We start from the raw sequence: 130020 nt of genomic DNA on the forward strand, positions 1-130020 counted from the left end.
AAATGTTACCACAGAGGAAATAGATCGGAAAACATATTTACATAGATGACCTATTAAAAATGTGCGGACGATATAATTCTCTAGCACACTGTGTTTTTGCTGGTCTAGATATTTTACTTATTAGAAATAAGCTTTAATTATTTTTCTAGAACTGGCTACGATTTTTTATTTTATTAAAAGAAATATCAACACCGATTGAATTCTCTCTATGCTTTTTGCGTCGACCGTAGCAAAAAGCCCTTTTTAAAAAATGCTTTAGTTGCTTAAGAATAGGTATAATATTGTAATGTGTTAAATGTGTCGCTAATAGCTGTAATAATAAGCCAATATCCAAAGGTTGACATTGGCAAGTGGCAACTGGGACTGGGTAAGTCAAGCGTGGCAACACATGTTAAGTGCAACTAACGACGCGAGCGGGGGTGGTTGTGTTGCACGTGTTTTTCATATAGACTCCAATGCAGTTAGCAAGATATGACTAAAAAAGTTTAATCTAGCCTTTAAAAGTGTTAACATTATAATCATAGTTTTTATTTGTTGTGCCGGCCAAGTATGATTTGGTAAGTCTAACAAATGTGTGTTATGATGACCACGCGCTCTGCGGGCACGTTGATAAATTCGTCTTTATAGTGTCTAATAGCGGGCTAATATTCATTTGTTTTATTTTTTGAGGAAGTTGGTTATTATTGGACCTATAAAAGATAAATGTGTTGTGTTATAAAAAAGGTATCCGAGTGAATTAAGTCGTGACTGCGTTAGATTACAGACATTTTCTGTTATCAAAGTCGGAATGCGGCTCTAAGAGTTGTATCTTTTTTTATAAAGTGAACGGTTAACTATTTTCTCCGTTGGGTCAATGTACAGTGATACAAAGCTTTGGAAAGTTGGAAACTTATAGGTTCTTACAGGGTTTATTTTTACCAAAGGTTTGATGTCCTAAATATTTATAAATAAATGGAGCATGTCAGTATTTGTGTTCGTGTATAATAATAATATAGGTATATATCTTCTTTATATTTCGTTTCGTATCTACCAATATTATTTATTTTATGATTCTCTGAAATCATTTAAAATGTAAACAAACATTAAAATTTATACTCACATGCATGTATACAGATTGAACTGAGTTAAGTCAAAGTTGTTACAGAATTTTTAATTGGTTGAGAATGTATTGTTTGTAAACATTATCAGAGAAAAATATTTTATTCGAATTCTAATATTTCTAACAATTGCTGAACTAAAAGATTGCTTTTCAATGATATTCAAGTAGTAACAATAAAGTATAATAAAATTATAAATATAATTTATCTGACATCCTTAACTTTTCTTATGATCATTTCCTTTATTGATTATTTTATTACCTAATTTAGTAATGCTCTAAAACTTAATTCTCAGGTATCAGTCACTTGTAATGAAACATAAAATATTTATATCGGTTTATGTTCAGTCTCGGTTGGTAGCACATCCTGTCCATTATGTGCCATTCACACAAAGAGTCAAAAGTGACTCATATTCATCATTATAATGGCTTTCTTTGTAACAGTGACACTTAAAGATTCACTTAGAGACCATTTTCAATAGGATGCTAGTGTTTTAAATCAATGTCTTTGATGAAAGCCATTAAAAAAAAAATATATATTATATGTAAGGGCAAATGTTTATTTTTAAACACAGAGAACCTTAAAGAATGATTATGTATTTGTACATGTATTGTGCAAAATTTATAGAAAAAATCGGTGATAAAATATAGTAATTTTACTCTACATTCTGAACATTAAAGGTAGACATTGCAATTAATTTGCATTATAAGTTTTTCCTGCATATTTCTCCCAAGCTAACAGGAAACTCATGTATTTAAGTGTGGGAATATAATTACCATTATTATATAACATAATATATAGTTATCAGTATAACACATTGTGCCTTACTATTGCAGTAAAGTAACAATATCATATTAGGTTGGGAAAAAGTATTATCGCATTATACTTAGCATGTATGAACTTGTAATAAAATCTCTTTGGCTTCAAGTATCACAAATGAGTACACGGTTCATTAGGTTTCTTTCAGTGAGCTCGTGAGGTAGATATGATATTGAACTTTTTTGTGTAGAGATGAGATTTTATTACAAGTTCGTACATGCTATAATGCAAAAAGACTTTTTCCTCAACCTAATATAATAATATAGGTATTACCTACTGATTAAAATTTCCTGTGAGTCTGGGTACAAGTCAAGTCAATAAGTCCAATGTCAAGAAGGATTGTTGAGAGGCAGAGGTTAATCTAATAGAAGGCTTCCCACACTGAACTGTAGTACAAATAAATGTATTGATTCGTAACTGCGTAATTTATGTATAATATGTTAGGTAGGTACCTATATTAAATTCCAGCAATTGTATATTATTACATACTCTCATTACTTGTTATAAATTTATAATTAATATGACAACTGCAGCTACAAAATTGTAAATGTGTAAGGTATAGCATATTCTGCCACCTATAATAATTTTCTGAATTTGTAAACTCAAAAAAAGTGTAATATTTAATTGACGTTACTAGTCAATATTTGCGAGGCGAAGTAATCGCATGATTATTCTTCGATAGTCCAATGATTGGAGCTCTACTAAAACACTACTGTGTGCCCATAAAACAATTGAAATACCTAGTTGTTGTTTATTAATACATCAGTCGCTAAACTATGTCAAAGGCCACTAGGCCTAAAGACATCGTAAAAAAAAGGATTCACTCCGTTTAAAAGACATAATAATGCGTGTTTCAGTGGTCATCAAATAGCAGTCGTAACGTTTTCAAGGACACTAACTAGCCCCATGAAAGTAAAACAGCACATTAAAACAATGATTACAGCCCGAAGGTTGCCCCGATTTATTATTCAATATCTTTTTATCGATTATATCGGCCTATTGCACCTAATTCACGTGGAATAAGTAAATAATTAATTTACAAGTGCTTTGAGATTAGATAGGTGTTTCGCACCTAATTTTAATAATCGTACTCGTAAGGTCGCATAACAACAAAGATACACAGATTTTCTTTCATTTCTGATTCAAGTTTGGATGGCTTAATCCAGTTACCGGCTGGCCTAGCACTAGTTTTCCCACGGGCATCCATATTATTAGGTTAATATTAGTTAACAAGAATCATATCTTCCGAATAATAACTCCAAATATGTACCACATACTTCAAGTTAACGGACTTCTGTATTACAACGAGTTTTTTTTGTAAATGATTATGAATCATAAATGTCCATATCCTCCTGTAGAGCGTTGACTTATCGATCTGCACCAGAATCAAGATAAATATATCCTAAACCCTAATTTTATTCCAACCTTTATAATTTTGGTTCGGTCGCCTACTAAATGAAGCTCAGTCAAGTTTCCACATTTTGCCTTTAGAATGTTTCATACATTCTAACCACATAAAGTATCAAGACGGTTAGATAACAAGGACTGATAGATTAACGTGATCAAGCCGTGGGAGGTCTGGGCTTGAAGCACTTACCCTACGGATAGAGTTGGGAGCAGTTCACGTGCATGTCTAACCAACTTGATCGATCGATCAGACAACTTTATTAGTTAACACTTTCATCCGCTTTTAAAAACAGATACAGAGTGGGAAATAAGTTTTATTGTTCCTAATTCAATTAAATCATTGTGATACACTAGCTTTTACCCGCGACTTCGTTCGCATTCTGAATTTTCCCGGAGTAAAAAGTAGCCTATGTCCTTTCTCGGGTATCAAAATATGTCCATACCAAATTTCATGCAAATTGGTTCAGTAGTTTAGGCTTGATTGAGTAACAGACAGGCAGACAGACAGAGTTGCTTTCGCAGTTATATTAGTATGGATTACTCCCTCTTTTTGGCAGCGTATGCTTATTTTTATTTAAAAGCTTTCGGCTAAATCAAATGAATAAAATGCATATCACGATGATGCGTCAGTTGCAGTTGCAACGGTGAACGCCACGGCCGGTAATACGAACTTCAAATTCAATAATGTAATTGTGCCATGTGCTACAGAATACTGCTGAAGCGTTAAAATTTAATACCGTTTCGGAGATTTGATCGTATTGCAGCAAAACATCTATACTAATATTATAAATGCGAAAGTAACTCTGTCTGTCTGTCTGTCTGTCTGTCTGTCTGTCTGTCTGCTACTCAATCACGTCTAAACTACTGAACCAATTTGCATGAAATTTGGTATGGAGATATTTTGATACCCGAGAAAGGACATAGGCTACTTTTTACCCCGGGAAAATGACGCATTTCCCGGGAAAATTCAGAAAATTCAACAAAGTCGCGAAAAATCAATATTATAATGACATTGAATTAACAAAATTCCGTTGTCATGGCAACTGTTTTAATGGCGGATATGCCTTAGCGCGACTTCGTTATACTAAGAGATATAAATAATTTTGAGAATATTTTTTCGTAAAAAAAAAGCACATTTTATATCATCACGCTACGACCAATAGGAGCAGAGTAGGTAACAGTAAAAAGTGTTACAAAAACATGGAAAATTCTGACCCATTCTCTCTTATGTGACGCAAGCGAAGTTGCGCGGGTCAGCTAGTTTATTATATGTACTCAGTAAGCTATATTGAGACTTTATATCTTTACGATTAAAATTAAGCTATATCATAACTGTAATTAAAGAAAAGGATCCCGAAAAGGCACAATGTTATGTCACGTTTTAAGCTAGTATGCGGCGAACACCGGATCGTTTATAGTGGGAAGTCCAAAGAGGCCTATATTCAGCAAATAGCAATTTCGTCCAGGAATGCGCGGCTGTTCGCCGGACGAAATCATGCGAATTCCACGCGGGCAGAGAAGCCGCTTACATAAATACTATTACTAAGACAAACCACACGTCCTATGTATATTTCACAACTCATACCTAATGTACTATTTATAGGAAGTTCCCAACACAGCGCTAAGCTTAATTAAATTACGAACTTTCCAATTTTAGAATTGCGGCCTGTCGTTTTATGACCTCATGAATATTTTACATAATTGTTTCCATATTGTTTTGAATACAATGGCCGGAGAAGGAATTAGGGATTCGAAATAATTGACTGCGACAACTTGTAAAGGCAAAAGTATGAAGAGTGTGTTTGTGAATGAGAAGTCGTTTTAAAGCGAGTAATAATAGGTGTACGCGGGGTCAACGGCCAATTGTACATGATTCAATCAAACGACCATAACATGAGCTCTATTAAATTCTGCTGATAACTGATGTTCTATGATTACATTAGAATGTCAAGGCTTAATTAGTTCGCCCACACACTTTATTAAGATTGTCATATTATGCATTTTTTCTTCAAGTTTTGAAATTCAATATTCGGAATTTATAGACGCCAAAGGTCTGTATTACGTAAGTTAGTGTTAGCTAACTTAATAATTTTGATACGGGTCAGTCTGTATTCAGTGCTCTAAGAACTAGACGCGAACCCAACTGAGGCAAGTTTTAGATCCGAACTCAAAACTCAGATTATTGAAACAGAGGCCTTGAAAAGTCATTGCTACTGAAACAAAATAATAATACATACATTTTTGTATAAAATAAGTGATAAAACAACGGATACATTAGATAACACACGTCTTACTTCGCTATCATTGCTCTCAAGTTTATAAAAATTGATAAAGTATCACTTAGTAGCACATACACTTGATCCCTATATTTGCGTTATCATTGAACAATTGCTATGGAGATATGAAAGTAATATCAATTGTGAGACACGAATTTTAATCAGAATTCAATTTGGGTGGGCATGATTTTATAACAGGACGAAATCAATTGAGTCAATAATGGAAACGGGAATTTGAACCCTGTACAAATAATGATTATTGTCGGCCCGTCCAATGATATGCTATGAAATCGGGATTGCGTTCCGGCAAATATACTATCAGCAATCAGTTTAACAAGAAGCAGTTCGCTTTAAATAGGTAATACTTAAAAAAAAATGTGTAGGAGTCGGTGTAATGTTTTGACGACGTCATTATGTTCAAGTCATGCTGACTAGTCTCTTAGCAAGTTTCAGCCTAGTTTTTTGAGTTAGTTTCACGGTCAAATTATATCAGTTCACCTGTGTATTATTCTGTTTAAGACAGATTTTTTTAATGTTTACTTTAGGGAAATCAATATTTTATCAATACATCAGACATAGATACACGTCTTATTATATTATTATTCTTTAATAGACCCCTGTATATCAAATAGTAATCGGCGTTCTTAAACGTTGATGTTATTTTTCCGAGCAGATGATTATTTATGATCACTAGCAGCACCAATAAAACCTTTGCACAACGCACTTGAAGTAACCGATCTAATTTCGTTCTACAGACGCAGTTGCATCTCGCCGACGAAGAACACAGATGCCTGTGACCGTTTTATGATATTGGCATTACACCTGTGACGTTGTGAACCATGGAGATGTCACACCAGAGTGGGGCGGAGGCCGAGAGCCTGCTGAGGCCTGACCAGAGGAACGCCGTCGTGATGCCTACACAGAAACAAGGACGTAAGTGTTAGAGGCTAAGTTAATTATTTTATTTTGAACTAGAAGCCGCCTGGAACTTCGTCCGCGAGGAAACCCCTTCTGTGTTAATCCCGATTTCTCGGTTACTCCGGGATAAAAAGAAGCATATGTCCTATTTTGGGTCTTCAGCTTCTTAAATACGAAATATCATAGTAATCCGTTCAGTAGTATTTACGTGAAAGAGTCACAAAAGTCCATACATACTCAATAACTTTCGCATTTATAATATTAGTAGGATAGAATGCATCGAAGCTATGTATTTCCATTATGTTTATGAGAAGAGCAGAATTCATGTTTGCAAAACGTGCACTCGTAAAATGTACCACATGTCAGCCATAGTGGAAACCCAGTAGGGGGTCGTTAGTCCCCCATGATGTTGTGAGAAAACAGTACTTACTTAACGATAGATGTCTTTGCTAAGAAAATTATGTTTAGATTTTCGCAGTAATAAAAGTAATTACCAGGAAACGGAAGCATTTCTCTCACAATAGGACAGTCCGAATGATAATAAATAAATAATCTTTGTGAGAATAATAGGTCATTTTGTCCCTCCATTCTTCGTGTTCGGCATCAACCCGCATACGAATAAATGTATGCCTCTATTCCACACATTGACAAGTGATAAACAGAAAACATATTTCGGTAAAATGATTCATATTTTATCTGATCGGAACCATATGCGCCCACTATGTTCACCAGACTCGATATGAAAGTTGATACATTGGGTAGTCTGCCAAAAACGTACAATACAGAAACCTCTTTTTACGCCGACGTAGGAGATACAAAAGACTGTAGTCGTGTAGGTAGATACTATATCAGATAAGCAGTAAATTGTGTCAATTGTTTGAGCTTTTTTTTTACGTGCTTGTCGAAGCATAGAACCAAAACATACGTAAAAACATACCAACCGCATTTAGAACTTATTTTTTTAGTTAATAAATACAAGCATGTTTCTGCATAAATAAATATTTTTGTATTTTTTTGTCTCTGATTGCGTTGCACATTTATTTAAGTAGCGGTAGTAAAGTTTACAGTGAAATTAAAATACTTAGGGCCAGTTTCACAGCTTCTGCTTGATTAAGTGACAGTAAATGTATAAAAACAAATGCCAAAATTCTATTCTCCTTTTCCTTATGCTAACTCTCGCACTAAGTATGGCTCTTGTGTCGCGGGGACTTGTACAAACATACAAACAACGGATACAAAGTACAACAAGACCTGAAACAACTATTTGTGGATTACCACCACCTTAACCACTACGCCACGGAGCTCATTAAATCCATGTGATAAGCTATCTGGTTCTTATCCAGGAGTAGTGGAAACAAGGCCTTAGTATATTTATTTACTCAAAGGTTGCAGGATGAAATCATCCATCGCTCTATTATAATCTTCACAAGTATAGATTCTACGCGAATGTAAGCCGACCTTGATGAACTTGATCATTTTATGCCTGTTCGAATAGTACGAGATGTAACTTTAGACCTAGCGGCTTAATTAATTAATGTAAAGTGTTCATAACTGATGATTAAATAACATACTTTATTGTTTTGTTTGTCATAAATGTTTATAAAGCATTATTTACTAATAATGGATAATTTTACGTGATTTTTACACCAGGAACAAGTATAGTTGGATATATCTAATATCATATTTCACTAAATGACTATAAATATATTATTTTTTTCGATTCACGTCGCGTTCATTAGTAAGTCTAAAATGAATATTTTGTAATAATGTCAATGTACTCAAAACCACGTTAAAGTTTCATTAACTCGCAGACTTGACAATTTGCCAGGCTGTCGTTTATTTACTACTGAAAACTAGGAAACCTTTTTCAAATTGATTAATATTAAATTAGACCAAACATAAATTAATAATTAAAATGTTGGTAGAGTTCGCGTAGTCTTCAAGAGATTTGCAAGAAACTTCTTGAAACCTTTAAGAAGCCCTAATGCTAAGTGCGGTCTATGAGGACTGTAATTGTATGAATGAAAAATTGCTGTAATATATACATACGTACATAAAATCACACCTTCTTTCCATATACGTAGATAGAGACCAAAGAACGCCACTTGGTACGATACTTACTAAACTATAAATAGCCATAACTTTTGGCAAAATAATACTATGTTGACATGATAAAGTGAGCGTAAAAAAGAAAACTAGTTTCGTATTTAAATTGGAAAGTTTTACAGAAAGCGGGGCAACCATAATAAAGAAAACGAACAAAACTTCACGACAATGGAAAAAATTAATAAAGTTTTCCTTTGGCGAAGGGAAAAAACAAACCTGCTGCCTTCTTTCTTGGTATCTTTCTGTGTTTTTTGCTTGCTTTATATGAAACAATGCTTTGCAACCGATATAAGGCTAACTTAACTGTATTTTCGTTATTAAAACTTTAAAATAAAGATTAAATATAATTCTTAACATACAACATTTTTAATATTTGTTTAAGAAATCAAAAGACCAATGTTTTTCAAGGCGTCACGGTTCCACTACTGGGCAAGGGTCTTCTCCTAAACGCGGTTAGGGTTACCTCTTGAGTCCACCACGCTGGCCAAGTGTAGGTTAACAATTAAAAGCCCAATTAAGCATGTTTACATTCCTAAATGTTAGATTCAAAACTCTTTAAAGCTTCAAGTATCGACATAAGTAGAGGTATTAAGCGTTAAATGTATAAGTTTGCATACGATCGTGTATGCAATCAACGCACGTGGCTCTGATGAACAATAGCGCTTCGTGAATATGTATTATGTGTCTCGTATAAGACGTGTTTACAAATCATTGCAGGATATTTTTATTCTATATGTACTTATATTCATGCTGATACTTTGATTTGCCGGCTTGCAACAGAATCGAGTTTGAAATCATTTAAGTTTGACTCAAACGAATGTCGTACTTAGCTACCAGCTTCTAAGCTACGAAATGGAAGTAGTCGAAATGGTATAATACAATTAATGTCTTACTGAATATTAGTCCGAATCGAACTCGATCATAGAATCCGATTTTGGCGAGAATAATCTACTTTTCAACTTCATAGTCAAATTCATCGATATCAGCGTCTATTATAATGTCTGATGAAAAGAGAAAGTGATGAATCAATATTTATTAATTATACGTAGTGTTATACACATCTCGATTGCAGTAGTATAGTCTAGTCAGTTTAAACTATAAACAAAACTTTGTTTTGATAAACACGAACGGCACAAGTCCATCTTCTATTCGACCGATCTAGTCCGATCTACTTATTGCTATTATTGCCGTCTGTCACGAAATCATCCAAGAAGGATTCTAAAACTAATTTTTACTTATCGCGATTGTCTCTATGTTATATCAAGAATGCTATGTGATTTTAACACGATAATCTTAATATAATAGAAGGTGTGACTATACACAGTAAAGTTACAGTGTTTGTAAGTAAAAACAATAACTGAATCCTTCCTAATAATAGGACTTTGAACCTATTTTAAATGCGTTAGAAGCGAAACTACAAAAACATAGAATGCGTCAGAACACGGCTTGACTTCTTGACTTACCTTTTTATTGACCAGACAACATATCATCATTCATAGGTCTAGACTTTTCTTGCAACTACATTGGATTCGGCTAACAGTCTCACCGGATGCGGTTGGATACCAGTATTTTACACGAAGCGACTATCTGACCTCCACAACCCAACTAGATTTTGATAAAATATGTTTTCAAAAACATACATATTACTTACTAATGTTCAGTAGCAACGTGAATTGTAATTGAAAATTGAATTTCCCTTGTAGATGTTGATAGATCGTTGGACGCATTACACAAGAGAGATCGTTCCAGCTGTTGGTACAAGATGAATGATCGAATAGGAAGTGTGACGTATGCAAATACTCATCACTCGTGTGACGCACAAACAGTACAGACGAACTACGTTGTAGGTTATCTATGTTTAGAGAAAGTTTAAACCTTTGATTATACTTGTATAATGTTGCAGTCAAAACTCTCAACCACTCAAAAGTGAAGTAAAAAGAGCAAAAATAGACGAAAATTAAATTAACGAGAGTTTGAAGCTGTCGCCGGAGCCCCGCTTCAAAGTATTATTTACTAAAGAATAGAAGAGGCGCCCATAGCCAGTTGCGCTCACCGGTCAGTAAACGATCTGTGGGTTAAGCTACCGTTGGCGCGGTCATTATATAGATGGGTGACCGCATAGTGGTATTTGAACTGGGCGTCTCCGTGCTTGGGAGGGCACGTTAAAAGTCGGTCCCGGTTGTTGTCTACTAGCCACGTCAAAGGCCTCTCGGGCGGCTTTAACAACTTTGACACTAGGTTGACCACTAACCATACGACAAAAAGAATATGGTCAAAAGTACTTTTAACTGGTTAAGAGTTTTGACTGCAACATATACGCATAAAATGCTTTGGCGGCGCGTATACAGACAGCATACACAAAAATATAAGTGTAGTTTACGTTTGAGTACTCTGTCTCTACCATAAAAGCCGGTGGATATGAAGAAAGCTTTTGTAAGTTGATGTTTGCTAGTTTATCGTATATGGAAAGTTATGGCAAATCACGTATTGCTATTGACAGATTTTACACACATTTGATGTGTTTTTGAAAGTATCTCGTAATGCTAAATGTACACCTTCGTTTTAGCTTTCTAATGATATGAGACAACATGAACAAAACAAAACGCATCTACATTAAAAATTAACAGCTAATATAACAATATTTCAAAGAACAGTAAGAAAAGATAGATATTATGTTCTCAGATTTGAGACAAAGACAAGCGCGTTAAACAGTGCGCGATTTTCCAAAATTCTAACAGCGGAATAATTAAGCAGCACTACCTGAATTTCCGTGTTATCTCATTTTCAAGGTTATTACTGTTGCTAATAACTTAAACAAAGGTGAATCCTATTAATCTAGATCGAAAATGATCACAACTCCTCGCTAAATGAGTACTAAATCAGATTCTTTATCCCCCGGTTTCTGAGGTACATTTAGCGGTAGTTTATCTATTCAATTGTGTCCAAACTCATACAAAAAAAAACGCTATTGTATAGATAAACTACCATTAAATTTACTCAGAAACCGGGGTAACAGGAACTGAGTTATCTTGTTGTCAAGTTCACATTACTAACTCGTGCCATTGCTACTTATAATTAATTACTATTGATATCCGTTCTCATATCGTTATCTATAATCTATACATATCATTACAAGTCTAGCTGTTATCGCTTGTGTTCTATTCTATTAGCATAGATACATAAAGACAGTAGCAATTCGGTCATCCCTTATCTATAAAGATAGGTTAGCTTAGTCCCTGACGACAAGTTTAGTTTTAGATTTGAATCTGAATCGTATCTTTAAACATAAAAATATGATAAATATTTCTAACAAGTAATACACAGATGATATCTTGCATAAATATCAGGTGCGTAGTACTCGTAACCGGCGGGCCTATATGACGAGATGTATGGATGTGAATGAGGCAAGGGAAGTTTGTAAGGATCGCACCAAGTGTCGTCCTGTGGTCTCTGTATGGGGATGAGGTGTGATATCATATATGGATATGTATATTTCTAACAAATGTCACAATTCTGCCCTTTTGCCTTCTCAACTCAATAACAGCTGTGGAACAGAAGTTTTCTTCAATCCGTCACACCCTCATGGTCCATTGTAGAATGAACATTTACGCTTACCAGTAAGCTTGTTGAAAACAGTACAATATTTACAAACATTTAGTCATGGATTTTATCTTCGCTAAGAGATTACTTCAGGCACATTCGAAACTGAGCGCTACAAAGGCTACTTCCGATAGTTCCGATGGTATATCTATAAATCTTTAGAGTACCTTAACCTTAATGCAGCCATTGGGCAACAAATTTTTATGTTGTTTCTTCTATTCTTCGTATATGTAGATCCTTTTTTGAGGATTACTCCATTGCCACAACCCATTTGTCCCCTCACGTCCGATGACCGGTCATTTAATGTTTCCTCATTATTACGCTTAGAATACGTCAACTGCTATTATAAGATGTCCGTCATTCGTCTTGAATTAGCATGTGTTCGCCAAAATCTTTGTTATTACTTCGACATGACTAGTATTTAGCATATCCTGCATCTTATTACTATTCAGACCTGTTCCATTTAAGGTTTTAGTAGTGAATTTTTGTATTGTAAGTACAGTTACCGATTTTGTATAATATTATAATAAACAAGTCTTAAACAAGATTGAGAATTGAAGATAAGGATACCTTATTTGTTCACCCGACGCGACGTTTCGTTCATACTGCATCGACCGTGGTCACGGGTTAACTGATGTGGCTGCCAACCTTTAATGGCGTTTAAGACCCTATGCATTATAATATAATTTGTACAAGTCGAGAGAGTTTAAATTTTTAACCGATTTTATAGTGTCTTTATTAATTTTATTTAGATATTCATCAAAAACTAGGTTACTAATTCTGAATATTTATTAGTTTAACACGTCTTGACTATCTTCAATGCTACCGTGTCGTAATCAATTAGAGCTGATATCGGTAGCACAAGGTTTGAAGTTGTCTGCTTTTGGGGCATTGATAAAACGAAAATATTATCAGATATTTAGGAGATACGGTTTCATAATAATGCTCGTACATTCTAATATCATGCCTTTATCTATACTAATATTATAAAGCTGAAGAGTTTGTTTGTTTGTTTGTTTGTTTGTTTGTTTGAACGCGCTAATCTCAGGAACTACTGGTCCGATTTGAAAAATTCTTTCAGTGTTAGATAGTCTATTTATCGAGAAAGGTTATAGGCTATATATCATCACGCTACTACCAATAGGAGCAGAGTATCAGGGAAAAATGTTACAAAAACGGGGAAAATTTTTACCGCTTATGTAACGCAAGCGAAGTTGCGCGGGTCAGCTAGTTGATAATACAAATTATTTTCTTACTTTCTAATGATTAGTTAATCATCTTATGTAATCAACCGTATGTCAAAGTTATTCAAGACTTCAATTAAATTATGCCTTGTCCTATACCTATCGTCTGAATAAAATGTAAAATTTTACTGACTGTAATTTATCCTCTTACCGCATTGTTCTTACAAACCTTAATTATTATTAACGGCAGGTGACACATACAGCTGGCTAAAGACGTCCCATATAAAAAAAATACTAGTATAACAAACTTAAGTGACATTTAAAACAAATAACACATTACCAAACATAGTCGATCTATCCGGACGTTGTCTTGATGAAGGCGGCAACAATGAGGCTGACCTTCGCCGGTCGATGATCCATCCACGTGGGTGGAAGCCTCTTGACGGTCCATGAACGGCTTTTGTTCGAGACACCGTGTATCGCACTCCATAACGGCTTTTGTGATGAGAGAACTCTTGGCACCTCGCTGTGTACCTAAATTATGGGTTATTTACAGAAAAAATATTACCGTGATAGATTTCATACTCTGTTCATCGTGAAATTAGAATCAAGTACTTAGATTTAGGCTTACCATCTTATTCATCAAAATATATGAAGTTATGGAAGGCTTAAAAAGTGTGTTGTTTCTTTCACTCCTAAGCGAAATGAAAAAGAGAAAACATATTATAGTAGCGTTTTAACTAATATAGGTTTATAGTGTGTTTATGAATAAGAGGGTTAGTCTTTAGTTTATAGATAATATTAATTAAATAAATTGTGTAACAGGCAGTCCTGTATGGAAGCAAGGAAGAAAGTTAAGGACCATACCAAGAGCGTTCTCTGATCTCTTCTTACCCCAATGGGAAGTAGTTTAGTAGGGATGTAGATTTATCAAGCTTTGGGTTGTAGCCTGAAATAAATTTGATAAATAGTGTAAATCTCTACCTAAATAACTGTTACTAACCCAAGTCTAACTCTTTTCTAGGTGTTAACTTGAAATTTGAAAATGTAATTGGTTTTCCAAGAATCAATATTCTTTAGTCCAATTGATTTTGTTTACAAAAGGATTTGTTTGGAAAACCCCAAAAAGTTTTAAGACTATTTATTAGTATAGCACGTTTTAAATCGTGCAACAAAAACTTACAACTAGTTTTGTCCAAATGAACGAATCAATTCGAAAAGGCAAACTTTTTTTGGAACAGAATATTAGCTCTAATCTCATTATGTTTATAACAAAACAAAGATGTATTTAAAATCTATGAGTAATTTATTTATTTATTAATAAAAAACAAAAGATAGCACATACATTGCGGTTAGTAAAAACGCGTAGTTGCTTCATATTAAACTTTGCGCTCAAACACAATGAAGTTATGATAGCAACACAGCATTAGGTCATAGGTTTATTATGTTAGAATTACAATATAATCGAGAATGTAACGAGCATGATGTGAGACTAGACGATAAATCATATGATATACACGAACTGACGTTATCAATGAGACGACAGGATAGGGGTGCCGCTAACTGAATAGATCAGATACACCTATATGACACTGCACTAGTGTGCACCAATGAATTCTAATACGAAGGCGATCATAAATTGTTATTAAACCCATTAATATCCATCTGCTGGGGAAATGAGAAATGAGGGAAGGGACGAGCGATGATGATGGAGCGATATCTTATAAAAATATAGTTATTACAACTGGAAAGAATTTAACTGTCATTTTTTTAAATGAGCTTGGTTAATGAGCGACTCATCGATGACAGTCTCCTGATGATTATTAGAATTTTTTATTATACATATTACGAATATACGATACATTTTTAATGCCAATTTTCTTTACTATATTTAATAAAATGTGCGCTTCTGTGATAACCCTAGGCATGAGTTATGAACAAACAAACACGTGTATCAACGACTATTAGATAAACATTTGTATGGCACTCAGTTTTGTAAGACGAAACGTGACAAACTGACAATTATCTACATTTAGGTCATAAGTCAAGGTTTAAATTCAATTTAAAGGTCTTATCTAAACGAAAATATTAATTTATTTAGATGATACGGTTAGAAAAAAAAGGGAAAATAGTTACTTGATAGTTTGTATCCAATGGAATAGGCTTATAAAACAATTTACGTATACAAAATACCTACTTACTCATCTACTCACGTTACAAAAATCTGTTAAACATACGATATATTAGATACTGTATGTAACTTGAACACAAAACATACACACTGTTATACCTACATCGTTTAAGATTATGCTAGTCATATTTTAGTGGTATAAATGCGAAAATTTAAAATATCTTTCACGCTCAACTTTTGATACTTATAAAACTTAACATTCTGTTCTCTGGTCTCTGCCTACGGCTAAGGGAAGAAGGCGTATTTTATGTTTCTTTCACTTCGTAGCGAAATGAAAAAGAGGAAACATGATAATATATAGTAGTTGTTTAACTAAAATAGGTTTATAGTGTGTTTATGAATAAGAGGGTTAGTCAATATATAAGTATAGACATAGGTTATAGTTAAAAAGTGATTATACAATATGATTATAATTATTAGCTGTCAGAGTGGCCTAAACGTTCACATAATTGCTTGGAAGACATGAACAAGGTCACATTCGGTCACAATCAGCGCTGCCACCCACTGAGCCGTGGTAATTTAACCAAATCATTCCATTGACTAGACAAATTGTATACCTACTTGATTACGTATACAAATAAGTAAACGTTAGAAGCAGTTATATGTATTTGTTTTATACTGATCTCTGTCCACGACTTATGCCCGGTTTCTGAGTACATTTAGCGGTAGTTTATCTATTCAATAGCATTTTTTAAAAGAGTTTAAACGCTGTAGAAAAGATAAACTACTGGTAAATGTACCTCAGATACCGGGAGTGAGTCAAGAAAACTGAACTTGATCTCATAAGAAAAGACATAGTAAGTTTTGTCTAAATCGGTCCACACGTTTCCTAGTAATATGGGAGGGAACCTACGTACAAAATCGCGTCAATTGAAAACCTTATCTTTTTTAAAGGTCGGTTAAGAAGCACATATGTACACTACAAAAAGAGGGTTTTATTGCTTACTCTATGTGAGTCTCGCTTGGGGTTAAATCTGAGTTTAATATTTTATATTAGTCATTTAATTTTCCTTGTTGCTACTCTAGTCTAAGTTTCTGTGCTCTCCATATCATGTTGATAAATTTTACACATTCTTCAACCACTACATTATATTTATTATTTCCAGTTTTTTTTTCAAACATTGTTACCAAAGTCATCTCTTATCTATCTCGGTCTTATCTCTATGTGATGGGGCATAAGTTCATTAACACTTTCGTTAACATTTAAAGAATGTATTAATTTACATAACGCAAGCTACTTATCTTCATATAAGTTCTTTTGAGTATATTTTTCGAAGATAGAGAGTGGCTAGGTAGTACTTCAAGGTTTTTTATTTTTTCTGTGCCCGAAATTAAGATTCAACTTACTTTGTCAGTTGTTACCAGCGGGAAACAGGGATAAAATCAAAATTTTACTTAAGTAACTCTTATAAAGATGTAATGATTACTTTAGTGTGTTATGAAATCATACGTTATGTTAGATCCTTTAGCTTTATAAACCTTGAGCTTCTTAACGATAAACTATTATTGTACTTGAACCTCATTGAATAAATATTATTTACGACTAATATTATGTGCTCTTTGGATATAAAATTGTCATTTATGTCATCCGCGTTTTGTTGTTGTATTGTGATTGCAATGATTATTTATTTTATGGAGATATTTCTGGACTGTTCTCCAATATATTGCCCAGTAAGTTTTTCAATAAATATATATTATAGTTTTACTCACATAAATGTCAGAATATCACTTCTGTTTTGTTGGTTTAGGAAATTTCTGTTTGTAAAGTTCTCTAGTAGCATTAAAACCATCGTTTAAACATTCAAATTGCATGGATATCTAATAGCTATCACTCCTTGTCCAGTATTAATGCTACTTTACGACAATACAACAAAGTAGTAATGTATTTTAGTTTCCATTGTTATTGTATCGGTTCACTCACAATAACGTAGTTAGCAAACGAGTTAACCGAACGGCTTATCCGTAATTAATACGAAAGTTGCTCACTGATAAGGTTTTCCTATGATAAGTATCGCAGAAACTATTACCAACATTGGTTAGATTTCTTGAAGCGCCCCTTGAATTTGCAAAGTGGATGATTTGCCTAATAAATTCTTGAATATAATGTTTCCTTGAGTTTCTTATGAAGCGGAAGAAATTAGGAGCATTCATACCTCCTGACTTTTCCTACCCCGATTTGTTTGTAAATACACTTTATGAACATTTCTCACACAATATTTTCCAAGTAGTCTCTACCATATTTCCAGCGACATTGTTTAGTATTTAATATTTTTCCCCCTGTTTCACCTTTTAACCATAAATACGTGCGGCTATACGTTTTTATTGGTCGTAACTTTGTTTCTAGGATTTACTGCGTTCGTACGCTCGCACGCAATATTCATAATAAATCATCATCAAATATTATTTAAATCTTCGTAGAGTTTTTGTACTTTTCCTTGAAAAGGTGATTTGGTTCAAATTCAAAGGTGCGTAATACCGAACAATCGAAAAAAAACATCTGGAAATTAGGTTATTATATAACATTCTAAAGATGACTTTACAGTAGTTAATACCATTATCATTCTGACCATGGCTAGCTATGAGCTAATGAATAAAGTTACTCAAATATTTATTCTATTATGACTTGTTTACTTATCTTATCAAGCATTTCCGTAGCCTCTATCTAAGCTTTATAAATATTGGAATAAGTTGGCTTTGTGCCCTTTATCAGTCTGACAAAGATAGCTTATATTTTCAATGGGTACAATTTTTATAATAACAACTAGCTTTTGTTCGTGGAGTCGCCGGCGTGAAAATTTCGCCAGAGAGTACCACGGGACCGCCCATGCAAGATGAAAACAAAAGCCATCCTTTTCATGTTACCCACAGCCATTGAACCGATGTGAATTATAGCTTATTTTATGGGGAACATTATTAGGAATTGCTAATAACTTGGTAATTGTGAGGTGTGGAGAAGAAAATTGAAAAGGTGTAATTAATGTCTTGGGGATTTTTATGTGCGTTAACCAGTTTTGACTAAAGAAGTCTCATTAGAAGAAATCGCGACTTCATTATATTTTCTTTCTCCGCTGTTAGTCTGTCGAATTTTCAGATTTTTTTTTGGTTTAGCCACTTTCTTTGTTTCACTGCTGAGTGAAGGTCTAGACTCCTTTGTATTTCTAGTCTACTCGGTCGCTTGGTTCGTCCAGGAACACGTCCAAATCGTAATTTTAGATAGCCTTTACAAATGCCAGCTTAATTTTTACCAGTCGTAATAATGTTGGAGTTGCTGTTACTTTTTCGCGAGTTTGACAGACACTAACCTTTATCCTTATGCTAATGAACTGAACAGCAACAAAGTGATATTTACAACAATGAAGGGGTGAAAGTTAGAAGCTTATTTTGCATATTTTCTCCAAGCTGTGTCAGGTCAGTTTGTCACCCCTATACACGTAGCCCATAGCCAGTTGCGCTCACCGGTCGGTAAACGATCTGTGGGTTAAGCAACCCTTGGCGCGGTCATTCCATAGATGGGTGACCGCATAGTGGTATTTGAGCTGGGCGTCTCCGTGCTTCGGAGGGCACGTAAAAAGTCTGTCCCGACAGTTGTCTACTAAGATAACAGCCGTTAAGCCATGTCAAAGGCCTCTCGGGCGGCTTGAACAACTTTGACACTAGTTTGACCACTAACCATACGACAAACAAACAGTATAATTTTACACGAAAATTTGTTATCAGTATTTAAAATTTCGCTTTTAATTTAAATAAGAAGTGTTTTTTTTACTTTTAGACGAAGAGAAGACATTCACGTTAACATTATCGCTGATATATTTTTATTCAATGACCCAATTCCCTGCCCATCGCTGTAATAAACTAATCGGAACAAGGTTGAGACTTATCTATACTATTCTAACAATAATACAGCACATTGAACTATTCACGTAAGTATTAGAAGTGACAATCGCGAACAAAATTTTTATTCCTGCCTTTATTACGAGTTGCCAACCACTCGTTAGACAAAACGTCGTAAGCGCCCTGACTGTTATGGCTCTTACAACGTTTTGGGCGGGAGAAACTTGTGCTTTTGAATCAATCTAGCGCTAGAATATGTTTCGAGAGTTTGGGACAATTCTAAGCAACATGTTTTCGTACTTCTACAATAGTTTAATCAGACGACAATCGGTTTAAAGAGCTGTAGCAGCTTTGTGTTCTTTTCTAACTAATTTGCTTTCTTTGTTGTTCAGTAGAGCGTCTCTATACTTATACTAATATCAGAATGTTAGTAACATACGTGCTGAAGCAAGAGATGTCAATGACTCGGGCTAATGACTGCTCAAACACTCCAACTTTAGATTTTAGGTCGAAAGTCTTGCGGGGCGGGAGTGGGACGGGTACTAAACGGTGTGATGACGATTTAGTGGGAGATCCGGTTTGTTGGCAGCTGTCCGTCATCATGATCAGTTTGTTGTCTCGCTCCTGTAGGTCTGTAATAGTGGATTGTTACTATCTTGTTTGGACAGAAAGACTTGGTCTATTGAACATTTGGATTCCTTTAGACGGTGTTTTCATAAATGTCGCGCTTATTTTACCCTTTCGCGGACTATAGTAATAACACTTCCGATTTATGTTTAATGTTGTTTTGATATTGTTTTATTTGGGGCGCATTTTTAAAAAAATTGGTCGTGGCCTATATTTTGCTAATGCCTCGAAAGAGTTAAGTTGATGAGACATGGCCTTGCCACGAATGTAGATAAATAGGTACCTAGTTCAATTCAAGTAATGCAATTAAACCAAATCTAAATATGAAAAAAAAAAACTCTACTCCTCAAAGTCTCTATGTCGTCCTTCTTTGAAGTGTTGAGTGAAAAAAATCTAGTAAGTGGTAACCAAAGAGGATTGCTAAATGAAATTTATCATCGCTTTGAGATAGATTTTATTTTCATATTCAGTATTCATAAAATCAAATAGAATGAGGCGCTACTTAAGTTCCATAAAAATATTATTGCCTTTTTGTGGCTCGTCAGTAGTTTTATACCTATACAATCTTATATCTAAGTTTGTGGATCCGATCTCTAAGTAATCCTTCGTTTCTGTCTTCCCTAATCTTATTACTAACAAATTGGCTCCAATTACTTATCTTACACGTGCTAAGAATTTATATTAACTTACGGTAGAAACCAACTCGATCCTTGTCAGTCAGTTCAACGAACATCCTAACAGAATATGAAAATGTAATCTAAACCCAATCCCTATTAGAATTTCAAAACAGCACATAAATATATTCAAAACGGGCCTATGTAAACAAACTGAAGTAGACTTAAGACTTTTCGGTTTTGGGTGATTGAATGTGTTAAAGAAGAATGTGTGTTGTTTCGGTCTTTCAATCTTGGTAATCTCATACCGGCTCGTTTGTCGCCTAGCTGTTGACCCATGAGTCTGTAAAGTATGATAGCAAAGGTCACCGCGCTTTAACCTATTGAAGCATATAATATTTAGTGAATGATATTAATATGCGTCTTTATTTAAAATCGTTGATAAATATTGTTATCCTTGGTCTTTAAAAAGTGGTGTAACATGCTGTAAAATCATGCCTTTTCTCATAAGGTTAGGCAAAGATCAGAGAACGCCACTTGGTACGATCCTTACAAATTTTCGTTGCTTCATTCATATCCACACATCTTGTCATACAGGAAATTTGTAAAAGTGTACAGTGTCATTTGCTTAAAGTGGTTTAACCTTTAATTAAATCCCTTTTTAAGACACTTTTTTATAATAAACCACTGATCCCCGGTTTCTGAGTACATTTAGCGGTAGGTTATCTATTCAATAACGTTTTTTTATGTGAGTTTAAGCGCTATTGAATACATAAACTACCACTTAATGTACCTCAGAGACCGGGGGTAAATAAGTTGTATTAAGCTGTGAGTTTTTATTGCTACGGTTTTAGAGCACGTATCAATGTGCTTTGTGCTAGCACTTCCTCTCCGAGATGTTCTCAATGAAATAGCTGTTGATTGATTTGATTGACTCCATGCCCCTAGCTCCTGAGTCTCAAGAGTCTCAGATACTTTACTACTTCATACATTGTGTGTTAAATTAATAAACTATGTCGTTGCTGTTCTTTGAGCTAATACACTTTGCGGGCAAATGCGGAACTGTTGTAAATATAAACGGTACGAAATTTGTATTTATTCGGTGACATTTTAAATTTTATCCTACTAATATTATAAATGCAAAAGTTTGTAATGATGTATGTTTTGCATTTTGATGGGCACGTATGCAAGTAGAAAATACTTTTTGATCCTGGGTATCTTTCTTCGCAGATGAAGTCGCAGGCAGAAGTTTGTATTTTGTATGCAATATTTTGGCATAATTTAAAGATTATTATTAAGGAAAAAAACAGTGATTGATGTTTGTGCTGCACTCATGAGTTCAACCGGCAACAATCTTTACATTTACAATACATACGTGGGCCACTACTTATATTTTGAGCCTTACTATGAAAAACGGTAAATATGTGAGTGAAAACTACTTTATCGTGTTCTCGGGTATTCTTATGCATGATCTAGATAATTTTTTATCTGATCGAAATATTTTTTTAATATTTTTTTTTTAATTCCCGAAGACCCGTTCAAAACAGGGTGTTTAAAAGCATAACCTGTTTCTTGTGCCGATGAAAAATCAAGGTGAATGCTATTTATTCTTGATGTTTTGGAACTAAATAAAGTCATTTGATGTCAAACTGTAGTGTATGGCGAGAAACTAATTTATTCGATTGTTTTCGTGCACATAACAGCCGATTGTTTAACAAGATGTGTTAGGGCGGGCATTGTCATTATGGCACTCGACCTGTAGGATTTTGTGGTTTTTCCATATTTTAAACCAGTCTTTCGGTAAACTTTTGATTGTAAATCAATAAGAATTAACCATTCTACATTTTTTTAAACACATTTTGGGCCGTGACAAAGTTTTTATAAAAAATCAAGGGACTATTTGTTTCAAAGTGCTTCGAGCGCGAAATTTTTTTTCTGGATTTGGTTAATCTTAAAGCATCCATAAAGTCGACTGACGTTTACTTTTCGGCTTATGCGCATAGATCCTAGATCTGTGGTCTGTCACAATTGGATACATGTATTTTGAAGCAAAACGATAGAATTTTCAAGCATTTGTTCGCACTAATCGGCGCGAGAACCTTTGCGAATTCTTGTAGAAAAAAAATTGGCTCATTTAGAAAAAAGCTTCTAATCGGAAATGTTCTCTCCAAATATTTTATATCTAAGAGTGGAAATAATGTATAGGATTGTATCGATCTATTGATGTGTCAGGAAACGAAAATGCATAATGAATTTTCGCACAGCATCGATTTTTCCGGACACAACTGGTGACCTTGGACGCCCTTCAGGAATTTCATTGGTGAGGGAAAAATAATCATGATAGAACTCTACATATTAGCGTTTTAAATTTTCAAAAGATCGGACTTTATCACCAAAATAATAAATAAGTCGATATAGACACGACTGTTTCTATAAGTCACGTCGAAAGTCGTAAAAAATATTTGCACGAAAATGGTAACATCCTAATACCATTTTCCCGCACACTTACAATTTTCGATCGACGATATTGAAAATATTTTCAGCGCAGATTCCAAAACTTTCTTAGGAATGTAGTAGTCAAAAAGGTCAAACTTTACGATGAAAACACCAAATGGGGTCTAAAACAATCAGATTCGTCAAAGCTCAAAATATAAGTAGTGACCTAAGTATTATTATTTTGTTGGAAAGCCCACTATCACAATTCGAATATGAATTTTATCTTTTGCGTATGTATAATGCGATAAAAAGTTATATTAAATACCGCAGTGCGGGCTTGATTTTACAATTGTCTGACTTTTCTTTGAAAACAGGAAAATACAGAAGTCTCTAAGATTTCCTAATGTATGTATGACTGTATGTTCGTGGTAGATGGTATATCGCAGTACGTCTGTAATTAAAACGTATTCTAATTCTAACACCGTTGGGTTAATTTTATCGTAGTGAGTCATTTCAGTAGCATGTATACAGTATACATTTCACGTATAAACTGACGAATAGTAGTAGCAGTAGCATCGTAATATCAATTAAATGATATAAGTTGATTGATCGATCACTATTATTCATCAGATTTGATTCCGATTCAATCTCAACTGATATCTTGGTCTTATATGGTCATATTTGAAACTTTAAATAACATCAACTGAGGAACTACGTAAAAATCTTTTTGAGTAAATCAGATAACTTCATTCAAGTCAAAGTTCTGTGATAACGTCACAGTTATTATTCATTCAAAGTTCATATAACCATGAAAAAATCAGCCGAAGTTAGATTTCCTTTCTAAAACCGCAGCATTCATATACCACAACTTATTAAAGACAGCACCCGCTTACCACAAACAAGAACTGTACTATTAAAAAAGCATAAATGAATGCCTAGAACCTACAAATAAATGGTTATTTAGCTATAAACTTTTAGCTTTGATCCACAACAAAAACTGAAGTACAGAAACGTTAAAAGCTGCATTAGCAAACGCATAACTGCAGTCTAAGCACAGGCACTATGCTTTGAAACTAGAAAAGTTAGTCAAAGCGACTCTCCTAAGGTATTTCTTAAGAACCTCGTACATGCATATAACCCAACAACTTAGTATAGAGCCTTGTATGCAAGATTCCCGGCTCTAGGTATACTAAATTTCTTCAGAATTTAGAACATCAGTGACTTGTAGGCTTATGCAGCTGACGGTGGCCTATTTAATACAGCTAGATCTTTTTGAAAATACACAGTATTATTAATGACTAGTTTCTATAGCTACTTCGTCCGCGTGATTAGATTTCTCGTGATAAAACGTATCCTATGTCTCAATCTAGGATATGAACTATTTGTGTATAAAATTTTATGTAAGTCAGATGAATAGATTTTGCGTGAAAGAGTAACAAACATACATCTATCCTCACAATCTTTCGCATTTACAACATACTAGCTTTTACCCACAACATCGTCCGCCACATGAATTTTCTTATGGGAATGCGTCATTTTCCCGGGGTAAAAAGTAGCCAATGTGCTTTCTCGGGTATCAAAATATTTCCATACCAAATTTCATGCAAATTGGTTCAGTAGTTTAGGCGGTGTTGAGTAACAGACAGAGTTACTTTCGTATTTATAATATTAGTATGGAGTAGGATAATGCAGAAAAACCGTCCATATCAAAGCTTTCTACTAAGTAGCCGTACTACGGGTGTCGCAACAGGGGGCGCTCTCAACAGAACAATGTTTACACTGCACTCAGTTAAGATAAGTGGATGATTCCCTTTCGTAATCACCGAGATAATGTAACGTTTCTGTGTTAATTATGTAAGTAACTAAGTACGGTAATGACTGGTGAAATTAACTTGACTGATTATTGACAGGGTGGATTTTAGAACAGTTAGTTAAGCGACATTACGAATGGATTGTAAAGCAGTTATTTTAGTGTCAGTGACAAAAGCTGAGAGTATTTATTGGTTGTATTGATTCTGTGTAGTTTTAACTTAAATATTTGAGTTTTGTAATTATCGGAACAATATTTAATTTTGGATCTAAATTCAATAGTAAATCAAGTAAGTTGGTGATGATTGGTTCTTAACTTTTTCATCATAACGATCATAGAAGACAATATTTCATATTTGATTTAAATTTTTAATGCCCTTTACAAAATCTGTATGAACTGTTCTTCTTTATATTCATTTCTGAAATTCACAACAGATTTAAAGCTATTGATATAGAAACGACCACCAGTATAAAATATTCACTTAATTCAGCTTCCAGTACCACTAACAATCCACAAATTCTATTACATACACTGAATAAAGACAATAACATCACTCAAGTACATCAAACGTGACAGTATCAAACATTACAATTCAGACAGTCGCGTAAACCACATTTAATATTAACGTCTATTCACTACAGCGTCAAGTTACAGGCACTACACAATATTACACAACACGGCTAAATTATATATCACTTTTCACATAAATACATTATATACTCTAAGTAAAATTATTATTTAACTCTAACTTTGATAGAATTACTCGCGGTTTCCGAGGTACATTTAGCGGTAGTTTATCTATTCAATAGCCTTTAAACTCATATAAAAAACTGTTTGAGTAAATAAACTACCGCTAAAGCCGCTTAAGGTGAATCTATTGAATAACTTTAGTATAATACGAAAAGATTTCTTGTTAAAAATGTTCAAAGGCAGGTCAGCTCTGTATAAGAGTATCTACACCACTTATCACATTATAACTGTTTAATGAAACTGCATTACTAACCCTATTATCCCTTATCAACTTGCTACGTAAATGCACTAAGTTTTCCACGCACTTAATCAGTAAACAAACGTCTTAATTCGATAGATCGAGAATAACTGTACTTACTTTTAAATCCATAATCATCTCTAACGTCTGCTATTATTATATTACTAGGTTTATGCAATCGGGTGCAAGAAGGACCATTAGATACAAGGATACAACCGATACCGCGATGGGGCAATGTTTACTATACATTATAATATCTTAACTCAAGACAACTAAATTAGTCTCATACTTGTGGTCCGTAAGGAGAACACGTTTATTACCGTATTCCGATACCCAGTGAATTAATTTATTCTATATTCTAATACCACGTGTTACAAAATGTACTACGACTATGGAACATTTATTGGAGATATAGAAAAACGTAAGCATTGTTAATCCTTATCTTCTTTAAAACTTAACAGTACATTTTCCATACAATTTAGAACAATAGCGCATATATTGTAATTTGTATTCGTTACACTTTGCTCTGTAATAAAAGTTGATGTGTAAAGTTATTGTTTCTAATAAATATGCCATGTGGTTTACGTAAGGAAACAATAAACTCCCGAACTTTATACGATTATTATATTGGGAGGACACATAAATCTTACTTTATAACATACGATAGAACAATCTTAATATCATTTGTATTGTATTTGAATAATTGTAAAAAACATTTTCTTTTTCATTTGACGCTAAAGAAGCTTTTTACCTAATTGTTTTGAATAATTGCAACCTTTAAGTCAAAGGCTTTGAGGCGGCTTGAATAAGGCTTCAGGTTGAACATTAAACTACCTGGCAACAGACCCAACTATGCACAAGCATAAGTAGGTTATTATTGTGTAAAACAAACGCATATAATAATGTAGAGCTAAGTTTAGCACTTTGATAATACATCAGGAAACTATGCCACGAGACTCACGAGATTCCTCTTGCACAAAGATAACGCGTGCACTTTGAAGGCAACATATGATAATATACGTCTTTCGCTTGAAATATAGTGCTGTTTTACCTGTATTACATGTTGTGATTAAAACCTGTCCAACCGGACTTATCTTATGTCTTAGGCATTTTATTATTTCATTGCCAGGGTTATTTATTAGCATAGTTACATAATATTATCTCCACTGGTGGTCGCCTAGTTGTCGAAATTGAACTATGATGAATTGAAATTATAAGTTATTGGATTTATAAATGCATGACATCCAGTAAGACTACAGACTGTCAATGCTCTGCGCATATAGGCAAATGTTAATTATTTTATTAAATGTACTTTAGAAGCATGATTATTAAAAAACATTAGCGTTTTGCTCTCCTCCTGCACCTAAACTATGAGTGTCAAATTTCATACTTCTGCGTCCGCGCAATTTTTGTCCAAAGTTTTTGCTTCACGTATTAATAAATAAATGTTATTAAATTGATGTTTCCACTCGACTAGCGCCGCGATCCTCATCGTTTTATATCGGCGAATGCGAGAGGAGGGCTTTGTTCTGCACTTGACAGTTCAATCTGCAGATATAATTTAGTTTTTACACATGTGGTATGAACGCGATATTTCTAGTATTTTTCTTCCGCGGTCTGTTGTCCTATTTCCCTTTTGGAGTAAAATACAGCTCGTTTTCTGAAAAAATATGTTGGTGTTCAATGATCGTATAGTAAAAAATAAATAGAATAGAAAGTTTTTATTTTGACGGTAATCGGTTTTAGTCTGAGTCCAGAAAAAACCTTTTCTATAAAGAATCAGAAGAAGAAAAGACTATACATTTTATACCGTAAATAAACTTACAAATAAAGCGGTATTTCTTATAAAACCTTTAAATAAATATACCCCGGCGTAACATTCATCCAACGTTTGACATCACTACATCGAACCTGATTTATAATTCCAGTAAAACTAAGTTTAGCGATAAGAGGTCAGGTTGCTCCCGTGGGTGAGATTAGCTCTATAAATGTGATCGTCTACCGAAGATGCAGCTGGCTTAGGGAGAGTAATAGCTACAGATATGAAAGAATCTGTAATCTTCGTCTAGTTTTATTAATCTTGAGCTTTAGGTGACTTTAGCATGCTATATTTTTAGCGTGCTGTACCCAAAGAGTAAAAACGGGATAGTCAGACAGTTGAAATTTTTACAGATGCCGTATTTCTGTTGCCGCTGTAACAACAATTACTTAAGAATGAAATGAAATCTGTATTTAAGGTGAAAAACGTGCGAATAACGTGTTTTTTTCGCCTTTTTTTTATTAATAATGGTACGAAACCCTGCGTGCACAAGTCCAACTCTCACTTAACAATTTTAGTTTTCAGAGAGCATGCGAAAAAGTTAAAGCTCTACTAGTAAAATTGATGCCATCAAAAACATTCTGTAAAAACCTCAAGTCTCGCCGTAAAAAGTTGTGAGATCTATAATTATAATACCAAGTCGAATAATCTATTTAGTCTCTACTTAAAGGACCTTCTGTCTTAAGTTATTACGTATGTTATTATCATGCCAATTTAAAAAAAATACCTTTAAAACAAATAGACCGACCTGGCCATCGCATGATTTGATTATTAGTATGTATCACACTACACAGCACGACGAGAAGTTAATGCTCCTGAAATGTTAATGGCGAATTTGTGTTTTCGTGCGATGACCAAGTCGATCTATTTGTTTTAAAGGTTTTTTTTAAATTGGCATGATAATAACATACGTAATAACTTAAGACAGAAGGTCCTTTAAGTAGACACTAAATAGATTATTCGACTTGGTATTATAATTATAGATCTCACAACTTTTTACGGCGAGACTTGAGGTTTTTACAGAATGTTTTTGATGGCATCTCACTTCTTTTTGTAGAGCGAACATAAGTCCAATTTGTATGGAAAGACGTTTTTTTTTTCATAATTCAACATATTTTCCTATGGGTATGTTGTTCAGTTTCATGGGCTAAACACCCTTACCCACCCTATACCCCCTCCCGTTATGCCTCATATAGTAGGTACCTGTTTACACCTATTTATTTTATTTTCTACAGTAATAATAATTCATTAACTGCAAATGTAACCTTGTAATCTTATACATTTATATAGGATTAAAAAGTTATTGTTGCAGTTGGTGTATTTAGAAAACTGGACCGAAATTAGAAAATATTAAATTTTTCCCATGATTTAAACTCTAAACCCTATTTGTATTCTAAATTTTAAGCTTCTAAGTCTGCTAGAAGTACCTTAGACTTTTGATGATCGGTGAGTCAGTGAGTCAGTGAGTCAGTGAATCAGTGAATCAGTGAGTGACAAAATTCAAAATTTTAACAAGTTGTCATTCTTAAACTATTGGTTCAAATTGACTGAAATTTTAAATATACCGTGTTTATACAATAACTGATTAGTTGCTGAAAATCCAGGCTTCTTGTTTTATCCACAAAGAAATTATAGGGGTGTCAAAAATAGCCCGAATTGCTTCGAGAAAAGGATGTTACGGCCGTGCCGCTTTTTTTTGCTCGACTTGCGGGGGCACTTCCGTGCCCCCAGATGTTTAGTAATTAAGTACCTAGATTTTTAACCCAATCAGTTTAGTTTATAACCGGTTCAAACGTACCTCATTCTAACATTAGTTAGTTGCGCATAATGACACGTTATTTAATGCATAATTTATACGGAAATTAGAACACGTGTAAATGGTAGGCGTGTTCGTTCCTCCTCAATTATAAACACGTAATGGTAACGTTACATTATAATCGTGTGATTGATTTTGATCATGTTCTTTTGATCCATCATCGACCTAGCCTTTTCTTCCAACTATGCTGGAGACGGCTTCCAGTCTTGATGGATGCAGCTGGATACCAGTCTTTTACATTACATATTTTTTGGTCCATTGCGTAAAAATCGTTGCGTATTCTTCCAATAACATCTAACCATGCAAAATCTTACAATTAACATAAAAATCTGTGAAGTCGATTGTGTATGGAAATGTACCTATTTGTGAACGATAAAATCTAGGAAAGTTTATTACAAACGAAGGAGCGATAATAGCCATTGTTGTTTGATAGAAATTGGATCGTGCGGGCGACCGCAGCCGTCTTATATTACGTGAAATACTCAAATACATAAATTAAACTACTATTACAGTGTATTTTGTAAACTTTAAACTACTTACCAGTGCCTTACAACTCAAATAAATTAAACATATCTATGCAAGAGATTACTAAATGTCTATATAATTTAATTGTCTTTGCTGTTTTCCTTCGTATTAACGTTTTAAAACCTGTAAAAGTAGTTTAATATAACAGTTTAACATTTGTAAGGTTCGCGTAAACGTGAATATTGTGAAGGAAATTAGCCTGCCGCAGTGTGTTTAACGTTTTTTCTACGGTAAATGTTACATTATAAGTTGTGACCTACTTGTTGCCTATTTGTGCTTGAATATTAAAAGTTTACTTCGGGATGTAGTCTGATGTGATAATGAATGGTTTTAATTATGTTTTGTCGTGTGGTTACTGGTCAATCTAGTGTCCAAGGTGTGTAAGCCGAGAAAAGTCTTTGAAATGGCTCAACGACTGCTATCTTAGTTGACAATAATCAGCATCGACTTGTAATGTCCCCCTTTGAAGCACGGAGACACTCAGTCCAGATACCACTATGCGCCATGCGTTCACCAATCTATGCCATCCATCTATAGAATGACAGCACCAGGAGTAGCTTAACCCGCGTTTACTGGTGAGCGTAAGCGGTTATGAGCGCCTCATTATGAATGGAGGACTTTTTTTTTACCTTGGTTACCTTATAACTATTTGTAAAATTCCCTGACTATATAGTTTTTCATGGATATAGTAACTTGTTAACTGTTATCTAAATGTAATTTCTTTAATACTTAATTTGGAACCGAGTAAAATTTGACCGTGTAATCTATGCCAATAAAATAGCGATTAGAATATCCATGCATAACTATCAAATGAATGAGGCAAGTGGGTTATCGCGAGATGTGTTACTTTGTTACTTAATAAGTCCTTGTGATGTGAGAGGCCTCTACAAAAAAAAATATATTTTCGCCCGTGCGGAGAAAAATACAGTACATTTTATAGACTATTTCAAAAGACTTTGGGATAAATTACTAATAATAATCAGTTATTAATTCAATAAATTGATTGCAGACAGTCTACTTGAGTCTACAAAAATAAAGATAGTTTAAATAAATAAAGGAGCTAGGGTAATACTTAATAAATTAGCGACCTATCCATCTTTTATAAAAATCATGTACTGCGTTCTTACGGAAATTAACTCGTTCAATCTTCGAAACTATAATATTAATTTGAAAACCTGCTACGGATAATTTCAATGCATATAATTTAATCGCTACTAAATTGTTAGACAAGTGTGAAAGTGCATAATCAATTTATCACTACTGTGTAGTGTAGCGTGAAATAAGCTTTACGTATGAGATTCATATGAAGGTGGAAATATATGGGGTTTCTTACAGCGAGTAATAAACGAGGGATATATTGCCATGCTCTCCGCATTGTCGCCATACACTCCAGTAAACGTATTATGTACTGCAGAAAATATACCCACTCGTCTTCGTAGACAATAGTCACTTAATATACTGTGTTGTTTACAGAAATATAGTGGAGTATGTAAAGTAATTTTTCAATGTATCTTTATATATTTTTGGTCAAAATGCAGTTTCTGTAGTTTTGTTTTAGTATAAGTCTGACGTTAACCGCATTAACCCAGCGAATGAAAAGTTATCTAAATATGGGTATATTTAGACAACTTTAAAATTTTTCGTTTCCATTTTTATTCCCCTTAATTCTCGTTTTTCTCGTAGAGGCTTGGTTTGACCTGTCTCTGCTCTATATTAATTAACATCCAAGCAAAACCGGTTAATAAACTGCACTCGGGTTCAAAATAATATGCATATCGCATCTTTACAAGAACAACGTGACATTTATTAAACAACAACTTTACAAGAGAGCAATTTTGAATATTTAAGCGTTGATCAATACAAAAATATTGACAATTTAATTTTACTGTAATTAATGTGCTTTCTGAAAATAAGCAAAAAAAAATACACCTTAATTCAACTTATTAGTGATGGATATCAAATAATAAAAATAACGTTTTTGAGATGTCACGTTGTTCTTGTAAAGAGGCGATATCCAAAAACCTAAAGCAGTTTATTAAAAATATATTTTTCCATTAATCTTGCAAGCTTGGCTCAGTTGGCTCTCGTGCTAAAGCGAGCGGAATAAGCGAACGCGGCAAGTGTGTATACGTTGTTAACTGTCGTAAATTGCACGCCACTACAAAAAATACTACTATATACTAAAAACTAACACATGCAGTCATATGTTGCAGACTGCAGTTTTATTTTATACATTGTTTTTGTACGATAAAGCCGAAAAAGGGTCATGTTTGTTAACATATTTGTACAACTGCGGATATTTAAATGAGTTATCATAATCGAAGGCTATTATAGTTTGTACAAATGCAATAACTCTTCCCTATTGCTTGAAACATGTCGCAATTTTACGAAAAGGCACAAGGTTAAATCAACATAAGATCACTTATGACGTTCTTGAACTGAGGGCGTAGTAAATCTATTTATAGAGGCTCCTAAATTCGGTTTTATGTACTACATGATGTCATTTTAGACGAATAATTATAGTGTGTTAAAAATAACTGCCTCAATCAGAAGGCACATTTGCCGTTATGACATGTCCCTAATCATTTAAGAACTCCAACGTTTGTTTAACATCGGCCATTAGTATTCCTACCGTTATTTACGTTCGAAATCTCACAAGTTAAAGTCGAATGATGAACCTTTTTTCAAGTTAAAGGTCAAAAGGATGAACCGTATCGATTTGAATAAAAATAAAACATTAGTCACGTTGCTAGGCTACTAGAGCATGTATTAGCTAACCTTTGCCTAGTCTAACAAAACTAAACGTGTATTCTGTGTGAAATATTTCAAGTGGATTCCGTTCAAGCGCATATTAATATTCTGCTAGACCAGCTTCAGGAATATTAGCAATATTCAGCTTAGCTGGAGGTGTTACCCCGGGATATTAGTAATTAGCTTACCCTCGAAGCTTGCCTAACGTAGTTAATCGATAAATTTTGTCTTATACCCAATATTTATTACTCGTATATCTCTATCCTTTGCCTAAATCTTCGGATATATTATGTATGTATGTATTATCACTCATAGTATAATTTATCTAACGTAGAAGTGATCAGAAGTGGGAATACGTCCATTTAAACCCACGGATTGGTAGATTTGATATTGAAATTGAAAACGATTGCTGCATCTCTAATAAACATTTATTTAAACAACACCCACGTAAACTAATGAATCTAGGCATATCGTAAATATTCGAAAGCATTCACTTAATTATTGGTTTTTTGGGAGAAACTAAAATAACTCTTGTGCACTAGCCGTTAAATACACAATTTAACATGATAATAATTAGTAATTAGAGTCACATTTTTATTAGTATTTTTCTATTAATATTATAAATACAAAAGTTTGTGAGAATGTATGTGTTTGTACTCTTTCTTTCGCAAATACTTCTGAACCGATTACGATGAAATTCGGTATGTAGGTAGCTAAAGACCCAGAATAACACATAGGTTTTTTAGCCAGGAGTTCCCGAGGATCGGGACTTAAACGGGAATAACAAGAATTTGTTATTTCATGGAAGAAATCGCCTCTAGTTAAACTATACATTTGTAATACTGACCCCCGGTTTCTGAGGTACATTTATTTTAACGGTATTTTATCTATTCAATAACGTTTTTTTTATATGAGTTTAAACGCTATTGAATAGGTAAACTACCGCTAAATGTACTGAGAAATCGGGGGTTAGACAGTTCGTTCGTTTTAATTGTCTTAATCGTGGTTTTTTCTAAAGCGGTATATTTTGTGGCCAGGTTGGGATGGTGCGGACGAAAAGGTGCCCTTCCTCCGCAACGAGCCTGTGAAGCTGACGCCCGCGTGGGAGGGCACCAACCTGCCCAATGACACGCTCAACTTGAAAGGTAATCCGCCGTTAAACATAACATCGCGTCTTATTACATGCTTGTATTGCGAGGAAGGAGAGGAAAACACGTTTATTGATCAATGTTTATTGCTTATATTAGTACCGAAGTGTGAGATTTTATATGGATTTTGTATTACTCTTGCTTATGTTATTACAACTTTTATAGAAACGTTAATCCATTTTAAAACTTACGGGTTTAAAATGAGTCAATATAACACCTAACTAATAAAAATTTGTAGCTTATGATGCGTAAATAAACAATCAATTTCAAAGCCCAGCATCTGCTTTGAATTTGAAATGTTAATTTTAATGACAGTTGATAACAACGCCATCTAGTGTCCATTTTGTAAACTACCAAGACTCGTTCAAGCGATGCCCGCGCGCAGGATACACACGGCTATTTGAGTGTGACGTAATAGCGTGCCCACTACCCAACGCAGTGTCTGCAGTTTGTATAGCTGTATGTCACATTATAACAAAGTGGGTAAAGTGAAGCTTCACTAAAACACACGCATGTTTCTGTAAATTTGTGTGCACCTAAGCGTTGCGACATTTCTTTTGATTTAAGTATCAAAATACATGAAAAAAATATCAAAATTGTTCAAACGTTCCGGCCTAAATTTGCTAGGAGTTTTCTACAGCATTTCTAGATTTTATTGTGTTAAAAAAACGTATAAAAAGTTTTTTTTTTAATCCTTTAGTCGATATTCACAATGGTTGTGGGTTCGAACCCCACAAGGGGCAAAACTTTTTGTAGCTTTTAAAACTTTTTTTTTTACCAACCGAGCACTTTTTAGCCCTATAGTATGACTAAAAATGACAATAAAATTAACAAATATTTTTTTCTCCACATTTTAGGCATAGCCATGGACTTAGCACCTCCCAAAGACAAATATAACCTGATATTCCTCACGCTAATCGTCCACGGTATCGGCACGCTCACTGCCTTCAACATGTTCATCACAGCCAAGAGTTACTTCGAAGACTACAAGCTGAAGAATACCAAGGAATACTCAGATAACTTCATGGCTTATGTGGGATGGGCCAGTCAGATACCTAATTTGTTCTTCGGCTGGTTCAATGTGTTTGTTAAAATGGGGTGAGTTTTATTTGTACTATTTGTAAATCTACGGTTAAATATAGTCCCTTAAGTTTTGACATCTCCGTTAAAATTCTTTATCTAAATCTCTTTAATGCGAAGTTCCAAAACTGAAACTGTTTCAGCGTGGTGGTTTTAGTTTAGCACCTCCTGCATTCCGAGTGGAAACTCTTTTCCAGCAGTGAGACAGTAATGGGTTATTATATTGTTTTATAGTACACTGAAATAATGTGTGTGTTTGCTGATTGATGGTTCAGGATTAAACTTCAGGTGGGGGCTATTAATTGGGGTTTACCAGTGTAATAATATACCAATGTAAATAGCAGCCATAGGTACTTTTAAATAACACACGGTAATAAGTTCATTGCTCGAAATTAAACCATTAAAAATAATATACGCACTGGATCTGGCTTCCGCATTAGAACTTAATAACTTTGACACAAGTGAAACATGACCTAAATAAATAAATCATTCGATCGAAAGTTCGTAAAACAAATGTGAAATATCACCATAATTATACAGGAATACTCTACATATATCGATGTATTCTAAATCCAGTTCAATCCATAAATAAAAGCATATTGATTTACATAGCCTATAATTTAGAGAGCAAAGCTATCGACTTGATACTGTAACGAGTTAACTATCGAATATAGTTCAAATCGGATACTGCTAGAACAATGAATCATTGCCCAGATAATCTCTTTGAATTGATCGTTCTCGCCCAATAGAGTTATATGAAATAACTATAATGATTTCTGTTTATTTGTTAAACAATATTGAATTACTGTTATTAGTATTAAAGCTTTAGGTAGTTTTCTTTTTGTAATATGACGCCTTTTATAAACGAAGGTGTAAGCAGAGGGGAATGAAATACATCCATGTTTCTATAATGTAATAGGGGGCGAGCATATTGCCATATACCGGATACGTTTCGAAACTCCGAGCTAGGTACTATTGAGAAGATTTTTTTTTTATCTAGCCTATTTCTGTGTCCCACTGCTGAGCAAAGGCCTCTCCCCTAGACTTCCAGTCCCCTCGGTCGCTTGCTGCTTCCGGCCAAATAAGTTTGAAGATTTCATTACAAATAAGAAAAGCTATAGTAAAGTTGGCTTATACGTACGTAAATTGGACCGAATGTGGAAATTTCTCATACGGAAAATTATAAATATTCCAGTAAATCTAAGGATTCTAATGGTTTGGGTATCGGATTTACGATCTTAAGTTTCCGGCCCGAAGTGGTCCAACCCCGAGTTATGTATATCTATTATGTGAATATACATATAGCGCAATAGTTTCAGCTGTAAGCGTTAACAATTTACATCAAAATACTCTTTATTTCATAAACTGAAATATTCTAAATAGTCATTTACTATTATTGATATAATTATTATTGACTATAATTTGTGACGTACTAAAAAAGCTTGTGTAGATTACCACAACCCCTTTCTAAAAGCCCGTTAGACTGAAGAATTTTGGTTAAAACAAACAGAAAAAGTAAATAGCTAGGTACATGTTCTTAGAAAAGGGATCGGTTATTTATGACCTGTCAATATTTTTTCCATGTAATTAAGCGTTTAGCGTCACGCTTCTTCGATTTCAAATTGACATACGTATTAGAAATTATAAACATGTAATATTTTGTTTCGATTGAAAATACATTGGCGCATTCTTCTTGTAGCTAGTGGTCAATTTAGTGTGCAAAACGTCTTTAAGCCAATGACTTTGGTAAACGATGATAACAATTGACTTTTTATACTAGCAGAAAGATGAAACCTCAAAATACCACAATTATATACAAAATTGTTTTTCCTGTTAAAAATAATGTAATAAACGAAGTGCAAGTTTATGTAATGCCATACAATAAAGCCATGAATATTTAATTGCCAGAGCTCTAACTGTATCGATCTATGTACGACGCCTCTATGTATCTCTATGCCACTTATTCATAGTGACGGAGTAATCCAGTGTTATATACCGTTTATAAACATAATACTTATTCACTAAAGTTAACAGTTGTTTTTCTTTTACTAATAAATAAGTCTAGCACGTTATAAATTGTTATTTATTGAGCTTTCTATACATATGTTATTACTATTCAGCTTGTTATAAAAATAGTTAGTTAGTCAGTCTTCGTGTTAAAAGCGTTATAATTGCTTTTTATATACAGTAGCGTGAATAGATCTTTATTAAAAAAAATAGGCTAGATCCACACTTGTGCACATACTCGTTCATTCGCAGAAGAAAAACTTGCGGTAATCGTGTTCTATTAAGACCTCGCTAGTCAAGTTTGTCCTACTTTTTATATCCGTAAAGCATTGTAATATGAAAGAAATATCCACGAATGAACACATCAAAAATAATTAATAGAAATTTATACGTACATAATATATATTATCATGAAATTTATACTAGAAGATGCAGGCAGAGGTGCATGAAATCAGCCACGTTTCGCTATTAACAATGTTAGTCCCATGTAATCTATAACATGAGTATGTAGTAGAGATGAATAGAGGGCAAGGCTATTGCCATTTACCGGGCACGTTACCAAACTCCAGGCTACTAATATACACCACAAACTTTAAGATATCTATATTATAAACAGGTATAAGAAAATAAATCCATCTTGACGTAGCTACACTTCATAAATATGTAAAGAGCATGTAAACAAAACAGTTTGCTTAACGACATTAAAACCAAAACAAGATCATCCCGGCGGTTGTTCATGGGGTCCCGTTATACGAATAAATACATATTTTATACACCCTCTGGGCTTCTGCGTCAAATACATGTATAAGAGATCTTTCACAGTGCTTTAAGAGATGAGTAATGACGTGCTTTAACACACGTGACTTTAAATGCCAATGTGTTATACTACTTTCCTTAAAGTATTAAGTTGTTTTTCACTTAGGTCCAATATGAGCCTACCTTTAATGTCTGTCTAAGTGTCTACCTTTAGAGAGGGTAGTTGCCTAATTCTCAACTAGATCTAATTAACCTAAAGTGGTATATATAGCCTAAGGAATAAGACTCAGACTTATTTGATTATAGTCAAATATAGTCCACTACTAGAAAAGGTAGAGTCAAGTAAACTCATGCTTAACAGTAAGTTAGTACTACAAACTAGACTCCCAACACTGTCTCAATGTTACACACGGTCGTCCTCTCGAAATGATAGGTTTTACACCTCGAGTCCACCACTCTAATCAAAATATATTAGACATTAGCCACCTTTACACACACACACTCTCGCGCATGAAACAACAATCCCGCGGGTAAGAGCGCGAGTGCAAGGAGAAAGGAAAGACCACGCGCCGCGCTTATCTGTCAAGCCCGCGAAGAAAATCGCGAGCGAAGACCGCGCTGTTTTCCGGCGCGTAACCTTGTACGCTTCTAAGAACGTGCGATAGAGTGTGTTCGTAAAGGCGGCTATTAAATTTATTTCGTCTCCTAACATTTTGTCAAGTATTTATTAACTAATGTGCTGTTGTTGTTTCAGTGGTAACTTAACAACTCGTATAATATGGTCTCTAATCATGGAGGTGATCATATTCGTGGTGACCGTCATCCTAGCGATGGTCGACAGCACGGAGTGGCCCGAAGTGTTCTTCTGGCTTACCATGGTCACTGTGTTTATATTAAACGGTAAGTCATTTCATTCAGTTTCACGGCTTATGGATAACCTATCCGATAGATAAGGTGCATGTAGAACTGCCGAATTGGCAAGGTAACCGAAAGTAAAGTGGTGAAATCGGAACCAAGCAAATATATCATAGATTAGTCTTAATTATGTAGATGTAAATTAGCATTTAGCGGTCTTGTTTGACAAGATGTATGGATGTGAGTGAAGTGTGTAAGGATCGTACCAAGTTCCTTAGTCTTATACCCGTCTGAGCAAAAGGCGTGGTCTTTAAAACGTTTGGTGCTAGTATGTTGCCTTTGCAGTTGTAGCTCGTATGTACATATATTATTTGGTACAGTATCCCACTCCCAACGCAGTGTCAACGTTAACACACGATGTTGTCACATTATACAAAGTGGGTACAACAACGCTCTACTAAAACACACGCAGATTTACTCAATAAATTTGTGTGCACCTAAGTTTTGCGACAGTCCTTCATTAAAATAGATATTAAGTTTATCTAGACACGGTGAGCTTTTCCTTGATTGCTTGTATTTGTGTATTTGTGCAAGTGGTCTTCGTGATATTCAAATATGTGAGTAAATGAGAGAACAGGATAAATACACAACACACAAACAATCAAATGAAGTCACATCGTTAGACTTAGCTATAAATAAAACTCTTCCGTTACTGAGTGACTGATGCACAACGAATGGCTGAAACTACTGAGCTCAGAAAGTTAAAATTTGGAATGAAGCTTCCTTAGAAGTGTAGAGGAGCATTGAGAGAGGATCTTTGAAAAGGGGGGTAAATGTTATTTATACGAAAGATCACCAATACTTTTTTTATTATAAACGGTAAAACTAAATATCACGCATGCGAAGTCGTGGGAAGCCGCTAGTTATATTTGCTACTTGCAAAGTTGCAAATAGTTACGAAGTTACAATACTATACGAATGCTACGCTAACACCAATAATTGTTTTTTTGTTGTATGGTTAGTGGTCAACCTAGTGTCAAACTTGCTCAAGCCGCCTGAGAGGCCTTTGACATGGCATAACGACACAGCCGGGACCGACTTTTTACGTGCCCCCCAAAGCATGGAGACGCCTAGCTCAAATACCACCATACGGTCACCCATCTATGGAATGACCATAACTGGCTATGGGCGCCTCATAATAATAATGACCGATCAAGTCAATTTTATAACGATAGTGTTCTACATTAGTCCTTTTAAATCAAAGTCACAGTCACGGTCGGGTCAACGACTCATCAATTATACATTACTGTCGCGCCTCGAGATTGACGAATACAACTCAATGTAATGGAGGCACTCAACCGTGCACTCTGATCAATTTGCATTCACCAACGCGTTCAACTGAAACGATACCATTTAAATATTGATTTTACAATGCGTTTATTTTATTATCGTAGGGAATTGTTTTTGTATCAATGGTTTCGGGATAAACATGTGTTGATTGTATAAATCACTAGCTGACCCGCGCAACTTCGCTTGCGTCACATAAGAGAAAATGAATCAAAATTTTCCCCGTTTTTGTAACATTTTTTATTGCTGCTCTGCTCCTATTGGTCGTAGCGTGATGATATATAGCCTATAACCTTCCTCGGTAAATGAACTATCTAACACTGAAAGAATTTTCCAAATCGGACCAGTAGTTCCTGAGATTAGCGCGTTCAAACAAACAAACAAACTCTTCAGCTTTATAATATTAGTATAGATTAATTACGATTACAATTATTGAAATAGATTAAATGTGTATTTTTAATATTAGCTTGACATTGGATAACGAAATAATATAAAAATAGCAGAAAAAAAAAAACAAATTAACTGCCTTACAATACATTTTTTGTGGGTTAATAAATTTATTATGAAGTTGAATAAGAACTGGAAATTTAAGGGAGAGGTCTTTGTTCAGCAGTGGGACACAGAAACAGGCTAAATAAAAAAAGTATTTTAACTGGAGTGTTTAAAACTTCCTGTTATTTCCTTATCTGCACATGCAATGTTGAAAAGGAAACGAAATGTTTATATCGTAATCCATTATACATTGAAGAGGTAATTTATAGAATCGCCCGTTGGGAAACACGTGCGAACAATAATTTGTACGTTTCATTTGTATAGCATATATCTGTTCATCTATTAGTAGCACTATTGACACAGATTCTCTTGTCTTATGGGTCACGAGACTGATTCGATATGCTCAATTTATTTGTGAGCATCATCGATTTAGTGACGTATGTCAATTCGTCACTGGCCCAATTTTATCTGAACAATAGGTTTGGGGGGATAGCGGCGAGACTTGAATGTATAATCTTGCTTCTTTCTTTTTGGAAATATTCGCATTTACAAGCAAGTCTATTGATTAAATCAACGACATACAATTAGAAATAGTAGTGTGAATTTCATTTTGCTATTAAAAGTGTAAATTCCAAATGATTGTTTTTTTTCGGGATGGGACGGCTATTTTATTTCAGTTGCCTCCGTAACAAATGTCATCTCTTTTTGCGGTTTAAAACTCCCATTGCCGTTATCATCGTTGTAATAGTGGGACAGACCCATAAACTGAAATATTTACCTAAAAATTACTGAAGTGATAACATACATACATAGGTCGTCTTCCCATAGGGGTAGGGTTGGCAAAGACCAGAGACAAAACTGAAAACAATAATATTTATTTATTTTTGTTTGTAATTCCAGCATTCAACGCCATCTTCCAAAACTCAGTATACGGAGTAGCAGCTCGGCTTCCCCCTAGCTACACGGGCGCCGTGGTCCTGGGCTCCAACATCTGCGGCACCCTGGTGGTGCTGCTGTCCTGGGCGTCCAAGAGCTTTGACAATGTGCGCACGTCAGCCATCTACTACTTCATCGGCGGCATGTTTGTGCTGCTCATCTGTTTTGACACATACTTCGCGCTACCACTTAATGTAAGTGTATTATTCTCGTAACGCATTGGTTTTTTCAGACGGTGTATATTGTATGCATAAGTTAATTAATAAATACCTTTGTGAGTGTGACTAATAGATGACCTTAATTTTTTAGTACTGCTCCATTTTAATAACTCAATAGTACTTTGGATTGCGACTTAAGTCATAGGATTGTAATGCCCAATGCAACATTATACATGTAAAGGTTATTTTGATGATCATAAAGGATTATTCATAAATGCAATGCCATTCTTGGAATTTTCGTGAGTCAGGAATACTGAAACCTTATACCTACCTATCACTAGTTTTTGTGTTTGTTTTATCTTTGTCACGTGGTTGGCAGTGTATCCGATTGCTGAACATGAGGTCTTAGGTTCGATGGTCGATCAAAGTACTATGGGTCTTTTTAAATTTATATAAGAATATTTCTTCATTCCTTTATATTTCATTTAAAACTTGTCATCGTTATTCCAGAGGTTCTACCGCTACCACGATACGCTGCAACAGCGCACGATGCGCGTGAACCCTGCTCTAGCGGCCACCAATCCTGATGCGAGCCCCGGCAAGGAGCACACCCCCTACGGGCTCATCGTCAGACAGTCGTGGCTGCAGCTATACAACGTGTTCATCACGTTCTTCGTGTCTCTGACTGTCTTCCCGTCTGTATGCTCAAGTAAGTAGCATTACTTTAATCTTTGATTTTAATTATAACTTTAAAACTTTTATGTTGCATGTTTGTTATGAAATAGAATACGGAAATAAACGCGAACACGCTTCTTTCATTGGAATGCCTGACGTTTCGGTAACCACAATCAGTGTAACCTGCGCCGAAACGTCTGGCATTTCAAAGTACGAGTAAAATACGTGTTTGTGTTAGGTCCCAAATTCTATTCATAGATTTATGTCCTATCTATTTTATTTTTTTTAGTCTTGAGAAAAATAGCTAAGGAATGATAATGGATTGTAGTCATAAATATTTATTTAATTATGCAATTGTCTCTTATTATAAAGAAAATTATAATAAGTAAAACTCCTATATCGGTACTATCCCACTCCCAACGCAGTGTCAACGTTAACACACGATGTTGTCACATAACACAAAGTGGGTAAAACAACGCTCTACTAAAACACACGCAGATTTACTCAATAAATTTGTGTGCACCTAAGTTTTGCGACATTTCTGCCACACCTTATAACAAAAGTGCAAGTAAATGAGTATAAAGTACTTAACAATATTGTTGTATGTTTCAGATATCAAGCCGATAGACAAGGATTTCTTCTTAGGTGATAACTACACACTGATCACTTGCTTCTTGACGTTCAATATGATGGCTATGATCGGAAACATCACTGCTAGCTTGTGGCAATTCGTAAGTGTCTTTAATTATTTGAAATGTTGTGAAGATTCCTAAACGGAACAGATATTACTACTTATTTAAGTATTAGATAAGTTTTTGGTTCTATTTGTAAGCGTGTAGTCTAGTTAGGAAAGGCGTTCGATTACATTTGATGATAATTTATTGGGTATTTCACGAGCATCAGACAGAGGGTGGAATGTTCCTGTAGTAGTAAGGATTTACAAGGTCCATTTTGTGTCTTTTTTGCCGCTATTGCATGTGAATTATTTGTTATAGTATTTAAACAAAGTAACGTCGAAAATATTCAAAGATTGTAAGAAAAGTTACAAACAAAATATTAATATGTAGTGAAACATTGTCTAAGTGATCCATTGTTATGTTCCAGCCTGGTCCCCGGCTACTGACATTGTTCACGACGTCGCGCCTGGTGTTCATCCCCTTCTTCCTGCTGTGCAACTACTTGCCGCTGGACCGCACGCTGCCCGTGTGGGTCACCAACGACTGGGTGTACTGGGTCGTGTCCGCCATATTAGGCTGGAGCTCCGGACACGCCAGCTCGCTCGGCATGATGTATGTCTGTGGGTTAGTATCACTCTACCTTACTATTTAGTTTAGCTTCGCCTGAACGCAAACTGTCTCTGGTAAAGTTTTAAAACTAATTAAACTAAGCTTTTGGAGTTTTAGAATCGTTTTCTTTTGTCAAGTATATAAACCACCTTGCAATCTGACTTACTTTATAAGAATGTTGACGCAAATGTTAAAGTTTACGAACTGGAAGGCCCCGCCGTATACTAGTGATCTATATTACCGATTTCGGCCATAGCCACCACTTAAATCGGCGCTGATGCGCACGCAGATGGCTTATATAGCCAATTTTATTAGAAAACTCACGTGTAGTACTAAAACGACACATATCCTTTCCAGCACGGTGGCGCCGGAGCACGCGGCGACGGCGGGCATGATCGGCGCGGCCACGCTGGTGACGGGCATCATGTCGGGGCTGGCCGTGACGCGCCTGTGCCCCGTGCTCGTGTCGCTGTCGCTGTGGCGGGCCGCCTAGCGCGCGCTGCGCCACGCCGCCGCGCTGCTGCGCCTGCTGGCCGCCTGAACCTGACCTGACACCCGTGTGCAGTGAACAGTGTGATGATGTGACAGTGTTGTGACAATTGACTCATGTGTTCTATAGCTATATTATATATATTATACGCGAGTTATGTCATTTTTTATTGTGTTGTGAGTGCATTTGGCGTGTTGTCGATTGAAACGAAACCATCGCTAGCCGTTCGGCCGCATTTGAGTGTTTTGTCCGTGCCTTTTATTTATTTACCTGCACTGCCATCGCGAGTTCCGACCTTGCCGTCGTATGGTAATGCTATAAGACTAAAACGTCTACTTAGTTATGTTTATGAGTAGCTTCCTTCAGATTAAGTGATTTCCTAGAGATATAAGTTGACACCAAATACTTAGATTTGTCTCGCATAGAATTAATTTCATGACGTTTATATTGAGTTACATACTTTTTCCCTCTAATAAGGTTTATTTGGTGCTTAAAATGATATGTTTGGTCTTATAGTGCTACAGTAAATTGTTCTGGTGAGACTATTCATAGGGTATTGTTAAGATATGCATATCCGATAGTGTGAGAGATATTATTGATGGTAGAGGCTATGTTAAGTTTGTTTACAGAACAGTTGTTACATTATACTGCCTTAAGACATGCCTTTATCAATCCATTTTGCACTGTGAGAATTTGATATCTAATTCAAAGCTTGACTCAAGTAAAGTTGTTTATTATATTGATGTAACATCTTGCTGTCTTACTCTTTGACAAGCTAAAGAGAAGGACAGCAAGATGTTTACTATACAAATATGTTTACTGGACAGGAGAAAATAGATACTAAGGAATATATATTACTATGTTGCATAGAATAATTTATTAAATATATTGACAGAGCTGGACTTGAGTTGACTGTTATAATTTCCAGGATAAATACTGCTGTAATTTAAATGTAGATAGGCTAATTCGATTTTATGACATGACAATCTTTAACACAATATTTTTTTTTATTTTTTGACGCTTATAGTATGTTTTGTTTCGTTCATACAGCAAGATACATTTTGCTCTGTCGTGAATTAACATATTGGTACATAATATCGCTTAAATTTATATAAGTAACATATGATGTCGCTATAAAAATATATTATTATAATATGTAAAGTTAAACTTTGTAAGTTCTGAATAATATATATAGTAGGTAGTACAAAACCGTTGGGTATATGATGTTGATTATTATATTTTGGTAGCATTACTCTCAAAAAGGCTTGCTACATACACATTCGGTTCAGCAGTATTTATCAAACGAGAAACCGTCTCGAAGCAGTTACTGCACTTGTTCGGCTTGTGCCGATTGGGTAATACGTTTGGGTCCGATTGCCACTATTGGGGATTTATCTAGCGGCATTCTTTTCCAACGATTATTTTCGATTTTACTGTTTGGTTGGACCAATCAATGACCCGAATATGTGTGTAGCAAGTCTAAGATTCTATACAATTATGTTTACTACATCTGTGTGGTATTTTACTATTTTAATAATTTCTTGTTATGCATTTCTTACTTTTTCTTACTATAAGTGACTAAACACTAATCTATTTCCTTGTTGTACTGTTAAGTAATGAGCTATTGATAATAATATAATTGTTTTTGTATGTGCACAAAATTCTAAAGACAGAATGACGTTTTATAATAGAACAATTGGTGCATAAGTTTTTTACATAAACAAAAGATAGGACTAGGGTGCAGAACACTTAATGTAGGAATTATATAACAAATCTATAATACGATTTATAATCTATTTCATCAATTAATTACGTTTTACTTTAAATTAACAACATTTTAATATTAAAAAAGTGATGAAATAGACTCTAAATATATCATAATGTCATTCAAAAAATATTTATATAGATAAAAATTCCTAACAATTTAATGATATAGTATGTTTTACAGACTGAAACACTAACATTGTTCTTAGATATTAATTGTAAGAGAATAAGCGTTGTTTTAACATTACAAATTAGATTTATCTAATTTAATTGACATTAGTGAATCAACTGTCTCGAGGCTATGTTTGTATGCCTAATTTATTATGTAAACAAAATGTTGTAGCAACACATATGCAATGTTTGGCGTCGAAGTTTCAGTTCAACACGCTCGCTGTGTTATTTATTTACCTATGACACATACATAAAATCATGCTTTCTTCTTCTTATAGGGGTAGGCAAAGACCATTTATCTATAGTATGATACGTCCGAAATTACGTTACGTTGATTGTATCACCGAAGTTTTCGTCGCTGGACAATTGCAGGTGTGTCGTTACTTCAACGGATTGAATTAACTTATATTGACACTCATAAAGTGTATATGTGGTTCAAATTACGCATGCAACTAAGATTGTAGGTATAGTAGCAAATTTTTGTAACTTTGTCATAATGTTAACTACCATTATCGTTCAAGATATGGTACAGTTGGCGTTGGGGTAATCAGCCAGTAATATTTGCAAACTAAATCACTTTAATTCAAATAATTGGCAACAAAACTCCGAAAAGATTTGCTACATAATAAGAAGGCTGATTGAAGAGATTTGGAAGCAAACCATAGACAATGTGTAAAAATGTCTATTTCAACTAGTGTTGAAGGTGTTAGCATGTTTTTCTTTATTATTTTGGTTGTGTGTTCATTATTTTACATATCAGATGCATTATATCGAAATTTTACGAACAATACTTTTGATTTTATGTTTATATCCCAGCATGACCGTTGTTAGTCACTATTTATTTGAAAGTAAAATGTTATTTTCTAAATTTTCCACTTTTTTATTTTTTTTCACCCATTCCCCTGTAAATATGGATGTTGTACGTAGAAGATAATTAATGTGGCATGTTATAAAATGGAAGATTACTTGATTGATAAAGTTCGTTAAGCTGTGTGTCTGTTATTGGTGCATTGTGGTAGGTATAATATACAAGATATAATTAAGTTTTGGTGTTAAGAAAACGTTGGCTACTTACGGAAAAAAATAAAATGAAAAATCTTGTGCCAAGATAATCCGTCTAAGAAACACTGTCATGCGGAAATTATGCTGTATGAAGTTGCTTAACGTCGATTTTGTATCGCAAACCGCGCATTTACTTTTCAAGTACAGCTCAGAAAACAAAAGAACTTAACCGTATTGTTTTTCAAGTTTGTTACCGCATAACATGAAAAACTTAAGAAAAGTGTAATATAGCGAACAATTATAATATTACTAAGCAGTCTAAATTATAAATTATATGATACACAGCTTACGACGAAAGTATGACGTCACAACCACAGAGGAATGATTTTAAGTTGTCAAGAAGCTAAGATCGGTGTTATAATACCCTGGTGCCTTATCCATCTTCCATTGGTTCCACCGCGTAGACTAAGAGCTTATTATTTGCGTATTGCATACAAATATTCACGTATTTATTTGTATATTTAACAAGGAATTGTTTGAGAAGTCCATTTTAACAATTTTTACAGATAATAAGTTGATGTATGAAATGTAATAACGCTCGCGCGCTCTCGTGAAAAGACTTTTCATTTGAATACGTCTTATTCACTCAGTGTTGCCAAGTCCTATATACCTACGCGTGTTTTGTAAAAAAAAAACGAATCACAACACATTATTATATTATGTGAATTGTGAACAAGTCTAAAATCTAGACAACTTGTTATTAGATGAACCATTGACTATGCCATTAGGCCACCGAAGGTAGCCAGAGGTAAATATGCCTACGTGGCCGGCGACGTCGCCATGGCGGCTAGGTGAAGTAGGGTCCTAATAATTGAAGCATGAGGAACGATACAAAAATAAATGAAATGTAAAGTAATTCGGAAGAGGAATACTTTTATTCGAAGATAATTACGACGGCGTTATTACAATTCATACAAAACTTATTAGAAAATACTTATTAAATTCAAGATAACCTGATGACAATAAGGGGAATATGAAAATTGCCATATAGTATTAGGAAAAAATATAACCAGAGAAGTATTTAATAGGGTAAATTATATATTATTACTAAATAAATAATAATGATATTACCACTTCGACACAAAGGAATAACTATATGGGAGATATGTATTTATGTATTTGTAGTGGTAATGTCATTTATATATAATTATTGCATGTTGCACATGTATTCTTCCACTCTCACTTAATATAGAAAGTGTCTGTAATCAACTTTAAAACTTAACCGAACTTCATATTCAAGACTTTCAAACCTCGTAAAAGTAACCTCTTCAATCTATGAATCTTTCCATATAAAACTATTTAATTACACATAAGTATTTATATTGATACCTTAGTACCCCAAGTGTGAGATTTTTAAGTATATTTTTAAAGACCTGAAGTTTAAGCAGCGCCCCTATCGGAAGGTTTAGAAACCTAAAAATAGGTACTGCGTAAATTGCCAGAATTTATTAAAAATCCACATTTGAGGTACTGTAATTAGCTCGTGTTATTAGGCTGCAGTTTCATGAAAATACGTAGAAATTAACGTGGTAGTAACGAGACGTGGGAATAGGTCACCTGCAGATTAGGTTAGATTTCCTCTAAAGATCTTTAGTTTCTGGTACCTAAGTACTCGTAACTGTACCTACTAGATATGATACCTGCACGAACTTATGGAAAACTGATGATTGCAGGTGATTAAGAAATAAATCTCTGCTAGGATTAAATCAACACTCGTTATTAGCGAGTATGTAATAAACTGACCGGTTTTAATTAAACCAGCTGCCCACGCCGCGCCGTAGCCGAATATTGAAGAGGACATTCAGTCAAACATGCAAACTGTTTTCAGCCTAATACATCGAGCTCCATACTAAATTAACTCCATACTTCGCTATAAAAGTTTCCTCATCTATCGCTATCACTTTAAACGAGTACCTTAACGCACTCCTTAGTCGAAGGCTGTGAAATAATAGCTTTAACCTTTCCATTGTAGATACCACAAGCACTTGACTGAACAGATGGAAAATTAACACTTGACATTACCACAAAACCACAGATAACTTCATAAAATCTTGTCACATATGGCGACGTTGCCGCGTTGTTCAGATTACTATTTTATATGAAAATTTCTGATTTTCCGGCTTCTTTCTTTCAAAGATATCATTATTTTAAGTTTAGTAATTGACACCGTGTCAACCCCTTTACTTTAAACTTTATTTCTGTCAATTACACGAGAGGGTCATTGCTGTATTCAAGCCACACCATTTTTAAAATATTAGGAAACCTAACGTCCATTCTATTGTTTGGAATTCACAAAGAAAATGAGTATTTAATGAAAATGAGTACTTTCATGGCTGAAGTACTCAAGATATCATTGATCTCCTGTAAAATTATTTTTCTTGGATTCCAAATGATGTCATGGGTTTCATATTACGTTATTTTGTTCATTTTTAAGTGATATTTTACACATAGTCCTTGCCCATTTCTGAGCTAAATATACATAAATGAGTGTATCTTAAATTTTTCATCTGTTCAGTAGATTTTCAAAATCTTCATTAATCACCTGTTTTACAAGTACAAAAGTATTTATTTGATTATTCGATTAGCATGTACTTTTTACCTTACCCTTCTTAAGTAAATGTACAGTTAGAACCTATTAGCGTCCCTGTATATAGTGCATTTATACTGTATTTGTATACTGTAGTAAGTTGCACGAACATTTTTAATACTTTTAAAACTTGTAACCGTCATTGTTAGGGAAAAATATACATTTTATTTTGGTCAAAGTGTAGTCAATATTAAACTCTCACTCACGATTTGTCACTGAATTTATTTTTCTTAGGACTTACTTTATAAATCTAACAGAGGAATATTAAGATCTAGGATGAAGTACCTTAATGTCCATTTCATTAATTACTAGTTGTAATAGTTACTCCGACTATATTTTTCAATACTACTTTATTATAGGCTTCTTTTAAAGTCGCGACGCGTACCTTTGTTTATCAAACGTGTAGTGCCCTCTACGAAATATGGCTACGAGAAATAGCGCGAGCGTCTCTACATTACCAAATTAAATATTGATTACACTTTGGCCAAATGATATCCATTATCATTTAGGATAGTAAAGATATATTACAACAAAACGTTTTATTAAATTGTTCAAAAGATATTTCGAAAAACTAAGAGTATTTGAATCTTAAATTACTCTATATTATTGAGGTATATTAGGGTTCTATAAAGTCTGACACTCATTATCGACATCGTTATCTAAAAGGAAGGTTCGGCCATCCCTACATGCAACCGCATATTTGCGGAAACTGCTTGAGCATTCTTAAGGACTTCTCGTCATCCCTCAGGACGTTGAAGCATGCCAAAGCATAGTGTCTGACAGTGGGCCCCTGCATATTGGGATGCCGAAAGATCCTTTTTCTTGTCGATGTCGATAATTTGTTCCGGGCCTAAAGAAGTTGTATAAGTACCGAGAGTAGAAACTGAAACCATGCCTACGTGACAATAATAGTGAATTTAAACACCTTTGTATCCATACCTATTTTTCCACTTTTCCACATATTTGTGTAACAAAATATTACGAATTACACTCTTCCTACATTCTCACTAATCACCCGATATTGTGCTAATCGAGTTTATGAATAAAATAAAGGAAATTGATTATTGCAACCGTGAGTTTTATTTTACGAAAAATCTTCATATTATTACGTTCCCTCAGTCGTAAGGCATGTGGTCGTTGTGCCCATAGGCATGTTAGGTACTTATATCCTTTTCAATGGGTGATTCAAATTTTATTGTGTTATGATATTTTATATGCTCGGCATAACGAAGAATAGTTTAAAATTTATTGCTTTTCAAAGTAGTACGGCACTACTTATGAATGTGACTATTTTATAGTAAAATACATATCCTGCATTTCTTATTTCATTACTTTCGGATGTCTATGTACCTATCTACTTCTTTCAATTCACTTGTTTAATTTCTAACTCCTTAAGAAAATGTTCCTAATGTTAAGTATTAGGTGTTATATTCTTTGTACTCAGTGCAGTACCCTGCATAGGCTGGTACCTTCCAATTATACAAGTACTTAGTAGCTATTTAACACGCAACTTGCACCTCAAGGATACATTGAAAGAAAGTGAAGGTTCACGCGCAGAAACACAATTACTCACATCTACAATGTAAATTATTCACTACCAACTATTATTAGGCGTCATGAATATACTGCTTAATTTCTCTATTTGATTATAATAATAATACATCCTGTCGTAATATGAAAGTAGGGTGTTTACACTCCTTATGGTTATGTGTTTCACCACGGGTACCATCGGTGAAAGTTCGATAGGAATGCGATTGATCGATTTATTTATGTATCACACCGTTATAAATAAAGCCCTAGGGAATTTTTATGGGACAATGTAATAGTTTCACATTGATCCTTTTTAGGAAGTTGCATTTAATTATCCTTGTAATTTCTATTAGAATGATTGATTGAATATCGTTGGTAGTCAAGGGTTAAATAAATATCCATTATCAAAACGACAGTTTCTTTATTGTTTTCAATAAATAATAATAAATATCGTCAATAAATAACTCTTCTAGACCCTATCCGTTTCTGGTGCGTGCGTCAAAACACTATGTACATTGCGTTTCCGTGCTTATTTACATGAGGTAATCGGTTCAGTAGGTGGAAGACGACGATGATGAAGACAGAGATGAGGAGATGGATGACACGCTGGAGTAGCTCGGTGACTGGTTCGAGGCAGCGGACGAGCTGGAGTCACCAGGGTAGTAGGAGCTGTACGCGAGCTGGGAGGGGTCCCACACTCTGGCGTAAGGGCCACCGCTAGCGGGCTCCCAGGCAGGGCTGTAGGAGTCCTGAGGCGCGGAGGGAGCGGCCGTCGACGGAGGTCCGTACTGAGAGGCCGGGGGACCGTATTGGGGTGCCGGAGGAGCGTCTGTAGGCATCATCATCATGGGCATGGCTGCTAACAAAACAGAAAAATATATTATTACGTAATTGCGACAGTTTACACACAATTTATGTTAAAGGTTTAGGCCTAACCTCCTTTCTTCAAGACCAGGTTGTAGATGAGGAAACCAAGGACAAGAGTGATGGCCAGTTTGCTGAGGATGAGAGCCTTGACCGCCTTGATGCCGATGATGGCCACCAGGATGGGCATCAGAGCCTTCATCTTCAGTTTCAGGAGCAACAGGACGGGCAGCAGCAGCTTCTTCTTCAAGATGCCTCGAGCTGAAATAAAATTAAGATTTAACTCGACTTGTTCTTACTCTTAATTGATCAGAAGTTATCTTGACCACTGATTACCTTCGCCGTTGTCGTTCTCAGCCTCTGGGAATTCCACATCGAGACCTCTGTCAGCCCTGTAGGACACTTCAGCACTGTTGAACAGGAACTCAGGCAGTTGGAACTTGATCTCCTGTGTGTTGAAGACTTTGCCGACGCGGTCGAAGATCACTTTGTCGATGTTCTTGTCGTCGAAGGCTCTCGCTGACTCCGAGCGCATGCCGAGCTTCGTGTCCAGGAACGAGAGAACTTTCACTTTGAGACATGTCATCGGCGACTCAGCTTCGAAACAATCACTCATCACACTCTGCAGTAACTCATCACTTGTCCGTAAACGCGCCGCCTGAATTTCATTGTCCTTGATGGAGTAACCGCGCACGATGGCGACAGAAGCCAGGAGTAAGCACACACACTTCATTTTCATTTAACACTTTGTCATTAGATTTAATTAATTAGACGTTCGGCCCGGCCAGTTAATGGAGCAACAATGATTTAATTTTTCAATGGGCTTGGTTTTTATACTGTGATCCTTTGGGCGGCAAGGCACGCGATGCGCGCGCGTGCGCCGCATGTCAATCGGTTTCATACTTGGCAAACTATTTATTTTCATTTGAAGAAAGTCCTGGTGGTGAGAGTGAGCGTTTTTGGCGATCATATCAAAAATTATATTTTAATAAATTAATAATTTTGTTGCAATTTTAAGTGAAATGAAATGTAGGCTGACGAGGTTTTCACTGTTATATTTTAAAAGTAGAAACCGCGTCATAATTGTAAAGGTACTATTTTTCTGTATTCCATAATGTAATTTTTTGTATTTATTTCTAAACTTTTTATTAAATGACAGTAGACTATAGAGGGTTTATTTTCCTTCGTAATTAAATAATACGTGCATTTGTATATGTAATGTATATGTACCTATTTTTATTTACTTATAAGCCAAAATTATGGGAATAATTAATTTTCATTATTATTCTTCTGTTTACAGCGAAATTCAGCAACATTACTATTAGTTATACATATTAGTATTTTGGAGAGGCAGTTACGGTTTAAGTTTTAAGCATTTTATTTTCTTTGAGACTCGAAACTTTAAATCGACTTAGAAGAATCCAAACATTGGCAAATCACTGGCTAATTCCGGCGAGATAGAGGAAAATATTTTTAAAATTTGTATCACTGTCTATTCCCTTTGGACAAGTAGGAGGTGGACAACAGAGATATACCGCATCTGAGCACCTAACTAAAAAAAAAAACATTCCATAAAGGGGCACATTTCAGTAGTGGTCATGTGATCGTCCTATGAATAACTTGAAGAGATTAAACTTTAATATTTCAGGACCGTTGCTTTTTCCATCAGAAATGGGTTTTACTGTTTGTGTAAAACTCATGATGGCATCGCAAAAGTATCTTAGCTCCTGAATAAAGATTAAAGCATTCTAAAGTTCGTGCCCTACCCCAAGGAAAAATACCCAAAATCTTGTAACGGATACAGGTTGAAATGTTTAAATTATTCATCGGATTCACATAACACTAGCCTCTCCAAATTCTATCATGTCTGTGCACGTAACCGCATGCATTTCGGCACATCATTTACAAGTGGTTAATGAAGTATCGATTGAAATTCGATGTCGGCACAATGCTCTCACTCACGATACATACATACAAATCATCTTGGTGTTGTATCATGGTTTATTTGTATGGACATTTGCATGGAACGTCAGACTTGTTGGCATGGCCTTCTAGATGCCGTGTTAAATAATGCTTTTTCTAATTAATTAAGGCCGGAGTATTCTAAGAATAGAACTTTTATTTACGACAATGTTGTAAATTAAAAGTTGTCTCGTATTTACTTAATACTTTGTAATTGAAAACCACTGCGACATGCATCTCAAATGGTTTGGAGTTTTGCAATCGAGTTTCGATTAAATGCTTTTGTAAGAGATTTTTACTTATCAGTTTATTTTAAGAAGGAGAGAGAAGCAAACCTTATGGGAAATATTTTGCAAGATTTTTAGCAGCCGTTCCTGGATTATATTTTTCATAACATATCTAGACCAACGTGTCATAAACTACAGGTCTGATAAGCTAGGCACTAGGCAGCCGCCCCATGAAAATACTGGTTTCAGCTGCACGGGGCGAAACAGGAAACCGATTTCAATATAGTGGAAGAAAGGCTGGGCTGATTGATTGTAAGTCATAATAAATCAAACTTTGAAATTGACAACCTGTACCGCGATTCTCTACCTCTATCGACTACCGACAACCGGCTAGCTATTATATAGATTTCAGCGTCTCTAGCGGACGTCGTATAAACTATTTTGGCCGTACGTTTTAAATGTCAAACTCTCGATGCTCGATGATTCCAATTGTAGAAAATGAATGGAAAATGGTAATAAAACTAAACGCATCCTATTGTTTACAATACTCAACAACAAGTTACAATAAAACAAATTACGTAAACGTTAAGTTCTAACAAGGAAAGTGAAATTTGCTCTGCTTTAGCAAAAAGTGCGCGTGCTTGGACCTCATAGTGCATTATGTAATAAGGGATGGTGATTGCGAATGCTGCGCGTGCGCACATTTACATGTAAGGGGGCAGCGCCGCCTTGTCCGGATTGTGAAATTGCTGTTTCACTTCCGTTCTGTTGAACTAATGTCTGTCTGTCTATTCGTTGACACTATATGTAACTTGTAATTGGAGTTTTATGGACCTTTTTATGTTGGGTTAACCTTTTTTGTACTTAATAGTTATTCAAATTGCAAAACAAAAATAGTTTTTCGGAATATACAAGTCATTTTCAGCTTTCGTCGGTACATTTTCTTTACTGGTTGGATAATGACAATGTTTTTAGAAAATATGGATTAGATTCTTAATACTTGTGCTAAGTTCCAAGCTTACATTTGGTATGGTTTCTCACGTTTTAGAGTTTAAACAGAGCTTTTGCTTGGAGACATTACTTAGTTGATAGGGTTTTCTAATTCTGATAATTATAAAAACCTTGCTTATAACAGCCATTTTTCTTTGAAAATAAATATTGTTATAGCTAATTTTGGGTAATGAAATAATGATTAGTTACTCTAACCACGATTGCGGATACATTCGCATGGGTACATACTCCATTGGGGTCACAAAACTGACCCGTAAGAAATGTTACGCAAGTTGCCATGCCATGCATTATAGTATAGATCTACATAACCAAAATATATGCAAATATTATACATTGATGTACATAGAATATATAAAAATGTAGCGTAACATTACGCCAATAGTATTCTGAAAGTAATTTACGTCAACAATAAAAGTGAAGTAATTAATATACCTACATAATTAGTTAAGTTTTTTTCGATTGGTTTATGGTTATCAGCTGAGCAGTAATATGCATATATTACTGCTCAGCACGTATTTCCTACAAAATTGTAATCATTAATAACTTAAGATATAATCAGCTTCCTGGACACAGGACTTATTCCGCAATTAGTTAGGTAATGTAGATTTTGGGTCCAAAGACCGAAGCCCCTTATAGAGAAGTACCTAAATGTTGTCCTCGTTGATCATGCCATTATATTCATAAATTAATAACAAAAAATGACACTAGAAAAGTAAAATCGATCAAAAAATCCGTGCCACCCGTATTAGGTAACAGTAATACACATAACAGTGCACTAACAGATCGCTAACGTGACAGACATACAAACATTCCACCCAAAACTTACCGTGAGCTTCTAAACAAATAGACAAATTAACCTTTACACACTACTACAAAACGCCACGGAAAAATCAACCTTAAGATCTGCAAAATACTAGAAAAATAACACTAAAATTGCTTGAAGCTAAAATTCATAAATCTGCTATGGAAATTTGAGCTTTATTACATAAAAAATACAGAGGTATATAAAGAAATTGGTGTGATGGAGTTTCGTTATGGAGGTTCTGGTCAGCTGTCGTCCTATTAGCGCCAAAGGCTTGAGTTATGGTTATGGATCCGTGCTAATGTGTCCGTAGTGGGTCAGCAGGGTACTGGAGCCAGGCCGACGCATCCTGAGTGAGGTCCTTGCATTATAATGAGGGATAGGACTCCTAGGTGGGCCTCCCGCTTTTTATTTTTAGAACGGATTCACGGATTGATAGGTTGTGAAAATTTTTAAATTTAGTGGTAGGTAACTGGATTCTCCTCGACCGTTCTTTATAATATATACATACCTACCAAAAATTATAGTCTAACTAGTCGGTAGTGGATTAGCCCTTTTACAGATTTATTGTCAAGGTATTCCTAGAACAAATTAATAGTAGTCTTATCCCCTGGGCGTTAACTTTTTGAAATAATTACGGTCAAAAGCACTTTCATAATTTCTTCCAGCAATTCTTTTAGAAACACGTAATATCTCAGGAGTTTTACTTTATTTGAACCTAATGATGAGGACCAGCGTAACGATGAAGGTAATATACTTACAACTGATATTTGATAATCTGTGACAAGATGAATCTAAAACAAAATAAATATATTTGCTATTAAAATGGCCCATGATAATTTCTCGTTTTGGCATGTTATGCTCTGTAGAAGACAGTTAAAAGCTGCAAAGTATACTTAATGCGGTTAAGGTTCTTTATATTTAAATAATTGTTGACATTTGATTCAAAGTACGGTGTGAAAATTATTTATGTAAGCGTTGTAATATTGCCTGAAAACTGAACGAAACTCAGGTTCTAACATCATTTATATTTACGTAGCAGCAATACGTCGTCGTCGTCGTACGTAAGTTTTTATCACAACGTCATACCTTTCAGACCGCTGAAAACTTCCTAGCTTTTTTAAAAAACATCAGAAATTAAAATCACACGATTTGAAGTTCAGGGTAATAACTTAATGAACACACTCTTTTCTCTAGATGTCGCTGTAACATTTCTTAAAGTCAATGAGTCACATGCATTTAATTTTACTAATTTTATTAGTTTTCGGGGCTTAGTAACAACAGCTGCAGGGTTCGATCTATGAATTAAGCTACACATGCCAATTGCCTTTGTTCTGTGTATCGGTTACCATATTATAAATTTCAAATTCCTCCGCGTTTTTGGGAGGCACGTTACATTTGTGTGCCGAAGCTCGATTCTCTATTCAGCGCCTCTAGTGTACTACGAAGGAACTTTTTTGGTAGTACATTTTAATAAAATGTCAAACTTTCGATACTCGACAGTACCCACAGTAGAGAATTGCGCTACTTGCTTTTGACAGTCGTTAGTCAGATAGACCAGAAGTCAGAAACTAGAAAGTCTGACTACCAGTCGTATCGAACAAATCTACCTACACAATAACGTCATAGTACAATTTTTAATTTATTCATAATCATTACTGACCATTATACGGAAATCTTCAGACATTTTGAGACGGAAGTGTGAAGAAAACAATCTGAAGTTGTCATTTCATCTGCGCACGTGATGAGAGTCTCTACGTGTTTTATTTTACTGATGAGCATCCGTAGAAAGCGATTGGCACACACACAGAAAACTAATGTAAAACTTTACATGTATAGAATTTTCTTCCTTCTGGAGAAAGTCTTTATAATGTCCTGCTTCTACCACCTACATATTTCAACGTTGACTATTGTGTTCCAGATTGAAGGAATGCGTTGTCACTTTTATGGATCGATTTTAATATTCGATTTGTGTTTGTATTATTTTTAATATGATTTTCTCTTTTTATTGAGGACATGTGGAGGGATATTCAGGACATATGTGTAAATAAAATTGAGTTTCAATGGGACATTGCTTCAGGATTTCATGATTTATTTGGTATGCATGTAATGCAATGTGTCAATAATGAAAGTATGTTTTTAAGGTGGTAATGAATTAAATTAAAGATGGAAAGTAGCACTTTTCATTAACTTAACATGTGTTTTAATTGTATGCAAATCCTTTGAATTGTGAAATTAAACTTGAGTTTAGTGGAAATGGGAAAGTGTCGATACATGTGTGTATTTTAGTTTGAAGGAAGTTAAATAAAATAATAGTTATTCATCATTGATTTATTATATAAATAAATAACATCAGTCATACATCACAATCACACACTCATGCACATTTTATTTCAATAAATAAGTTGCAGTACATAGTATTTACACGGTCACGATTTCTGCACGAAAACGTTTGATTTGGTCTATGTTATCTGTGCTCGTTTAGGCTCGAGAACGGCGGGAAAAACGAGTTCGGATACGCGGTCGTGAGGTTTTTGGTAGAGTTCGGATATTTTAATGGTAAGCGTTATAGGCGAGTTCTTGGGCGAGCTCCTGGGGTTCAGCGTCTCTCCTGCGGCGGGTGGCGGCGTAGGCAGCGTCCCAAGGACCGTGGGCAGCGATCTGGGGGTGCGAGTTGTCCGCCGCAATCTGGGTAAACTACAATGTTAGGCTTATGGATAGTAAAGTTGTTAAAAGAGAGTTGTGCATAAATAATTATGTTTTGCTGTGCTGTATTATACGCCAAGAGGAGAGTCATCAAAAGTATCGATTGTCACTAAACTGTGTGCTAGTGCAAATAGATATAAGATTGTGATGCAATATTGTGCGAATTAAAAGTTTTGTATGTAATAAAGTATTTAAAGTTCAACCCACCTTCTTGCAAAGCTGGAAGATGGCCAGAGCGACGGAGACAACGAAGGAGAAGAAGGAAAGCTGCAGAGCGTTCCAGGCCTTCAGACCGAGGACACCGATGGCGAGAGGAATGAGGGTCATGGCCTTGAGGAGCACGAACACGAGGATGGGGACGATGATCTTCTTCAGCTTAGCCTTGCGGGCCTCACCGACGGAGCGGGCACCTTCCTTGTTGAACTTGACGTTGAGGGACAGCTCATCATTGTCAAGGTTCCTAGGGCTCACGGTGATCTTAGTGTCAGCGATGGGCATCTTGAAGGTCACATCGTGAGACTGGATGAAGCTCTCGATGCTGTCGAAGAAGTCCCCAGAGGAGCGACCAGTGACGTCATTGGCAGCACCATTCTTTGTCACTTCAACGGCGTCCGAGATCTGAGAATAGAAATAGCATTAATGGTATTTGGAGAAAAGCTAATTAGAAATTGTAGTGAAAAGGAAAGTAGGATACCTGGAAGGTGTCCTTCTTGAAAATGGAGTCCAATAACGACATAACCTTGTACTTGATGCAGGCGGTGGGGTCAGATCCTTCCGCGCAGCCGGATCTCATCTCCTCCACCATGCTGTCCATGGGAGTGCCCTTCCAGAAGGCATCCTTGGCGGGCTGGGCGGCCGCGCTACCGAATAGGGCCAGAGCCAACAAGCACACTACTTTACTGGACACCATTTTGCTTCGCTCCTGTGTTGTTCACTGAACGATGGTTGGATTGTTTGTGATAGTTTCGACAAGGACCCCGCGGTTTTTATACAGCTATTTCAAATTCAGCACGTAGTGTGCAGTTCCGGTAGGCATTGTCTTTCGACGTACGAGTCGAGCGTGCACATACGACGTTTTGCCGCGGAGGGGGCCCAAGTGTAAGGGAAAGCTATCTGATACGAATCCTCGTCGAGATATGGAGTACAAAACGTCCTAAGTTCTAATATTGACATTCGTTTATCGTGCGTTTTAGAGTCGGTGGTTTGAAGCGCCTTTTCTGTTGTTTGTGACACCGTTCCCTGATTTGAAGACGCGTGATCCAGTTCATGTGTCTCTTTCGGTCATGTGGTGTTGTTGTGGGGTGTGAGTGAGAGGTGCGAGGTGCAAAGTAGTGAGGTGTTTGATATGGAGGAGCAGATGTGCGCACGCGCGTCTTTGCATACGTAATCGCGCTTAAGTGGATATCATTGAACTTGTCCGTCTGGGAGAGCATTTCATTGATCTCTCAAGTTCATCAGCTGATAATGCAGTTGTAGAGTACTTATCTACTTAATAAAATAAAGTCTTAATTGATTTAAGTACTTATTATTATATTGTCCATGATCGTGTACTAAATTGAGGGCGGCAATAAATTTTGGGAGTGACATGTAGAGCCTGTTGAATTAATAATATCAAGAGGAAAAACTTTCTATAGAAGGACTTTGACTTTCTATTGAAGGTTACTGGTGAATATTTTTGTAAAAAACTAATACTTAGTTGTTATTGTGTATGTTATAGAAAACTTAGTTATTATTGTGGCCCTTAAAAGCTTTCAGAAATCTTTTGATAAAAGGAAATGTAAAAGTTGTAAGAGCAGTGATAGCCGAGTGGTATAAATTGACACCTCCCACGCAAGTGGTCGCAGGTTCGAACCCAAGGCAACACACCAATGACTTTTCGAAGTTATGTGTGTATTAGAAATAATTGTCACATGCTCCAACGGTGAAGGAAAACATCGTGAGGAAACCTTGCATGCCAGTAAAATTTGTTTAATACATTTATTGAGGGCATGCAAAGTCCCCAACACGCACTTGGCCAGCGTGGTGGACTCAAGGCCTAACCCCTCCCTCATTACGGGAGGAGACCCTTGCCCAGCAGTGGGACAGTAATGGGTTAAATTTATTTTATAAAAGTTGCATTTTTTTTTGCCCCCTGCATTTTCTTTACAGATGTTGTACTAACACATTGTTGTACATCAGTATTACAGATTAGGTACGCTATATAGGGGTACGGTAGCCTGTGATAAAGGACTTTCCTGTTTTCTTTGTCTACCGTAAAGGTACTGTGCCTACGATAACTCACCTGAAAAGATAGGTAGAGAGTGCCATTTTATGCACTATGTAAAACGTGTACATTAGCGGTTTTATACAAATAGCTTATAACAATGTTAATATAAAGCTCAAAAGTTCAAATTCATTGTGTGTGTATAAAACGATAATATAAATTTACATAATACTAGAGATCGGAAAATTTAGATTATTTTGAGGTTACGTTTTAACTAAAACATCAATGTGCGGTTATCGTACCTATACCCTTTTTGTAAAAAGTAATTTAAGAACAGGCTATGTCTCACATTTTTTTTTATGCACATAACATAACATGAAAGTTCTGTAATGATGTTAATTCAGGTAAGTGGTGCAGCGGTGTTTCACTAGTTGTATTTTAATTGTTCAAACCATTTGAATTGCTCGAGAGTATAAGTTGAGATACAAATTGGGTCAATAAGCACGTAGCGTGATGGGCTGTTTTTTCTATTTACAAATTACGCATGAAACTTTAACTTATATCGTTCTTGTTCTTCTTACCTATATCGTTGCAACTTTTTGAAAAATCAAGAATGATTCAAATGGCTAATACAGGAATGTTTCTACTCTATAAATGATTTTCTAAAGAAATACGCCACTCAATCTTACCATTTTACTAACACTTTGTAAGGAAAAATATTATTCTTTATACCCTCGAGTTGTGAAGGTGTTATATGTGAAAAAAATAAGTTTAAAAATGTTTAGAATATATTAATTATAGTTTTAGTTTGACATAATGTTTAATGCCCAATATTTGCATGTCTTCATGACAAAATATGTGGTAGATACTGTATTATTTTTTTTAACCAACTTTTGAACCATATTTTCTGCGAATAAAAATAATTTGAATTTGAATTTTGAATTTGAATCTGTTTCACAGTACACAAATGTTCACTTTGAAATTATCTTTGTGGTTATCAAAGGGTCTAACGAATACAATGCCTGATCTATTATCTAAAGGCTATTTTGTAAACTTGCGGCAAAGATTTGCGTAGGTCATAGAACACATTGTTTTTTCAACACCTTAGTATTCAGTTCATTTTGTAAATTTATGTATTTATGTTTCAGGATTTTTCAGAATTGCCGTCAGCATAAGGTTTTAGTTTTACAGGTTTATAAAAGTTGTGTTCCTAGGAATTAATAAAATTCCGCGAGGAAAACTTAGGGCGCTTGGTGACTAACTTGTGACAATCTCTACGCGTTAGACGTCATTGTGTGAAAGATTTGTAGATTCGAGTCATCACCCCACTAGAAGTTAATTCAAATATGTAGTGAAAATATCTCCTCACTTGCTAGATAGACAGTAAATCCTGCTAGAAATTGTATGCATAATAATTAAAGCTATGCAAAGTCCCCGACCCGCACTTGACCAGCGTGATGGACTCAAGGCATAACCCCTTCCTCATTACGGAGGAGACCCTTGCCCAGCAGTGGGACATTAAGAGGTTAGATTTTATTTATTTAATTTTGGAAATATAAACACGGATGTCTGTGAGGAATAGGGAGTACGAATGGAAGAATTTCTATGATCGAGGGTTCGATATAAGACAGAGATGGATATAGGTAAAATTTCATAGTTTGTAGCCCAGAAAATACATTAGCTGCCTCATACATACATACATAAAATCACGCCTTTTCTCATAGGGGTCGGTGGAAACTAAAGAACCTATCTGCCTTATATCGTAGCTAATCTCGCATTGCACTGCAGACTAATTGGTAAATTATGTTTACTTATAAACAAATTCGAAAGTTAATTTAATCAACAGTAATTTTAAAATGTAATCCTTTAGTGACACAAATACTTTGTGCTATAGTTAACGGGTGATATCCAATTATTATTGATCCGGCGTTGCGTTCCTCTACTGAATAACAATATGGCTGCCATTTACGAACATAGTTCCGTCACGGTGAAAGTGATGCTCGCACTATTAATTATATTAATGAGTATTTTCGTACTGCGAAACTGTTAAAAAGGTTTCGGTTTGCGAAAGAACTGTTAGTACTAGTTGTGGTTAGGTAGGTGCTAGGCCTTAAGATTCTCTGACTTGAAAATACATTTGGAAAGATTTTTTTGATATTCTTTTTTAGGTTTTGTGCATGATTGGTAACAAATGTAAATGTCCTATAAACCCCTTAAAGCTAAGGTTAAGGGATTTAGTTAGGAATGAGTTTACGTCCACGAATTGAGCTGCCAATACTATTCCCGATGCATAAGTTATAGCCATTGAGACACCGCTTACAATTTATTGAATTTATGCACTCGATAGTCGGAAAATGATGATTGGACCTCATAAACGTACACAGCGTCGTAGACCAAGTTATACCATTACAAATCGTTCATTGATACTGAATTTCTGGGCACCCGGTTGTTATCAAACCACTTTCTGATGATGTTTTATTCTTTGAACCGTTATTTTCAAAAACTTTAAAGAAGACTCATCGTAAAATCATCAGTTTATTGCACAATCGGCCTCTACACCACTAATAAATCAGATGACTAATCTGGGGGTCCAGTTTCTATCAGATTCCTTCGCATCTTTCAGTATTTCAAGTTCATTGCTGTGATCATGACACGATGTTTAACTGTCAACTAGTCCAGTAACCCGCTTGGCTCTCATCTGATGAGTAGCGCTGAATGACAAGCAGATGACACGTACATTGTCGTACATACATACTTACATATGTACATACATACATACATACATACGTACATACATACGTACATACATACACAACGTACTAAGCGTCTTTTCCGTGCGTTTTACATACAACATGTATGGATTAAGCTTGATATGGATTGGATTTGAAGTTAGGGAGAGCAGGTATGGATGTTAAGTAGGATTTTTAATTACAATCGTGATGGAATTATGCGTGCATTAAAACGCTTCAATTTCTTTTTTAAACCTATGTGTACTATAATTTATGACTGCTTTTTTTTTAAACCTTACTTTCGAGTTTTTATCAAAACTTAGCCAGCTCCGTGAACTTAAGACCTAAGTCCCTTCTTACATTCCGCATTCAATCATACAAAGAGGAGACTTGCGCTCCTTGGCGCAGTGGTGAAGGTAGTCGCCAGGTCCCTACAATTGCGCTACTGCCGCGCCGGACGTTTGTGGCTTCGATTCTCACACAGAACAAAAAAATGTGTATGCAATCCAAAAATACTTGTTTTGGGTCTGGTTGTACTTTGTGTACGTTATCTATACTAATATAATAAATTTGTTTGTTTGTTTGAACGCGCTAATCTCAGGAACTACTGGTCCGATTTGAAAAATTCTCTCAGTGTTAGATAGCCCATTTATCGAGGAAGGCTATAGGCGATATAACATCACGCTACGGCCATTAGGAGCGGAGTAGCAACGAAAAATGTTACAAAAACGGGGAAAAATTTGACCCATTCTCTTAGGTGATGCAAGCGAAGTTGCGCGGGTCAGCTAGTCTATACTAATATTATAAAGCTGAAGAGTTTGTTTTTTGTTTGAACGCGCTAATCTCAGGAACTCCTGGTCCGATTTGAAAATTTATTTCAGTGTTAGGTAGCCCATTTATCGAGGAAGGTTATAGGCTATATATCATCACGCTGCGACCAATAGGAGCAGAGTACCAGTAAAAAAAACGGTTACAAAAACGGGGAAAATATTCACCCATTCTCTCTTATGTGACGTAAGCGAAGTTGCGCAGGTCAGCTAGTTGGTAATAATTGGTATGTTTATAAAAGTCCTCGCATCGCAAAAGTATCTTTATGCTGGAGTTGTCTTAAAAAATACATTCAGACAAAGAGCAAAAAATATGAAAACGTGTTTCATATTTCTTGTTACTTTCGTTTAATTAGTTTGCGAATAATATCCCGCAAATCCCTCCTTTCTTTTTTAGGAAACTTTTAATATTATTGAAAAATTATATTAAGAGTCATTCTTCTGGTGTAAGGTTACCTTGGCCGGTGTAATGAATTCGGTTTGCTCACTTAGATCAGAATGTTGACTCAAGATCCGTCGATGCTGGACAAATATTGATAGAGTATTAGTCGCCGCCTGGCTTTGTCCGAGGAATGTGGAGCTAGGGATTTATGTTCAACTCTTTTACCTAGCTAATTTAATAAGTAATTTTCTTAGAAAATATGATGAGTTTCTGTTTGGTAGTAAAGTGATTAGGGTCTGTTTAGTTACGTGTTGAAAAATTACCCGTAAGACCGAATAGCTGGACATTTTTTACTAATTAATAAATTAAGCATTTCTAAATAAATTCAAAACAAATAATTTTAGACAGTACAAATAGTATTTAACGAAATGCCTAATGATTCAATGTAAATACTCGTTAGTATAAAAGCCTAGCACTAATTTTACGACGCCAGTAGGTATCTAGTCATTTCACAAATTAATAATTAAAAAATGTAGTCGCCATTATTCACCGATACTGTTATCTCTACGTAGTAATGTCAACATTACAATGCAAACTGCATGTAACCCACGCCGAGCCAATCAATTCCGTTTATTAATTCATTGCCACGCCTAGGAAGCGCTGCCAAACCAAAACTAAGGAGCGAAACCCACACTTGGCGAGCTGAGGCCACCGTATTTCATATGACCAGTCGTTAGTACCATGAGCGTCATCATAGTGGCCACTAGCGTTTGTGAACAAAATCCAGTTCAGTGATACGAATTTTCTTCGCCATATTTATCCACACGCCGTATAAGGACACAGACATGTCTAAGCTGACTGTCACCAATTTTACCAAGCGCACCGGCAGTCCTTTCCAAAAGGGAAAGGAGGCAGACTCGAAGATAGTCCACGAAGAAGTTATAGAGAAGAGCACCTTTGAGAAACAGAAGGAGAAACAAAGTGAATTGATACAGAAGGTGAATAAGAAAGCGGCGGAGTACCAGTCGAGTAAGCCGAGCTCTGGAGTGTTTACCGAAGTCGTCACTCACGGCGCTTTTACCTCGAAGACTGCAAGTAAACCCGCTAAAGTTGAAAGTCCTCCCCCTCCGAAGACTCCCTCCGCGTCGAATGGCTCCAAATCTTTGCTCGGTTTTCCATCATCAGCTAACGACTTAGCTCTAGACGCGAAATCTGACCTAGAATCGGACGCAAACATATCAAAAGAGGTAAAAGACAAAGTGATTCAGAAACTATTTGCTCTCGTCTCGATGGTACAACACGTATACGAGTCAAAAGTGAGAATTATGACAGAATTTGAGAAGTACAAAGACACTCACATGAAGAATGAGATTAGGAGAGAAAAGGAGCATTCGGAGCAGTTGTACAAATTGAATATGAATTTTCAGAACGAGGTGGTTCAATCGATACAAAGATTGAAGAGTGAGTTGGATATTTCGAGGAATGTGAGTAGGAATATTGAGGAAAGTAGTAGTGGTCATAGTTTGAAGGATACGTCGATAGATTTTAATACAACTGATGAAAATATAGATTCAGATTCGAATGACAAAGGTGTTGATACCGTAGAGGGAGCACGAACTCCTGAATCAAATCCCAGCAGACTTGACGAAGACAATATGAAGTGTGACACGAACAGGAACGAATGAATATTCTGTAATGCATTTTATTTAATAAAATTATGTACTTAAGTAATAATTCTTTCATTTTCTAATCTAAAATTATCTTATCTTTGCCATTATGATTTATCAAAGCCCAATCTACTGAAGTATCATTTCCTTATAGCAGATATCAGAATAACGAATAATAATTTAATCGATTTGGTAGTAAATTCAATAATGATAGTATGAGTATAAAATCGGCAGGTGTTTTATTTATAGGTCAAGGTTGCAAGGTGTTAATGAGTATTTGTTAAGTAGGCGTGAGTGGGTGCACGCATTACTTAGGAATTTAACCTCTTTGTAGGCATTTTGTATTTATCTATTATTGGTAATAGCGCCATCTAGCGGCACTTTAAAGAATCACTTGCGCCTGATGTGTGGTGTGATCGATCTTTTTTATTTTTAAGAAAATGAAAGGGTCATCAATATCTTTGGTTATTTTTTTTGTCGTTAATATTTTGCAAATAACCGGTCAAGTAAAATAAATGCAAAATTATAATCGTATTTTATTTTTTCATATACCTACATAGTTTTTTCCTCAGGAAAAAAAAACAAAAATTAACTATGAATGAATCATAACAACAACATTACAATACAATATTAATAAAAAATGTTCAAAATAGTCTTTGAAGTGACTATAAACAAGGAAAACCCGAATAACAGGAGATTTACGTACACACGCTTCTGAGAATCGTTGCGAACTTCATTTAACTTCAATACAACGAAGTTGTTGCACGTAAACCTAAGATAAATCTGTATTTAATACATTTTTAAAACATAACAGATATGTTTTTGTGAAGTTCATTGTTGAAGTGATAACCTATTGGATGTAATGATTGCAAATTATTGTCCGTGAACTAACGATCTAGCTTATAAGATAAAGTGAGGTCTAAGCTTGCAACCTGTTTTGTATAACAAAGGTCAGTAAACTGTTTTTCTTATTATAATTAGGAATGAAATTATGCCAGTACCGTAATTCATTTTATTGTGATTATTTTTTGATGTTTTTTTTTTCAAAATCAATATTGTAATTATTTTCAATGTTTATGACTAGATGGCGTTGTGATATAGTACATAAAAAAGTTTCCCAGCGTTTTTTTTATTTAACGAATCACTAAATATATTTTTGACACTTATTAAGAAATTAAAGAAATAAGCCGATAGAAATTAAGCCATTAAAGCCATTGTCATAAGTAAACAAACACATAAAAATTAAACTCAATATTTTTGGTTATTTCAGCAATGTCTGCACTACAAAAGATTTTAATCATCGCTTTGTCGATACTTCTAACTGAAGCAGCACCGGAATGTAAGACATTTACCGACAAAGATGTGGTCTGTACAGCGGGAAATGAAGACTATCAGCTTGTGAGGGGCCTCGTATCAGATAACACAAGGACTACAGGCATTACGCTTAAAGCCTGTAGGATATATGACATAGAATATGAGTCTTTCAATGACTTAACATCTCTCAAATACCTAGACTTATCACAGAACAAAATATCTAAACTGAAACTAGGAGTAATCGACGAACCGAAACAACTAACTTATCTAAATCTTTCCTACAATATGCTTACTGATTTCCCGTTAGGACTATTCGATCAGACTACTAATATTGATTCACTGGATCTAAAAGGGAATAAAATTAATAAATTGGAATTGGGGATATTTGATCCTTTGAAGAAGTTGAAGTTTGTGGATCTGTCCAGCAATGCTTTGCAAGGTAAAGACATCAGTCCTTATTTGTTCGACCAAAGTCCCCATATTACTTTTATGGATTTTTCTAGAAACGATATGACTGATGCTCCAGAAAATCTGCTACATGCATTCCAAGAGTTGGAAGTGCTAAATTTAGATAGAACTTTCTTGAAAGAAGTTCCGCTATTTGCAACAAAATCGAATTTGAGGACGATGAAGCAATTAATCTTGTCTACGAATCAAATATCCTCTCTAGATAACGCAGCCATGTTTGTAAACCTGGATGGTCTACAAATACTAGACCTATCTTATAATATTATTGAAAGAATTAATGGCGATGTCTTATCTCCTTTGAAAAATTTACAGAAAATTGTCTTACGAAACAATAAAATTAAAACGATTCCTGATAATTTATTCAAGAACATGCCCAAGTTGTTCGCAATACAATTATTGGGAAATCAAATAGAAGATGTACCTATAAATGCTTTCAGAGGTTCGCCATTAAAATATTTGAATTTATCACACAATAAGATCACTTATCTTGTGGACAATTTTTGCTTAGAACTCCAAAACACAGGAGGTCGTTTGAAAAAGTTTTTGTTTGAACCAAATCCGTGGCAATGTGCTTGTCTCAACGATTTGCTAAAAGAAGTGAAGCGAATGGGGATCGAATACAACTCAGAGAAATATAATGGAAAAACTCCAGTTTGTGTAACTACGAATGAATTTAATTGTAAGAGACATCAAACATTTAACGAGTTTTATGTTGATTTGTATAACGATGTAGCAAAAACTTCAAAGAAATAGTTAGTGTAATTATACAACGCCATCTATTAGCTATGTTGTCAACTACTATGATATGGATTCTCTGAGAAGCTTAGTAGCGACTTCTAGCGAGTAAAAATAACAAAATGAATCGATTAGTCCTGTTGTTACACTGTTTTGCCGCAAGATGTCTCTATTAAAAAAAAACATTTAAGCTTGTTATTTCTGTAGGTAATAAATTAAATTTAATCTTTGTCAGTTCAATTATTTATTGTTAATCCGTTTAGTTAATTATATTTTAAACAACAATGGTGTTGAAATACTCCGTAAAAACGTGTCAAATACCTACCACTTACAAATATTCCTTTACTATAGTCGGTATAGACCTATTTATTTAATAAATGCATTTTAACAAAATAATTTGACATTAATTACAACACACGTTTGAAATAAACGTGATATTGTGACACCTTACACAATAAAAAAAATGGTAGTATTCATAGGTATTCCCCGCAGGTTTTACCCACTAATCACAAAGAAATCTCTTATGTAGGTACCTACCTACTTTACGTTATAATGAAACATATTTTCCAAATATCAAATGACCGATTTATGTACATAGGTATGTTATGATATAAATATTTCATGTGTAAGTAGGTATATCAGTTAACATAATTTCTTACAGATTTGTCTCTAAAACACCCCATCCTAAACCTAACCATTTTCGAGATATTTAAATTTAATTGGTTTTTATAAAGAATACCAGTTTTTTTAACTATCAGCTTACCTGTTTTGAAATGTATGAGTCTTATTATTACTAATATTTGATTTTTACATAAACTTATAAAGAGATCGTTCACAATGGTTGGTGAATCTCAATTTCACAAATGGCTTAATAATCATAAACAATGTTTTGCAAAGTCCATTAACCGGCCTCCTTCATTTATAATTAAACCAATTTCTGATATTTTAGACATTTTCATAAACTACGAGACCGCACACTCGATGATAGAAAAAATATTGACTAGTGTGAGACTCTTTTAGACAATGGGGTCTGCAGTATTTTATATCGATAAATAATTTATAAAATTTTGCGAATGAATGATCTATTGACCCAAGAAATAGCTTCTAGAATTAATATCAGTTATATCATGTCATAACAAAATATTAACTTTCTCTATTAATTGACAGAAAAATAAAGAGTTATTTATTGATTATTATTTTATGTCATAGAAGTGAAAATATCATTTTTAATTTTATGTTTTCTTTATTATATTAAGTTCTGAAAGGTGTCAAATATACCGACTCCATTATTTAACCTTTTATTTTATTTGATTTCATTCTGCAATTTATTTCCAAAACGTGTCAGTCATTCTTTATCGCCTATGATTATAAAAAAAATCTATATTATTTTATTTACAGAAGTTTTATAGAATTCTAAGGGTTTAATGACCATACTACAGTTCACTTTACAATTAAAACAAGGAACCCTAAAACTTCAAAACACGTGCAAGAAATTTATAAAACCAACATCTGCGAAATCGTATTTTTTTTCAGCAATTTCTTTTGAAGTTTTGATAAAAAATATTAGGGCTGTGGTGTTTTTTAGCGCTCAGTCGCTCACATATCGGATAGATTCGGCGCACGTATGTGACGGCCCTTATTGTATACAGCGAGATGTTTTACTGAAGATGTTGGCAATTAATTTTATAAGTACGGAAGATTACTTTTTTATTTTGTTAATTATTTATAAGGTTTATAATTTGTAATTGCCCGGTATTCAAAACTTTTGTACAATGTCGGCAAATATTTACTGTATATTTATATATGAACTATAAATTTATATATGAGAGAAGTTATTGATTCCCCGAATAATTTGAAATAGTAGGTTTATTGGTTCTTTTACTCATTACGTTTATGCTCTTAGAATTATATATTATAATAGGGAAAATATCTTTTGGAATTAAGAAGCCATAATTCTTGTAAAAAATGTAGAGACAAACAGTACCTACTTAAATAAATAAATTCAAAATATTTGTTACTAACAAAGTTATATTGTTCGCAGAAAACTTAAACTTTATGACTAAAACCACCTGTACACACGTAGAATTTTGATATCTCAGGTAACCAACCTTTTTTCACATTTCGAAATCCTTAATTATCTAGCACACGATCGCAATGTTTTTTATCAATCGGTCGATTCCACGCCATTTGCTTGTATACAAGTTGTGTTCCCCGAATATGATATTTTGTTAATTTTGTTAATTTATTATAAATTGGTGGCGATATAATAACTATAATGAGTTGGGTTCTTACGAAAGAAGGTTTTGTTTTAGCGAAAGAACCGACTTTGATTTGTGGTTTAAAAATGCCCTGATTTAGATTTGAAGTTTGCGCTAAAATGTTGGAATACTGCGTAGAAATTAGTGTATTAAAAAGTAAAGTATACTCTTAATAACTCCTATATACTCGAAGTATGTAATGATAGACGAGAGCCATGAGCATTCATCTCCGTGTGCGTGTTCGAGTTTTCGGACTTAAGGTCACACCAATGGCTTTTCGAAGTAATATAGAATTAATAATCCCTTTTTTCTAACGGTGAAATATCACATATACTTGAAAGATTTTGAAAACATTGTTGAAGAGACCAACTTGCAATTGGTCAGTTTAGTTGTTCTAAAGCTTAAACAGAACTGGGACCGTAAAATATTTTGTATTTATTATATTCGCCTATTTTCCTGTTCGGCCTTTTCCTAGCCATACTTATTAATTTAAATAGAAGTTAAAAAATATAATAATATACCTGTTTGAAACTTATACAGTAGTTACTAGTTAAGCTATAATGCTTGAATATAATGGCCAGGTTATAAAGGGCTTATCTTTACCGATCCTGTAGTTTTATTTTATGAATACTTTAATTATTTAATTTGTGTTTCATTTGTAGGTTATGTTAATTAAAACAGACTATAAAACCTGTTTATTTTTCTCTATGGTAGAGACAGACAGGCAAAATTACCAAGCGTTTATTTATGTTTCGAGCTTTAGTAAACTAAGTAAGCACAAACTTTAAATAAGAAATTTATCAGCGGATTAATGCAATCTGGCTCTTCATTTGGTCAGTTTGATCACAAACACAATAATTATGAAATAGGACGTATTATGTCATGTTAAGTTTTTAACCTTTCGCATAATATAATATTTTAGACTAATTAACATAATCCCTCATTAGTTGTCTTGTTTTTCTGGACGTTACAGCCATCCTACACCAGCATTTGCAGCGCTAAATTAATTACAATGGTATCTATAATTCTCACAAAAGGCAGGTTCAGACAGACAGGTTCATTGTGTAAATATTTTCTTACGGAAGTCGTTATCATAGTTTTTTGCAAATGGCGGATAATTGTGTCAAATATTATATAGTTGTATCCGGCTTGTGTCTTCCTTATCTTTCCCTCGAGGACTGCAGGAGGGATTAAGAGATTACTCCAGGGATCTACAGGTATTTAAGATTATCAGTTAGTCATGCTGTCAGGATGTGCCAAAATTACAATGTTATTGGTATCTTGGGACCGTCGCTAATATTTAAGTTTATGTGGTTCTGTAACACAAGATGTATGGACGTGAATTAGACAAGCGAAGTTTGTAAGGATCGTCTTTGGTATCTGCTGCTACGGGAAAAAGGCGTCATTTTATATGTATATGGTATGTATGTAGAATCCACTATATATTTATATGTTTAGGTTCTAATAGACGTATTAGGATTCGCTTACCATAAAATTAAACTGTTAGTAAAATTAATATTAGTTAAACCAAATGCCTCATATTACATTTTAATTTTATATGTTGCTATAACAAAATAATTTGTTTATTCATCTTGCATGTTTTCTTCGAACCTGTTACGAACTGAATTGAAAATCGTGAAAAGTAAGTCTTTTACAAAGTTACTACCAAACAGTATCTTCATTTTTAGCAGCTTTTTAATTCGACAACAGTTGTCATCTTGCACGACCGCCACAGATGTTAATGCAGGCTTATAATTGGCACTTTCTATGCTAAAACTCAGCGTAAAATCGCAAAGAAAGCAAAAGTATGGGTGCGCAGCTGACAGGGCACGAGCCGCGCTCCATCCGTCTTAATTGTTGGCTGTGATGGTAAAAAAATCATAAAAACTTTAGATAAAAAAGGCACAATTTGGCAAGGAAGGTAACACGACAGGAAGAGGCGAATGTTGCGGCCACTTCCGCGGTTTGTGCATCACGCTCTACTAGTGTGGATGAGACATTCTTTTGATTCATTTATTCCGTTTAAAGCCGTATCTTGATAGAGTACTTTCTTCTAATTGTTGATGCAATGCTCAATTCAGTAGTTTGATTTGATGACAAATAACTCTTATTATTTCATGCAATAATTGCTCCATATTAGATTAGATTATCATAAACTATTCGGTAAAGTTGTAATAAGGGTAAAGTTTTTTTTAGATTAGTAGACAAAAATATATATTTTAAATCAAATTTTAGTTTTAGAAATCAAAACGATGTCTTTGAAAAATATATAGAATCACTTAAGTTTATTTTATTTACAAGTCATATCCACACTAACATCGCCACACAATAAGGACCGCACTTTTTTCTTAATTTGATCAGCAATTGTTCAGATCATAATAACACAGTCATAGGAAGAGAAATTAAAAAAAAAACCTATGGCTCGTGCTTAAACCATAGCCATCTTTTTTTTACTTTTTTCTTCGGTGCCATTTTGGTTTTTTATCTTTTTGTTGGTGCAATGTAGTGAAATTAATTGTGCTAGCATGTGGTTAATGACAAGATGAATAGCTCAGCAGATGCAAAAGTTAAATTTTGATCTGCTCGCTGATATAAAAAGCTAAAATGAAAGTATTTTTTTTCTGGAGCGATTTATGGAAAGTATATTGACATATTGGTAAATGTATTTTTAAAATTTATGATTTTGTGATAACATAATTATTAAACAGTTGTTTGAAAACAATTTTAAGATGTTACTTAAATTATTTTTGAATTAATTGGTTAAGGTTTCGTAATGACAGTACTAAATTAATTATTCTCTTCAAAATCTTTGAAGTGTTTACTTCAAGCAATTTCGGTAACTTTGTGTCTTATCCTTAACTAAAGTAAACTAAAATGTCTTCAAGCTCGTCGATGAATAACTTAATCAGAAGTTAACAGTATTAAAAGGTCGCATTGACTTTAACCTGACTCTGATTTTAACCTCGTTAATGACCTTACAATGTCTTGTAACTTCCTAGTGACTGAGCTACAGCAAGAATCCATGAACTTCACTAAATAACTTGACAAAAAGATTTATATAGCTATATATCATTAACCTGTGTTTCGGCTCTTACGTTTGTATACAGGCGTTGAAACAATTGCATTAGTAAGAAGACTAAGTAGTATCTAGGTATCTAATATTGTGAATGGTCTAAAAACACATTTTTTATTTGGAATTCAGGATTTCTATAAATAGAACTAATAAAAACGGCTCTCTTAACAATTTATTTGTGGATTGAGATTTCAGGAAAATCCTTGAGAACCAATAAGTCACAGTCAAAGTTTACTACTGCTTACTGTACTAAAACTAGAGTATTAACTTCAATATTGAAACAAAATAGCTGCGGTCAAGTTTGTTATACGATAAAAAGTAGTATTGATCATTCAATAAACAAAATATACTCAAAAAATTAAACATTACGTCGAAGTGCCGAACGGCGGAAGTTTGGCACATGCCGCGTTTAAAAAAAAACGCTCAGCATTGCCAACTATAAAAAACTATAGTTTTATTTAAACTTTTTTGTAAACCGCGCGCTTTTTAGCAAGTATTTTTTATCTGTAGGCACAGAATGTTTTTATAGTGACCAGATGTTGTATGCAGATGACATTTTTTTTATTTCTCAGTGCGATTTTTAGTGGTTTGTCGGTAGATCGGACTTTTTTGAGGGCAGATGGTTTGCATATTTATATTTTTTTTGTTTAATAGGCTGTACATGCTAAAATAAACGCGTGTCCTATCAGCTGCCAGTTATGGAATTTTGCATATGTATAACGTTAATATCATGGATGATGAATAAGTAAACGTGATCGTTATTACTTATGATGTCTACTTAATGATTTTGTTGCTAATTAGCAATCATTAAATAAGGTTTAGCTGGAACATCGAGTTTAAACAAATGTGCGAAAATAGTAATGTTAAGAATTCTTATAGTAGAGTCGAATATTGTATTTCGTAATCCATCAAATGTTTGCGTTTCTAGCTCGTGTTCAAAAAGTAGATTTAATTGTCTGATATAGGCAACCACAGAGGGTCTTCCCTGTACACTATATTTTATTTTTGTATCTCCGACAGCGAAATCGTTAAATTCTATTGTCATGAACATGACACGAAGATTATAATAAATACCTAATTGATGATTTATGTCAAAAGTAATTAGTTTTGAACTGGATACTCAACAATGAGTATTTAAAATGCCTTTTGATTGAGCTATTACCGATAATTTTGCAACAAGAATTCCTAATAATATTAGAAATACATCCATGGATGCATTCGCGTGAGGCGATAGTAGGCTGCAACTTATCATAATCACGCTATTTAGTTATGAGTGCATCAGAATTCATCGTTTTTGTTCCATCGTTTTGAGACGAATTTCGCGGAAACATTAGACATTAAAGAGCCGTGGATCATGCGATGCGATTAAAATAAAATAAAATATAATTGCTATTCAAAAACAAATAACTCGTGCCCAGCCCGCGGCATGGAGCACAATCAAAAGATTTTTGGATTTGAATAAATCAATCCCTTATAGAAATGCATCGATATACAGGCTGACGGTGATGTGAGAACATTCTGACACACTTCATTTTATATAGCACGTACGTCGTACAGTTCTGGTGAGATATGTTTTAATTTGATGTAAGAAAATAAATTGTAGAGACATAGAGCTTCTTTAATAATGAAATGGTAGGTTTAGGGAACAAAGCGCTGAATTGATGTGGGTGAATTATACTAATGGAGTAGTTTTCACATTTTAATAGCTTCCTTAACACGATTATTGCAGTTATTTTAATTGATTACGTTCCTTAGTCAGGACTGATTCTTAAGTCTTATAATGAGTCACACCAGCACATCAAAATATGACTATTAAACGTACTGCATTTAATTTGTGTACTTATGCTGATAATAATAGTTTTTGTTTTATCAAAATCGGATCAAAATTACCGAAGTTACAGCGTTATAAAGTTTCACTGCTTTTTTAAATTTGCGTTGCTCCGCGCGCTATGCGCTGACGTCACGACGCAACAGACACGCTTGTTCGACTGCGGGTGATGCGGAGTTTTGATTTGAAAAGTGATTTGCATTTAATATTTAAAGAGTCTGAGTATGTGTATGTGTTATAAATTTAATCATCGTGTTTTTTGTAAAATAAGATATCCTCGATCTCGATCGCCACGCACACAATCATCAACTAGACCCAGGTAAATAAAGTTGAACTCGTATACTACTAATAATATTTTTGTGTGTAGTTAACAATAAAATTGAAAGTTTGTTAGAACTGGCATTACAAATAATGAGTGTTACGTACCTACCAAGTGTAAATTTGGAAAACATAGTTTTAAAATAATATTATAAAAAAAAAGTTGTCACCCCTGCCTCTGACTTTAGTCAGGTTGATGGCTATCATATGAACGCATGAATCTACTCTGTAGGTAGGTAGTCTTATATGATTGGGTGTGTAATGAGAACTTTTAAACTAACATTTTAATTTTGATATTATTAGATTTAATAAACATGGGTTATTTTTTCAAAACAAAAAACCAACGCCAACTCAACCGCCGCGATCGGCTCGCCGCCGCCTGTGAGGTCATTGAACTGCTTATTAAATAGTATCAACTGTTAGGTAGAAGTTCATTGCTAGGTATGTATGAACATGATATGGCATCTTGATCTTGAGGAAGTGTTCAAAAGGCAATAAACTTCTATTTAACATTTGCGCTTGACAGTATCAGAACCGGGCTTTAAGTTTTAGATTAGGTGTCTTTTGCAAAAATATAAAACAGTTTACATGGTACAGAAAAAAACAATTTTTGGGGTGTTTTTTCACTGGAGTTAGTACACATAGGAACAATACAATATTTTCTAACCATTTTGTTTGTCCACTATAAGCAAAACAAATTATTTAAAGCGAAACCGCGAGAGCGCAACGAGCCTATGTAGGTATCGGCAAGTACTGACGAAATAGCAGTGTCACGAGATGACGTCACACGTCCGTGCGGCCGCTTCGCCGGAGTTTGGCGCGAAGGCCATACTTTGACGTTTAATATCTCGGTCATTATTGAAGATACGAAAAAAATAAAAACAGATTTTTTATCCTTGAAGTACCTAGTTTTTAAATATGCTCATAACAAAAATCATTGGTGTGACTCATTAGACTCTCTAAATTCATCCGATGTCATTACATGTACAAGCGTAAAGGATATTAATATACAATAATTTCATTAAAATAAGAAGAAATAATGACAGAATTTAACTTAAAGATATATTTGATTATTGTTATACATATTATGTATTGTTTCTTCACATATTTCAGCACATTAGTCATATATTTAAGACAAGTTCACACCCTGTATCCGTGCACTTTTTCGTAACGTTTAGAGGTCGACTTTTTGAAGGGTTTTTTCTCCATTTCGATGCCAATTATGCACATTTTTGCCGCAGCGGTCCGTTTGGACCGTTCCCTCTACTCTCATACGCGCTTCAAAGGATTCCATCAAATAAAAATCGGGTAGGACTCTTTTTGTAATGGTTTTTGTTCGTATATTGATGAGTCTTCCAGGTTTAAAGGAATTCCTGAGAGGACGGAGAGGACAGACGCTATTGTATCGAATAACCTGATCCCTGTCAGTGGTGACGTATACCTCGTACATATACCACGTACCGACCTACATGTTGTATAGCTATAGCTACCGATCTGCGCGGGATTAATACTGCACGTGGGACTCACTTACTTGAAGACAGTACTTGTATTATACGCATCTAATGCATCCTATTATTTGAACTATAAATGTGAAAGTCAGAGAAGATGGACCTATGTTTGTTTGTTCGTTAGTCTTTCACACAAGCTATCAGATTTCGATGACATTTGGTACAAAGGTTGTTTGTTACGTGTATGCAACACTTGCACATATGACTATTTCCACGCAAACGAAAACGCAGACAGATGCTATTCTATTAAACATGTAAAATTATTGTCTCAGGTCCGTAAAAATACAAACGAATTCGTTGATAAATTAAGAAATAAATTGGTAAATGAATCAATTAATAAATTACTTGTTCAGTTACATAAATAATTCATGGTAATTAATTACAACATATTTTTGCTAAAACCATGCCATAGACAATTAAAATTTGTTTCAACGTTAAGTCATAATGTTCAGTGCAAACTTTATTGTACTTAAGGTAGGATATATAGGTTTAGAATAAATAAGGGTGTTATTATTCAAGTCTATCTATCAAAGGGCCTTTCCTACAAGAAATATTCAACATACGTACCTACGCTGCATGATTGTGAAACATACATCATAAGCTTTTTACATGAACAAGCGAAGACTAAATAAGTACAATAGCATCAAAACCCATTATTCAAACCTAACATGAACGCTTAAACCATCAATTCACCATTTGCATAGCAAAACAAAACAAAAATGAGTACTTAAAAGTGCGTCGGGCATGTACAAAAAATGGCGGCTCTGAAGCAGGTATGCTCACAGTAATCCTATGTGACAATGGCTGATCCACCTGTCAAAACAAGACTACATACAGGTGGTACAGCACCTGACTAAAGGGGGGAGGTGGGGGGCGGGTAGACCAGGTGAGATCATATTGAAATAATCCATTAATGGACTACGGATGATCTATCATTTTAGTCTGGAAATAGAATTTGAGGGTGACCTAGATGTGGGATCGAGTGTGGCGTTATGGTGTCTTTACTCGTTTGTAGTGTTAAAAGTCGCTCCCCGCGTTTGTATGCTTGGGTTTTTTAAACTACGCAACGGATTTTGTTGCGATTTTTTAAATAGATATGGTGATTCAAGAGGAAGGTTTATAAGCAAAAATAGTAACATTTTTTTTGGAAAAATAACGGTTTAAACCGGGCGACGCCGGGCCGGGCCGCTAGTTTATAATAAGCACAAGTCCTTATTATCTGTTATCAATATTATAAATGCAAAATTTTATTGATGTTTCCTTAAATGTGTTCCTCAATCACGCTAAAATTACTGAACAGATCTTTTTGTTCATAAGCTTATTAGCTTAATGAATATGTATAACACCATCTATGAGTAATTAATTTCACTTGTACTCGCAAAAGAATCTCCAAAAATGCGTAATATCGTAAATAATGATATGATAAAACGTACTATCCGTTGCCATAGTTACAATTTTAATAACAAAAAACAATAACGACACTATTATATTAACTTATAATTAAGGAGCTATAGACCTATGCGAATGATGATGTCGTTTTGACAGCTCTGTACAGCTTTGCGTGTAAAAGTTGACATAGTGTCAACACTGTCAGCGCAATCCCTCGGCAAATATGTTTCATCCGATTATTGCAACCGTTGCAAATCAAATAGAAAATATTATGGCAAATAAAAGGGTTATATTTACCGCTAGGCATCAAAGTACACTTTTTTTTATAAAGAACTTTAGTATATATAGAGAATAATAGATATTAATTAACCAGAAATTGATTAAAAATGGGTGACTCTACTTATTCATATTTTGCGCAAAAACTTTCAAATAAGTACTGAACTGTTTTGGTTTGAATAAAGCAATGGATACAAGTTTCTAGAGCAAAATGTATGTATACTAAAACGATGATAACGCTTATTCTACCTGCAGAATTAATCTGCGAGCAAATCCATTATTTCCCACAAACCAGAGGTTACATAAAGTTAGCCAGCCTCTACCTCCGTGCAGATAATGCCATAGTCTCTATTTTAACTACATCGAACTAGTTTAGGAACTGTCTATAATAGACCAATTGAGCCTAGAGCTTTGATATTACTCTAATGCGTTACTTCCTTTTTACGAACACCACTTACACAAGCATACACACATTACAACAGTATAGTTTGTCTTTAAGGAGGTTTTAATCTAAAATAGTAATTTAGTGACCCCACCTCGTTCATATTAATATATTATCAACGTCTTGAAACAGCCACCTGGCCGCTGCACTCGGGTTTATTACCAATTTTTAAAGGAATAAAAATATGAAACGTTTCTCATACTTCGTTATCATCTGGTAGTTCAATAGTATACCTACTGCCTACTAAAGGTGTTCACAACTTAATTGGATTTTTTTAACGATTCGCGGATAGGAAATTTAATAAAAAAGTTATAAACCCTTTTATTATATCGAGACATGTGCTGAGATATCTATAAACGTAAGTGACTGCTGACAATAGACTCGTGCCGATTTTTTTCTATGCGGAAGACGATAGGCGAAAGCAAACATTCGACAGCCACAAAAGACTGGCACACTCCACTCAAGATCGAGTTTCTTGAAAAAAAAATTGAGAAAAAAGATAGCACATGCCGAAATCTGATTACACCACCATATTTGATCAAAGGGTTGCCGTTTTGCCAAACATTGCAGATCACAAAAACTATTGGAACGTAGGTTGTACCTTTTTGCACCCGTTTGTTTTTTTGGGAAAAAAAATGCAAAATCGATTTCGGCAGATGTCCACAAATAGAAAGGGTTTGATGGGGTTTTTTTAAACAAAAAATAGCGGACGCATCGGCTGTAGACAATGGATGGACCGTTATGGATCGACTGTCAAAATTCGCCATTATGAGCTAAAGAGTTATTTTATCGGATCATTAATGTTGTGTGTTAAATAGATCGTTTTGTTTGTGATAGCGGGAAACGATAATGATCGGAAGAGGATGCATGGTGCAGTCTGCTAATCGGTATTCATTATGTAGACAAATGTTTCTTTTAAATTGATTTCTGTAATAATGCGTATGGTGTAATATTTTTTTGTATTCTTGCCTTAATGCTTCTTTTAATTACGATGGAAATTGCATCTATAATTTTGTATAAAGTATTTGTAGTCCAGCACTTTACGAAACTTTTTTTGGATGTTATGTTATTTTACATTGTATAACTGTGATTTTTTTTTACTGAACACGTTGATGAATTATTAATGTGGAAGAAGTAGTCGTGTAAAATACTCAAATAACATGCATGCAGTTTTTCCTCGCGTAAACCTGGTTGCCTAATTCGGATTGTACTTTGCATGTCCTAATGTAATTTCTATAATACTCAGTATATTATTTTAATGTTTCTCTTGTAGTGAAATAGAAAAGATCTGTAGGAGTTTAATATAGTTTAATACAAATAAAAATGATTTTTATCATAAGTTGCAATTTGTAAAGCAAAATCCTTACTTTAAGTGTGCGAATGCGATCAGTATTAATAAAAAACAACGTGTCTTTAAATAACAAATTCTTGAAGCGATTCTCAAAAAAATATACCTATTTATAGCAGTAAATAATTAAATTAAGTTAAAATATAATGAAGGCAATTTATGCAGTGTTGAGTAATTGTTCCTTGCTTCGTGTAGCTATTTATCTGTCCAATTGTTTATTTATAAAAGAATGTAGTTATAATTACGCAAGGATATCCACATTTATTTTTATAAAAGAATAATTAAATTATAATTGGTATTTTATAAGTTATATTCAATTGTAATCTAAACCCAATATCTATACGGCTATTAAGAGCAATTTTCCATTAAACTTAATGAATCTGCTACAAACGAAATATTTTGGTTTAGCGGGAGTATCCCAGGTTTTTGAAACCCTAGATATGATCATTAGTTAATTATGAAATAAAGAAGATATTCTCCGTTTGTAATATTATGTTTTGATGGTAAGTAGTGGCTATCGAATTAATTTTCTTGTTCGTCACTAGCAAAATTTTGAACATTATCGTGATAACTTGAGATTCCAGGTTATAAAACTACATGTGTTTAATTTCATAAAAAAACATTCGGTTGACTGCCTCCCTGGGCCTTTGGAGACCGCGATGACTCGTGTTCGATTCCCGGGTCGGGTAAAGTGCTATTGGTTTTTTATTAAGATGTATAGGTTACAATACTTCACTGTAGCCTCCGTTGCGCAGTGGTTTAGGTCACCACATCGCTACCATTGCGACGGGAAGTTCTACAATCTACAAATAATTGTTTCGAGTCTGGTTGTATACTTTGTGTCCGTTGTTTGTGTGTTTGTAAAAGTCCCCACGACACAAGAGCAATTCTAAGTGCGGGAGTAGTCTTTGGAGAAAAAGAAAAAAAAAGTAAGCATTGCCTTCTTATGTTTTTGCATCAAAGAGTAACAAAACAAACATACATCCTCACAAAGTATCAGATTTAAAATATTAGCAGTATATTTAAGTCTTCTTTACTCAAGTGTATTACATCATAATTCCTGCGTTTTCATACAAATGATATTGTATATCGAAGGCGACGTATTCAGAATATGGACGTGTTTTTTGCGTGAAGTGTCTAATGCCTAAAATGGAGTGACGCCAGCCGACGACGGAATTCAAACTAAGTGGCTTAGTATTATAGGAGGGTTTCTTTAAGTTTAGATATAAATAATATTGGATTAGAAGGTATGTGTTTGTTGTTAAATAACGTACCTAATTCTAGGAACATTTCAAAGATTTTGGCAAAATTATCCATAAGAATAGGAATTATTATTTCGGACCAAAAATTATAATATTTTGTTAGTACCTACTCAATGAACTTTTATCGCAATATCTCGAGATTTAATCTAAAGACTTCTGAAGAATAGTAATGTTTTCTACATAATAACCAATTCTTATTCATAAACACACTAAAAACGTATATAGTTAAAAAACTACTACAATATGTTTTCTCTTTTTCATTTCGCTAAGGAGTGAAAGAAACAAAACACTTTATAGGCCTTACATAACTTAATATATTTTTATGAATAAGAGGGTAAGTATCTAAGACTCTACAGAAATGCTCCCTCAAATATGAAATGATATTTCAAAATCTTTTATGACTTATGCCTATGACGATTTAAAGTCGAATCGAAGTCAAAAAGTTTATACGATAAAAGCATTAAGATTAATCTCGTATAAAACGAAGCCCCTATTATCAAGTTTAAGAAGAAAATATCTTTAGCACCACAAAAACTGATCGAAAGCATCGTACATTCGATCGACAATGATAACCAAACAACATAGAACCCTACCAACAAAACACAGAACAATATTGAACCTTAAGGCTGTGTATTTAAGGTTGATAATGGTAAATGTATGGTGTGTGGAGAGGTCATAGTTGTCTGGTAATTCCTTACTATGGCACGCGACGTAAATTCTATGTTGAGGGTTACCTTGTAAGGAGATGAAAGGGAAAGCCCTCGCCAACAAAATATACGTTTAGGTATTTGCTACTGAAAAAAACTGCAAACAATTAGTTTAGGTTTTTTTGAAAATAGATTTTTTTTACATTGAAAATAACTATTTATTTACGTTTCGTAACCAAAAAAAACACTATTTTTAAGGTTTTTACATTTGATATAAAATCTACAAGCAATAACATTTATTACGTCATTTAAAATGCTAATAAAATTGTCTAAATTATTATGTACTTGCAAATAAAATTGCTTTAAAAAAATCCCTATTGTATTATAAGCGGCGGTTTCAAAACGAAAGCATGTTCAGTTTGCGATGTCGTTCAGAAATGCATTGGCAGGATGTGTGGAATCCTTGCCTTGCCCTTATATAGCGAGTTTAGATTAACAAGGGCCGAACCGAACGATGTGCAAAATCGATTAAATGAATTAATCGATTAATTCGAATCATTGGCTCCGAGTATTCGAATTTATAACACGATTATATTTTTAATTTTGTTAGAGGTGAATTTTAAGACAACAATTTCATTTTGGATTCTTTAAACGTAGAAAAAAAACATGTTCTAAAAGGTTTTTGTGCCGGTAACAAAGTCCTGTATGAAAAAATGTATGAATGTGAATGAATCTAGGGAAGTTTGCAAGGAGTGACTGATCTTTAGTCTCTTTCTAGCCCTATGGAAAAAAAGGTGTGATATTATGTATGTATGTAAAAGTAGAAATAATGAAGTTGAAATTGTAGTATTATAATTGGTTTAATCGCACATTTAATTTTATTAATTGATAGTCAGTCTAATAATAGAACTAAGCAGCTATTTTTTTATAAGTAATTCGTCGTGTTATCAATTATACTTTATAAGTCTAGTAATGTCTTTCAAGGATGATAATTATTAGCGCCTTGATCGACAAATAATATAATTGTTTCGTGTCTGGTTGTACTTTGTGTCCGTTGTTTGTATGTTTGTAAAAGTCCCCGCGATACAAGAGCAATTCCTAGCGCGGGATTAGGTACTAACCCTCTTATTCATAAACGCACTATAAACCTGTTTTAGTTAAAAAACTACTAAAATATGTTTTCTCTTTTTCATTTCGCTAAGGAGTGAAAGAAACAAAACTCTGTATAAGCCTTTCATAACGTCATATATTTTTATGAATAAGAGGGTAAGTATCTATTTATCTAATGTTGTTCAACAGTATTCACGTCATTGAGTCAGACAAGGTCCTAAATCTCAGGCTGTTGTTTTTTTACTTTTTATATTGTTTCCGTCCTTGTGCAATAAATAGCGGAAGATAATTCGATAATTTCATTTTGGAAACTTGTATTGTCCATTTTGAACGAATGAAGTCGTTACTGGTGTCAGATTTATAGCGTAATAAACATTATTAAATAATAATACAGTAATAAATTGTTTCTGGTTATAAAACACAATGTGACTGAGTGTACTTAGTACTTATTATAGTGCATTGAGCTACCAGATTAAAATTAAGGATGAACTAAAATATAATATTGTATATAAGACTCTTTTCACAGGCTATAAATAAGTGTTAGATAAGCTATCCAACGGATATTATGACGCAAATACATAAAAATAACTGTCAAAATACTGTTTGTTAAGCTAAACGCTACTTATTCTGAGGTTGAAATCCCAGCTTACTTAATAATTATGAAATAAATTTGGAAAGTTATGTTTAGCAAAAGAATCAATTTTATACAAGAAGTAAGTAAGTAATCAATAAATAAATCAAATATGCAAGGATACAAAGGCTAAAAAACTTGACATTTTTACAAATTGAGCTTTTTGAAAAGTCATCGCAAATGTCAAATACACCTGTCAAACTGGCTGCTAGCGGATTGACAGACTTCACAGTTCGTTATCGAGTTAAACAGATTATTCTGCCAATATCCATTATGATCGATACATACTATTGTGTTCTCTATAATTATTTCTTAAAAGATTCATACAAAAGATAAGAAAGTCTCGATTGTCTCTGAAGTCTGTATCTCTTTCAATTGCTATTGTGTCTATGTTTTTCTAAATGAAGGATGCAAAAAGAGCAGCAACACTTCAAATGATCAATTATGTTAACCTATCAAATACACTAAAAATGGTATTTCTATTGAAACTAACGGCCTTGAGTTTATTTTGTTTTCATAAAAATCTACTACCCCTTATTTGACTTTGATTTAAATTCGATTATTGACCATTAAGCGCAATGTGATGAAAGAAATTCGGAGTGAAATATTTAATATCTTCAATAGCTGACCCGCGCAACTTCGCTTGCGTCACATAAGAGAGAATGGGTCAAAATTTTCCCCATTTTTGTTATATGTTTTACCGGTACTCTGCTCCTATTGGTCGTAGCGTGATGATTTATAGCCTATAGCCTTCCTCGATAAATGGGTTAACTAACACTGAAAGATTTTTTCAAATCGGACTCGTAGACACTCGTAGGTCCTGAGATTAGCGCGTTCAAACAAACCAACAAACAAACTCTTCAGCTTTATAATATTAGTATACATTTAGTTAGTGATGTAGACTGAGGCAGACCATCGACTAAATAAAAAAAATATAATAATAAAAAATATTTATAAAAAAAATCAAAGGTACAGCTATATTAGTATTTAATTACACGAGAATATTAAATAAATATTAGTTTTAAATAGTTCAACATTTCTGTTTTTACGACATTATGATGCAGTGATTGCAGAATTGCTTCATTCTTACAAAGTCGATATCGGGTTGACTTGCCTTCATTTAAATTTGCGTTTCCTAGTACAATCGGTGACAAACAGTTTACTGGGTAACATTTTTATGACTTAATTATTGGCAGGATTTTGTGACATCTGCAGGCAATCCTGCTCAGTAGTACCTTTAAAAAGTAACAAAATTATAAGGTAATTCAAAAAGATTCCTCTCTTTATCTTTATGTAAAATTAAATTTGTTTCAATACGTAAGATTCGTGTGCTTTCGCCCCATTCTGTAAAATTGCTTAAAAAGGATTTGATGGAATCTCTCAATTTCTTTATTCATATTCTCAAATAGACAGACAACAATACTTTAGCTCGCTTCACATGACGATTTGACAGTCATCAAATACAAAATTACAAGCGGAGACTAAACTTCTGCTTACGCCTTTATGTGTCAAGCGTTATGTTATAAAAAAGGTGAACATTCTGAAAGCTAAAACTGAAACGAATGATGTAATACTATTGTTAGTCGATACTCGATACGCGTTACAGTCACGTTTTCTAATCGAATAAATATTTAGCTTCAATTACACGTGTACTTATTATGTGCTATTACCTAAGTAGGTGTTTAGGTTAAGTACTGATTAGCGGCTGAATACGCGCCACTAAAAATCCTATGACTCCGAAGTAGGTTTTTTAAAGGCGATTAAAAATAAAAAGGTTAAAATGACAGTTTGAGATATGTTTAGTTAATACTTTGTGTAGTAGTTTGTCTTTATATTAGCTGTTTTGGAGGAGATCAGACGCATATTTTGAATAATTGTAATGAAAATAAATACTGTCACGTGATTATGTTAAAATTGAACTTGGCCACTTTTAGTTACGAAAAACATATATGACTAACTGAGGTTTGTATTCCGAAAAAAAAAACAATCGGTGTAAAAAAAATCAGACAGATTAGGTAATTTAAACTCGAGGCTAAAAAATATTGGAAAAGAAAAATATTAAATGATGGAAGTTTTTCTTTAATCCAATTATTTACCTATCTATTAAAAGTGTTTAAATATTAAACATGCCAAAAATCAACAATGAAAGGAAACATTAGCCATGTAAAGTGTTGCGCGTTCTCTTATCTCATGCTATACATACTGCAAAGTTGAATAGCCCCTAATCAAGTAGGAACTCGTAAATCGAAAAAAAACTATATAAAATCGGTTCAATGACTTGCCATGTGTTTAAATAAAACGTAGTTTCAAATGATAAGTCTGTTCAGCCAGTGAATATTGGCTGAATACGCAAATACCATAGCCGGCTTCCATAATTAAAAAGTGTTTAAATAGACTACAAATAAAATTGGCGCGAATTGCCGAATTCTGACATTTAGCATTTTGTTTTTTTTGTATTGTTAAGTTCTGAATTAATATTTTTGTATAAAAATATTTATTACTAGCTGACCCGCGCAACTTCGCTTGCGTCACATAAGAGAGAATGGGTCATAATAAAATTGTCCCCGTTTTTGTTACATTTTTTACTGATACTCTGCTCCTATTGGTCGTAGCGTGATGATATAAAGCCTATAGCCTTCCTCGATAAATGGGCTATCTAACAGTGAAAACAGTGAATTTTTCAAATCGGACCAGTAGTTCCCGAGATTAGCGCGTTTAAACAAACAAACAAACTCTTCAGCTTTATAATATTAGTATAGATTATACATTACAAGTTAGTATTAATAACAAATAAAGAAATCAATATATTTGGAACAAATAATAAAAAATATGTAAATCTATTTTATAATCCTTAAGTTATAAGGTATTCCTTTCAAAAATCTACCTATATTACAAACTACAGTTTCGCCTGTAACACTAAACGATTCTTGCAATAAAACATTAAAACGTCTATAAAACTTAATTTTACAGTCCGACTACTGTAACTGCACTCGATATTACTTTTATGAAATAAGGTTATGGATACATTTGGCTGTGAGTAGCTGGCTGTAAGCTGCCCTGTAAATGTCACGGCCGACTTTATCACCGTACATATTACGAATAAATACGGTTTATGTATCACTTACTTTACCACGCTCATTGGCTAAGTAACAACACGATCGATCTCTGAGGTTAAGCTGCGCTTGCCGAGGTTGTTCTGTGGAGGGGTGACCACCTTGTACATATTGAGTGTTTTGAAAGGCACGTTGAATTGTAGGTCCTGGCTGTCATTTCCGAAGACTTGACAGTCGTTACCAGTACCCAGAATCGCGTTAAAACCCAGGTTTCAACAAAATCTCCAAAAAACTAAAATTGGAGATATTATAGACTTGAAGAAATACGAGAAACAGAAAATGATTTTTCAATGATTTTAGCGATCAGCATTAAAAGGATTTTATATAACTCTACCTGTTACATAACACACATGGTACAAGTACCAAGTACTAATCAATTCATGCAAATATTAGTATCAGGTTATACTAGAAAACGATCCTAAGTCGCGAATGAAGACATTTTGCAATTCCAAGCTATTTGCTTGTTAAATAATTACAGTGCTTAGCAACAACTACCTACATCCTGTGGTTTTACATGCTTATTATTTACATTTTTCCAGTTTTCTAAATCTAGATGTCTTTGGAACAAAATGCTGTGAACTCTCCTTACTTTCCATTGATAAATATCCGAAATTAAAAGCAAACAGATACTCATAGATTATCTGTAGAAAACTAAAAAATAAAAAGTATACTCTATGGTATAGTAAAGGTTCAAAAAAGGTTTTATCAAAAATCACAAACAGACGAATTGAATACGAAATAAATGTAGGTGGAATAAATTCCTTAATTAAGTACGTAAGTCTTAAGAACTCTTCATATCACTATAATACTTCATAAGACACAATATTAGAACATTTAATTCTTACAGGTGATCTAGTATCCGGCTTTTAGCTGTAACAAAATTAAATCAAATAAACTCAAGCGATTTTTAACTTTATGCCAATGATATAAGTTCTATGGTGATAGTAAATCGATGTGTTATAAGGAGCATATGCCTACTAGATCTGCAATTATAGAACAGCATATGCTATGAGGCACGTGCCACTAGGCAGAACAGAAGTGACCATAGTCACTTTAAAATTTAAAAAATATAGTTGTCAAATTCTTTTTGTTTTTGGTTAACGTCAGTTTTAAAAAGTATGTTGGATACAAGTATAAGTATATATTATATTACATGTATTTTTAGCTGGGTAATTGTGAGTTAGGTTTGCAAAATTAAGTTATATATATGTATGTACACTTTTTTCGTTGAAATTAAGAAAAATAATTTGATATTTGGACCTATTGCGGTCTTCCTCAGTTATGCCAGGTTTTTAAATGAATGCCTCATGTTCTTTAAATATTCCACAACACATTATTTTCAGTATACTCTCACGTGTACATTACCTTACGTGTGAATACAAATAATAATTATTTTGTTTTATAAAGATTGTGGTATCAAAACTAAAGTAGCAAAGGCTACTCTATGGTACAGAGTTCTGACACTTGTCTTTCAAAATCAGCAAAGTTACCCACCTGTACATAATTACACCTGTAAGACACTATATTTGAGAATACGCTCCTTTTAATCGCTTCTAATCGGTTCATGTTAGATATCGTAATAATATAGTATTATTTATTTATCTACGTTTATTTCAATGTGTTTTTTATCGTATATCGTATGATATCGTAATAAAATATGGCGGTTAATATGCAATATTTCATTTTTTTTATTGTCATAATTGCTAGTTGCCAGTTTTTTTATCACGATGTTGGCATCACTGCTTTTAGAGCCAACGAGAATAATATGAACTACATTCATGTTTAATGTGTCACCTGTTTTTTTAGTGAGACATTATTTTTTCTATTGTTTTACCCGTGATACAGAACTTCATATTTAAAACTCAATATTGTTATGTCTAAAAATAAGTCGGCAAATTCGATCAGTATTAGCTTGAATCGTTTCGATTCTATTATAATAGGTATAATTATATTATCATGTTCTGAATACATTTTAATACGCAAAGCGTGTTTAAAAACCGCTTGGAAATAAAAACACATATCTAATTAAGTAAAAAACACAGTCAAGCAACCCAATAACGAAATTAACGCAATAATTAACTAACTGATAAGCTAATTGCAAGTCATTAGCTTCATAAGAAAAGTCGTTTTCCTAACGCGATAGGCGCGACAATGTAACCTCTTCGCGTTCATAACCGCCTGGTACTTTAAACTCTTGTTAAGACGGTTTAATCCGCGTTTTGGGCCGAGGTTTAAACTAGGTTTAGTTTTAAAATGTAAATAGCTCCATTCGTTTATGTTGCCCTGGTTGATTGACTTTGAGTGCTACGAAAATTTTGATACTTTGCAATTAAATGTTAATAAAATAAAGTCAATTTTGTCTTTACAAGCAAATTAGTTCGACGAAAAACGAAGAACATATTTTTGAATTAAAAATATAACTAGAAAAGTATAGTAAGAAAAGAAATAACTTAACTCTGTGGTTAGATAGTAGGGTATGCAAACTACAAGGTCAATAGTTCGATTGCCTATTCGGGAAAATTATATTTTATATTAAACAAAACAGGGAAAATACTACGACACGCGACGCACTTACTTACCCTCAATAAATTCAATATAATAGATTTTTATTCAATACTTTATTTTAGGTGAGAATGTTCTGGGTAGTTAACACGAGGTTCATTTGTTTAGTTAAGCGTTTCCTACCTTTTCTAGTTCGCGGATCCTTGGGAACCAAGCACAGGTTAAGAAACACTAGTCTTCTAGGTATGTAAATGATATTAGGTCGGACCCAACCAATTTTTTCACCAACATTATATAGATTATACTTTTTGCCAGTGTAGATTTTTAAAGTTTACGTAGAATCATAGTAATTATGGTATGATTTAAATAAAATATGGTGCCTTAAGGTAAAAATGTACATCGATTGTGTCTCAAACGAATCGAACTCATGATAATTGTAATGGTATGACGGCTAAAGTAAACTTTGAACTATTTACTAACTAAACACTATAATAACCCAAAACACTGGATATCAAATCAAACATTGGAATACGAACTTATAAGTATTGTAATTACAACTTTGTAGCAAAGAATTAAGGTTCAAAATCCTTAATAATTGTACTTCATGCTCGCTGTTCGACAACGGGGCTTCCCCGTATAAAACGCTCTCCTATTGGTCGATACATTGCCACAATGTTGTTATCTGAAAACTGAAATATCTGCCTTAAATTGACATAAAACTAAAAACAAACCTGCATAAATGGATAGACAATTAAATTCTCTATAGAAATATACAAAAAAGAACTGAAAAATATATGTCGTTTTGGCGAAAATTGAGAAATAAAAGTTTTCACTTTATTTTATTGTGTAGGTAATCTGAAATACGTTTATCGGACTCCTTTGCGTCTCTTAGTTCCTAGCACTCTCGGACTGAGGCGGTGGCCTCGAAGACAGGGTTCAGGTCGCTATGAGGACCGGTGTCATGGCGGTCGCCGGTGGCTGTCAGTAGGCGCCAGTTCGGGGTGTCAGCCGGTCGGACGTGGTTAATGAGACAGGTCAGGAGAGGCGGGTGTAGGGCCAGGCTCTAGGAGTAAGAGACCTAAGGAGTCCCGTCGGTGTACAACGACGTTATAATCAAATGTTCACGAAAAAAACGGTTTGTTAAAAATTTTCGTGATTTTTTTTTATTATGTGTGTAGTGGATGCTTGTTAGTAAACTATCAGTAGTAGTAGTCTAGGTTATAAACTATTTGTGTACGAAATTTTATCAAAATAAGTAATTTATTTCTGTCAGGGTTCAATAATTTATTTTTGCTACATACTTACATATTCAATTCGGAAATATTTATCGAACAATAAAACCGACACTTGTTCGGCTTTTGCCCGATCGGATTTATCTACACACTAGCTGACCCGCGCAACTTCCCTTGCGTCACATAAGAGAATCATAATTTTCCCCGTTTTTGTAACATTTTGCACTGGTACTCTGCTCCTATTGGTCGTAGCGTGATGATATATAGCCTATAGCCTTCCTTGATAAATGGGCTACCTAACACTGAAAGAATTTTTCAAATCGGACCAGTAGTTCCCGAGATTAGCGCGTTCAAACAAACAAACAAACAAACTCTTCAGCTTTATAATATTAGTATAGATTCGGTTTGCCGCATGCCGCCCGGCTAGGCCGATTGATGCCGAACCAAGGATGAGTGTAGCAAGCCTTAGGGTTGAGTAAAAGGCATCCAACTAAACAATTTATCAGTAAGTAAGGTGAGGTTTATATATTTTTTTCTTTTTCCTTTAAAAGACAACTCCCGCAGTAAGAATTGCTCTTGTGTCGCGGGGACGTTTACAAACATACAAACAACGGACACAAAGCACAACCAGACCCGGAACAATTATTTGTGAATCGCACAAATAATTGCTCCGTGTGGGAATCGAACCCCCGACCTCCCATTGCAGTTTGATATTTTGCATATTTGATAATGTTCACAGTGTTCACATCAAAAAAGAAATATTACTAAATGTCTACGCTTTATAAAAAGCAGTAGAAAGATATGAGTACTGTTTAGTGCGATAACCTTTGTAAAACACTTATTTCCTCAATAGATTATAATATTAGCATACGTTGATTGTCTCCGCTGGGAAATTAACGGCCTATGCTAATTATATAACGCAAGTATTCTTTACTAAGCAGAAGAAAGTCGTATTAAGTACATTTCACACAGAAAGCGGTTGCGTAGCGGTCGCGGGTCAGGGGGGCTATCACGTATCTTAGATGACAACTATTTGAAAGTCACTATGCATTACATTGTTTTCTCCCTTAGTATACAGAAATTAAGACGTTACGTCAAAGCAGCAATGTACTGATTAATGATCATCAATTTGACGTACTCTAGCTGTCAACTGAGATACGTGATAAGCCCGCAGGTCGCTAAACACTTGTTCAATTCATATATGGTATATTTGGAGGAAGTCACACTGTCACGCTTTCAGTGCGGTATTTAAATATATACTCACTAACTACACTAACCTAACTCAAAGGTGACATGACTTAAAGCACAGCCCAAACCACTATACGGATCGGGCTGAAATTTGGCATGCATGTGTTATGACTTAGGCATCCGCTTAGAAAGGATTTAAATCAATTTTACCCCGAAGAGGATAAAATAGGAGATGAAAGTTTGCATGAAAATTCTGTTCTGAGTCACCTTACCATGCGATCGAAGTCGCGGGCATAAGCTAGTCTCTAATATGTGTATAAGTAACTAGCCCCGCCGTACTCCCGCGACCGAAACGCACCCGCTTTCTGTCTGAATACCGCTTAATGCTTCTGTAATAGGGATGGTTATATACAACTAGAGACTCACTTGGCTTTGCCCGGCTTAAAAAGTTCTTTTACAAAAACCTTAACAATTTTTACGCATAAACCTTTTTCTTGGATTATTTTATCTACCAACAGAACCGCATTAAATACATGCATTTTAACTGACTAATAAATTTTTATTTCACTAAAATAATATTTACAATATACATTATTTACAACGTTCAAAATAAGCAAAATCTACACTATATACGCAAATAGATAAAAAAATAAAAAAAGAACTGATAAACAATTTATTGTACATAACCACTGCCGATAGAACATGTGTTGCGCTTGCCACGGTTCTTCTTTTTTATTATTCCAAGTAGCCATACATAAAGTAAAAACAACTATTAATAGGAGATAAATTAAACACTAAATGACATCTCAATTGAAAACCATTGACAATTCATACCAGTTTTTTTGCATATACTACATTAATAAATAAAAAAATAATAATTGACATCTATTAAACCTTAAAGAATAATAATTTATGTAAAATTCATAATTTTACACATTGCACCTTGTTAGTTGACAGCCACCGATAGTTAGTCTAGGGTATCTAGATCACATCTAGTACTTAGGCATTATTCTCGAACACCTTTGCGCATTAAGCTTCTGGCTATTGAATTCAATGTGGAGTATATTAATATACTAGTATTAAATGTATAAAAAATGTTGGTTAGTTGCTAATATTACTTAAAGTTGCAAAAAAAATATCAAATGTTATTATTTCTTGCTTCTGAAGCCATGTTAATACAGATATGGTGCAAAGAAACCTAGAAATGTCAATTTTCATGTCAAATATTATATTATAGTACACGCAATCGGCTTGAAGTTTATAAGCATTACAGAACAATTGCGCACGTAACATTTGCGTAGGTAGTAAGTACCCTGTTACGTCAACATTTGGTTCCAAAAATTGTCATCTGCGCTGCTACTGCTGCTAACTTCAAGTTGGCCGAGATAGATTGCGCGTATTATACATATTATGTACAATACTTACTAAAGAAAAAGGCTGACTTACTGGCTTATGCAGTTGAAGGTGGCTTATCTGATATAGCTACTTTTTTTGGAAATACACAGAAATCTAGATACAACGTGCATGCCAAGGCTCTCTACTAAGTTGTGTATATGTAGTACATTTTTACCAATTTGAACTGGAAAACTATCACGTACTTCATTTGACAACTAGTGTACGTCAAATTGATGGTCATTTTCAGTACATTGCTGCTTTGACACAAGGTGTTAATCACTATGCTCTAAGAGAGAAAACAATGTACAGCAAAGTGGCTTTCAATAAGTTATCAACTGAGATAAGAGCCCCCTGATCTTTTCAGAAACAAATACCTATATTTTTAACTCAACATTAGTCCATTGTTGTAAGATAACGTTACCATAGTTCTATCCTAACGTTTTTTTACGATCACTTAATAAATCATTCGTAACGGATACGCACAACTTTTTAATTTTTCGCGTTAACCATAGGAAAGATGTTTATCTACTCGGGATGCGTTCAAAAACGCGATGATTAACGATATACTACTGGCAGATGATGTTTGAGTTAAAAAATCGGTTTACGAACGAAACGTGACATTAGAGAAATAAAAAAGGTGGTTCTTTTTTTAAATTTAAGATATGTTTAGTAGATGCCTGGCAATTTTGAATTGATAAGTTTTGTGCAGATTGCATTTGTTTGTTAGTTTTTTCTTGATGTAGTTACTTGTCTTATTTTTTTTTAATTAATCGTATTGATATATTTTTTACCTATAGCATTTTCAGTACTTTTGGTACCGCGATTCTCTATGGAGTATCGGCAACCATTCGGCTCGTTCAATTCGGCTTCTTTGTTTTAGAAAACACCCAAAATTACTAATTACATATAATTTAGGTAAATTGTGTACGCCAAGTCTGTACTACCTTAATTTTACGAAAAAACCCATAACTAATTATAATTTAGGCAAATCTTGCGAAGCCTCTACTTAGTTGTTGTACTATAAATTATGTTCGTATGTATGTTTGTTTGCAGAATAAGGTGTAAATAGCACTCATATAGGAAGTAGTTGATTAGAATACAAGACGCGTTTCTCACGGGCCCTTACACTGCATGTGATATATCTTAGGCAAAAACGAGGAGCTACACGGAAACGTTTATGATTACGAAACGCTCTTAGGGTCTCGTATACTATGGTCTTTTTATGCTTTATGCTGTAGTGAAAAGTATTATTTATAATTGTAGTGTTTGTTTTAATATATGTCGTTGTATTGGCGAAATTGTTGAAGAATTTTGAGTGTACGCCATTTTGTTTTTTAGACCGTTAGTTGAGTACGTATCAAAATTACGTCCCTAGCCAACTAATCTAATGAAAATTTTGAACGAACTCATGGGTGGTTGAGTTGCAGATGGTATGGCTTTAAAAACAAATAAATTAAGTAAGTATATAAAATAGCTATAAACAACAAAAAATATTTTACTTTAATTACTACGGAATTCATTTCACCAAATGAGCGAGCTTAACTATTTTTTTTGAAACCACCAAATGCGTCCAGAAACCAAATGGGCCGACCACATTTCACACCCGGAAACACATCTAAACTTTTTTGCGCCAAACCTTCATAGACATTTTTAAAAATCGAATGTCATAAAGCTAGGCACACAAAGTCGAAGTTTGTAAAATAAAGATGTCTGCCACACAGGTATTTGTTGCGTGTGTTGTGCTAAAACCGTAATAGTTTATGTTAATTTTATTAAAAACCGAAGCGTTAGAATGGATAGGTACCACGCGATTATTACGAATTTGTTACAATTTGAAATATTTCTTGATTTAGTTTGCTAAGTATCTCCATGAGATAAAAAGATAAAATGAATCTATAAGTAGGTATGTTGTTAATAAAATGATACTTAAGTGTGTGTAAGCTCATAAACCATATTATGGCAACTTCATTATATAATTCATTTTTCTTTTAATCGATTCACGTTTTATTTAAATAGGTAGCTCTTTATTAATATAAACTGGCCATTACGAATGAATTATGCGGCGGCCTGTAGATTTATTCTAGTCTATGCCGGTGTCCAGTGTCTATGGAAAACAAACAAAAATATTTTATTTGTACATAAATTATACTACTTTTTAAAATGTTAACTGTAGTATTTACGTATTATTTTATATTCAGTAAATTGGTAGCTGTATATATTATGGTACATAATAAACGTTATATTTCAAGTCAACGCCAATCAACTAAAATGTAAGTGTAATCAAGAAAGGTGTGGAAAGGACTATCCTCAATAAGGAGTAAAGGCTCAAAGAAACAGAATATTTTTTAAAAGGTTTGAAGCTAAAACGAATTTATAGAGAAAAAAACATAATTATGGCATTGCTTTTATTAATCCATGATTGTCATCAGACTTAACTTTTAAACAATACTAATACAAAGTGTATCAAAGGTTATTGATGTAAAATTGCTAATGCATAACTAACATGGTTAATAAATACGTTATTATCTAATGTCTCGCTATACAACATATCAAAAGCTAGGCTTGTCTTAAGCAAGAAACATCTTAAGCTATGTAGGTTTACTAGTCAATATTGGATGGACTTTACTAACTCTTATCGCCATAAAAGTATTTATGTATACTAAATACGTATATTCAACTGTATTATAACGCCGTAATTTGTCTGAATATAATACGGACATGAACAGGCATACAACATTTATAAAATTCCCCAAAACAAAGAATTAGCTCGGATACACTCATAAAACATGTCGCATCCTTTGAATTTAAAACCTTATCCTTCTCAGAATTATAGTCCTCATTCCAGAGAGGAATGACTCTAAAACTAGATGTTATCACACGGCAGGATGGTCATTCGTCCGAGCGCGCACTAAGTAATGTCCGAGAGTATCCTGTACCGAGAGTACATACAAGTTGGGCAATTTAAACATGGAAGTACTTATGAACTGCCCTGACTACTTCGCAGGTTTAGGGGAGCAATGACCTATATCCTAGTCGGGCATTACTCGCCGTATAACGATTCAACTACACGAATACACAACAACTATACTAAACTCTATTTTTTGTGTATTAGAATCGAGTTCTAATCATAGATTTCAGGACGTGTATCCGAACTAGAAAGTCTTACGTCAATTTTGGCGGTAATTCCAATTTGATTCGTATTGGATAGTGTGTGGTTCGTAATTTAAATATTGGGCGTGTCATTTATGGCCGTTTGAAGTTGTGTGTGTATGAAGTTTATGTTTTTTAAGAATTTATGCTCGGAGGAGCGGTGGTGCGCTGGCTCGGTTATTTTTAACCAATCCAAAAGTTTATTACATGTGCTTACGCAATTAATAGGAGTTTTTATTGGACCGGTAAAGGACCAAAAGCGTTTGATCGAGCTAGTGATGCGTTCAATGGTATTATTTCGGGAACGTTGTTGTGCATTGCGCTCGTTAAAGGAATGTTCTTACGTGTTGGTTGTATGTGTTTCTCATTAAATTGTAATTGTCTCGTGTATGCCTGTATCGTTGAGTCAATACGCAACGAGTTATCAGCTTCTAACATCGACTTTAAAGGACTCGTGTGCTCTTAAAGGCAGGTTTTAAAAATGTTAGGGAATATTTAAGTCTTTTTCAATCTTAAAAAATGTCGGCATCCCAATGTATTACCTGACATTTGGTGACTAATTTTGACGATGACAAACGCATAGTTAGAAAAATCGACTAACACTCGATATCAGATCGATTAATCGGCAACCGTTTCTTCAATTATAAACTACAAACTATATACTTCAAAATAGCATTCAAAAAATACATTTCGTCGTTCAATTATACGTCCATTATAATTATCATGTAAAATAAAACGAGATGTCTTGCCGTCGTTAATTACTAAGTCTTATTTTACTAATTAAGTTGCTAGTTTTTGCGTTACTAGAGTTTGCACTTAATATTAATATACGATCTGTCTACCGCATTGATAATAATGCTTTTCGATGACATTCAATATTCAATTATCTTTTTATAGGCATTTAAATAAAAAAATGACATAAAAAAGTATGTTTTTCCCTGCGTACTCATGTTTCAGTAGTTTAATGCTTGTCGCATACAATTATATTGAAGTTTATGTATTTCAAATTCGTCGGACTTAATGTAACTCATGTAATAGGTGAGGAATCATAGCTTCTAATTTTTTGTTTGATAGTGTTGAAATAAAAACAATTTATCTCATAATATTAACAATGCCTGGGAGTGCAATATTACCCTTTATAGTAAAAAATTTAATCGTTTAATTATAATTATAATATAATCGTAAATATACTTTATTTTGTAATGTAAACCACTGAGTTTATATTAACTTGCTTATTTATTTTTATTCTTCTTTTTTATTCTTTAACACCAACTATCAATAATAATTATGAAAGCATATAGAAATTTTAATATCTAGTTGTAAAGAAAAGTAAACCATTTTGAGAACACATTCTAAGATTAATCAAAATCCAGAAAATAAAACAAAATCATCAAATTATTAAAAGCCACAATTATAACTTAAATAATTTATGTATTCAATTTAAACAATATTCAGGGGATTGCAGGTGTCTACATTTATTAATTATGTAGATAACAACACTAAAACTGTTTCAATTATAACCCGTACCAAATATAGTGCCAGTCTATAAGCAAAACATTAAAATAATTATAATTCACCAATTATTTACACGTATACAAATACAGCCGTACAATGTGTGTGCTATAAAAAATATATACGAACACTAGGACATGTTAAATGTTACTAAAATTAAACTGCCAGCTGCACTTTAGTCGAGTTATGTAAGATAAAGATAATCGATATTGTGTTATTTTTATTCTGTGGGCTGATGACGGTATCGCCTTTGCCATAAGAATTTATTTTGTCAGTTTTGGTAAAACGCGGGAAATATGATCGTTGTAATGTACTTTTTATAACATTTTATAGCTATATATAATTTAATAAATACATAGGTATTTACGTTATTGAATTAAAAAGAGTCCATTAAATGACCACCAAATTAAAAATGTAAGCATTTTTTACCCCAAATTCGTTTTGGGATTAAATCCTGTTGAGTATTATTTTTTTCAATTAAATCTTTGCCTGTCAAGATGTTGTAAGGGATATAAATAAATTATGTTCTAGTAATCTAATTAAGTTACAAAATAAAACGTGCACATTTATAAATATTTTGCATAGGTGTAGGTACAGGATAACAAAAACAAAATCTATAAATACTCTATCGTTATCATAAATCCCACAGTGCAACTATATACAACAATAAATACTATATTTTATATTCCGTCCCTCTCTTCCATATTAACACACACATAGGACGGAAAGAGAAGAAAATATAATTTTGATTACCTTTTGATTTGTGTTTAGAACAACAGGATAACTATTGTATGACATATTATTTTCGTATCTAATGTTATTATTGTTTTAGAATTGCTAATTAAATTTTAATATTAAAGCTTTGCCGTATATACCTACCTATGATGAACTCCCAATACAATGTAATATTGTGGTATGCATTTGCTATCAGGTCGTCGTTTTCTTATCCAACAGTAGTTTAGAAAATCAATCTCTACTAATATTGCAAATGTGAATGTGTATCTTTGCCTGTAACCATTTTAAGGCAAAACAGCTGACTGATTGACATAAAATTTATCAAAATGATAGATTTTTTCCGAGAAAAGAGGACTAGACTTATTCTTTAATCGTAAAAACGTAGCTAGTATAGTTTAAAGTTTAATCAAACTTTATCAATGCAATATTTTCATCGTAGTTGGGTAAACCCAAAGGACGCCATTTTGCATCCCTGTCTTGTTATAAAATCATCGATAGGAACTCTTTATGCCCACCTTACTAGTTTTATGTTATTGTTACGTCATACGGTATCCCATTCGGTCGTCCTTGTGTAGGCGTAGAACATTCGAGATCCCGTCGTACTGGGAGCGGGAACTTGCTTCTAATGAGAGTTTTGATGTACTCCGTATCCTTGTAATACAGGGTGCCCAACCTTTTCTTAGTCCGGGACCACTTGTATATTGTTCTTGTTCTCAGGGACCACCTAAGTAAGTATATTAAAAATAAAATGTAATAATCCAGAAAGTTGAAATTTTTTAAATCATTCGCGGACTATATTTTGGCTTTCGCGGACCACTGGTTAGGAACCACTGTTCTAATACATCTAAGGCTCATTTAAAATAAGATAAAGTATAATTTTATTTAAAACTTGTTTTGGTCTGGATAAAAAAAACTGATATGTACTTCTATGTTGAAATATAAAAGCCGGAAAGATTGTTTGTTTAGACGCGCTAATCTCGAAAAGTACTGAAACTATTTTATATTATCCTTCACTAAATACTGCACTTTATTATTTTCCTAACTATTTTGCTTTTTTTCTTTAATATACGTAAGCAAAAACATAGTAAAGGTTAAAATATCACCAGCATATTATCACCCGAACAAAATATAATAAATAATCCAGCCCATCTTCAATGAGTACAACAAAAAGCTATAATAAACCCATAGATAGTTCATAGAAAAAACCCCATGGCATCCTATAATGACACCGTTCAATTTAAATAGGTCATTCCACCCTCTGAGGTCAGTACCCGGTAACAGGACTACACTTTTTTAGATGGTACCTCGGACAGACTCCATTTTTTATCGGCCGCCCTAGCGACTGATTTTAGTTATATAGATACCGTTAAATCGGGGTATACGTGAGAGGATTCCTCCGGGATATGTCTTGAGATATTTTTAAACATTGATTGATTGTGTTTTTTGAAAATGTTTTATTGCTTTTTAAAGGAAATCTTTAACTTTTGTATTAGGTTAGGTAAAGGTTTTTCTACAGTCATAATCGTTTATGTATTTAGATTAAACACCGGCCTATGACGTTAAAGTTGTAATTAACAGTTGACCACAATTTCCGTAAGATTGAGCCTATAAAAAGACCATAACCGCTTCCAGTTTTGAAATCAAGTTTAAATTCGTATCATAAAATTGTCATGCAATAGTAACGACAATGCACATTACATTAATGCTTGCATGAAATTAATACTGCTTCATACATTTTTGAATAATAATTAAAGGTCGGCCTGTTATTGACAAGGACTTTCATAAGTGACATTCGATCACATATTTACCAAATATGGTGGAAATGTACGAGACGTAATTGTCATTTTTAATGTGTTCATGTACCTAAGGGTGAAGGCCAAAGGGTCAGGTTACGAACTTCACCTTTCAGTAATTTATACTCGAATTAAACTTGAATTTAATTGTAACAGTTTTAATGAGAACATAAATTTTCTTGATCATGTGTTTTTGTTAAGAAACGCTGTTGAAATAAATGCGAAACTGAATACAGGTGATATTGTACGACTATTTTTAGTACTTTTTAATAAAAATGTGGTTGTTTTAAGGTATTTATTGAATTACATAATTTTAATCATATTACACACATTTAACCTTTTATTTCTAATTCCCAAAGTATTCTCCTATGGTAAAACAGTAATAAATCTACAAAATAATAACCTTTTATATCTAAACAAATTTCCACACACAAATCAATTGAATCAGAACAACACGACAAGCAAAACTGCATTTTAGTTCGAGCATTAAAATTTCAAGTTCAATGTGTTAAATTCGTGCACGCAATCAGTTGTATCCTAAGACAAATCTTGTGTTAGCGGGTGGTGTGTATCGCGGGATAGGGCCCTTCCGCATTCCAGCCGGCCGGCGACCCACTGAGCCACTGGCCGCGTATCCCTGATCCTGCCGAGAGCTGCGCGCGCTATCGAATACTATCGATACTCGATGTTACGATGTACGGTTTTGGATTTTTGTCGGTAGTATCGGTTTTAGGTAATCTGTTTGAAATAAGTGAGATAGTTGTGATTTTTTTGGTTTAAAATATATTATTTAAAAGTTTATTTAATATATTTATTTCTATATTCAAGTTAATTTTAGTTAGTAATAACCATGTCTATTAATTTTAGCTTTGTGTCAAAATAAATATAAAATATCATGTGTTTTAATTGCGATATTTACAGTTTTTTTATGAATTGGGAGAAATAAATAAATTGTTAGTCTCTCTTGCTATCTTCTCTTAAGTCGATTAATTGTCTAGTAGAGCTTTGTTTTGTGTTGTTGTATATTTTTTTAATTAAATTCATGGTTAGGTTATAATCAGTCTAGCCTTTTTCCTACTAGGTTGTAGTCGACTTCCAGTCTCACCGGATGCTGCTGAATATCAGTATTTTACATGAAACGATTGGTTAGGATTTTAGGTACATTTATTAAGCATGTATAATATATGCTTAGTATAAATATCTTTCCAAGTGATATTTAATTAAGTGTTCCAATTTATTTTTCTTCTGAAATGTATAATATTATATTATATAATGTTATTATAAGACGTATGATTATTCTAACGTATATTTTAATAATAATTCAATGTTATCAAAACAGTCATTCCACATCAATAAGGTTATACCGGTAACCGTGTATAATTTACTATACATATATTGTACTAGAAAGTTATTGAAATAAATAATTATATGTATTATTGTTTAATAATTTGCAATTTACATTGTTAATAACTTTTAGAGGTCGTATAACTTTGAAACGACATTTGCAGTTCAATACAGTTGGATAAATATTAATCTGCATAATTTTTCAGTTAAAATGCTCTTGTATAGGCTGTTAGGTGGTAAAATGTTAAATACCTTTACACAAGTTTTCTTATTATTCTTATTTAAATGATAATAATTTCCAATGTAAGAATGATGTTAAATTTAAAACTATGAAATGTTTTTCTTGTCTTTTCTATACATTTTCGTATGGAATGTGTTTTTTTAAGACAAAAATGGTTCTTTGTAAGCTCTTTACGTTATTTATAGATATATTAATTTAATTATATTTTAGCCCTTGTCAGCATTTATTTTTCTCGGTAAGCGTATCACCCAGGCTGCCAGAGAAAATTTGATTTATGTATTCTTAAATTTTTCGTTGAATAAACAAAACTATATTATTTCTATGCTTTACTGTCGATAAAAACTTAACTTAAGTCACAAAACACTATAATCATGTACGCTAAAACAATTCTCAATCATAAAACTATCGATAGTTGAATAGGCACATTACTAGTGCGGTGTTTAACGGGTCCCAACCCTACATAGACGGCTAGCTTACATGGGTACCGCTAAACGATACATCAAAAGGTTAGTGCTTTGGTAATAGCTTATTATATCTATGGCCGGTCGCGATTATACCGCGCCGAGGAATTTAGGACTAACGGTCTAACCTTTATCTCTCCTATGATTTATGCGCGCCTGGTAGTTTCTTATTTATATTTTGTTTTGTTTGTTGTTTATTTTGTTGCATAGGACTGTGGTGGATAAGAAAGAGCTTGCGTACTTTTGTCGTCGTAACAGTTTTGTCTCTCTTATTGTGACTTAAAATGTGTATGGATTTAGCAAGGAAATTGATGATTACTTATAAAAAAATACATTTACTTATTAAATAAGAAAAATCAAATTCATCCCATCATACCTTTGATCTGTAATTTAAAAATATAAAAATTTTGTTGAATTGTGTGGGTCTTTTACTGCTAGTTCTACACAAGAATATGGAGTTATAAGGCTAGTTTGTTAAAGCGTTAAAGATTTTAAATATTTTTCTATCATAAGTATAGATGGTACAAATGAACTTATGACTATGAAACTTATCTAGTACTAGGTTATCTACAAACTCTAAGGCCTAAAATCCTACTTATTCTAGAGTATCTGCTAAAAGAGAATTTATTGTAAATAAAAAAAAACCTAGAAACTGCGTGTGTTTTCTACATAGTTACAATTTTATTCAGTTCCAAATTTGTATGTTGCTCTGTGCACGACAAAAAAAATAGTTTATAATCGAACAATTTAATTCCGTAGAGCAATAATACGCCTGTCTCTTATGTTTGTGTGTTTGTATTCGACTAGTGAAAAGTTCAAATGACAAGTAATATGTTCGTGTACCATGTGACGTAATTATCTCATAGTAACGACAGTAAGAAAGTATGTATGATAACATAGCGTGTGTGTTTTTTGTGTGGTCGTTGTTACAATGCGGGGGATTTGATGCATTGTATCATTATTTAGAATAATAACTGACGAAAATGTAGTTCTGTATGAGAATCTTATAAGTATTTTACTTTGATAATACTGAGAGTTTAGCTCTAGAAAATATAGTAGAGGCGATGCTAGTTCGAAAACTAGGGAGAAGATGTGTTAAATATCTATTAAATAATAATTGTGTCTTTACATACTAGCGTGGTGCATCAGTTTTCTGCATACTGGAGTATTATTATAGATTTGATTCCCACATGAGACATTTTTTTGTGTGATTTGGTTTTTTTAATCTGGTGGTACGTAATGTCTAATAAAAAATCTAATATTGTGACTTAGGGCGACAGTTGTCTTTTACAAAAACTTAGGTACCTACACTTAAACTGTCTATACAAACTTACGCTAATGAATCTCTCGGTCACCCCAGCGATGATATAGTAACAAAATAATATACCTATTCAGAAAAGCGAATAATTGAGGATGATTGGCATCGTCAAGAGGAACTCTACACCCTGCAGAGGGCAGATAAATCCTTCAGGAAATTGGAGAACGCAGGTGAAGAAGAATTTCCTTTCAGGTTTAACAAAACTATTAAACACTCTTACAGATTCATTTTTCTTTCGATCCTACAGTCCTTGAAATCGTACAAGAGATTCGTTGATACAGTGTTGTATGTGCCAGCTGTATCGTAAGACTGTATAATCAATATCTCTTTCTTATTCCTATAATTTTAACACACTGAGTAAGTACTCTCATAAATATTATTCCTTCGTACTTTATAACAAAGTCAATCGGTTGAGCGCAAATTAAATACTATTTTCTTATAGATTCACTAAATATACACGTGGTTGCGTCTAGAATGAAATAGCCTACGTCCTCAACCGGAATATGATTTTACACTCAGCCAAATTTTGATTAAATTAGTTCAGCGTTTCAACGTGGAAGTTAGATTAACCAACAACTTTTTTTAACTTTGAATAATAAAAGCTAATTCGATTACCCGATTTTTCTCGATAGTAGTCCGGAGCATGGTAGCGTGCCCGGTATAAGGCAATAGGCGCACCCTCTATTACATGGGACTTTCCTTTGTAAATGGCGAAACACGGGTGTATTCCATACACCCCTGCATTTACTTCGAGTATAACAGGCGTAAAATTATAGTAAAGGAGTCAAAACTATTCAGCTTTAGTAATATAATACTTGTATTTATTTCTTCGTATAAATTCCATGTTATGAATATTTTACCAGTAGATATAATTTTACGAGTACATTTTAAAATATGGGCCATGAATTATAGTAATTATCATACGAAATATTGAACAGATGAGAGAGAGAAAATATGCAACATATTTTAATAAGACAGTTCACCTGTGCAATGATTACGTGTATAGTAAATACACAGACAGAAATACAAACATATCATGTGTTAAATTAAGTTAACCTATTACTGTTCTACTGCACAGGGGGGCTATCACGTAGCTCAGTTGACAACCATTTGAAAGCCAATATGCTGTCCATTGCTTTTTCCCCTAGATTATAATGATTAATACGTTACGTCAAAGCAGCAATGTACTGAATAGTGACCATCAATTTGACGTTCACTGGTTGTCAATTGAAATACGTGATAAGCCCGCAGGTCTCCTTACTGAAGAAGGATGAAGTAGTCAAGTCTTAAGGCCTTGAGTCCACTGCACGGTAGCTCAATTCTCCACAGTCGTTACCATCGAGTCCCGAGAGTTTGACATTTAGAATGTACTGCCAAAATAGCTCCAACGACGTTAGAGGCGCTGATCAGATTTTCATACAAAATTTCTCGATGACAAGCCGGTTGTCGGTAGTCGACAGTATTAGAGGATCGAGTTACAGGTCCAGTGTAAGTTGGTAACTTTGCGTTTATTTTCATTTCTACGATCAGTAGGTACATGCAAACACTTAAGTAAAGATTTTTTACGATATTTTCATTCATCTTTCGATCGGGTAATGGTAGATGTATTTTTTAACTTGTTCCCTTGTTAACTGTCAACTCTTTATAATATGCAAGCTGATACACGCGGCTCAACACACGTTAAAAGATCCGCCTCTGGGAGCCGCTTCTTTCTTCTTTCTTGTCGTATGGTTAGTGGTCAACCTAGTGTCAAAGTTGTTCAAGCCGCCCGAAGGCTAAAAGGTTGATTTCAACTCTTTAATTCATATCTCTATATGCACGAAATTTGGTTCAGCAGTTTTACCGCCGTGGTACAGTTTCGCATTAAGGATATTTATAGAAGTATTAATGTACATATTAAATAAGATATACTCCGATATTTACAGACTAGCAACGCTACTTACTTTGTGTCTTAAGATAGATTTGTCTGTTCATCCAGATATTTATTTATACAGCTCACTACAGTTTACTTAGAAACTCACGTACATACCTAAACACTAATAATAACAAGTAATATTAATGTGTAAACAACATAAACGACAATGTAATCGATAACCTGATATTTGAATATAAGTTCAGGCTCATGTTGTAACACACTGATTGGCTTTTTGGAGCTAAATGCCAAATGTCACCAAATATACATACATACTATGTCGATAGTTTATAATTACTTACTAAATTTTGTCTACGACTTCGTCCGCTTTGAAAAATTTACAAGAATAAAGAATCTAATGTGTTGATCCAGTTCATAAACTATTTAATTTATCTCACTCACACTCTCACTGTGCATGTCCTCTCTAGTGTAGTCCTAATATTGTTACAAACATTGTGATCTTGTTGTGACACGGGCCCCTAAGATACAGGATCTCATCCTAGTTTAGGAGCTCGCTGTTACCGACACTCATTTTCAGCTACCACTCAGCATATTGTGATGATTTGTGCGTGTCAATGATTAATCATTATTATTGTTTTCTATTTGTCCTTATGTGCTGGTACAATAAATTTTTATTTATTATTTTTTATTTATTTATCTGAATTAATTCCACAGTTCTTGTGTCAAGGGGTATCATACGTATATGTGGCTTCAAAAACGCTCTCGTTGATACAGTCCAACAACTTGGTAGAGAGCCTTGTGTGCAAGGTTTGTAGCGGAAGAATGTATACAAAATCTGGAATTTAGAACATTATTGACCAGCAGGCTCATGAAATTAATTTATATTTGTTAAATACGAGGATTTTTTAAATATAACTTTGATAAACCAAGCATGCCAAAGCTATGATATTAGTAGGGTTGAGAGAAGACTTATAATGAAATACCAATGAAAGCTCCCTTAAGGAAACCAGGATTACGTCAAATTATATTATCCAACAGTGTCTGAAAAGAAATCCTCGTTTAAGGTTATTTATCTGAGCCACTGTTTCCCCAAGGGTCTATCAATAATATTTAAATAGCATGTGAGCATGCACATTTACTCGTATAGTGAAATCTCCATGTCGAATAATATTATTGATTTTTTTACCATACAATATAAAAATACTTACAGTATGTGTTTTAAAACTTACCTGTACTATTTTAAACAATAAAGACGAATTGTACATCTTTGTATTCGCAAAAATCGATTGTTTTGTATTCTTCTGTTCATTGATGTCTATTGTGAAGAAATGTAGTATCGTTATCTGCTTTGCAAAAAATCTTTTGTGATAAGTATGTAGGTATGTGTGTCTTTAACTTGAGTTAAATTTAGGTGTTTGTTTGGTTGTCATAATTCAGCTTTTTGAATATTGTTTGTAGTAAATGAAGCAATGAGATGCTGTCTGTAATTATTTTAATAATTTGGAAAGCTATGAGGATTGGTATGTTATGGTTCAAGGTATAAAGTACAAAGAAACAAAAACTACGAAATAATATAAACATCTTTATTATCCCCTATATTATGCCTTTACTTTCGCTTACAATCATATAGAGTTCAAATATCCTAGGGTGGGATCCTTTTTGGGCCTTTTTACCGAAAGAAGGACGAAAGAGGTTACATTTATAATTTTTATAAAATTCAGTCTTTATTGGCAACACTGAATTTAAAAAATAGCCGCTTAATTTAATGCAGTCTTATCTACATATTATCTACATAATAATAGAATATACTAATATTTTAAGTAAAAATTAATACAAGGAAAAATCTAAGTAGCCAACAAAAAGCACTGGAAAAGCATTGCAACTTTATTTACATTTCGTCAAGCGGAAGGTCATAACATGGTAACTCGAATTGTGTTGGAAGTTACGTATTCAAGGAGCCGAAATTGGAATAAAACTAAAAAAAACTTAGGGCTAATATGTTTTCTATATATATACGGTAAATTTTTGAAGGTTTCTCGAAATAATATACAGTCAGAGTGAAGAAAACCATTCAAAAAACCCTTTGCCTCTTTTTGCTTGTCTTTAATTTTCTTAATCTAGTTATCGATAGTGATGTTACTTTATTGACACAAAAAGTCCAGAAAACAAATAGCAGAAATGGAGAATTACATTCATATCAACAAAATAACATCTGCTTATAACAAAGTTACAATAATTTATATAAAATACAAATGCAATGAAGGATATGTGCAATTATTTCTTGAGAAAAAAATAATATCAGTCATTTAACGTCTTATACTAATGAGTATTAATTACGATGAAGTAGAATTAACGAACATGGGGCTGGGTGATGATGGTGATGGTGATGATGATGGTGATGAGATTGGTGATAGTGATGAGATAAACGACGAGGGTGATGAAGTGTTGTGAAGCTGAAGGCCGATGCAGAATCAACATCTGAAAAAGAAGAGAAAACCAAATAAGTAAAAATATTTATTTTCTTAGAATATAAGTAAAACTATAATGTAAATATATTATGCTGTAATCGTCACTGTCATTTATTTTGTTTTAGAAATAAACAGACAATTGTTTATCCCCCGCCAATTGTTTTTCATTACTTTGTATTTGATTTATCGGTCAAATCACGTAGTATGGGCACATGGTCTATCAATTCTACCTTTTTAACATATACTCGAGTTAATTTCCTTTTCGCACATAAACTTAGATGCAACTACACATATAATAAATCGATGGTAAATAAATAAATTGTCTATAACATTTAGAAGGCTGCGTTTTATCTCAATCTTTAGTTATTCAGTATTCGCTACAGTGACGCTGTACGAGCACATCCCGTCATTAAACTCAAATAATACCTGTTGTAATTTAATATATGAATACAGTCCAAACTGGGCCTCTCCTGTAGGCATATGCCGTCAGGTGGCACCCACACTATTTACCTTTTTTATTTACCTTCGAACATGCTCTAGTTAATACGTTAGGACGTTAAACAGTGTAAAATTATTTTTATACCGTATTTGATAGAGCGTTTATTCGATGATTGATTAAGTAAAACTGTTTCTTAAGTATAGTTCTAATGTTGAAGATGTCTAGCAAGAAGTGCCATTTACAAAAACACAGTTCCTGTCACCAACAATTACTAAAATATTGAGCACAATAGGCGGTGCGCTCTTTGATATGGCTAACACAATTGGACAATAATCATAAAAAGATTTTTTGCAAACATTCCGCCGACCACCTAGATCACTCATTGCGTATAGTTTTACAAGGCTGTAACATTTTTTAATGGACGTTTTTTTGCCAAATGTATTTTTTAACAATCCACATTGCAAAAAGTGGTCGTTTTGTTTTCAAAGGCCCTTTGCATCTTCTATTTGCGCAACTTAATTGTTGCGAATGGTTTTCGGTCTTTTGTTGCTTACACTGTTTTAGTCCAAGGGTCTCCTTTTAAATACACCGCTTGGCGCAAATTTGGCGTCTATATTTTTTATAACTCGCAACAGGTTTTTAACTATTATAAGTTTTGACTTGATATTGCGTATAAGTGAAAATACGTTACGACACGAACGAACTAGTAATTGAATTCGTTAGCAATGAGTATAATAATCCTCATAAATAAACATTCCAGTCATTGTTATAGTATTTCACGTAATTTATTATAGAAATAATGATTGAGCAACAAAATAAACGTTTAAATGTATCCTATTAAAGACCGCTGCAGTTGTCAGGTTGTATATTTTAAATTCACAATTGCTACACATTCTGGACACAAAGGATCTAGTTTTTAACGCGACGCATCCAATTACAATCTACTGATAAAGACACTAATTATAATAGAAGTACACTGCATGTCCCGCTCATGTCTCGAGGCAAAAAAAACTAGCCAATATTTGCCGCCATTTGCCCCAGTGTGCACCGGCCCCAGTAGTCATCCTTGGCTAGTGCAGGCTGTTCCTCCACCGTGCACCTGTCATTGTTCAATTAAACCTGGCGACACATTGCCTTAAATAATTCCTCAAATTGTACGCTCACATACCCTAGTGTCCGAGCATTTTTATTTAAAAAAATACCACTGTCTGTTCATAAATATCTTGTTGCACGCTAGTCGACAACAGATGGCGGTACGTGGCACCGTGCTGTTTTTGGACGTAGTTTCAGTTTACTTTTATACTTACAATTTTTTAAATAAAATATTACTCATCTCATATGTACATAATATACCATTGATCTCAATCTCATTAAATGGTAAGTATGGAATCGATTAAAGTTCTCAAATTACGATCGTCATCTCGTGACTGCTCGGATCGTCAACTAGAACACTCAGTACCAGGGCGACAGATATTACGAAGAGTTCTACGTTAGCGTTACGTGTACATTTCAAGGCAACGCCTTCTGAGCAGTTCTGAATACCGAGTGTAAGTGTAAGTCATATGAAAGGACTTGCAGGTTTCGTCGACCTGTCTTGGTGGGAAACAGGGATTATTTTTCTTATAGTTTAATGGTTATTTATTTTATTAATCCTTTGGATTTTTTCTATTATTTTTTTTATGACACTTGGTTTTATTTTGTTCTCAACGGTTCGTTCCTTCTAATTTATGAGGTTGTTGTCATTTAAGCCATTATTTAAGATTTTCATTAATCCAAATCTAAAAAAAGAACACGGAAGCTAAAATAATGCCTTCCTTTATTGTAAGATCAAGAAAAGCGAGTTATCTTCAGCTTATTACGGGGAGACGAGGTACCAGGCGCGCAGTGATTGCGGGAGGCCAACGTGTGACGTACGTAGTTTCAATGTTGTAGTTACGTACACAGACGTAAATACGTGGGCACGCTTGGAGGTGTGCGTGAGCGCGTGTAGGCGCGTCACAATCACAACCACTGACGACATTTTGACGTATTTTCTGTTTCTTTCAAAAATATTTCTATATATATTCCAAGTTTTCTTTGAGTTCAAAATACATTTTGGGTTGAACAAATTTTGAATGTCCAATAATATAAAATTATTTAAACTAAAATACGTAAATCTATTTTTTCATATTAAATCACCCAGGGCGAGCGTCAAAGCAAAGCGTAAACCCACCTTTTTTCTAATTCGTAAGGTTGACGCTCTCATGTTCACACGAGGGCAACACGTTCGTGTTCGTTGCCTCTACGAACTGCCTATGCGGAAACACAACTTTGCTATTAACACGCGTTCCTTTACTATGAGATACTGCCACTTATGCACGTACATACATACGTATTATACGTGTTGTACGAGGAAAGCGTTTTCACTATACAACACACAGGCATCCGTCGAAATACAAGTAGAATGAGAGCATGCGCTGTGTACGCATGGATTTTACATTTGTGTACGATTTTCCACATGTGAAAGTTGCGTTCATGTTGTGTTTCAGATTCGTACGTGAGCTGTTTTCCATGTTTCGGGTACCAGGATAGCAGAAGACTACAAGAGTTTAATACGCACACGACTGAGTTTTTTCTGTTATTGTGTGCGTTATCTAAATGCCGTTCTTATCTAATAGACACGACAACAACGTTGATGTGTTTTGATTAGAATTTAAATGAAATAAATTGTTGGGTATTTCGTGGCGTTATTGTTTTCGGAACATGTTAGGCGGTCGAATGTCTTGATAAGGTGGATGCACCGCAGAGTTGATTGAACGCCTGCGATCTCATCATGTCCTAGTATATCGGCGTTCGATGCAGCCGTGTCAATGACTTGATCGATGACGAATCTATCAAATAAGTAGCCACGATCGAAAAATATATCAGGAAATCTATCAGTACATTAAAATTATCCATCCTTATTTTTTATCCTAGATGTACAATGTATAAGGTGACACTCTATGAATAATAAGTTGGTCTTATCTCGTATTTATTATTTTAGACTGTAAATAGTTCGGTCATGTCTCTATATAGGAAATATTTATAACGCTGATGTTAACGAACGTATATTTTATGTCGAAATTATAAAACACGTTGGTTATTGCGCAGCAAAATTTTAGCAAAGCGAAATGCAAAGAGTAAATGAAAGAGATATCAATCTAACTAATATTCCAGGCAGGCGTTATGTAAAATAGCATAAATCTTTACAATCATTAAGTTAATTTTGCAGGCATTCGTTTCTGTGTGGCGATCGACAGTGTAAATGATTGCTGTGTTATGTTAATAACGCAATTAAGCATGAATAATGTCAAATAAAGAATACAACGATTAGGTAGTTGTTATTTTAAAATAGGATTGTCTTTTAGCAAAAGGTAACACGGATAATTAATATTGAAGTCAAATCGATCAACGGAAAAAGGCACGCTCGCGCGGTATTACGACAGTCGACGTTATGCAAGTATTCTGATGCAACTAAACTTGTATTGTAAGTAAAGTTGCAGATAAATATATAATTTTAGGTGTCTGTCGGCCAATATTTGACCTAGTGACTGCATTCACTGACCGATTATTTGACGTATGTGAATTTGACACGGATAAAGTAAATGTCAAATTGTGACTGAGAATAATTTGTTAGGAATGTCAAACCACAAATTGTGAGGGAACTGATTTTGTGGTTACGGTCACTTCTGAAGTGAGTGGGAATAAATAAAAATATATAATTGGTTTGGAGTTGAATTGTGAAATTGAAAAAAACCTACAACCTTTTGAAATGCAGCGCCCTTGATCACTTAACCTATCCAAATCATTTCATATATTTAGCATCCTAGTTGATCATAATAGCTTAAAAGTCGCGGTTAAAGAACAGAAATGCAAGCGCATATTTAAGCAATGGTTATCTGTAGGTTAAACTACCAAGTAAAAGCATATTAAATAAGTCCTGATTGGTGTATTGCGATCAGAATTGCACATGATAACACACGAGGTCATACCATTGCAAAATTGTCTCAAGTTATATTTCATAAGGTACAAGTCAAGCCTTTTTTAAATTAAACTTATGATGTACTAAGTGAAAGGGATTTTGGTGCTAATATGTAAGGAAACCGATGAAATGTGTCACAAGTTGAATGTGACTCAAGGGCAGGACTTTTGACCGATCGTTGTGATATATACGAGTGCACAATATGCTGATTGCAAACTTTCAGAAATTTTATTGCCAAATTATTTGTTCAAAATTATCTTTAAAAGAATCTTCGTATGTGGTCGTTCGTTATGATACTCCAAGCTAATAATACATTTCTTAATTCCAACTCGTGGTAACCAAAAACATTTTTTAAGTCATAAAATCTCCAATTAATGTAGCCTCCAGTATAAATTCATTGATAACTAATTAAGCTTCGTGTATATCTTTCCACAATATTGTATTATCTTTTTTCTAATGTTTGGTCAAAGATATTTGTGTTCAAACAAATAGGAACCAGTTCCTTACAAGTTTATTGACTCCACACAAATTCTAACAAACATTCCTTGCGCTTAGATTTTTGATGGAAAATTAAAACATTGGACATTAGATATGTTTTTAACAGATAGTGACGCCATGTTTACTTCTAATGTCTCTAGATATTTCTGTAGTTACGTAAGTATTCGTATTCGTACAGAATATTTGACTTTGAATGTTGTGTACCTATTTGAAATATAATTTATGAGCAGACAGACTGTAGACTGAAGAGCGAGACTGATCTAATGATTACAATCTGTCTTACGCTTGTTGAAGAAACAAACACAAAAAAATCGAAGGACGCGTCTAAGTATATTAATCAGCGGAAGATTTGCACAAATTATCAACATCAAACTCGTTATAGGTGCAAAACACCCATCAAAATGTATGCAGCGAACAAACTATAATTTCGAATCGACAGCTAAAGCTATTGTGTATCCATATTCAAATGAGTATAACGAATAATTTATATATCGTGTGCATAAGCAATAATGGCATCAAGAAGGTATTATTAATGTGCGTAATTTGGCATGTTCCTAAATAATGATTTTCTACTAGCATAAACAAGGGACACCTGCCGCGGAGGAGCGCGGAGGAGCGTGGCGGAGCGTGGCTTCGCGCTGCCTACTTAATTATTTAAACATAAAACCTTTAATTAGAGCCACCAGCTGCCCCGCGACCTTGTACTGCACCTTTGTAATGCGACAAGCAGTATTTTGCATCGCAAAAAGTATACATTTTTAACTTCAATTCATACGCTGTTGCAGAAAAAAATGTCGATCTCCTTCGTTCTTTGTTGATATTTTAAGAATCGATAACATTATTGGTCTAATTTGCATGTTAAACAGAATAATGGGTTGATGAAGTTTGTCGAATGCATCTGCTTGTTCCGAGTGGCCGTGGTATGACTGGTATGCATTAGTATTAGTGCGCTCCTGTGCGTGTTTGCGGTGACCTATACCTATTACGCTCTCATGTTCACCTGGTTGTCAAACTCCACACATTTTGTTCAGTTTTAGGCCACATGACAATGTGAACAGGTTCTAGTTTTTATACATTACATCGCTGAGGCAAGAGCTGAATAATTAGGATTGCAATTTGCGCGGAATAGGTATGTCGAATATTTGTAGCATTTATACTTGAAATGACATTGAATTATTTCATTGTAGGTCTTTTGAACAAAATTATTTAACGATTCGTTGAAATACCACAAATTAAAGCACCCGATCTTTATTTTAAAAGTTCAGAACGAGAACCTGTAATTGTTGGTTTATAACCAGCAATTTTCTGATTGAGAGGTATTTTGAGCGATTTTCAAATAATGTTTTATTATTTCATCACATTATCGCGAACGTGTTGCACGTTGTCGCAACTGGCAACACTGATTGTTTAAGTATGTGTGTCTTACTTTGCTTGATTTCATGTTTTTACATAATATTGTGAAGTAGCAAATATCTGAAGTAACACAGATAAATACAATCCCTTATTTCGCTACTGTTCGCGGTGCTTTGTACACTGTTAATTACTGCGCTATCGCGATTTGTGAAAGAACTACCTATTTAACCTGTTGAATGGACATAATGTAGGCACACGTGAAGTCGTTAAAGGACGCATGCGTGTGTGCGGGTGGCGCCACGCTGTAACATTAGTATAATGTTTATCGCACATCAAACGTGGAGGCATATTTTTTATGTTTATTCAACTGCGATTATCTATTCACACATCATCTTATTTAGGAAACATGAGTTTGAAACTTTTGTATGTCCATATAACGTGTTTTATGGCCGCCGGTTGCCCTAAAAAGAGAAATAAAATAGCTTTTTCTGACTCGAGCTTTATCACAATCAAATTACGCCACATTAAGTTACGACGCGACCAGACTCGACTATATTAGCTTACCAAAATAGATGGCATGAGTTTAAATGGTCCAACAAAGGAAGAAACCAACGTGCGGAGAATATTATGAGCAAAAAATATGGTCGGCTAGGGTGGTAGTGACCTATGATGACGCAATGCCAAAAACAGGCCACACTGCAGCCGGCAGAGGCTCGCTGGCGACTACACCGACTACACCGACTAGTGGCGACCGGGGTCAAGGAAGTTCATCGCGGAATATTGCTCAATCTCGTACAGACATGTGCGATCCTAAATATCACGTCCCCGTGAATCACCCGAGCTCCGACACCACCGTGTCATCGCCGAGCGCACACTAAAATATATCAGTTTCCAAATCCCAATTTCGAAGTTCGTTTACGTAACGACTCTTCCGCGTTGCATTTATCAAAATCGAGTCCACTGTTGCAATTCTATAGAACATGTGTAAAAACTATTGAGTTGTTAGCGAGTCGGTATTAGTATTAGCGTGGTGGTGAGGTGGCCGGTAGCGACATTTTTTGATGTCGCCGAGGAGCGTGGTGGAATCGTGTCCGCGTCTATTTTGAACTCCCGATCGGACGTTCGCCCGGTTGTTGAACTGGAATAATTCGGCAAACACAGCCACATTACGCGCTTGTTAATCTCGTGATATTATGATACGTGCTGGGCCGTGTGCCGATTATAAAATACCTTTCCGCGTAATCATCTATATGTATTACAGTGAACGCGTTAACTTAGACGTTTATAATAAATTATCTGAGCAATAAAGGAAGTCGATACTGAAACAGTTTAACAACAGATCCGTATCAGATAATTGAGTATCGACCTGCCAACAAAGTTTAAAACCTCGTTTTTAAAAGTTGTTTTTAGTGTTCTCGAATTATATGACACAATAATGATAATTAATTATAGCAACGATTACATTCGCAACACAAGCGAGTGAGTGTTGTGTTTACGCGAAGTGGACGCAAACATGCAGAGCGGCGCGCGGTGTGTGGGTGCCGCCCGCCAGTGTGGGTGTGTAGCTCTGTGTGTGTACGTGGAAGCGCGCGATGAAATAAAATATGTCCGGTCAATGAACTCGCGGTCGGTGCCATAAAAATCGCGATACTGGCCGAAATTCGGACAGAAAACCGAATACCCAGCCTTATCATCGATTTAAAAAATATAAAGTTTATGATCGTTCGCCGTCATAGTGCGTGTTCTAAACAATTGGTACATTTCGGGCGTCCGAATAGTCCGAATACGTGTGGCGGGGGATAGGAAGGATTACAGCTGTGCAACGAACTTTAATATGCAGCGTGCAGGTCTCGTGTCCGCCACGACGACACCTGTCCGATTCGCTCTTTGTCTCACTGTACCCAACACTGAATCCTAATTTAACCAACCCTAAAATGGACACGTCTGTCAAAAAAAGTAAATAAGACTACTATATTTAAATTCAAAATTTGACAGTCGCCTCCGTAAGCATGCACAAGAGTGGAATACAAAAATACTCACGTAGAACAAAATTTGAGCGTCGTCCAATTTGGAACATCGTTTCGCAGAATGATTTTTCTCCTGATGATGTCGATGTTGTTTCTATGGGTGTACATTTCCGGATTGCACGCGGCGCGCGAGTCAGCTGATTTCCATCCAATGACCTTGCGGACACGTCCCCTCTTCATTATATTCATAGTATTTACAGGCGATGAGTTGTTTATCGTTCAGTGGAGGCACTGGACACGATCGCACGTAAACCTTCTCTTTCTACAGGAGGACGTCTCCCGCGGACTGGTGCCGGTGAATATCCTTCGTCTTCCGCAACACATCTTGTCTCATCGGAGATGGGGTTTAGTATATTTCCGTGGGGTCTAAACCGATCATCGTCGCGTCTAGTATTGCCCGGTAGGATCGAGTACTTTGATTTCCATTTTTAATAAGATTCTAATTAGGATTCAGAACAGATAAATGGGGTCTCTTGAGGAGTTAGTACTGACCGGTCGGGTCCAGGGTGGAGTCCATGTTGACAGTTGTTGTTACTTTAATAAAGTCCAGTGGGGTCCAATGTGAGTATATCCATGTTAGCACAGTGAACACAACGTATCGTATCGGCACGGTTCGCGACGAGAGCGGCGACAGCGGCGTGAGGTGGCACAGAGGAGTGAACGCGCGTGCGCCGTGCCGGCCAATGAGAGGAGCGCAGCGCGCGCGCACTTATATGATTGAAGCGCGCTATACGTGCGACATCTGGTGGCGAGTGGACACAACACAAGAAAATACCATTTTCCCACTGACATTTACACTATCTTCATTATTTTCCGTAAGTTTTCTCCTTTCATCGTCCACGTACTTAAGACCTCGGGGTCGTGATATTGCGTTAAAGCACAATGTTATTGAACTAAGAGACATCCTCGCTTATGAATAATTCCATATAAATAGGCATTACACCATCGATATGTATGTTTTAGGAATAACTAGAATGTTATCACATGATTACGCGACGATGGTAGAAAGTAAAGAACAGATAAGGATTGTTAAGGATCACGAGGTTTTGAATAAGTTTACCGATCATGTGATTATGGACACACCTTGGGTATAATCTTTATAATCTGTAATTTTTTAGAGGAATATTGGCGAATTAATAATAACGTGGTCAAATTAAATTCTTTGGTTGGTCTAAACGTTTGCAAGGATTTGGAGTACGGTACGAGACCCACTGAAAGGTATGACGAGAAAATGGGATAAGAATCATTCAGTTTTAATCTCAGAATTATACACACCTCTTTTCTTGAAAGAATGTATTATTTTACGCTTTCAGTAGCACGGAGAATTGTACCTAATGTAAAATTAGACTTTTGTAAGTGCCTCTGAAGAAAGAAGAGATTTAGTTGATGCTGGTCTTTACCACTGACTAAGAAGACATAGCAAGAAGTTAAAGAAAAGTTCAAGCAAGGGAGGGTTTTGAGGAAAATGATTTTTCGAACGAATACAGGGTCATTTTATCAGCTTTATTACTACTGTACCATTTCTAGTTATAATCCTCTTTTAACCCGACTGCGACGCAAAGAAGAGTAATGTGTTTATTGGACTATTTCTTTGACGTTATAGTCAGCCATTGGCGTTTACCTATCAAAAAAGCTTAAACAAACTTTAATGATTTCATCTTTCGGCATTTATATTTGAAATATGAATTTTACGAGCCATTAATTACGTATTTATCTAAACCAGGTTATACTTATTTAAATATATTTATATTATAGACATTTTAGTAAATTCGTGTTCAGTTTACTGTTGATTATGTTAAATATTATGGAATCTAGACTTAATTCTGTACCAGAAACTGTATTAGGAGGTACAGTTAAGAACATAAGTTTATTATAACTGTTCTGTAAAAAGTTATTTTTGATTATTTGTATTTAATATGCATCTACTCACCTTGGTTAACTTCTGTTGGCAACTTCGAAAGTCTGAAGTAATTTTCGGGGTAAAAAGTGTTTTATACCTTAACATAATTCAGGTTAAAAACGATCTGTTAGCCAAATTACATACAAATTTATAAAACAGTTTTTGCGGGTAATAAACATACGTCTATCCTCACGAACTATCGCATTGATGCATGTACCAAAACTATTTGAATACACCTCTCACAGTAACCTTTAATATTGTCATACAGAAATTAGCCTATTTTTCGTTTTTCATATAGGATAATTAAAAAATTTAGAATACGAAGCATCTTTTCAGACAATGTTAATTGGCACTATCCTATCTGTACATACTCCATATTCATATATAAATCAAAGAAATCTGCTTAATTATCGATTTTCTTCGTATCCATCGAAATTTGATACTCATCTATATTGTACCTATAAGAGGTCTCCAGGACTCGCCTCTTACTTACATTTCAATGTAAAAATCTACTGTGTTGTAATTATTTGGCAAATATCGCAAGGACACAGACACACAGATGACGAATCAAACACGTTGCGTGTGTTCATAATTACTCTCGTATCAGGTGACTCATAGATTGTCATTTATATTAATTATCGCGAAATCTTAGTCTCTGCCTATTCTTTTATGCCATCTATGGTTTAGGCATTTGATTGAATGAACATGTGTATAAATATGTAATACATTAGTACCGTATAAAACTTATTACTCTTCAAATTTATTTTGTGTCATTCACAGTTATCATACAGGGCTGCCGATTACAATAGTCAGTTGTCAATCATAACTTTTCTGAAAAACTGATATGATTTTTCATACCAATTATGCGCAGTTCGTACACAATTTATATCTTCATCTTATCAAGTCTTTCTCGTAAACTAACTCTACATATTATCACTTTTGTTTCGTTTAGAAGTAATACATTTAAATAATAGGAAAAATCGGGCATATCTTATAAAGCTGAAGAGTTTGTTTGTTTGTTTGAACACGCTAATCTTAGGAACTACTGGTGCGAAATGAAAAGTTATTTTCTGTTGGATAGCCTATTTATTAAGGAAGGCTATAGGCTATATAACACCACGCCACGACCAATAGGAGCAGAGTACTAGTTACCTATAGAAACCCAGAGAGTAGGTAATACGTGAGTAACCTATGTAGTAGTGCCCCATTTTTACGAACAACTGATGACTGAGTGCTATCACACTTCTTGTGGTTAATGATTCACTAACCATTTAATTAAAGCCTCCGAAATACCTTTCATTCACTTAAACGGCTGTTTCTCAGTTCACTGGTTATTCTCGGAACAAATGGTTGTTAGTTGACACATGCGGTTACTGAAAAATTTCATAGACTTTTTTGTATTTTATAGGCTGATAAAATAATATAATGAATTTAACCCATTACTGTCCCACTGCTGGGCAAGGCTCTCCTTCCGTAATGAGGGAGGGGTTAAGCCTTGAGTCCTAACCCCTTTATAGGCGAAATCTAAAAAAATTAAGAATGTTTGGAAAAAAAGGCCATGTTTGACTCAAGTATATTCATTAATTTTGTCCCGTTTAGCGGTAATAGCGGTCATGCAGCCATTTCATATTAGGGATACATTGGCCATAATCCCAATCGATTTACTTTTTGTCTTCTTCTTCTTATCGTATGGTTAGTATCGTATACCTAGTGTCAAAGTTGTTCAAGCCTCCTGAAGGCCTTGTACGTGGCTTAACGACTGTAATCTTAATTGGCAAAAACCGGGGCCGACTTTTTATGTGTTCTCCGAAGCACGGAGACGCCCAATTCAAATACCACAATGCGGTCACCCATCTACAGAACGATCGCGCTAAGGGTTGCTTAACCCACTGATCGTTAACCGACCGGTGAGTGCTACTGGCTATGGGCGCCACACTTTTATTGTTAAGACCTGGTTTTAAACTGCATGAAATAATTAAAGAAAGAAAAAAAAATTTAACAAATTAGTCAAATACACGACATTTATCGTCATAGTATTAAAATTATTATTGAACAAACAAAATGTTAATAAATGTATAAATTAATAAAATATATATTTAAACAAAGAAGTAACAATTATTTAATATTATTTGTAAAATGTGCGTACAATCACTTTAGTGATTCATTTACATATGAAAGACTTCAACGCGCTACACATTTCACGTTAATACCTTATTACAATGACATAAGGTTTGAAATAGCTTGATTCCAACCTGTGGTTTTGGGTATGGGGATTTTGAATCGTGAAACATATCGCAAAGTAATGCATTCTCAATTTCCTTGGAAATTAGACCACAAGAGATAAAGTTATGTAGAATTGAATGCAATCAATTTTCATTTCATTTAATATAATAGGTAATGGTAAGTAATTACTGGAAGGATATTTTGTAGTTTATGTTTATTTTCTTTTAAAATATTATTATTAAATATTTATTTATTTATTTACAATTCGACAGACGTAACAATATACTTAAACACTATTAAATCTAAATAACATGATTATTTAGGTGTAAAATGGAGCAAAATTAAATCAAATTGATCATACATTTCGGTTAAATACAAATATATTTACACCTCCAATTTTTGACAATAATTGTACTGATGATTGACAAAAATTGAATTTACTGCCCGTTTGAATGATATCAAAGAAGAGCTGGCAAGAAACTACTGAAAACTCTTTCTCATTGCCATATATTTTTCCCTATTGTTGCTTTTGCTATGTAGAGCTTTATTTATCTATACTAATATTATAAAGCTGAAGAGTTTGTTTGTTTGTTTGTTTGTTTGTTTGATTGTTTGTTTGTTTGTTTGTTTGAACGCGCTAATCTCAGAAACTACTGATCCGATTTGAAAAATTCTTTCAGTGTTAGATAGTCCATTTATCGAGGAAGGTTATAGGCTATATATCATCACGCTACTACCAATAGGAGCACCAGTGGAAAATGTTACAAAAACGGGGAAAATTTTTAACGCTTATGTAACGCAAGCGAAGTTGCGCGGGTCAGCTAGTTACTTATACGCATAATAATAAACAAGTATTAATACGAAGGCAGAAATAATAATAAGTTATTTATTTACTTTGTTATTATTTAATATAATTTCCCTCATTTTCAAAACAAATTGATCTCAGTACAAAAACAATAAGTAATACAAATAGTTCGTGTGAATTTAATTTAATTAGTCGTAGTTATATTCCTAATATGTAAGTCATTTGTCATTGGAGTAATGCGATGATGTAACGTTAAAACCCGATGATTTCATTTCATTTTATTCCTTCGTATTATTTTATTTCAATTAAATGCATTATAAAATAATATAAGTTTTAATTTTAATACGTAAAACACGAGAGAGGCACGCGTGGTTTTTTGTTACTATATTCTTTCCATTATAATTTTTTTTTAATAATATTTTTTATTTAAGATATGAGGATGCGTACCTACCTTTAAGACAATTGGTCAAAAATAATTAATCAAATGGTAAAGCCGTTCTCGACTATTGCGCTTAGTAACATTTTGCAATTTATTTTCATTTATATAACTAACATTGTCATGTTATTTTCTCATGTTATGCCCACGGATATCAAACAATTATATTGAATGTTTCTGACTGTTGTTTTTGGTTCAATGTCATAGGGGATTAGCTGAGCTATAACACTAAGGACCACTTTTTCACAGTTTCTGAAAAAGTGGCAGATAAAGTGAAGGCAAAAATGGAATTTTGGCAGATTTTTCATACATTTTCATTAGTCGTGAAACTAGCCCTTATTGTCAGTCAGATAACCTTCGTCGGATAACAACGGCAAGGGTGATTTTTTTACAGATTATTCATACAAACTCAACTGTGAAACTAGCCCGTATTGTCTTATGCGTCTTGAGTCTTGCGATTCATGTTAACAATTCAATCATTTTTTAAATAAACTACGCCTGACTATCACGCATCCACGACTAAATAAATAGATCGATTTATGTCGTGCACAATTACCCGTCACCAGCAAAATTGACGCGAAATAATGAAACAAACAATTAATTATGTTAATGTACAACGTTCGTGAATTAATGTCGCCCGTCCTTCAATATATTGTAATTACCGCGGATCCGCTTACATAATACAAAGATACTGTGTTTACCAGAAGGGAAATACTGGGAAATTCTGTGGGATACTCCAGAAACATAGAATAATAAGACAATTTTAGTTGCCTATGTTTTCTTAGTGCTGTTTCGAGTTCGATTCGATTCGAATCTGTGTCGGGTGAATTGTAGTATTTTTCGATTACTGTTGGTATGTTGTTTGGTTCGTGCTAGATGTAATGAGGGGTCTTGTCACTAATTGGGGGTGACACTATTATATAGGACTAGCAAAATTTACCGAAAAGCAAGGGTGCGTTGCGCCAGTAGATGGCGGTGTTTATTCGTAAAATTAGCCGTGTCATGATGAGTCGTCTAATTCATTAGGCCTTATGTTTACATAGCTTGATGAGGTCGACAACTTTAAGTTATCAAATGAAAGGTTTTTGCAGTACATTTATTTGATGTCCAATAAAGAAAGTAGAAGAAGGTCTTTTGGTAAGGTTTGGCTACCTAATGGCAATTTTGGGCTGCCTCCGTGGCGCAGTGGTTAAGGTCGCCACGCCGATACCATTGCGTTAAGAGGTCGTGGGTTTGAATCCCACACAGAACAATTATTATTTGTGCGATCTACAAATAGTTGCTTCGGGTATGCTTGTACTTTGAGTCCGTTGATTGTATGTTCGTAAAAGTCCCCGCGACACAAGAGCAATTCTTTAATCTTTTAATCTTTAATTAAAAAAAAAAAAAAAGTGCAGGAGTTGTCTCTTTATATCAAACCTGCCAAGCAAACATATTTTACGCCGCCAAAGTGCTTTCTATAAAGGTTAACCGATCTCTATGAAATTTTCATCGTATTATAATTCGTATTTAACGAAATATAAGGTTCAATTTATCATGGACACCTCGCGGGAGTTAGTCAAACTGAAATGTGAAATTACATATTTCAGACTTAAACACTTGTATCAATAACTGTCTGAAAGAATTCAGGATGTCAAAGGCTTCGATGGCATTGTATTTAACCTTCTTTGAATACCTAACACTACATGTAAAGTCGCGAGCAAAAATATTCATACACTAACGCGAGGGTATATAAACTTTTTTGGGGTTCCGTACCCAAAAGGTAAAAATGGAACCCTAATACTAAGATCCGCTGTCTGTCTGGCCATCTGTCACCATGCTGTAACATTGATTTGGTATTACGCGGGTCTGACTCTCCGATGTTAATTAAGTGTTTTAGTTGTAAACTTGCATTATCTAAATAGTCTAAGCCATGTCAAAGGCCTTTCGGGCGGCTAGAACCACTTTGACACTAGGTTGACCACTAACCATACGATAGATAGATAGATCTAAATAGTGTGTAATACCTATCACCGCACAGCCCAAACCACTGGACGGATGGTGCTGAAATTTGGCATGCAGGTGGATGTTATGAACTTTGATCAATTCTACCCCAATGAGGATGAAACTTTGTATGAAAATTCTGTCTCAAGTCACAAACCACGCGGACGAAGTTGTGGGCAAAAGCTATTAAGTATAAGAGTACACATATTTGGGCTCATGACTGTATTGTTAAACAATCAGTTACAATATGCTTAACATTGAAGTTAATTACTGCGCGGTATAATTTTCAGTATTATTGAATATGCTTCCATATACGTCAAACAAAATTGAAGTATATGAATAATTAATCAAATGTCTAATGAGGAAATGATTTTGCGATTTGCATTTGCATTATAGGTAATATTCAAATTGCTTATCTATACTACTGTTATAAAGCTGAAGAGTTTGTTTGAATCTTTGTTTGTTTGAACGCGCTAATCTCAGGAACTACTGGTCCGATTTGAAAAGTTATTTCAGTGTTAGATAGTCCGTTTATTGAGGAAGGTTAAATGCTATATATCATATAGAAATAAAATAAAAGTATATGTATAGAAGTGATAGTCGTGTGTTAAGTTGGTGCCTCCCACGCAAGTAGTTGCAGGTTTGAACCCTAGGCAACACACCAATGACTTCGGAGTTATGTGTGTATTAGTAATAATTATCACTAACTTGTTCCAACGCTGAATGAAAACATCGGGATGCAACCTTGTATGCCTAAGAGTTCTTTAACACAGTTCTTGAAGATATGCAAAGTCCCCAACTCGCACTTAACCAGTGTGGTGGACTCAGGCCTAACTCCTCCCTCATTACGGGAATCTTGCCCAACAGTGGGACATTAAAGGGTTTAATTTATTTTGTTTATAGCATAAAAAACCAAGTTCTTTTCTAGACAAATCGTTTTGACTATTATATTTATTTGAAGTCATCATATAAGTATGTACACCAATGTGAAGGCCGGAATATGATTGATTTAGTTTGAGGTCACTGGCGTGCTATTGTCAATTTGATAATATATGCGGTAGGTATGTTAATTTTCCTCAAACTATTTATTTCGCTACAGTCTTCCACAGTCTGCCAAAATAATAGTAGCACGTGAAATAATCAACAAATATTATAAATTTAAAAAATAATATTTTGTTTGTTGAAAGTTTTCATGCCTGATAACTTTCTCAATTTTTTTAAGGGATGTAAAGTCTGCAGTCTTGTGGTGGATTCTAAAGACCGATGTCTTCGCTTACAAACTTGCCCATTACTGGCAGAGAAAGAGTTATAATATGTTAATCCAGGTTTAAAACTGCCTGTTTGCCTATCATTATTGACCGATCCAACTATTTATTAAAGTAGTACAGATTTATGAATGATGATTTTGTCTAATATCAAATTATTGGTGATACTCGATATAATTTTCAAGGTATTTAGGTAGGTATAGTGTAAATTATCGTACTTTTTATTGTAATTCACGTGATACTGTTGTCTATTAATTCGCAAAATTTTACAAAACACTTATGAATATGTTGCTGACATTTTGACAGAAAAATCGTCATGTTGTACTTGTTTTGATTAATTACAATCAAATGTCGATGCCTATCTAATGAATAAATAAATTTTTGATTACGTTTAACAAAATTTTCCGCAAACGTCAAGGGCTTGATGATAAACACGTGCAAAACTATACTCCCGTATTTCAGTTAGTTTTACCATCGAAGAAAACTTTGTTTGTAGATTTTTTTTTCTAAAAGATAATAACTATAAGTTAAAAAACACGCAAGACAAGACACTAAATCTAGCGAATACATATTATATTTACACAAAATTCTGTAATAATTTTAGACCTTGTGATAATCAATTTCTTATTACTACTTACTAACAAAAGTCAGAGCTGATTTCCAACCTTCACTAGTTGGAGAGGCACTTTAAGAAGAAGAACAAAAGTCAAAGCGTTAGAAATATAATAATTAAAGATTCGGACACTAACTAACATAGGCTACTTTTCTTTTATACAAGATAAGAAGTTTACACATGAGTGGAACCGTACTGACCGCTTCTCCCAAAATAAAGCCATTAACACAACTACCAACGTATAATTCCAAAAATAAACCCAGTAGTACACAGTAGTATAAAGCAGGGTACTCACAGTAAGTGCCGGTAGCTATCAGGGCAGTCGAGGATCGAGACAGCGTTTCCTTTTCCCTGTCCGAGAGAAAACGGCTTTCTTATCGCTGATACTCAATACGTACATTCGTAATCTATGTACTTCCATGCGTGGGGACTGACGAGTGCAGCGGTGACTTGGATATTGATACCGGCTATGTACTTAACCGTGGAAATCGAATTGAAATGTTACATTTAGGCCTTAGCATACGTTTTTCAGAGGTCGCAATTTTATTTTTTGAGCATGTTGAGGGGGGTGGGAGAAGCTTAAGTTAATAAGCCCCCATTTTTCAAAATGGCAGTCAGAGGTCTTCTATAAACGCAACGCTAATGAGCTATAATAATAAGTTAAATTTAAAATGTACTATAAAAATAGTTTCTTCGACGACTAATATCTAGAGGCGCTCTGATCAGATATTCATACATTTTTTTTTATAGTTTGCCCGTTGTTCTCAGACGACGGTTGAAAAAGACGTATTCCTGTAAATCGATTCTCCGCCACTATCGACTATCGACAACCAGATAGTCATGTATAAAAATCTGATCAGTGCCTCTAACGGGCGTGATAGTAACTAATTCGGCAGTACATTTCAAATGTCAAAATCTCGATCCTTGATAGTTCTCGCTGTAGAAAATCGCGCTACTGGTAGCATAATGTTGCTCAACAGTTCGTAAGTATATCAAGTTGATCTACAAAAGACGTAAGCAGACTGACTCAACAACGGTAAAGATATACTGAAATCGCAGCCAAAAGGTAAATTACCTTATACTTATTCACGTGAATTCCCCTATTAATACAAGCATCGATTTAAAAGGTTATAAAGGCTATTTATTGCACGTGTGAAATAATCACGTGTGTTGATTTTTATGGTTCTATAGTCCAACAACTTAGTAGAGAACCTTGCATGCATGATTCGCGACTTAGCTTTTTACTTCAGAGACCCACGGATCTTTTCTCACACTAAAATCACGCCTTGTTGGGTAGGCAGAAACCAAAGAACGCCACTTGGTACGATCCTTAACTTCCCCTGCTTCATTCACGTCCATATATCTTGTCATACAGGACCGCCACTTGCCAGTTGCGCTCGGCAAGCGATCTGTGAGTTAAAGCAAATCTTGGCACGGTCATTCCATAGATGGGTGGGAGGGCACGTAAAAAGTCGGTACCGGTTGTTGTCAAATAAGATAACAGACGTTAAGCCACGTCAAAGGCCTTCGGGTGGCTTTAACACTAGGTTGACCATTAACTATACGATAAGAAGAAGAATACTGCGAATTTGAAATACCTTCCAGATTTAGATCTAATTACATTAATATGGACATGTTTTTATTTTCCTGCGTCACAGTGTTAGAGGTCAGACAGGAACTAGCATCGATATTCACGAGTGCAAAGTACGGAGCAACCACTGAAGGTTGTCGGAAATTAATATAAAATATTTCACGAAACAAACCACACGCGTCACCGAATAAGTGAATAGATTTTGTGGTTTTTACTAACAATGATACCTACGTATTTAAATAAGTGTCGCATTTAGATATATTTTTATTTTAAAAAAGTAATTTACTTGGTTTTTTTTTTCTTTTCCATAGTTGGAGGATGGGAATCGCCTATCGCCTGTTCTTAGATCTACCAAAAATATATAAAAAGTTTTATGAAAGTCGGTAAAGCCGTTTCGAGGAGTTCAACCACAAGACTGCGAAAATTGATTTTGGTCTTGCCGTACCTACGTTAAGACAGTTTTGACTCTAAATACCTCCGTTCTTTGATCCTGAACATGCTCTATACTAGTAGAACGGGATTACTTTTGAATACAGTGGTTACTTCAAAACGAAAAGAAATGGGCACGTTTAAGGTCAATTACACTATTTGAATTTTATTGATAGCGATATTTAGTACCAGAAACCGGAAAACTGGGCTCATCTCTACCTATTTATCCGAGACATTTACTTATTTCTATAATTAAATAAACCCCAGATTTTCCTAAATTAACCCATTCCACGGTACTTACATTTCTCCATATGGTCCAGTCAAGTGAAGTATTATAATTATTACTAAGGTACTTGCATTTCTCTCCGCAGTCTTTACCCCAACGGTCGGTATATAGGATAGTTTTTTTTACCAAATGCGAACATTATAGTATTTTTAATCGTGTAACTTCGGGTCTTGAATATCATTATAATTGTAATTAACATTAGATCACGCGATTACAACGACATTTTAATTATTTATTTATTAGTTTTTAATCTATGCTACACTGTTGTTGGTTTTAACCATTTGCCAATTATTATTTGTAACAAATTACTGGAAAATAACTTGCTAGTTGGTATAGTAAGTTTTAAATTGTAATTTTGACCCGTAGAATATTTGTATCGTATTTGAATCCAGGATTTTCTGTGGAAAGCAAACGAAGTATCCATTTTTTTTGTTTGTCACCCATTATCCTTTCACTTCTGGGCAAGGGTTTCCTTTTGGATTCTGGGTAGAAAGGCTTCGAGTTCCTGAGTGTTGATGAGGTTTCATTACTTTTTCTGCAAAATTGCAATAAGCAATTATTAATTCTAATACACATATAACTTCCAAAATTCATTGGTGTATTGCCTTATTTTAAACCTCGACCACTTGCATTAAAGGCAATAGCTTATACCACTCAGCTATCACTGTCCCTATTTTAAAAGATCTGATATCTATACTTCT

The 130020-nt window shown here is 34.4% G+C and overlaps 5 protein-coding genes across 9 annotated transcripts; 3 read left to right on the forward strand and 2 right to left on the reverse strand.

The window, feature by feature from the left end:
* Positions 1-396: 396 nt before the first annotated feature.
* Ent2 (Equilibrative nucleoside transporter 2) lies at positions 397-46849 on the forward strand. 2 transcript variants are annotated; one of them, XM_076130348.1, is made up of 10 exons: positions 397-557; positions 6355-6532; positions 33853-33960; positions 34821-35061; positions 38561-38706; positions 41401-41630; positions 42105-42303; positions 42882-43000; positions 43374-43570; positions 43913-46849. In XM_076130348.1, exons 2-10 carry the CDS (start codon positions 6439-6441, stop codon positions 44046-44048), a joined length of 1470 nt encoding a protein of 489 aa, XP_075986463.1. In that variant the 5' UTR covers positions 397-557; positions 6355-6438; the 3' UTR covers positions 44049-46849. The 2 variants fall into 2 exon arrangements, with proteins under 2 accessions (XP_075986463.1, XP_075986464.1); XM_076130349.1 differs by lacking the exons at positions 397-557; positions 6355-6532 and adding an exon at positions 29964-30294.
* Positions 46850-51560: 4711 nt separating this feature from the next.
* Positions 51561-52824, reverse strand: Osi20 (DUF1676 domain-containing protein Osi20). Of its 2 annotated transcripts, none has more exons than XM_076130728.1 (3): positions 52360-52824; positions 52096-52284; positions 51561-52015 (listed from the first exon to the last, which is right to left on the reverse strand). In XM_076130728.1, the coding sequence occupies exons 1-3, from the start codon at positions 52760-52762 to the stop codon at positions 51711-51713; spliced, it is 897 nt and encodes a 298-aa protein (XP_075986843.1). In that variant the 5' UTR covers positions 52763-52824; the 3' UTR covers positions 51561-51710. The 2 variants fall into 2 exon arrangements, with proteins under 2 accessions (XP_075986843.1, XP_075986842.1); XM_076130727.1 differs by having other exon boundaries at positions 51561-52018.
* Positions 52825-58341: 5517 nt separating this feature from the next.
* On the reverse strand, positions 58342-59702 carry Osi19 (DUF1676 domain-containing protein Osi19). Of its 3 annotated transcripts, none has more exons than XM_076130700.1 (3): positions 59471-59702; positions 58939-59349; positions 58342-58722 (listed from the first exon to the last, which is right to left on the reverse strand). In XM_076130700.1, the coding sequence occupies exons 1-3, from the start codon at positions 59639-59641 to the stop codon at positions 58579-58581; spliced, it is 726 nt and encodes a 241-aa protein (XP_075986815.1). In that variant the 5' UTR covers positions 59642-59702; the 3' UTR covers positions 58342-58578. The 3 variants fall into 3 exon arrangements, with proteins under 3 accessions (XP_075986815.1, XP_075986814.1, XP_075986813.1); XM_076130699.1 differs by having other exon boundaries at positions 58342-58713; positions 59426-59702; XM_076130698.1 differs by having other exon boundaries at positions 59426-59702.
* Positions 59703-65382: 5680 nt separating this feature from the next.
* LOC142983523 (uncharacterized) lies at positions 65383-66572 on the forward strand. Its single transcript, XM_076130448.1, has one exon. It carries the CDS (start codon positions 65718-65720, stop codon positions 66555-66557), a length of 840 nt encoding a protein of 279 aa, XP_075986563.1. The 5' UTR covers positions 65383-65717; the 3' UTR covers positions 66558-66572.
* Positions 66573-67141: 569 nt separating this feature from the next.
* On the forward strand, positions 67142-69626 carry LOC142983516 (uncharacterized). The gene is made up of 2 exons (XM_076130442.1): positions 67142-67489; positions 67810-69626. Exon 2 carries the CDS (start codon positions 67812-67814, stop codon positions 69072-69074), a length of 1263 nt encoding a protein of 420 aa, XP_075986557.1. The 5' UTR covers positions 67142-67489; positions 67810-67811; the 3' UTR covers positions 69075-69626.
* The last annotated feature ends 60394 nt before the right edge of the window (positions 69627-130020 follow it).

The sequence above is a fragment of the Anticarsia gemmatalis genome, chromosome 24 (genome assembly GCF_050436995.1).
Source record: "Anticarsia gemmatalis isolate Benzon Research Colony breed Stoneville strain chromosome 24, ilAntGemm2 primary, whole genome shotgun sequence".
NCBI lineage: Eukaryota > Metazoa > Arthropoda > Insecta > Lepidoptera > Erebidae > Anticarsia > Anticarsia gemmatalis.

Excerpts from the sequence above, each read along its gene's own strand:
- Osi20 (XM_076130727.1), bottom strand. The coding sequence starts at position 52,762 with ATGAAAATGAAGTGTGTGTGCTTACTCCTGGCTTCTGTCGCCATCGTG. Across the intron at positions 52,285-52,359 it reads TGAGAACGACAACGGCGAAG|CTCGAGGCATCTTGAAGAAG; the intron begins GTAATCAGTGGT and ends ATTTTATTTCAG. Across the intron at positions 52,019-52,095 it reads CCTGGTCTTGAAGAAAGGAG|CAGCCATGCCCATGATGATG; the intron begins GTTAGGCCTAAA and ends CTGTTTTGTTAG.
- LOC142983516 (XM_076130442.1), top strand. The coding sequence starts at position 67,812 with ATGTCTGCACTACAAAAGATTTTAATCATCGCTTTGTCGATACTTCTA.
- Osi19 (XM_076130698.1), bottom strand. The coding sequence starts at position 59,641 with ATGGTGTCCAGTAAAGTAGTGTGCTTGTTGGCTCTGGCCCTATTCGGT. Across the intron at positions 59,350-59,425 it reads TCAAGAAGGACACCTTCCAG|ATCTCGGACGCCGTTGAAGT; the intron begins GTATCCTACTTT and ends TTCTATTCTCAG. Across the intron at positions 58,723-58,938 it reads TCTTCCAGCTTTGCAAGAAG|TTTACCCAGATTGCGGCGGA; the intron begins GTGGGTTGAACT and ends CTAACATTGTAG.
- Ent2 (XM_076130348.1), top strand. The coding sequence starts at position 6,439 with ATGGAGATGTCACACCAGAGTGGGGCGGAGGCCGAGAGCCTGCTGAGG. Across the intron at positions 42,304-42,881 it reads CTTCCCGTCTGTATGCTCAA|ATATCAAGCCGATAGACAAG; the intron begins GTAAGTAGCATT and ends TGTATGTTTCAG. Across the intron at positions 43,571-43,912 it reads GGCATGATGTATGTCTGTGG|CACGGTGGCGCCGGAGCACG; the intron begins GTTAGTATCACT and ends TATCCTTTCCAG.
- LOC142983523 (XM_076130448.1), top strand. The coding sequence starts at position 65,718 with ATGTCTAAGCTGACTGTCACCAATTTTACCAAGCGCACCGGCAGTCCT.